The sequence below is a fragment of the Medicago sativa genome, chromosome 5, assembly GCF_051527215.1.
Source record: "Medicago sativa cultivar Bolivia chromosome 5, Bolivia_mono, whole genome shotgun sequence".
Taxonomy (NCBI): Eukaryota; Viridiplantae; Streptophyta; class Magnoliopsida; order Fabales; family Fabaceae; genus Medicago; species Medicago sativa.
The window spans coordinates 58142140-58279366 of NC_140753.1; the positions used below are offsets into that span (position 1 = coordinate 58142140).

Sequence of the window (137227 nt, forward strand, 5' to 3'; positions counted from 1 at the left end):
GTCAAACTTTCTTTCCGTAACATTAATCCTCTGACACGATCGACTGGTAATATTCTGATACTAACAGACGGGATATTACATCCCATCACCACCAGCCAAGCCATTTCACCATCTACTTTTGCAGCTTTAGCACCATCTTTGTGGCATGCTCGTTTAGGTCATCCGAGGGCACCTGTTGTTGATTCCCTTCGGAAAAATAAATTTCTTGGTCCGCCAAACGGCAAGCTACTTTGTCACGTTCTAGTGCGGAAGCGGAATACAAAGGCGTTGCCAATGTGGTTCCGAGTCATGTTGGTTATGTAATCTTCTTCTTGAGCTTCACTGTCCTATTCGAAAGGCTACCTTGGTGTATTGTGATAATGTTAGTGCGATTTATCTCTCTGGAAATCCAGTTCAACATCAGCGCACTAAACATATCGAGATGGATATTCATTTTGTTCGCGAAAAAGTTGATCGTGGGAAAGTTTGAGTCCTGCACGCCCCCTCACGCTACCAGATTGCAGATATTTTTACAAAGGGCCTTCCCTTGGTTTTGTTTGAGGATTTTTGGAACAGTCTCAGCGCACGACAACCTCCCGTTTCGACTGCGGGGTGTGTTAGAATATATGTAAATATATTATATGTAAATAGCAATAAGTAGCATATCTCACAATATAATACTGAGTTAATTAGTTTCGGTTACCACCATAATTATAGACTAAGTCAACTATTGTAATTGGTGTATATAACCACAATGTTGTTAATGAAATAAACAAGCAATTATATTCTTTCAGTTTGGGAATTCAGAACTTAAGGGTTGAGTTCTGAAAACTTCGTTGTCATTGAGATGATCTTTTTTAATAACATTATGCACATAATTTTACTAGCTTATCAACCATCCAAGACAATTCGTTATAAGTAAAGCTTATCAGTTATCCGTTATATTTTATCAACATAGTTTGATGGAATTTAAAAAAGAAAAGAATATTACGACGTGACATTTTTAGATTTGAAAGTTCAAGTTGAAGAATAACAAATAAAGAACCGAACATGGAAATAGGTTAAATTCAAAGTACAACAAACTTAATTTTGTCTTTTAGTATATTAATAGTACTGTTCTAGAAGTGGAAACGAGTTTCCCATAAAATATACTACAAGAAGTGCAAACAAGTTGCACGTTTGGATTAAACTAAACAAGTTGTCATGTTTGAAGAATTTAACATGACAAGGACAAAATACATTGAGATTGTCTAATATTTCATCAAAGAGAAGTTGGACAAGGAATTGATAACTAAGGAATCGGTTAACATATACATCAACAAAGAACTTACCAACTTAAAGATTCTGTCAACTTGCTTGCAAGTTATGAAAGATAAACATTCATTCAATAGCTTGAGGGAGAGTGTTGTAAATATTAGACTGTAAATAAAAATATGTATTTATTTTTTGAAGGAAAAAATATGTATTTATATTTTCTCTTTATTTAAACAAAATTCATTAAATTTATATTTCTCTTTATTTAAGAATATTCATTTCAGCATTTTAAACACAACTTCACTATATCAAAATCCATTTTCCTACATCTATAGATCCTTAAAAACAAAATTTGAGTAGTTATGAGTTTGTATAGAAAGAAAAAGTTTAAGGGGATGAAGATGAGAACATAATTTTTTTATGATTTTATTTTTTTAAGAAAAAGTTATTTAACTTATTGAATTTGCCTTACCAAGAAAAAGTTAATATAAATTTATCTAACAATTTTATAAAGTTTAAGGGTGTATTAAGCAAGCACAATATACCACCTTAAAGCTTATAAGTTCATATAACTAAAAAAGACTTGTTTGTTAACTGTCATTTTCTCGAGAGTTTATAGCTTATTTTTAAAGCTTGTAGTGTTTTGTGATAAAAATATACATGTTTGGACAAAGCACTTATTTACTGCTTATAGCACAAGTGCTTGTCATGGTAAGTGCTTATGTATAAGCTTACATAAGCTATTTCTATAGTAAAAGATGATTTTAAATTAAATTATTTTCGTATATCCTATTTTATGTTGTCATAAGCTATCTTGGAGAACTTATCAAAATAAGCTGAAAAAAGGTCATGAAAAACGACATAAGCTGCTTTTGTAAGTTCACCCAAATAGTCTCATCAAACTTACATTAGTAGATAAACTCAAATAAGCCAATCCAAACATGCATTAATTCAATAAGTTTATAACTTAACATTTTTCTCTCTCTCAATTTTACCCATGTTATCTTAATTGATAATAAAAATTAAATATCAATTAAACATATATTTTCTTTGTCATTTCATATCTATTGGCCAGTTCAACTCTTAATTTTATCAAAAAATACAAATTAAATTAGTTAACTTATCCGTTATCAACTAACTTATCAACTATTCATTATAAACGCATCCTCTAAACGCCATCCGTTGTATAACTTCTAAATTCTTTTATCAGCAACGATAATAGAGGTTAAAAAACAAGACTACAATGTAGTATACATTTCGATTTTAAGGATCAAATTGAAGAAAATAAAATAATGAACCAATAATGGAAATAGGTTAAATTTAAGGTACAACAAACGTAATTTTGTCTTTTATATATTAAAAATTCAGTTCAAGAAGTGCAAACCAGTTTCCCACAAAAAATAGAAGTGCAAACAAGTTGCATGCTTGGATTAAACTAAACAAGTCTTGGCAATAATAGACAGCTAGCCATGATGATATCGCCAGATAATAGTGTTATAAAATTACAACAAAGTGCTCATTTTTAGTCAAAAAAATAATAGGATTAATAATGTGGGTATATTATACAAAGTCTATAGTCACCGGTTATATGAATTAAAAATTTGGATTTATAATTAAAAAAATGTATTAAAAATTTGGTATACAGGGAGTAAGTTTTTGACTGAATTGAAAATCTGTCCTAAATTTGTCACTAAATTTGTCAGCAAATGAATTTGTGACTGATTTATAAAAAAATTGCTAAATCACATGTCTATATATATAGACCTAAAAATGTTAGGCTCCTCCAATCCATATATAGTTCAAAACTTGCTAATAGAATTCAAGTAGCAAGTAAGTATGGAATCCCAAAATATAGAGCAGGTTGCTTCCAATTTGCTCAAAGCTCAAAGCCATGTATGGAATCACATGTTTAACTTCATAAATTCTATGTCACTTAAATGTGTAGTTGACTTAGGCATACCGGATATCATACACAACTATGGCAAACCCATGCCAGTCTCAAAACTCATTTCTTCATTATCAATCCACCCTTCAAAAAACCATGGCATCCATCGCTTGATGCGAATCATGACTCACTCTGGCTTCTTCTCTCAAAAAAACGTTATAGAAAATGAGCTAGAAATTGAGTATATGTTAACCGATGCATCTAAACTATTACTTAAGGACAATCCAATGAGTGTGGCACCATACGTGCACGCAATGGTCAATCCAGTTATGATGAATCCATGGCATCAATTCTCTACTTGGTTAAAAAATGATGATACTAACACATTTGAGACGACACATGGGATGTCGACATGGGAGTACGCTGCACGTGACTCCGAAATTAACAACTTATTTAACGAGTCAATGGCAAATGATACTAGATTAGTTTCCGATTTGCTGGTTGAGAAGTGCAAGGGAGTGTTCAATGAAGTTGAGTCGTTGGTTGATGTTGGAGGAGGTACGGGGACCATGGCAAAGACTCTTTCCAAATCATTCCCACAAATGGAGTGCATTGTGTTTGATCTCCCACATGTTGTTGATGGCTTGCAAGGAAGTGAAAAGCTAAGATATGTTGGTGGAGACATGTTTAAAGAAATTCCGCCCGCGGATGCAATTTTGTTGAAGGTAAAAATGTTGAAATATTCATAGAAACTCCATAGATAATTTGCTTATTTGGTACACTGTCCGTAATTTTAGAAAAAATGTGTTTTATTATATGTCAATTTGCAATATCATTGCATCATTAAAGTTTCTTTTTCTATCGTACCCTTTACTATATATTATTCTCTCTTCCTTCAATTTTTTAATCTTTTTTCCGATGTCATCAATGAGGGATATTTTTTTAAAATCATTCATAATTTCTCTTTTTAAAATAAAACTAACTATATTCTTTTATATGTGTGAAAATGAAAAAATGACTTATAGTTAAATAGGGAGGGAATAAGTAGGAATTAAGAATGTGTTTGAGTTTAAGGATGTGTTATCACGAGATCCCAAAAAAAGTTGATCAGAAATTCCATAGAGGAAAACAATCAAATAATTATTTTTTAGGGTTAGATCAATCCATTTTTGAATGATTTTTTTGTCGAAATGAGGATGTACATTAAGTTCGCTGTCAACTTTTATAAATAAATGTTAGTGGTTAATTTATTATAGAAGGGGAAATGTAACTCCTCCTTTCCATGATGAGTGATTCATTTATAAAAATAATTTGTTCAAAAATGGATGACCACTTTCAGTTTTCAATACAGTAATAGTTATCATTTGGCTAAATTTCACTTTTGACCTTCCAACTTTCAATAACCGTTGATTTTAGTCTCAAATTTTCAAAATAGCACTTTTGTCCCCCAACTTAGCCATTTTTGCAAAAGTGATGTCCCCTTGATTTTGACCAATCCAACGCATACGTGGACATCAAATTTGAGGACTCTGATGCTACATGTGTATTTTATTATTTGACTAAATTGCATTTTTGACCCCCCAACTTACATAAACTGACGATTTTGACCCCCAACACCGACGTTGACGTAGTCAAAATCAAGGGGGCCATCACATTTTCAAATATGGTTAAACTTGAGGAGGCTAAAAGTGTTATTTTGAAAGTTTAGGAGCTAAAATCGCCATTTTATGAAATTTAAGAGGTCAAAAGTGCAATTTAATTAGCCAGATCTTTTTTCAATTATACAATCTAATTTTCAACAACATTGCTATACATCGCGAGAATTTTCTCGCGAATGTATCCCGACAGCAAAAAGTCTTTGATAACAAAAACAAAAACAAAAAAACAGGACCCACATAGCTTTCAGGCTGTTACCAGAATACAGCTGGTCGGGATGCTCTCGTGATTTTCTTTGTCGCTGGATTGAGCATTTTCCAATTTTCAATGCATCACTTTCAATTCATTATCTTTCAATGTGAATAGACCAATACTTGATAAGAATACTTTAGCAAAAACATTTTTCTCTTTCTTTCAGTTATACAATTTTTCTAGTTGTGTAAAATTATTAAAAATGTCATTCATTATGAGACAAAAGGAATAGTAACAAAGAACAAATCATAGATAGATCTCCTACATTTTTTTATGTCTTAACCCATACCACTTTATACCACTCATTGGACAAGTCCATTCTGCTCCTACCTTAGCCTTAGTCCACTTCTCCTACATTTTAATTTGCCCTATTAGGTACTAATAATCGTCCCATTATATTCTCCTTATACTTTCTCTTCTTTTTCACATTAATTTATTCTCTTTTGTTTATCTTTCTTTCATAACTCAAACAAACTCTTAATGAAATTGCAGTGGATATTGCATGACTGGAACGACGAGCAATGTTTGAAGATTTTAAAGAATTGTAAGGATGCAATATCAAAGAAAGGTAAAGTAGGGAAGGTGGTTATCATAGACATGGTGTTGGATTGTGAGAAGGAAGGGAACAATGAATCAGTTGAAACACAACTCTTCTTTGATATGTTGATGATGGCCCTACTAACAGGAAAAGAGAGAAACGAGAAGGAATGGGTGAAATTGATATCTTTGGCTGGTTTTAGTGACTACAAGATAACACCAATTTTAGGGTTAAGGTCTATGATTGAGATATATCCATAAAATATAATATCTATCCATTTATCAACAACGTTTCTTTAGGCCTCTCTTCCTTCTTTGGCCATCTACATTAGCTTTCTTCCATTTTATTTGAATAAGTGGTTTTAACATTTTTGTTATTACATTTTTCCGTGATTCGTGAGTATTTTGTCATTTTATGATATTAACTTAGCTATTGTGAGTTTGTTTACATAAATTTATTTTTTTTATTATTGTTTGATTAGTAATTTTGTTGTCAAAGTGATAGTGCAATATATTAATAATTTCATGTGTTAATACTTTTTGTGTTGTAAAAGATGACGAATAAGTTGTACATGCTTACAGAAAGTAAATATTTTTTTTTAGAACGCATTTAAGAAAAAAAATGACATTCATAAATATATGCAATATCCCAGATATCTCAAAACCTACTAAGTACCAAGTACCATGTATATTAGGAGTCAGGATCCTCTCTATTTATTAATCTCTCCATTTTTTTCATTTGGAGAGATAAAGACATAAAGAAGTTTAAAAATAATTAATAGTAGTAGAACGCACTTCATACTTTTTTGTATCTACCTCTCACTAAATGACATTATCCATTTATTTTTAACAAATGAAGACGATCTTAACTCGTATATCAGATATTTGCATGGATATGGGTGCGCTCATATATCATTTTCATGTTATATGCACTCGTAGACTTCTATTGACTCCTACCTCTTATAAATTGGATAATTGAGTTCTAGTGAAATTATGCAATTAGTAGATAGTACGTACTACTTCGATTTCAAATCTATGAAGGAAAAAATAGTCAAAAAAATGATGTATTTGATTTAATTTTTCAATCAAATACATTAGCTTTCTTTGATAAACTTTTGCTTATAAATTGTAAGTAAATTTTATTATAAAATTGAACTTACGCTAGCAATTGTGCATTTGTATTATGATTTTTTTTCTTAAAAACAGTGGTAAATATTTTCTGAAACTAACACACAATTATAAAATTTTGAGTTTAAATTTGAATAAAAGTGTTCAATATATTATTAATTAATTAATTAGGACTTGCTTGTGTTTTTTGAGGGAGAAGTTGGTAAAAAGTTGACATGGACTAGTATTGTGCTATTGTCCAATGTTTTTGGTGTGCTGACTGCTGACCACATTTTTCACATTGATAAATCATAAAATAATGATCTACTTTTTAATTTAACAATCTTTATTTCTTAAAAAAAAAAATTAACAATCTTTATTAAGCCCTTTTAGAAAACGTGATTAGTCCATTTACACTAAGACATAACTCATTTTATAATAGAACTCATTTTTATTTATTATAAAAAATGGTAAATTGTCATGTCATTGTTTTTAGGTTTGTCAAAAAAAAATGTCATTGTTTTTAGGTTATTATAAAAATCATACATAGAACAAATGTGTGTACCTAAAGAATCACTTATAATAAGTTTTTTTTTAATATATTAGACATAAAAAAGAGAATAATCATAATACACCGATTACAATTTTTGCACACTTTATTGTTTTCATGTTTTGTCCTCTAAATGATCCACTAAAAAGTGTCGTTGGATCAAACCATTATTACACAGATCAAATATTTGTCACTAATTAATTAGTGAAATTTTTATATCTTCTAATAAAAGAAATGAGAATAATATAATTTACTAACTATAATTTATTATAAAAACCATGTATGAGACAAATATTTGTGACTAAAGAATTAATTAAAATAAACCAAACAATTTGACTCAAGTGGTTAATAACCTCCATCAAAGGATAAATTGTTGAAGAGAATTTTGAGTTGAATTCTTAGATGGAACAATTTTGGATTAGACTTTACTTACCTCTCTATCGAACTCTCGATTATCAGAACCCCATTTTCTCTAAAAACTAAAGGGGTTAAAAAAAATTAGTGTTTTTTGACACTACAATTTTTTAGCGTTGTTTTTTTTCGAAAATGAGTCACTAAAGCAGTCGCTGACACATATAATTTTTACTCAGGACATATTTTTTAATCATTGATCAATTAATTAGATTTGTTATTATTTTTTATAATAATTATGATAATTAGATTTGTTATTATTTTTTATAATAATTATGATATACTAGTGTAAAGGTTTTTTTTTTTTTAAAGGCTAAGCGAATATATAATAAACCAAAAGAAACTCCTCTAGCACAAGATGTACTAGAGAAAACTTGAAAATTCAGTAATTACACAATAAAAACCATGCTACAACAGGTTGCTAAAACCCGAAAATCATCAAGAATTACGTAACAGGCTGTAAGCACAATAAAGGGCTCAACCTCCAAGTAGAATAATCAAAATTGAAGAAAATGTAGTACAATTTTAACCACCAGAACGTTTGGCGTTTAACCTTTTCAGATAAAGAAATAAGTTGTTCCGTCGAAAAAAATTTGGCTTAATTACTCTTTTGGTCCCTTAACTTATTTTTTGGTTTCGTTTTGGTCCCTTAACTATTAAAAGTTTCGTTTTGGAGGATAGGGACCAAAACGAAACCAAAAAATAAGTTAAGGGACCAAAATGAAACCAAAAAATAAGTTAAGGGACCAAAACGAAACTATTAATAGTTAAGGGACCAAAAGAAAACCCAAAAATAAGTTAAGGGACCGAAACGAAACTTTTAATATTTAAGAGACCAAAACGGAACCAAAAAATAAATTAAGAGACCAAAAGAGTAATTAAGCCAAAAAAAATTACATTGCATTACTTCCAAATAGTATACAGCACCGAAATCCAAATGATGTTAAAAGTCCAACGAGAATTCTTGGAAAATCCACCTAACCCGCCAAACTTAATAAAACGATCTAATAAAGTTTCATGAAAAGCCGTAAAAATCTAACCGGCAATTAAAAGCTAAAGACAACCATAAGAAGCACAATTAAAAAAATAAGTGGTCCCTATCCTCCACAAGGCCACAATCCACTCAACAAAAAGTATCATCAAACATTAAAATAAGATACTTAAACAAGTTATCCTTTGTTGCTGGACGATTCACAAACAAACGCCAGATAAAAATGTTAACCTTGAGCGGCACCGCCATGAACTACAACATATGATATAAAATACTAATTTAAGTTATTATATAAACAACACACGGGACATAATATTTGTGACTATATAAGTAATTCAAATGTTTTTTAATATCTTTGATACAAAAAGGAATAAACTACCAACTAATTTTTTTCACGCTTCAATTTTATTCAAGATGTTTATCTATAAACAAGTCACTTAAGAAGGCATTGCAATGTACTATTCATTCATCGAAAAAATATTTGTCATTAATCAATTAATAAACTTAATTTGTATTTTTTTATATCTTCTAAATAAAAATGAGAATAATCAAAATATACTTGATTTGAGTCTAATTAGACTTAAAAGATTAAACGTCACAGAATTCTCGACACAACCATTTTCCATTAATTTTAAATATTGATACCTAGATTTATACATTTTTATCTTAGAGTGATTTGGTTTGCTTCTGTGTGGGTGATGTGGAAGGAGAGGAACAACCGAGTATTCAATAATGCGGTGTCAGCTTCTTCTACACTCCTTGAAAAAATCAAGCTGAATTCATTCTTTTGGGTGAAATCAAAGCAGGTGGCTTTTAGATACAGTTACCATGACTGGTGGAAACATCCCCTTTTGTGTATGGGTCTCCACTAGTTTTTTGTTACTATTCTTTGTTAGTATCGTTATTAAGGTGGTTGTTTTGTTGTAAATACTGTTGGTTGTTTCACCTTTTGCACACCTTGTGCGGGGTGACTCACTTTTGATCTTATATATATATATATATATATCATTTTAGCTTGTTCAAAAAATAAAATATTGATACCTAACTCATTTTTTGGGCATTTTGTGCTAGATATGTTTACTAACAATGCATTAAAAAAATAGTGTTGCACTTTTTTATTTTATCAGCTCTAATTAATATTAGTTACTCGAATCAGCATGCGGAAATCTTGGTTTTGCTTCACGGGATTCAAATTTGTAAGGAGGAAGGCTTGTGAAACATCATTAATTTCATGTAATTAAATGTTGGGACCAGGAAGATTGCCCACTGTTGGATTTTTTCCCTAATTAAGTTATTTATTTATTTAAATAAATAAGTGGTAATTACCCACTAAGTGCACATAGTGGTAATTACCCATTAATCAAAAAATGGTCTTTATTCTTTCCCTTAAATTCAGTAACTGCCCATTATGAGTGAGTGGGGAGCAGTTTTATTTTGCACGCTCAGTAACTTCTTGATGGCAGAAGTTATATAAAGGAGTGCACTTCATTTGTTTTGGTTCTCTAAGCCTAACATCTCTTTTCAGAAGACTTACACCATCAAAGTGAGATTGTGGAAGGTTTAGAAGAGCCTCAACTTCTTCAAACAAGAGCAATGGCTGGAGGTATGCCTTGATCCTTTAATTTACGTTTCCGCTGTTTAAGTAGTTATTTCTTATGTTCTTTATGAAATAACTTACATGTGGTATCAGAGCCCACTTTAGCCTCTGCCTTGCCATTTCACGTTTTGAATTTTGAAAATCTTCAATTTCATTTTGAGCGATTGAGATGCATAAACACGTTGAATTCATAAAGAAAATGTTTTTACTTATTATTCTGCATTTAATTTTTAATTCTGGTGTTAAAAGACTATGAAATTGAAATTTGTTAAAACTGGGTCTGCTATGTTTTCAATCGGGTCAAAGACCATTCAAGAGGTTGAAGCTGCATTCTCATAAATTTTTTTTTTTAAAAATTACTATCGGTAATTCAGTTGTGGGTGTGCCCCATTTTCTCCAACCGACTCAAGCATCAGCATTACCAATTTTAGTGCCCTATATTATAATCATAATTTATTTGGTATTACGGTTTGCTTTTGTTCTACTGCTGTTGTCGTAGACTTTTAATTTGTTGCGACTAATTTGATTGAATTGATTAATTTTATTATTATAATAATAAAATGCTATGCTATTGTGTCATTGTTTATTTGTTTTAAGCTTTATGATGCAGTGCAACATATATTTTTGTATCACTATATGTTATATTCGGTATCTGCATTGTAGTGTTATAAAATTACATGCTTACTTCATGTGTGTTACCAATATGGCACCTAATGTGTGTATGATATTTATGCCTAATCATACAATTGTATACATTAAAATAAATTGCTTACGGTTTATGTAATTTATTTTAAGTTAAATGTCTAGATGATCTATATAATTTTAATTAATTAGGGAGTAGCCACAGCATCTTTAATTATGCAAAATTATATATTAAGTGTTTAAGAAGATCATAGTTGTGACATTGATGGTAATTAATTATATTGAACATGGTAAATCTTATCCCACAGGAATTTTTGTTATGTTTTGTATAATTAATTAGGATGAAATATCAATTTATATTTTCTAACTTACCCTCAGGAATTAGAAAAAGGAACATAAATTGATAGTTTTGTCATTCGGTTATATGAATCTAATTGAATAAAATTTTAGCCCACAGGTAAATTTTATGTCACTAGGTTCATAGTTTGAAACATGATTTACGTTGGTAAAACATGATATTTGTTTAGTAGTCTCAATTTTAATTATAAGCATGTATGTTTAATTTTTGCAGCTATGCAGCCTATGAATTTTTCTGATTTTAAGTGTGAAATTCCCGAACTAAGGGGTGAAAACTATAAGGTGTGGAAGGAGAGAATTCTTCTTCACTTAGGGTGGATGGATATCGATTATGCTATTCGGAAAGACGAACCACCTGCAGTTACTGAAACTAGCCTTCAGGAAGACGTTGATCTTTATGAAATGTAGGAGCGGTCTAACCGTCTCAGTGTGATGTTCATAAAGACCAACATCTCTGCTAGTATCCGTGGTTGTGTCGATCAGCATGATAATGTCCAAGCATTGCTTAAAGCTATTGATGAACAATTCAAAACATCAAATAAGGCACTTGCTAGCACCCTTATAATGAAGTTTTCATCCATGAAGCTTATCACTGTGAAAGGTGTGCGTGAGCACATCATGCAAATGAGGGACTTAGCAGCACAGCTAAAGACTCTTGAGGTTGATATGTCTGATTCTTTTATTGTGCACTACATTCTGAACACTCTTCCACCTGAATATCGACCTTTCAAGATTTCTTATAACACACATAAGGACAAATGGTCAATTAATGAACTCCTGACCATGTGTGTTCAAGAAGAAGGAAGGTTGACTATGGAAAAAAGTGAGAGTGTTTTTGTTGCAACTGAAAGAAAGAACATGAATCAAGCGAAACATAAGGGGAAAGGCAAAATACCACCTCAAGGTGGAATTAAGAAAGAATCCAAGTGTTTCTTTTGTAAAAAGAAGGGACACATGAAGAAGGATTGCCCCAAGTTTCAGAAATGGCTTGAAAACAAAGGTAAATCAATCTCACTTGTCTGTTATGAGTCTAATATCGTTAATGTTATTTATAACACATGGTGGATTGATTCTGGTTCTACAATCCATGTTTCGAATACCTTGCAGGGTATGACAAGCCTAAGGAAACCACTTCCAAGTGAGCAAGGCATCTATTCAGGAAGCAAGATGCGTTCTCATGTGGAGGCTGTTGGAACATGCAATTTAGTTTTAAGTATTGGCTTTGTTTTAAATTTGGAAAAGACTTTCTATGTTCCTAGTTTTTCTAGAAATTTAATTTCCATTTCAAGACTTGTACCTTTGGGATACTCTTTCAATTTTTATGAAACATCTTTCAATTTGTTTTATAAATCTAATTTTGTTGGAAATGGTGTATTATCCGATGGTCTTTTCTCAATTAATTTGCAAAATAATGCCACTAATAATGTTATGCATGTTCACGCTGGAACTAAACGTTGTGTTATAAATGAGGAATCCTCTATTTTGTGGCACCGGAGATTAGGACATATCTCCATTCAGAGAATCAAAAGACTAGTGAATGATGGAGTACTTGGTACTTTAGACTTCACTGATTTTGAAATTTGTGTAAACTGCATTAAGGGAAAGCAGACTAACAAGTATAAGAAAGGTGCAAAGAGGAGTTCTGAAATATTAGAAATCATACATTCAGATATATGTTGTCCAGATATGGACATACCAAGTCCGAAATACTTCATCTCTTTCATTGATGATTACTCACGATATATGCATGTCTACTTGCTTCATAATAAGTATGAAGCATTGGATGCCTTTAAAGTTTTTAAGGCTGAAGTAGAAAAGCAATGCGAAAAGCAAATTAAGATCGTGAGAACTGATAGAGGTGGAGAATATTATGGTAGATATACTGAGGATGGACAAGCCATGGGTCCATTTGCGAAGTTTCCTCAAGAAAATGGGATAGTTGCCCAATATACCATGCCTGGTTCTCCAGACCAGAATGGGGTGTCAGAAAGAAGAAACCGAACCTTAATGGACATGGTTAGGAGTATGCGTAGTAACTCCAGACTTCCAAAGTCCTTGTGGACTGAAGCTCTTAAAACGGCAGTGTATATATTGAACCGTGTTCCAACCAAGGCTGTCCCAAAGACACCGTTTGAGTTATTTAAAGGTTGGAAACCGAGTTTGCGTCATATACGCGTTTGGGGATGCCCGTCTGAAGTAAGAGTTTACAATCCACAAGAAAAGAAACTAGACTCTAGAACTATAAGTGGGTATTTCATTGGATATGCCGAAAATTCTAAAGGGTATAGGTTCTATTGTCCATCTCATAGCACTAGGATTGTGGAATCAAGAAATACAAAGTTTCTTGAAAATGACTTGATTAGTGGGAGCAATCAATTTCAGGACACTGGTTCTGATAAAAGTCAAATTGATGCTGAACCGTCCACTTCAAGTGACAGATTGATTGTCATTCAGAGTGCCCCTCAAGATCAAATGGGTATTAGACAATCAGTTGAAGTTCCACAAGCGGCCGATAACAATCTAGTAAATAAAGATGTTCAAGAATTTCCAGAAATTGTTGAACAAATGGTTGAGCAACATGATCCTCCGGAAAATGTTGAACCAACATTAAGGAAATCTACTAGAGAGAGAAGGTCAGCTATACCTAGTAACTATGTCGTATATTTACAAGAATCGTACTATAATATTGGTGCTGAAAATGATCCTGAAACGTTTTCACAAGCCATGAGTTCTAGAGAGTCAAATTTATGGTATGATGCTATGATAGATGAGATGAATTCAATGACATCTAATGGAGTCTGGGATCTTGTCAAGTTGCCTAATGGTTTAAAAGCCATTGGCTGTAAATGGGTCTTTAAGACAAAGAAAGACTCATTAGGCAACATTGAGAGATATAAAGCTAGACTCGTTGCCAAAGGATTCACTCAAAAGGAAGGAATAGATTACAAGGAGACTTTTCCCCTGTATCTAAGAAGGATTCTCTTCGCATCATCTTAGCATTAGTTGCTTATTTTGACTTAGAACTACATCAAATGGATGTGAAAACTGCATTTTTGAATGGAGATCTAGAAGAAGAGGTTTACATGAAACAACCAGAAGGATTTTCTTCTAGTGGTGATGAGCATTTGGTATGCAAGCTTAAGAAATCCATTTATGGACTCAAACAAGCTTCCCGTCAATGGTATTTAAAATTTCATGATGTCATCTCTTCCTTTGGATTTGTAGAGAACATTATGGATCAATGTATATACCAGAAGGTCAGTGGGAGTAAAATTTGTTTCCTTATTTTGTATGTGGATGATATTTTACTTGCTACCAATGATAAAGGTTTGCTTTTTGAGGTGAAACAATTTCTCTCTAAGAGTTTTAATATGAAGGATATGGGTGATGCTTCTTATGTCATTGGCATTAAGATTCAAAGAGACAGAGTTCATAGAATTCTGGGCTTGTCACAAGAGGCATATATCAATAAGGTCTTAGAGAGGTTTCGGATGAAAGATTGTTCACCAAGTGTAGCACCTATTGTGAAGGGTGATAGGTTCCATTTGGAACAATGCCCGAAGAACGACTTTGAAAGGGAACAAATGCTTAATATTCCATATGCTTCCGCTGTTGGAAGCCTAATGTATGCTCAGGTTTGCACACGGCCTGACATTGCATTTGCTATTGGAATGTTAGGCAGATATCAGAGTAATCCAGGTATGGAACACTGGAAAGCTGCAAAGAAAGTGATGAGGTACCTTAAAGGAACCAAAGACTACATGCTTATGTATAGGCGAACTGAAGATTTAGAGGTCAAAGGTTACTCTGATTCAGACTTTGCTGGTTGCGTTGATTCAAGAAAATCAACATCCGGTTACATTTTCATGTTAGCCGGCGGGGCTGTTTCTTGGAAAAGTGCAAAGCAAACCTTGATCGACACTTCCACAATGGAAGCTGAGTTCGTATCTTGTTTTGAGGCTACATCACATGGTGTATGGATGAAGAGTTTCATTTCTGGCTTGAAAATTGTGGATTCAATTTCTAGACCACTAAAGATGTACTGTGACAATTCAGCTGCTGTTTTTATGGCTAAGAATAATAAAAGTGGAAGTCGAAGTAAGCATATCGACATTAAGTACTTAGCCATAAGAGAACGCGTTAAAGATCAAACAATTGTTATTGAGCATATTAGCACTGAATTGATGATTGCTGATCCGTTGACTAAAGGCATGCCACCGTCAAAATTTAAGGATCATGTAGAAAGTATGGGACTTGGTTCCCATATCTGATTTTCGTTGTAAGAACGATTTTAGTTTTTTGAAACTCTATGTATGATATTTTCTCATATTTGATCTCTAAAGTGTATACATTTGATTTTGAGAAATATCAATTAAGTTTGGAACCAGAATAAACATAAATGATATGAGTTTATTCATTAAGTTATATGATTTGGTTAGAGACATAATACATTGTGATACATAGAAGATAATACTCAATTAAAGAGGACCTGTCGCTATGATCCGTGTGTTTTTGTTTCTTATTATTGTAAGTGAAAGAATATGTCGACCAAGTGGGAGAATGTTGGATTTTTTCCCTAATTAAGTTATTTATTTATTTAAATAAATAAGTGGTAATTACCCACTAAGTGCACATAGTGGTAATTACCCATTAATCAGAAAATGGTCTTTATTCTTTCCCTTAAATTCAGTAACTGCCCATTATGAGTGAGTGGGGAGCAGTTTTATTTTGCACGTTCAGTAACTTCTTGATGGCAGAAGTTATATAAAGGAGTGCACTTCATTTGTTTTGGTTCCCTAAGCCTAACATCTCTTTTCAGAAGACTTACACCATCAAAGTGAGATTGTGGAAGGTTTAGAAGAGCCTCAACTTCTTCAAACAAGAGCAATGGCTGGAGGTATGCCTTGATCCTTTAATTTACGTTTCCGCTGTTTAAGTAGTTATTTCTTATGTTCTTTATGAAATAACGTACACCCACCGCTCCTCTTGCTCCCACATGTCTTCTCCCCACAATAGTGAAAGATGTTTCACTTCAGCATAGCCGCTAACCTCCTTGGAAAGTTAGTTACTCTACCCACCCTCCAGCTTACCCACCGTACTACCCGAAAACCACTGCTCGCCGACTCATTCTTCAACAGGCACGCAGTTAGAGCTCTCCGGGGATATTATTCATCTGGTACATCATACAAATGTATTCACACATCACTATGGGGATGAGAAAGTACATGGGTAAAGATTGAGTTTTTCGACTTTGTCACATTCTCATATAGGCAATATGTGTGCTGACTTTTTAACCAAACTTGGAACAAAGTCTACTAGTAATTTCATAACTATTCTTGATCCACCATCTGAGCTTTTCCTTGCTTCTTATGCAGATAGTATGGGTGTTAGTTATCCTCGTGGTCATTAGTTTTTTTCTTGGTTTTTGTTTTGTTTTTGCTTTCCTTTTTCTCATGCAACAAAAAAAAAAAAGCTCTAATTAATTTTAAAAAAATATGGGATAAATATTTGTCACTGATACATAAAAAAAAGAGGAGACAGATATATTTCATTGATCAATTTAAAGGAACATTGGACAAATATCTATCACTGATACATAAAAAAAAATGCAAGAAAAATATTTTCACTAATTAATATTAAAAACACTAGACAAACATTTGTTACTCATACAAAAAAAAACATAGGATCGCTAATTGTAACATATAAATATGAAAAAATGACATTTTTTTAAGGGAAACTTACAATATAAAAATATGTTTCTTCTACTTATGTTTTTTTTTTAACAAGAAAAAATGATATATATTAACACTGACACGCAATCTCTTCAGCACAAGGTGTACCAAAGAGACCACGAAGAATTTACAGAGTCAGCACCTGAATACAGATACAAATCAGCCGATGCCCAAACAAACAAGCGGGCTCGACCACCACATATAATTCCAAAAACAAAACGAACTTTCTTAGCTTGAAGCCACCATAAAGAATACAACTTAACTTTTTCTAATAATTGATACATAGTATTTTCTTTCTGCTTAGATAACCTTATGTTACGCTTATTCCACACAATCCAAGTACTCAGTAACCAAATCAACTGAAGAAAGGACCACCGCAATTTCAGACCATTTTTGTAATAAATGAACTGCTGAAAATGATCTGTAATCACCTGAGAATCCACACCATCAAAACAGATCCACAGACGCACTAGCTACCACAAAGTACCAAATGTGCTACATGAGAGGAACAAATGATGAACGCCCTCCTCGTGACCGCACCCAGCCACACAAAACCAATCTGTTGTAGAAATGATACAGCGCTTTGCCAAATTCGCCTTAGTTGGCAAACGATCAAGAAGCAACCGCCACATAAAAATGGAGACCTTCAACGGAACTTATTTGTGCCAAATAGAATCCAAGTCTGAACACACAGGAGGGTGCTCCTGAGTAGTGAGCATATCATAGACACCACGAACTGAGTACTCCCTGAAGGATCCGGGAGCCACTGCCAACCATCTGAGAATGTAGACCGGAAAGAAACATCGGATAACAATAACCTACACTCCACTAACATCTCTTTTTTTTTTTTTATTGTTTCAATTAAACTTTATGTCAGGTTCTTTTTAATTTATCAAATATGTTTTTTTTTTTGGAAGGTTATCAAATATGTTATCCATTCTATATTTTACAAAAACAATTAACATAGCAAACCCGTGCGAGCATGGATATTTACCTAGTTCCTATATATAAAACATCATTGATATATAAAAGCACAAGAATTAAGAAAAGTAATTTTTACATCAAATTTATCAAAATATATATTATCTTTTCAAAATTATTCGTTTCTTTTTTTTCTTTCTAATCAAAAGTATTCTTTAATTAACAGATAAATTATAAATTATCTGGGTTTAATTAAGAATAATTTTACTGTAAACTGAAAACACCAACTCAGCCAAAAAAATATAATAATATATTTTTTTATGGCAACACCAACTTTGTCTTAAAAATTATATAAATTATTTTAAATGCACAAAGATATCATCATAGATCTTTTATGGTAGATGATCAAAGTTGCAACCTAATAGCGTTTATATTAGAGGGCATGAGTCTATTCTAACTTAATCAAATTCATGGGTTCGAATCAAACAGTATATATGCAAATTTCAAAAATTTAGGGGTCCATTATGTAATTTTTGGGAGAAAAAAATTATGGGTCATTTAGCAATTTTTTAAAATTTGTTGGTGTCATTTTAAAAATTTGCAAGAAGGGAGAAATTTAAAATTCCTACCTTTTAGGTGACATTTAAAATTCTCTAAATTAATCTAGACAAAATATTTCATAAATTTGCGTCATTTTTAAAATTCTCCCAAATTATCATACAAACAATGAAATTTACGGCTCCTTGTGCCCTAAGAAATAGATGGAAGAATTGCCTCCATATTCTTAAGCAGATGAACTATGTGATTACTCACATCTATAGGGAAGGAAACAAATGTGCAGATAAATTTGCTTCTTTAGGTTTTGACATTCAGGGTTTTACTATTTGGTTAGAGGTTCCTATCTTCCTAAATAGTTTGTTTGTTCAAGGTAGAATTGGTTTGCCCAATTTTAGGTTTGTGGATTGCTAAGAGGTTTTCGTTTATGTCCCCCTCCTTTGTTTGTTTTCTCTCTTTTATCTACAGTATTTTGAGGTAGCAGTCCTTTGTTGCTTCTCTTTTTTGGTTAAAAAAAACACTTTAAAGAATTTTGAATTCCCTAAAAAAAATTACATTACCCCAACATTCCTCCATCCAAACACACATAGAGAGTTTGCCGCTCATTCGAATCCCTCAAGGTTAGACGGATTAATCTCCGCAGTCCGGATTACAACAACAAACATCAAAGTTGCATATAGTGCACAATCTCAATTTGGCTTTTTGTTGTGATATTGTGCTGTCTTAATTTACTTTCAACAATTATAAAAAATGAGACCAGCATGATTTTGAAATTTCCATTCATATTGAGTAGGCTGCAGAAGAATTTTCTTCTTCAAGACATTTTTTTAGAATAAAGTACAACAAAATACACCCTCCGGTCACTATTATAAGCAAAAAACCACATTTTAGATTCATTCATTAAATGATGTATGTGGTCTTTATTATAAACCACATACATCATTTAATGAATGAATCTAAAATGTGTTTTTTTGCTTATAATAGTGACCGGAGGGTGTACTGTTCTGCAGAAAATTCAGTCACCCTAACAACAAAATGGCTGCTATACCATAATGTACAGTTGCTAGCAGCTGCTTAAGTGTAATCCACTAACAAATTTAAGTGTTTGTTTTTAAGGGAACAAATTTAAGTTTTGTTAGCAGTTATAACATGTCACATTGATTAAACTTTTTCAATTAAATTAAAGTTTAAAATAATTTTATTAATAGTATTGACGTACACCAAGAATGGTAGGTAATTAAGTTTTGCCCGTAACATAGTTGCGTTCTAGAAGTGTTGATTATTACTAAATACTAACCAACCAGCCTTATAAATAGAGGCCAAAATGAAGAGAGGTTCCATAATTTAAATCTTTGCTAAAGTATATAGAATGGAATCTCACAATTCTTCCAATTTGCTTAAAGCTCAAAGCCACATATGGAATCATATTTGCAACTTCATAAATTCCATGTCACTTAAGTGTGTAGTTGACTTAGGAATACCTGATATTATACACAACTATGGCAAACCCATGCCACTTTCAAAACTCATTTCTTCACTACCAATCCACCCTTCAAAAAAGTCCTGCATCTATCGCTTAATGCGAATCATGACTCAATCTGGCTTCTTCTATGACCACAATGTTACTGAGAATGAGCTAGAAATCGAGTATATGCTAACCGATGAATCTATACTCTTGCTTAAGGACCACCCCATGAGTGTAACACCGTTTTTGCAAGCCGTACTACATCCAATTTTGGCAAACCCGTGGCATGAATTGTCTAGTTGGTTAAAGACAGATGATCCTACAACATTTGAAACTGCACATGGGATGTTGATATGGGATTATGCAGCGCGTGAGCCTAAATTTAACAACTTATTCAATGATGCAATGGCGAGTGATGCTCGATTGGTCACAAGTGTGGTGATTGAGAAGTGCGGTGGAGTGTTCAATGGATTGGAATCATTGGTTGATGTTGGAGGAGGCACAGGGACCATGGCAAAGGCTCTTGCCAAATCATTCCCACAATTAGAGTGCACTGTGTTTGATCTTCCACATGTTGTTGATGGCTTGCAAGGAGATGATAACTTAAACTATATTGGTGGAGACATGTTTAAGAGAATTCCTCCAGCTGATGCCATTTTGTTGAAGGTAAAGTGTACTATGTTGTTGGGTTAATTCATGTTGAATTATTCCATTGTTTGATTTATGTGCATTTATTAGCAAAACAAAAAATTCAACACCTTAGTATTATCTTATAATCTAACTTAATTTCAACATAGATTAGCATGGTCCTAATGTATAGACAACCGGCTGAGTTAGGTGTTAGAAACTAGTATCAAACATGTGCATCTTTACCAATTAAATATATGAGTATTACTTCAAGTGATTGAGTTAAACACCTAAAACAGTTTGAAAAACTGTTTGGAATTCAAATTGTGGCTACTAATAAAACATATTTACAACTAACGTTTACATACAGAAAAACTATTTGAGTATTAGATCGATGGCCAGTTATAATTTGCTGTGGTGCATAAGAAACGTCACAAAATTAAGACCATTGATAGACCATAGTCAATAGACATTAAGAGCAAGCATTATGTGTCCAATTGTTCTCTCCTGGAGACCAAGAAAACAACTGGACACATATTTATGTATTTAGTACAAAAATATGTTTCTACTAATAAGCATATTTATTGATCGATATATGTGCAAAAACGTATTCGTACTATATAAGACAACAGACTGTTAATTTCCTTTTAATAATTCTGATCCTTTTTACATTGAATGATGCAGTGGATATTGCATGATTGGAATGATGAGGAATGTGTAAAGATATTAAAGAATTGTAAGGATGCAATAGCGAAGAAAGGTAAAGAAGGTAAGGTGATTATCATAGACATGGTGGTGGAGAAGGGAAACAATGACTCAGCTGAAACACAACTCTTCTTTGACATGCTCATGATGGTCTTGGCCACCGGAAAAGAGAGAACCAAGAAAGAATGGGTTAAGTTGATTTCCTCTGCAGGGTTCAATGACTACAAGATAACTCCAGTATTGGGTTTAAGGTCTGTCATTGAGATTTATCCATGATAAAATCTGGCCAATTGTCATCATCCTCAGTTGAGAAGTGAATAAGAATGGATCAACACTGTGATCATTCATATATGTGGTTGTAATTTAATTTGTCTCATTAGGGACTTATATTTGTAACAATAATAATCAAGGCTTTAAATAGCGGTCACACAAGCAACTATTATAGTTGTGCCGCGATCTTTGATATTGAGAACGATGCACTCAAATGGGGCTCATATGCCCTGAGTTGCAGTTGCAAAAGTTTCTAAAAAATATTTCGATATCCCCATTCCAAAGACTTTTTCGATTTGTTATAGCTGCAGACATCTTTCTAAAAATAATAATAATAAACTCGTGTGAACCCTTCATTATGTGTGATTGTTCGAAAAATCATGTACAAGAAAGTAATTCAAAAATAATTTGAAAAATCAGTCAAAAACTATTAGTACCTTCACAACAGAATACATGTACTATGCATCTGATGCTGGTTTTGCCTGGAAATTTTCCTTCCATGTCCTCCAAGCCTCTCTAACTTCCTCTAATTGATCATCTGGAATGCTTGAATACTTATCCAATTTCTCAACCCAGTCCGCCCAAGGAGACTTTGACGAGTCTAGGAACTTTGACAACTCAGGCAACATAACAGATGTGTAGAACTCATCGACAGATTTAAGAATTTGTTCTGATTCAACCATGGACACCATTTCAGGCCTTGTGTAGCTTCCACCACTTGACCACATTCTGAAAGCATTTCCTCTCAAAATCAAGACTTCTGGAGGGGCAATTGGGAGGACGATTCGGGAAAACTTGATGAGTGACAATAAAAAGATGTCCTTTGGAATTAAGTTGCGCTTTACAGCCACGGCAGTGCCAACCATCTTGCGTATCTGATGAGTCATTCAGTAAATGTTCATTCAACTGATAAAACTAAGGAATTAATAATGTTCAATTATCTCATTTGTACATAGAAGCACAACTCAAAACATGCATTTACAGTTTATATAATGAGCAAATGAATGCTTTAGGGGACTGATAAACAGAGTTATCGCATCAATACTAATATAATGATAGTTACAACATTTTAATTAGTTTAGTGTAACCACATATCTATATAGTATATCGTTGACATTTCTTTTGGCATTAAAGAAAGGGTCTTGTTAACGAGTTCCCCCGGGGCACTCTTTAAGCATTCTAAAATAAGTAATTTTTGTTTAAAAAAAGTCAAATATTTCGATTTCCAATGCATTGATTACATGTATTTTCATAAATGCTTACTACTTATGGTCCTTAAAAAGTGCCCCGGGGGCACTAGTTAACATTTCCCTTAAAGAAATAATGCAAGGTAGAGGGAATAATTGATACCTTTCAAGTCAAAGAATCTTGTGTCTGTGTGTGTGTTTCTAAATCAAATAGCAATGAGAGTAAAAGATGCCTATATTGAAATTTTCCATAAATATTCTGTTCATAAAATCAATATAGAATATCATAAAACAAATTTAAAAAAATAATAATCAAGAAAGAAGTTAAAAGTCGGGATTAGTTTCATCCCTCCCTATTGATTTAGAATTTTTTATCATTCAATCATGTTCCTCATCATTATAAGAGTTTGGCATCCTAGTCAGTCGTATGTATGGTTACTTGAACATTTTAATTATGTGACAAAACATTAGTTTATGGTTATGCACAGAAGTGTTATATTAACAGGATATTAAAATCAAACTCTGAGAATTAAAAAAAGTTCTATTAAAATTAAACTCATAGGAATCAAATTCAAGTATGACTTACTTGATGTAACATGAAGGAATCCCCCCATACATTGATCTCAACATAATTATGTCCAAGTAGTGTCTCCAACTTTCCACAAGAACAGCGTAAAATCTTTCTGAAATGAGAAGCATTTAATCTATCTGCCTCATCTGGTTCGTACAACCATCTTGCTTTCAAACTATTGGTTTCACTACACTCTTGAGACTTGTGGCTCTGTTCCCCATCATCACTCATAGAATCATCAATATCATTTTCCTCATTCTCTGAATCACAAGCTGATACCAAACTAGATGATGCTGTCCTGTTTGATATGCCGCCATTTCCTGGTGGTTTCCTTGCATGGTGTTTTTTCCTGTATACAGACCGAACAGTATAATTATGGAAAGGATGATCTCCCTACAACAACAAAAAGGCCACAAAATGTTCCAGTGTAAACATTAAGAAGAGATCAATATCTTAATTTAGGTTTATCATAACTGTAACTAAATTAAATTTATCCAGTATATTAGAAAACAAATAAATCTATAACAATATCGAAAGAAAATACAAATGAAAAAGTATACCTCGAAAACACCAAGTATACTGTTGAACTCAGAAATGTGAAAGTCTGTTTCAGCCTCGCTAAAATGACTCTGGATTCCTATTATATCAGCAGGGAGGAGGTAAGAGTATTTCCGCATACTGCACTCTTTCCTAGGATCGAATCTTCTAAAATAAGCCAAAACTATGAAGTTAGATATACAAGTGAGAAATCATCGTTACTTAAGAAAATAAAGGAACACGGTTAATTTTTGTAATTACTTGAAAAATGACATGATCGATACTCCAAATAAAAAAGGGTGTTTTTTATGCATGCCTTTGTGTGTGTAGTTCCACAGATCTGTCTGTCCTCACATAGGGAAAAGGCTTTAGTTTCTGTCAAAATATTCTTAGTTGATTGATTTGGCTAACTCAGTGATAAGAGCTTAGCCTTGTAACCTCGAGGTACCGAGTTTGAATTCCCTAGGAGCCGGTTGTAAAATGGCCATTAGTGCCACTTGAATTAATAAAAATTTCTCCCTTCCCCAATTCAAAAAAAAAATGATTTGCCTACATTTTCATCTTCCAACTAGTTACAAATGTTGCAGTAACGCTCAGTATAAAAAAGTATGTAATAACAAGTATATAGCAAATACAAATAATGATATGAAGAAAAAAAATCACTTATTTAATTTATAAAAGCAAATGGATGTACTGTCACTAGATAACAACGATATGAGAAATGTTTGAAACACTTCCCAAAAACTCTTTTTTAGTTTTTAAAAAACTTGAAAATTAAAAACTTGTTTGCTAAACTATTTTTAAAATTACAGTTTTGGAAACTGTTTTGAATTTTTTAGTTTTGGGGACTAAAAAACTAAAACATGTAAAAGGATAACTATTGTGAGAAGAGGACTTGAATATTTCAAAAACTGAAAACAAAAACTATTTCAAACAGGCCCTTATTGTTATCAAACAAAATCAAAAACCAAACTTCAAACATTTTAAACAGTCAACAAATGACAAATAGTCTTACTTTGTTGAAGGCAATACACTAAAAACTCTGATACTATTAGGAAGATAAGTATTAATGTGGTTTGCCATTTCAATGCCATAATCATCTCCTTTCCATGCATTCTCAGGGATTTCCATCTTAAAAGATATCATTGTTGACAAAGAATGGACCTAGCGCAAGAACATCATAAAAGCAGAAAGAAATTATGACTCTAAGAAACAGAATAACAACAAACTTATGAAATACATAACTGAGGGGATAACAAGAAGGCCGGCCACTTACTCCTTTATCGGTTCTGCTACTTCGGCCCCAATTAATCTTATCCAGATCACCATAGTTACTGTCACGGATGCCACCGACCTTGAATATAGCAGTTTCAAGTTCTTTCTCAATAGCTACATCATGTCAAAATTCAAATGCTTTAGCAACATTCCATTCAAACCAGGTAGGCTAATTTAATTTCCGGTGACTAGTAAATGTTTACATTAAACTTTGTACATATGAAGGAAAAAAAAACTGAATAAACTCAAATAACAAACTCATTAAAATTTCAATTCAATTTCCGGTGAATCCAAATTCCAAACATTAGTCAATTCAATTTGCCCAAAAAGTACACATAGCCTCATACAAATATTCAAGGGTAAAGTACAATAAAGATACCCATTTTAATCCTTTGAAAAATTTAAACTCAATTTACCATTATCAAATAGATAAGAATTTAATTCATATGCACTTACAATGTAAAGATATTTTCACATTATCAGTCAATTACAACCCTTATTAGCTAAAAAAAGTTTGGATAAACGGTGGTTTATGATTGGTTGACAGTGTAAAAAGTTTTACACAAACAATCCATTCTCATGGATAATCTATACAAATTCATCCTTAACAATTCAATTCTTTTTAACAAATTTAAATTTAAAAACATAGTACATGAAAATTGAAACTGGAATTTGGTGTAAATCTTTTTTACACATGCATCCAATCAAATCACTTTATAATTCCACATTTTTAAGTTAATAGTCCATAAAATATCTATTTGGTATGATTTGATTGAACGCACGTGTAAAAAAAGTTTTACACTGTCCAAGGATAAATAAGAAGAGGTGCTAGTAAATAAGAAGCGTCGTCTTACTGGATAATTTGTGGTCATTCCGTTGAATTTGCAGACCTGCAAATAAATTCACAAACACGAATTAGCGTGAAATTTCAACAATAAAAAAAACAAAGAAAGAAAGGGAAGAAAAAAAAGACCTCTAAAATCGGTTCCAATGTATCCAACTCTCATAACAACCTTTTTCTTGAGAAAGGGTACCCATTTCTCAGGGGGAATAGAAGGAAGGGTGTCAGTGGAGGAAGAAGAACAGAAGCATTTGAAGAGTGTTTTTGGAGGAAGAAGATGAAATGGGAGGTTAGGGTGTCGCGTTTGGAAGAGTGTGGATTGCAGAGAAGTGAACAACATTGTTGGGAAAATGGGTACTCTGTTTTGTTTATCTCTTGTAGAAGATGATGATGATGGAAATGAGTAAGCAAGCACAATAGTGTGAAAGTAATTTAAATCATAAATTAGGTTTAATTTTCCTTAAAAAAAATGTTTAATTTATATATTCACAATGTAATTTATTTTTGTTTGCATGCCTTTAATCAAATCACGTCACAAACACCCAAAAAAAAAAAATCACGTCACATAGTATTCGTGAAGATATTTAAAAACTAACTTATATAAGTGATGTTATTTTTTAGGGATATATAAGTGATGTTATAGTGTTATTTGATTGTATGGATACGTAAAAAAATCTTACATATTTAGACGGAGAGGGTAAACAAAATTCTAGAGACAAATTTACATTTTAGGGATAACCTCAAATATACCAAGTCTTTTTAAACACATTTGGTTTGTCCTCGTGAGCTAACCTCAGTTAATATCAACAACGCATAATATATGCAAGGTTCAGGGTTCGAACCCCGGACACTATCGAAAAAAAAAACGCATTTGGTTTTCTCAAAACTAGATTTTATGAACTTTTAGATGATGAAAAACATATTTAACACAAATTTTTGTTTCATCTTGCAAATAAAGGTCATGAAATTGAACATGGTTAACAAGTTGTTGTCTTATTGAATGGGTTTTAATCGAGGTTGGCCTTGGTTATTTGTGAAATGGTGGTTCTTATAGTAATAACAGGAATGATATAGGAACAACCTTCAGGTTGTCCACACCGTCTTTTGATACGGTAAAGTAGTATAAATTGATTTTTTTTATTCATTTTATGCCATCTCGAAATCCGTGCCAGCTTGAATTGCCTTGAGAATGATACGGTGTGGTTAAAAGTTGTTGGTTTTTGGTTGTTAATATAACACAACTCTAGTAATAATGAGATGGGGAGAAAAGATAAAAGGAAAATGTCTGGTAGACATCCAAACATCTTAATGACAATGAGAAAGAAAAAGTGATATGATACATGTGATATGTTAATGATCTGATAGTTAGAGAGAGATACAAATAAAATAGGGAAATGTTAACCTGTGTCCTTGGGGCATAGGTTAAGAAGGCAAATATAGAAATTATTTCTTGAAACTTGTGCATTCAATGTCTTAAAAGTTGCAAAAGTTATACTTTCAATATAAAACTAGTATGGAGCCCGTGCCATGCACGGGTAAATATTTTTCCATTTGTATGGATGTAATTTCTCATTAATTTTAATGTAATGAATTATATTTGAAACATTAAAAATAATTGGGCTATATTGTCCATATTAAGGGTCTGATATTATTAGTTAGAGTAAAGGGCAAGTCAAAAGATGTTGATAAGCCATCTCAATCAACGACGTAGATTCTCTTTTCTCCTTCATCCATAATGAGAGGGATATGGTCATTCTTTGGTTCCAAATCAACCTTCTTAATCATTTTATGTTCTCCTTTATTTTTGGTGGTGTTCGGGGTTTAAACCTCGGACTTTGCATATATTATGCATTGTCCATACCAATTAAGCTAAGCTCACGAGGACTCTCATTCTATTCAAATAAGTAATTTTTTTACATAAATATTCTTTTTCTTTTTGTTTTTTTTTATGTGATGTCATCATCTGAGTATGACAATATTGGGTTGCTTGTTGTCTTGGTGTGGCATTTTGATTTCCCGTATTTTTGCAGTGTTCATTGGATTCACATTGACAAACTTTCATTGAGTTCATCGATTTCCCATAATTTTTACATAATAAAATAATAATATATCAAACTAAAAAACTATTAATATAAAGTAATTTTAATATTAGTTTTTTTTTTACAAATGATTTTAATATTAGTTAGTGTTGTCTAAAGAGGTTGAATAAATTATATATAATTATAGATTTTTTGACAGTTAATTTTTTATGTAAAAATGTACTTGTGAATATCCGTAAATATCCATTGATATCGCAAAATTCAACAAATACTCGACTGACAGATAATCGTGCACACATAGAGAGAGAACATATATCATTACTATCCAATCAAGGTCCTGATGACGGATAGGGTGTGCGGTCACACATGACCCCATTTGTTTAGAGGAAATAATTTATTTGTTTGAAATTAATTTTTTTATGTATAAGAAGTTTTTAGGAACCATCTCTCTAACCCTTGAGCTTTAAATCAAACTTGTTCTGGACCGAGCAAATGATCATAGTCCCATTTATGTAGGCTCAACGCAAAACTGGCCCGAATTTAACATTTGGACCATTTACTCAAAACACTCATCCTCCCCGTGAGTGGGGCGCTTAGAGCAAACTGAACAGTAACGTCTCCCTCCACTACTCCCATGAATCTCGCTCGCCTGTTACAATTCCTACGAATCTGTAACCGTCGAGCCTTAATTACATGTGCCTTACAATGACACCTGCACCTCCACGCAGTCCCTAAGGATAGATTCCCTTTACTCTCCTAACCCCCATCCTAAAACTCAATACTGACTTGAGCATTGGAGTGTCTGCAAGTACGCAATCCCTGCAGTTCCAACCGAAGCAACCACCGTCAAACACCGCACCGGTAGTCACATAATGATCAAGTACATCAATACTTTCATGAGACAATAAATAGGAGTGCTTTTTTTTTGAGAAAAATTTACACTCGATTTTCTTGAGAAAAACTTGTATATTTATTTTTTTTGAGGGAAAAAAAACTTGTATATTTATCTATATCGCTTTATGGTCAAAGAGACAATAAATAGAAGTGCTTTTTTTTCTTTAATTGAGAAGTCATGATAAATTTTTTTTAATTTTGATTTAAATAGTGCATAAAAAATAGGGTTACTCTAATACGTGTTCTAAGAGCACATGGCCTAATGACACGTTATAAGGTTTCCACAAATAATATGTTAGCATTTCCCTACAAAATACGACTACTACTACAAATTTTTGTCAAAAAATACTACTACTACTACAAATATGGACAATGCATAATATATGTAAGGTTCGGGGTTCGAACCCGGCCACCACCAAAAAAAGTTGGTATGGATAATGCATAAAATATGCAAGGTCTGGGGTTCGAACCCCGGGCACCACCAAAAAAAAATTCAAATTATAAACAATGCAATGTTATATAAACAATGCAATGTTAGTATTAATGGTAGAGTGGACTAAGGAGAGGTAATTAATTTTTATTTAAGAAAGGAGATGTAAATTTTAACAGGCATTAATTTATACGTTAATGCGGATATGAATATTCTTAATGAAAATATTGTATTGTATTAGTTATCACTTAATTGTGAGATCATGGGGTTGGATTGTAGGTAGAATTGGAGGATCTCTTATTTATTTATAAATATTTTTATTATTATCATATATTTTATGAAAAATATTGTACGAAACAAATGTTAAATTTAAGATTAATTTTAAGTTAAAAAAAAATCTCTAATGGTAGAGTGGACTAAGGAGATGTGATTAATTTTTATTTAAGAAAGGAGATGTAAATTTTAACAGACATTAATTTATACATTAATGTCTGCTGGTCCTAGGTTTGACAGCCGCTGCCTCCTTCACGGCGGTGGTTGCGGGTTGCGCCGCTGCTGGTCTTCACAGTAGCGATGTAATCTGTTTGTTGTGGTCGTTAAGACGTGGTTGTGTTGTGCGATCTGATGCGAACTCGGTGCATGTCGTGGCAAGTTTGGTCTGGATTCTCGTTGATCTGGGTCAACCTGTTTTAATTATGTCCAGTATGTCGTTCGACGACTTATGTCGGAGAATTCAGATGGATTTGAGCTCGAAAGGGCTGGTAAAGCTGCTGTATTTTTATTGACAGGGGCTATTGGTTCGTGAATCTTTCTGTGTTGACAAATGATTCATACACCGTTTCTCAAAAAGTTTTCTCAAAAAGTTGGGTGTGATTATAATTAGGCCTGTTTTGGTTACTTTGGTTCCTCGAAAGGGGCGATTCTAGCTTGTTGTTGTTTAGCAGGGAGTTGATGGATCTTGAATTGTTTCTGTGTTGGCAGATGATTCATACGCCAGTTTAAGATTCACCATTCATTTTGTTTGGATTGGACTGTAGGGCTCGAAAGGGTCGTGTAGCTTGCTGCCATTATTGCAGGGAGTTGATGCTACATGAATTGCCTCCGTGTTGACTGAGAGTTCAATCACCGCATAGAAGACCTTTAATTAGTTTTAGGATTAATTAGAGGTTGATACACTTGTGTGTTGTTTTAATTTCTGTATTACCCGTTTGGGGTCGACTAACACACTTGTGTGGTTTTATTGGGTTAGGTTTATGTCCCCTCAATTTTATTTTATTTGTAATTTTTCCCTTTTTTTAATAATATATATGAGTAATTGACACAAGATTAGAGTAGCGTACCAACTTAGTTGGCGTTACCCTTTTCTTTTTTATGTCAATTAGCTCTTGGCTTATCAAAAAAAAAATTATACATTAATGCAGATATGAATATTTTTAATGAAAATATTGTATTGTATTAGTTATCACTTAATTGTGAGATCATGGGGTTGGATTGTAGGTAGAATTGGAGGATCTCTTATTTATTTATAAATATTTTTATTATTATCATATATTTTATGAAAAATATTGTACGAAACAAATGTTAAATTTAACATTAATTTTAAGTTAAAAAAAATCGCTAATGGTAGAGTGGACTAAGGAGATGTGATTAATTTTTATTTAAGAAAGGAGATGTAAATTTTATCAGACATTAATTTATACATTAATGCGGATATGAATATTTTTAAGGCTAAAGTGCAACTTTGACCCCTTATCTTTCAAAAAGTTGCGATTTTGGCCCCCTAACTTTGAAAACTACAATTTTGGCCCCGTAACTTTGAAAATTACTGAGAAGGCGACACGTGTCCAAAAAAAGGGGCCATTTTGAAAAGATAAGGGGTCATAATCGCAACATTTTGAAAAGATAAGGGGTCAAAAGACATATTTCCCTTCTGTTAGGGGGTTAAAAGAGCATATTTCCCTAAACATGGGGGGCCAAAATTGTAGTTTTCAAAGTTATGGGGCCTAAATCGCAACTTTTTGAAAAATAGGAGGCCAAAGTTGCACTTTAGCCTATTTTTAATGAAAATATTGTATTGTCATTAAAAATATTGTATTGTATTGTTCTTTCAAAAATGAAAATATTGTATTGTATTAATTATCACTTAATTGTGAGATCATGGGATTGGGTAGAGTTGGAGGATCTCTCGTTTATTTATATTTTTATTATTATAATATCTTTTATGAAAATATTGTACGAAACAAATGTTAAATTTAAGATTAATTTTAAGTTAAAAAAAAAAATTGCCATCCATCTTTTAACCGAAATGTACCTTTTAAACTTAAAATTAATTTATCCCAAACAATTTTAACTTTTTTTTCAAGAGCTCTGATAATTAGCTATAGTTTTTTTAGCTATAGTTGTAGAGCTTTTATTTAGACAAAAGTAAGCTGAGAGAAGTATGACCTTATCACTAACAAAAAAAAAAAAAGATATATTTACTACTCTTTGTTTGCCTTCCAAAACAACGTTACTATTCTTTATTTCAAAATTTTACCGTTAAACTTTTTACAGTATCTGAATGGATAGTTAATGTATCTTCCAAAAAAGATCACCGGAACAAAACCATGATTTTTTTTAACAGTGGAACAAAACCATGATATCACTGCAACCTAATCACATATGATATAAGTGATGCAAAAAGAAAGAACAACCCTTTTGTGATATGAGATTAAAAAGGGTACGTATAATCGGTAGGATGAGCTCCACGAATGGTGGTCAAGTATTTATAAATGGACTGTTAGAGTCAATTCGGGAAAAAAAATGACATTTTCGTCATTGCAACAAACAATTATCATCGTCTCAAAAAAAAAAAAAAACAATTATCATGGCGCCGTTTTGTGATGAGGGAGAGAAGATAGACACCATAACAACCATAACAAAATAAGCAACATCTCTGGCTCAAATTTCCATGTACAAATCCGATTAACGATTGGTAAAATTGGATAAATCAAATATCTACAACGAAAATCAAAAGCAAAGTGCACATAAGAATTCAAAGAAAGAAAATCAAAACATAAGAACACTAAACATTATAAAATTATTGAAATTACTGATATTGAATCATAAGAAAAGTGGGAATGATGTCTAAGGTTTATTTTATGTGCCTTATATATGCCAATTATTTTCAAAGCCTTTGAATGCAGAGATATGGAGAGATGTTATGCGCTTGAATGCCGAAATGAAGAGATTTGAATTTGATTTTCAAAGCAATGAATGCATTGAAAGCTCATTCCACCAGTACTTGAATGCCGAAATGAAGAGATTTGAATTTGATTTTCAAAGCAATGAAATGCATTGAAAGCTCATTCCACCAGTACTTGATAAACACTTGAATTAGTATATCATTAATTGTAATAGAGTCTAGAACCATGCCATGTGTACTTGAGAATAGAAGAGGTTTGAATTGTTTATATTGTAGATTTATTTTTAATTTCCTTTTTAAACTTCTTAATTTGTGTCCTAAGGATACAAGTTAACATGACCCAATAAAATATGGTGTTGAATAAATGTAGGGGGTGTTTGTTTCAAGGTTAAGAATGACATTCCCGGGAATACATGGCTAGGGAATGATTATACCCATGTTTGTTATGAGGTTGAGAAAAAATATTCCTGGGCATAAAGGTTCCTCGGAATGAAGTAACTTCCCATAACTTCCCTTATTCCCATGATTTTATTCCCATGAAAAGAGATGGGAATGTGCATTCCCATGATATTATGCATAAATTTTTTTAAAAAAAATTGTAACTTCCAATTTTCCCATGAATGTCAAGTTATTTGCCAAACACTTTTTTTAACAAATACCCAGGAATTAAATTTTCATATTTTCATTCCCAGGTATGTTATTCCTGGGAATAATTTGTGTTTCCCCAAAACAAAACGCCCAAAATTTAGAGATGTCCAAACATAAGAGTTGAAGATAGAAAGGGGTATCAATTTGGTCATGAAATTGCATTATTTGACGTCAAGGCCACATGGGCACTTACATCAGTGTCATCCATGATTTGGCTCCTCTAAAGTCAAGTTACTAAAATGAAAAAATCAATCGCGCTCATGATTTGTTATGCATATGCATATAATATGAATCGTTCATTTGTTTATCAACGGCTCAGATTACTCACTTTACTCTTTAAAGTGGATTTCTCACTTTAGAGAAGTTTTATCTCCATACTAGCATCACCAACGGAGACTAATGTATGGACTAACTTGATTAAATCTTTACAGATTTTGAAACTAATTTGGAGATAATGATTTGGGATTTTACTAAATATATTTTGTGTGCCTTAAAACGAGTTCTTTGTTACTTGATATTGAGCTAAGAATATAGTTATGTGTTTGCTCACTGGTTTTTATTACAGGAACTACAATAAAAGAAGTTACACTTTATAGGGATTAGAATGAAAAAATTAAATATTTAATAAGGAACTAAAACAATAAGCCAGTTACAGCAGAATAATGGCTCTTACATTACATGTCTCCATAAATACACATCATCATCACAGTATCAATATAAGGTAACAAAATCAAAATAAAATAAAAAAAGGCCTGTTTAATTTCTAACAGTTCTTGTTACTACAATCAGATCATAGGAGTAGGAACTATTACTATACGTGAAAGTATACATCAATTTCTGAGGGTAGATGATTGGCTGTATCAAGTAAGAAGCTTCCCGTCTCTAACTATGGAAAGATTATCCTTAGCCAATGGAAGCTTTAACTTAAGTATCTTAAGAGACCAAATTCAAAAGAAACAAATGAAAGGGTAAGAAGAGCAATCTTGGCATCTTTTTCCCTTCACACACTTATCAAAGATGTGCACTCATTACACTATCAGAATTTTCTTTCCATAAGTTCCTAGCCTTCCTGACCTCATCCAACTGATCATTTGGTATGCCCGTGTGAGCATCCAATTTCTCAATCCATTCCACCCAAGGAACTCTTGATGGATCCAAAAACTTTGAAACTTGAGGTAACATTACTGATCTGTAAAAATCATCAACAACCTTATTAATTTCTTCTGATTCAACTATGGTCTGCATTTCAGGTCTTGTTACATTTCCTGGCTTAGTTCTCATTGAGAAGCTGTTTCCTCTTAATAAGAGAACTTCCGACGGTGCAAGAGGTAGAATAATTCGCGAGAACTTTGATAATGAGAGTGTTATGATATCTCGTGGAAGTAATTTGCGCTTTACTGCCACGGCTGTTGCAACCATTTTTCTTATCTGGTGAGAGTATAAAATGACATATCATGATGCTTGTGGAACAAGGAAAAAAACCACATTTAACTAATTTAATTCATCTCCAGAAGAAAGATTTATGGAAGATACCTGATGCAACATGAAGGACTCTCCCTCAATGTAGATCTCTATGTAACTATGCCCCATTGATTTTTCAAGCTTTCCACAAGAACACCTAAAAACTCTTCTGAAATGGGAAGCATTTAATCTGTCTGCTTCATCAGGTTCATATAACCATTTTGCACGAACAACCGAACTAGAACTTTGATCATGCAAATTTCCTTTATTAGCGGTCTCAATTACAGGTTCACAAGAATCAAAAGTTCCTGAAGACTTTTGGTTTTGGCACACTATGTTTTCTGTAAGAGCCTCATCAATTTTAAAATTTGCCTCCTCGTCACTATCCTCATGTTCTGAATTGTAGGCTGATAAAATCTCGCCGCGCTTTGAATGTGAGGGTCGACGAGGAATATGTCTTCTGTACCTCGACCTAGATCAGGGGCGGATACAGTGTGAAACATGGTGTGGCAGATGCCACTCCAGATTATTTCCCATGTATGTATATATATAGTATAAGTCATCAATGTGACAAAGTTTCTTCGTTAGCCTAGCGGTATATGTTTGATGGTGGCTTGCAGGACCTCTGTTCAACTCTCAGTGAGTTGCAGTTTTTGATTTTTTTTTGATTATTAATATTAAAAATGGTGTTGCAGGGTTAAAAATGGTGTTGCAGGGAATCGAACCTGTAACACCATGTTATAATGCTCTCACCCAAACCACTTTGCTGTAGTTTTTAAGCTGTCAAAGCTTTTCTCTGTTAATATATATAGTTTCTTTGCAAATTTTGCCACACCAATATCAACTGTCTAGATCCGCCCATGACCTAGATGTATAATTATGGAAAGGATGTCCCCCCTATGAAAGGAAATTACATATAACATCATGATTCAAGAATACTTATATGCTCCAGCTAACCATGTTCATAAACAGCAGAGAAAGAACGTGATATATCAGAATACCTATAGGCCTAATTTAGTCTTAAATCCAAATTTCTAGCATGTTTCCAGCCCAAGAAATATGTCATTCTTCCTGCATCTAGGCCCCAACTAAAACATTTACTAAACTTATTTTGGATGAACAGCTTAATTAAGCACTTATAGCGTAAGCTCTTATCATATAAGTCATTATGTATGAGTAATTTCTATAACAAACTATAAATAAAGATAAATTGTTTTCATATAAGATATAAGCTATTTTCATAAGCTATCTTGGAGAGCTTACAGAAATAAGCTGAAAATAGCTTATGGACATGACACAATCTGTTTCCGTAAGCTCTACGAAATAGTCTCATAAGTGTTTATGCTAGTAGATAAGCTAAAATAAGTCAATCCAAACAGGACGCTAGTTTATGTGGTATTTTTATATATTGACCTGTAGGTCCATCAAAATTTAAAAACGGTGTGATACATACATGAATACATTTATGAACTATCAGAAATTAATTTATATCAGGAAAGAGTTTCTGTAATGAAGTTTAGCAATAATACAAATTTAAGTAATTATGAACCAAAATCTATAGAGATTTCACAAAGAAATAAGACAATGTGAAAAATATGAGATTTGAATATCAGTTACTACACCTCAAATTCTTTGAGAATATCATTGAACTCCAACAAGTGGTGATCAATTTCATCATTGCTAGAGTGGCTTTGAATACCAATGATTTCAGCAGGAAGTAGGTATGAATATTTCCGCAAAACGCATTCCTTTCTGGGATCAAAGCTTCTGCTCGAGAGACGAAATCAAACAAGTACAGAACACAATGAAAGAGTAGCAGAAATTTCAAAAGTCTATCAATGAGAACATGCAAACCAGATCTAAAAATTAAAAAAAAATAAAAATTCGCTCTAAACATGACATTTCAGAGATTATATTTACGAATACTGCACAAATGAACTTGGTTTCAAGCCATACCTTTGTGCAGGCAAAATGCTTATAACTTTGATATCACAAGGAAGATAAGAATTAACATAGTTTGCAAGGGCAAAGCCATAAGGGTCTTCATTCCAAGAGTTTTCTGGGATTTCCATTTTAAATGCTATCATTGTTGCAAGAGAGTGAACCTGATAATACACATGCAGCATTAAAATAAAATAGAATAAGTATCATATCCTGGCTGCATATGTACCAAAAACAGAATGCAGGGCAAGCTATATTAAAACAATAGAATCGTGAATTACTCCTTTGTCGGTTCGGCTACTTCTAGCCCATCCAATTTTCTCCAGATCCCCTAAATTACTATCACGGATGCCACCAGCCTTGAATATCGCACTTTCTAGTTCTTGCTCAACAGCTAAAATTTTGAGATCATAACAATTTAGATACAGTCCATCTAAAATAACAAGCCAAACTGAACCGCATGTATACTCTACATTACAGTTACACCAGCAAAACAAACACTATTTATTGAATTATATGATTCATACTCTACTTAATAAGAACATACATTGCTTAAATTCACATTTACAAAAAGCTCTTGAACATGTGAATATGTCAAATTTGATATTTAATGTTAACAGATCATAGCTCATATATATAGGTTCTGCTTTTGTACATGTCCGACCATGCGATCAAGCAACACCCCAAGGTGAAGTTTTGACTCAAAGCACTTGTTACAGTTACATTTTGATTTTCCAAACACAGGAGCACGCGTGCACACACATGTCACTTATACTTAGTTCTACAATTTCAACTCGACTTTAAAGCCTTGGACCTATTATGCTTAATCCATCCACTCTTAGTGTGATATCTTTCCACTTTTCATGTTAATTTGATTTACCAATCACTCGTAGTGAAATATTTTGAAGTTAAAACAGACTACTACTAAATTTTCAAAGAAAATTCTAATTTTTTTTTTTTTCAAATAATTTTCTAGTGCATTTTAACAAACACCTTATACTCCAAAAACAGTCTCCTAACAATTTTTGCTTTTTCTTCTTGATCCCATATATACAATGCAGCAAACACCGCCAATGAGACGCTTACACAAACACACGTACACCGGACACAACACTAATATCTAGTAATCTAGAAAAATAAAAGTCATTGAATGTAGTTCTGACACTGACACGTGTTGGACACCAGACACAACGACATAGTTGTAAGAACAAAAGAAAGAATAAAGGAGAGAGAAGCATAGCATACTGGAGAGTGAATTTTGATGTCGTTGAATTTGGAGACCTCGGTAATTGGTGCCGGTGTAAGCAATACGCATAACAACCTTTTTCTTACGAAATGGTTGCCATGAATATGATTGTGGCGTAGATGAAAATGAACTGCAACCAAAACATGCCCATGTTCTTCTGTTCCCAATAATGGGTGTAAATGTAATATTTGTGTATGGATATTTTCTTAGCAATGGAAACAGTGTAAGTCGCAGAGATGAAGCTGCACCAGCCATCTTCACCTTCTTTGGACTAACTCTCTTTTCCGACGAAGTTTTTTTTTCCTAACTAAAGGAGTGTAAAAAATAAGTGGGCTATCCGGAAATTAAAGCAATAAGAGAAAATAAAAACATGTGTAAAGGTTTTAAATATTACTCCATCCATCCGGTCCTATTTATAAGAGAAAGTTATGTCAACAAAAGTTAATGAATTTGGATTGAATTTTTAACTAGACACATCAACTTTTGTTGACCCAAGTTTCTTTTATAAATAGGACCGGAAAGAGTAGTTTTGTTTCCAAGGATTATGGGACTCAAAAGGATTATAAACTCTCCTAAAACTTAACATGTTGCATCTGCAAAACTGAATTCAAACTCAGAACTTTTGTTAAGCTAAAAAAAAATGTGTAAAGATTTTGTTTTAAAAAGAAAGTAGAAACTATATATTAATTGCACTTGTTTATTGAAAAGGAACTCACATTTAAAAAAAAATCAATTACCAAAAAATGCTTTTTGGTGCATTTGATAGTTTTTTTAAGGTTGTTGATTTGATAGCTCATAAACTATGAAATTACATCAATATAATCCCAACACTGTCATTTTTTTCCGAGACCCAAAACTATCACTAAAAAACCAATAATTCAGTCTTTTAATATTAAAAACTTTATTTTTCATCCCCATGCTAATATTTATCATGTAGCTTTCATATTCATCCTCACAGTAAAAGATGTCAAGATTCATTATCATTTGACATGCTTAGAACTTCTTTATTGGACTGACATTTGTTTGTTATTCTTTAAACATCATTTTTTAAAGTTGAGACACTAAATAGTTGTTTTTTTATGATAGTTTATGGATTACATTAATGTACTTTCATAGTTTATGGACTATTACATCTAAACAATTCTTTAAAAAAAAAAAAAAAAAAAAAAGACGTCTAAAAATTTTAATTAAACTAAAGTATGTAAAAGAACTTTGCAAATATTACGAATTTCGTTTTAGTCTTGTAAAAAAATTGAAATATGTTGTTGCAAAAAAAGTTGTTTTAATAAAGCCCTAGAGTTTCTTGATGATGTGGCACATAATGATTGTGCAGGATTGTTCCACGTGGCATTTAATTGAAATAAAAAAATAATTAATAAACCAGAAATTGGGTTTGTTTATTTTAGTCACAATTTTTTATTACTAAAGAGGGACACAATAATTAGATGAGGAATAGTTTAAAGACCTAGTAGTTTATCATAGTTTATAAACCAAAATGGAGATAAAATTGTTAGCAACTCAGTTCAAAAAGAGGAAAAAAAAAGTTGACTAAATCAATAAACATGTGATCTTTAGTAACGAAGCTCATTCAATACTGCTTATGTCTCCAACTATTGTGAAAGTGACTCAAAATTGAAGTTTGGAGGCCAAAATTGATGTTTGCTGGAAGTGGAAATCAGTGGCCGATTTGAGAAATCGGGGCCCGATTTTGGCTGCAGGTTGGAACAGTTTGGTGCTGGAAAAATCGGCGCCCGATTTGGTAAAATCGGGGCCCGATTTCACTTGCAAGATTTTTTCAGAAACGTATTTTTGGGCCAGATTTGTTACAATTTTATGGGAGTTACTTTTACTATAAATATAGGCATTGTATCACTGTAAACCGAGAGATAGAGGGGGCTGAAACAAGGGTTTAGAAATCAAACTAGGGTTTGTATATAGTTTGTCTCTTGGCAACAAACTAGGGTTTGAAGGTTGATTCACCTTGGAAAACACTATTAGGATTGAGTCTCTTGGTTACGGCAAGAGGCTGGGATTTGGGTAGAATTAGGTGGGAGACTTATTCTTGTAACCCATTGATATCCCGTTTGTAACGTTACTCATCATATAGTGGAACGGAGGGCTGCTCTCTCCCCCAGACTAGGTCAATTTGGACCGAACTGGGTCAACAAATTTTTTTGTGTTCTCTCTTCTTTTCTCTCGCTGTTTTTTCTACTTTTGGCTTGTGTTTATAATTGTTCCATACACTTTGATATTGGTTGCTTAATTATCCCTTTGCTTCACACATCAAGTTTGTTATTGGTGTGTTTTCTCATCGAATTCGTAACAATTGGCGCCCACCGTGGGGCAAAGGTCAAAGGATAATCAAGTACCATGGGTTCGAAGTAGGATATTGAGAAGTTTACCGGAGATAACGATTTTGGGTTATGGAAGGTAAAGATGGAAGCGGTGTTAATACAACAAAAGTGTGAGAAAGCTTTGAAGGGTGAAGGTTCGTTACCAGTCACCATGTCACGAGCGGAGAAGACCGAGATGGTGGACAAGGCCAGGAGTGCCATTGTCTTGTGCCTTGGAGATAAAGTTTTGAGAGAAGTAACAAAGGAACCAACCGCGGCATCGATTTGGGCAAAGTTGGAATCTTTGTATATGACAAAGTCTTTGGCTCATCGGCAATTCCTAAAGCAACAACTCTACTCATTCAAGATGGTGGAGTCAAAGGCCATCATGGACCAACTTACGGAGTTCAACAAAATCATTGTTGATTTGGAGAACATTGAGGTGCGTCTTGGGGATGCGGGTGCTCTGATGGTGTGGTGTTGTTTGGAGGATGAAGAAGGTGATGTTGGTCACCTTGAGGGTGATGCCTGGTAGAGCGGTGGTCGTCTGGAGAGACATTAAACACTCAACATCAGCCTGGAGAGACGGTGGGAAGAATACTCATGATCTACCTGTTGAGGTGGAGTTTAAAGGTTAAAGACATAGTGGGATGTACTCATTTGCTAGTTGAGAGGTTGGAAGCTCAGCTTTAGGTGGAGTTGAACACACCGGGAGTGGTACGACTATGGAGGACCTTGGGTGCTATGCTCTAGTGGTGAGCAAGGGATTTCTTCATGAAGACGGAAGGCATTCCGGAGGTTGAAGAATGTATAGCACAGCTTGTGGAATTACCCTAAAAGTCCAAGGGTGATTGGATGCAAGGTGATCTTCAAGGAAGCGGGAGATGTCTCGTATTGAAGAGGTATGGTGAATGCTTGTGGAACTACCTAAAACTCCTAGCGTAGTTGGACTGCAAGGACCCTTCGAGAAGGCGGAAGACATTCCGAGGGCTGAAGGGGTTGAGGTGTATACTTGTGGATTACTCTAAAAGCCAAGGGTGATTGGGAACAAGTAGACCTTCAAGGAAGCGGGAGATGTCTCGTATTGAAGAGGTTATGGTATAGTCTTGTAGAACTACCTAAAATTCCTAGCGTAGTTGGACTACAAGGATCTTCGAGAAGGCGGAAGACATTCCGATGGCTGAAGAGGTTAAGGTGTAAACTTGTGGAGCTACTTGGTGTAGTGGTAAGCAAGGGAAAGAGCAGCAAGGTGTTGATGTTATATTGGCATCATCACTAATTTGGAGTCAAGGTGGAGATTGTTGTGAAAGTGACTCAAAATTGGAGTTTGGAGGCCAAAATTGATGTTTGCTGGAAGTGGAAATCGGTGGCCGATTTGAGAAATCGGGGCCCGATTTTGGCTGCAGGTTGGAGCAGTTTGGTGCTGGAAAAATCGGCGCCCGATTTGGTAAAATCGGGGCCCGATTTCGCGTGCAGGATTTTTTCAAAAATGTATTTTTGGGCCAGATTTGTTACAATTTTATGGGAGTTACTTTTACTATAAATATAGGCATTGTATCAGTGTAAACCGAGAGATAGAGGGGGGGTTTGTATAGAGTTTGTCTCTTGGCAACAAACTAGGGTTTGAAGGTTGATTCACCTTGGGAAACACTATTAGGATTGAGTCTCTTGGTTACGGGAAGAGGCTGGGATTTGGGTAGAATTAGGCGGGAGACTTATTCTTGTAAACCATTGATATCCCCTTTTGTAACGTTACTCATCATATAGTGGAACGGAGGGTTGCTCTCTCCCCCAGACTAGGTCAATTTGGACCGAACTGGGTCAACAAATTCTTTTGTGTTCTCTCTTCTTTTCTCTCGCTGTTTTTCTACTTTTGGCTTGTGTTTATAATTGTTCCATACACTTTGATATTGGTTGCTTAATTATCCCTTGCTTCACACATCAAGTTTGTTATTGGTGTGTTTTCTCATTGAATTCGCAACACCAACCATAAAGAAGTTGCAGTTTCTTTGTATTACTAGTGAAATTTAAGGATTAGAGTGTACAATTTGTCTAGGCACAAATATTAAAGCATCCCACTGATTCATCGGAATCTCACATCGGAACCATCGTGTATTTAAGTATAGGTCATAACTAATATGGAAACATTTGTTTATCCAACAAAGAAGATAAAGGGGATTCCAAGAAACCTAATCACAGTTAAACATTTGAATTATCCAAAACTTAATCTCATATTGTGCAATCAATCAAACTTGTAAAACCATAACTTAGAATTTTTAAGATATGAACTTAGTGAAAAAAAGAATCCTATTTGCGTTTTGAATTTGACAGAGCAAGGGCACAATTAAAATAGCAGTCTTGTTATAATTGCTCAAGTCTTCGGCTTTTTATATAGGCAAGGATTTGAGAGACGTTGGAGAGGTGCAAGTTCATTAAGAGTTGTTGAGAAGCGTAAATCATAGACGTTGGAATGTTGCACGATATAGTTAATGTCGTTGGTAGAGACATTCAAAATCCATTGCTGCAAGTAGAATTATACGTTTCATTCCCTTTGTATTTGAATTTGACTAAGCACTGTTGTAAAATTAGGCATAAAATTATCTCTATAAATAATAATCGATATATAAATATAACAATCAATTAAATATAAACAAAAGAGAGATCAATAAACTTATCTGTCTTGAAATTGTTGTAGAATTGACCACCGACATAGCTCAATCAACACCTCTAAACATCAATTCAATAAGAGAACTACAAAATGAACAAACAATGAAAATAGTCTGAGATGTGCTGATCGCACTGTCCTTAAGGATTTTCCGCGTGATTATACGCTAATCCCCCAGGATTTAACGGACTCTTCTCAATGTAGAATCGAGGAAACATAACTGACAAGAAAAATTATTTCTGGAAGATGTAACCCAAGAAACCATTGAAAATGAGGGACTTGTTTCTTGTTTTGATACTACTCAAAGCAAGTGAAAAAACCCCTATTTATTCACTACGTGAGTATTCATTTTATAGGCAGCATTTTTCTATTGATTCAAGCAGAATAATCCCTTATAAAGAGCCAATAAAAATGAACGGTATACATTGACTTGGCAAATAAATGGTCAAACAAAATAGTTAAGAAAAACAATATTATTTCCCCATTCAAGAGATATAAAAGCAAAGGCGATTACAAAACTTTGGAATTAAAAATGTCTATAAAACCAAGTCAAACATTATTATACTATGATAATAATTTTCTATAAAAATATTTTTTCTATATTTCTCAATTAAAAATATGGGATAAAATATTTGAAACTTTTGAAATATACTTAAAATTTACAACAAGCACTTGATCTAGAAGAAGAGAAATTGTACTACTGAAAGTGATCATTCTCATAAGAAGACAAAGTTGACTAACCTTTTGTGTCCCTTAGAGTCTGGATAACTCAGAGTTTGGTCTTCACTTGCTTTTGAGTGACTTCTTCTCTTCTGATCCAAAAGTTGACCTATGGTTGACCTTTCTTCAGATCTTCTACCAAGTCTTCTAGCTTTTCTAATGCTTCTGATGCTCTTATACATGTTCAAACCTTGTTAAATTTTAATTTATGGTTCTGCACACTTGAACATATATTAGAATATCTAATTATTCTTCAATACGTTGTTATCATCAAAACTTCAGAGGCATTGCACAAAATCAATTTTGTTTCAACAATTCTCTATAGGAGGTTAGATGTCATGGCTTTCTAGTATTGGTTTTGGCTCTTATTTTGTCGTGGAAGTTTACGTTTGTTTTGTTTTTGGATTGACTTCTTGTACTCACTATTTGTATTTGTACATACTCTCTTTGGATCTCCTATTTTACATTTATGTGAGTGTATAATTGTCATAAAAAAAAAGACGTTAATTTAAAATAAACCTTTAAGTAAGTTAACATGTTGCATCAGATTTTTTTTTGTGGTGGCCGAGGTTCGAACCCCGAACCTTGTATATTTTATTCATTGTCCATACCAACTGAGTTAAGCTCACGATGACTGTTGCATCAGACGTTTAATGAAGTCATAGTTTGACATAATATATATATATTGATCGTACCTGATCAGAAGGAGACTACCGGTGCTTTGAATGCGGTGGTGGTGACGGTGGTGGAATACGTCAGAATGCTGCTTGGAGTGGATGGGGGGTGTGTACCTGCAGGCACTCCGACGCTCAAGTCAATAGAGATCAGAGAGTGAGGGTTTAGAGGAAGAAAAGAATTCTACCTTGGGGACTGTAGTGAGTCCCCTATTTATAGAGGTGGAGAGCTGCAGAGCCGTTGGAGAGGCACACCTGGCTCCGGCGGTTACGAAATCGTGGGAAGTGTAACCGCCGGAGAGTTTATTGCGGGAAACGTGCAGAACGTGCAAAGAGACGTTGGGGTTCGTTTGAACCAGTCTCGTTTGCTTCGTGCACCCCCTTCTGGCGAGGGGGTAAGTTGTGAGCAATAATGCCAAACGTGGAATTTGGGCTTTGTAAGGTATTGGGCCTAAGTAAATGGGCCAAGAATCCTTTTGGCCGGTCCAGAACAGTAGCCCCCCAAGTCGTTGCTCTTGATAAAGAGTGATGACTTAAGTGCGGGCGTTTTGCTCGTCAGGAGTCGACCTCAAGGGGAATTCAGTTGGTATGTATCCCCATGCAAGAGGAAGAGATGGATCTCGTTAGCGGACTTATGCACGCATTGACTCGGAGAATCATTTGCGAGGTGGACCGAGAATGCTGAGAATTTGGGCCGAATGGGCTCGCCTATATCGAAGTGTTTGTCCTCCCTCTAACGATGTAAGTTCGCCTGACAATGTGGCGGAGTCCGGCATATGTATGTCCGGCGGTGAGATCGGACGGAAAGATTCCCTCGTCAGGAAGTTTGGTCGGATGTCATTTCGTAATTTATGCCAACGTCTCGAGGAGGAAGTTGAGGGGACATGACCTTTGGTTTCTGAGCGACACGTGTGAAAGCTGTTGGTAGCACTTGAGTGCCTATAGTTTCCAGCGTGTTCTCGGGTTGTATTTCCGAGGTGTCATCATCACCGTTGATTGAATCCTGGCGTTCGGAGAACTGTAATGAGGGATCATAGCCCTTGGATGAAGAGGTATGATTGAATCTGGATCGTTGAAGCAGCGCTTTAAAGAGGAGTAGCGAGTGAAGGGATGCACCGGATAGACTTTGTGACTTTTGGGTGGTTTGTGAAACTAGTATAAATAGTTCCACTGTTGTTTTGGAGAGTCACTGCATTTTTGAATTTCTCCGAGACTTAGAGATTTCCCACAGTTTCCAAAAGCAAAGTTCTTCCGAGTTTTCGCCTTCTAATCGCAACTTCACTCCCTTCCTTTTCACACGTAACGTTCTGATGACTTGTTTCTTTACGTCTGTATGTTTAATTTCTGTTCTTTTTAGAAACTGTAGGAATGCATGCTTCTAGGGTAGACGTAGGTTTGACTCGGTGGTTTCCGCCGTTGGTTTAGGCGGTTTCCGCCGTGCATCAAAGGATTCTGCAGATATGCTGTCTGTTTTCTGTTTAGTGTTCTAGAAAACATTGGCGACAGGCTTATGCTTCTAGGGTTAGGGTTAGCCGTAACGTAGGCTCTTTCACTGTTTTGGAGTGCCCCTGGACCTTCTATAATTTTTCTTTGCGATTGAACCCCTTAGTTTTAGAGAAGACGATAGTGAACTTTTCCATGTTTTCCTCCTTCCAGGTTTGATCAAGGTGAGAAACTTAAGAGGGGACAAAGGAGCAATGTCCGTTGATTCTTGGATAAGCGGGGAGATCTTAGGGGCGGCATCCCAATTTGCGGTAGACGGCGCTGGGGTGGTTCCGCGCTGTCCAATAGGGAGGAAAGAAGATTGGGAGATCCTCCTCCCCAAAGTTGCGGACCGAGTATGCTCGCGTTTCCCAAGAGATCGTTTCCCCATGTACGAAGCGACCTTTAAGGAAGTGGGTTTTAGGCTTCCTTTTTCCTCTTTCCAGACCAGCGTTCTAGAGTGGCTGGAGGTGTGTCCCTCCCAATTGAGACCTGACTGCTTTGCCTATATGTCGGCTTTTGAGTTGGTATGTCGTTTTCTCCGACTTTCTGCCTCAAGAGACCTCTTCTTTGCTATCTTCGCTGTCCGTCGAAACCTGGACACAGATGGCGGCTGCAGCTGGGTGTCGTTTCATCAGCGCACCTCTCTCTTTGAGGTTTTCGGTGCCGGTGTTGCCGAGTTTCATGAGAGGTTCTTCCTGGTGAGGCCTCGAACAAAAACAGCACTTCAGAGCGTCTTGAAGATTGTCGATAGGCCCCGCGGGGAGGGTGGTGTCACGCCTGCATGCGTTCCTCGAATCCGTTTTAACTGGAGTCGTGACCACCTGAAGCATGAGCCCACCATGTATAGGATTAGCTATGACAAGTTGACCGAGCAGAACAAAGATAGTTTCGCCGAACTAGTGGGGTTTGTGAACTCTTTTTCTCGATCGGTGGTGGTCGAGTATGGCGGCGATCCGGTGATGGATTTGCGAGGGAATCCTGTTACCAAGCCCCGATTGATTGATACCCGTTCTTTGGTGTTTTCCAAGGATCATTTAGCTCTTCTAGGTATGCTAGTGCTGATGTGTTTTTGTTTACCACTCGTTCCCTTGAGTTTTCTGACTAATGATTTGTCCTTGTTTTTCACGTGCAGGAAAGATGTCCCATATCTGTTCCCTAGTGAACAAGGCTAAGCAGAAAGTGACTGGTCAAGGTAGTGGCAGCAAAAAAAGAGATGAGCAGCGGGAGAGGACGGCGGATGCATGGCTGATGAGCAAGTGGATGAGGAAGAGGTTCCTTTGAAGAGGAGGAGGGTCGCCGCTTTGGACAAAGGCAAGCAAGTCCAAACTCAGGAAGTAGCTACTTCCAGAGGTGTTCCTTCCACTAATGAGGGCCTGTTTCAGCTTCCGAAGGTGTGGTCCCAGTCAGACCGTTTTGGTCCTCAGGCTTCCTTGTACCTTGGTGACTCTGAGTTGAAGGCCATCCGCGACTTGGGGACCGCTGGTCGGACTCGTGCTTTGACCGAAGGGGTTGTTGGTGCTATGAGGGCCTTGGAGGTCGCCTTCTTCCCCAACAACTCATCCATGGAGGAAGCTGTTCAAGCAGATGCTCTTGCTCGCGAGCGGGAGGCGACGACCAAGAGAATAGTTGAACTTGAGGCGGAGGTGGCCGCACTGAAAGCGAGTGCCTCCGAGAATGGCAAGTTAATAGCCTTCCTTGAGGAGAAAGCTGAAGTGGGGTCCCGCTGCCGTCGTGAGCTGATCGAGGTCCGTGCCAAGTTCGCTGCAGAGAAAAGGACTCTTGAAGATGCTCTTCGTGATGCAACCCAGCCTGGTGAAGACGAGACAGAGGATACAGCGGTGTTGGCCCGTCCTGCCTTGGTGTACAGGCTTGAGGAACTGGAGAGAAACCTTGTAGGTGCTGCTCGTCATGGCTTTGAGAACGCCATAGAGCAACTCAAGGTAGTGAACCCTGGCGTACAGCTCCGTGAGGACGGGCTTAACTTTCTGAAGTACGTGCGAAATGGCGAGATTGTTGACCAAGATGACGAGGGGCATGTCTGAAAAGCCCGGGCTTTGTGTTGCCCTGTAATATATTTTTTGCTTTTGCTTGACCGGCCTTTGTGCCTCTGACATTATACGGCCCTTTGTGGCTCGTGTGTTTTTTGCTTCTTTAAATATTTGTTTCTGAAATGCGTGATTTACTTTCCAGTATGATGTTCTGAATTTGAATGCTCGTTGTGTGAGGCTTTAATATTGTTTGAAGTATTTGTTGAGAGCGAATTATCTATCTATCTTGTATGTTTTGACAGGTTTCAATAATTCGTGTGCTCTTAGTTGTTCAACTTGCGAACTTGTCTGCTTTTGAATTGCGTAGTTCTTAAGTCGAAGTGTGGGTGGGATGGACTACCCCCCGCAGTCATTATTTCGACGAAGTGACTTAATGACTGGAGAGTCCTACACGCCCGCCCAATGTTTTGTTTCTTTGACTTGATGAAATCAAAGTTTTGTTTTTGCTTTCCAGGTAATAAGTTACTTTGCGTGGAAAGTTTTTACCTTTGCGTAGTTTTGCAAGGAAGAGCTTCAGGTAGGAAGTTTCTAACTGTTTACCCGGAGTATTAGTCAGAAGTGTTGCACATCCAAGAGATTGCTTATCTGAATGTGTGTCCAAAGTTATGGACGTGTAACAGCGGGTGAACGAGAGAATTTTATCTAAGTTCACTCCACTGAGGCGTGAAACACCCATCGCGAGCTGGGGTTCTATTTAACATGCCGAGCAGTGATGTCGCAGCGGTAAGCGTACATACTGAGGAGTAAGAGAATGTGTGAATTCTTCCCATCCTTTTTCTTTTTGGATTCGGAGTGGCACGACTTTCCTCTTCCGTTTATTTGCTCGACGGGGAGTTATGAGTTCGTTTTGTAGAACTAAGTATGTACATTAGAGTAAGTTGGCGTTGTTTGCCATCTAAGTGTAATACTTTTTGAGTTTTTCTGCATTCCAAGTTCTTGGAATTGCGTTTTGATGGAGGTCTTCGAGTCCGTAAGCTCCCGTTCCGGTCTTCATCCGGATCCTGAAGGGGCCGTCCCAGTTGGCAGCGAGTTTCCCTTCTTCGGAGTCATTCTGGTTTCGCCGGAGGACGAGATCGCCCACTTCGATTTCCCTTCTTATGACCTTTTTGCTATGTCGAGCGGCTACTTTTTGTTTTAGCGCTGCTTCTCGCAAGGTCACCCCGATCCTGACTTCGTCGACAAATTCGAGCTCTTCACGTAGGTTCGCCGTGTTAGCGAGGAAGTCAGTGCTGTAGTCAGTGCGCCATGTGAGCTCGGTTAACTCAATGGGCAAGACCGCTTCTATCCCATACGTGAGTCGAAAGGGTGACTCGCCAGTTGTAGAATGGGGAGTAGTTCTGTAGGCCTAGAGGACTGCGTGTAATTCCTCCGCCCATTGTGTTTTGGCCGCGTCTAGCCTCCTTCGTATCCCTCGTAGAACTACCCTGTTTGCAGCCTCGGCGAGGCCGTTAGCTTGAGGGTGTTCGACGGAGGTGAAGCTTTGTTTGATGCCGATATTCCTTAGGTAGTGCTGGAACCTTTGGTCCGTGAACTTTGTACCATTGTCGGATATCACTAATGCTGGCACTCCAAATCTTGCTAAGTTGTTTCTTTTGAAGAAACGGAGTACGTTTTTAGCCGTGATTTTGGTTAATGGTTCTGCTTCGATCCATTTGGTTGAGTAGTTGATCGCAACGACCAGGTATTTGAGTTGCCCGGAGGCTTTGGGGAATGGTCCCAAAAGGTCGATGCCCCGCCATGCGAAAGGCCAAGGGGAAACCAAGGATGTCAGCTCAGCAGGGGGTGCTAGGTGCATGTCCCCATGTCGCTGGCATTTATCGCAGAGGTTCACGTATTCTTGGGCGTCTTTCAACATAGTGGGCCAGTAGTAACCTGCTCGTAGGACCTTTTTTGCGAGAGCTTTTGCACCAAGGTGTTGTCCGCAAATGCCGTCGTGGATGTCGGCAAGGACTTCTTGGGTCTCGTTAGGTTTCATGCACTTGATTAGTAGAATGGTGAAGCCTCTTTTGTACAGGGTTCCTTCCACTAATGTGAATGAGCAAGCCCTACGTTTCAACCTTGTTCTTTCTTGCGGATTGGTAGGGAGTTCTCCATTCTCTATGTACCGAGATATGGGTCCTCTCCAATCTTCCACTCCGATGATTGAGTTGACCTCTTGATGCAGAGTTCCTGTTTTCTGGATGCTTGTCTCACTGAGGACCTCTTGTATTACCGTTCTGTTTCCGTTCGCAGTTTTGAAAGAATGTCTGCCCGAGTATTCTGTTCGCGGGGAACGTGAGTTACTTCTACGGCGTCGAATTCCTTCATTTTCTCTAGTACTAACTGGACGTACTTTTGGAGGTAGTCTTCTTTTACTTGGAACTCTCCTGTGACTTGGGAAGCCACTAGTTGCGAGCCGGTAAAGATTTTCACCTTTTTGGCCCCCACGTCTTTGGCGGTCCGCAAGCCAGCCAGGAAGGCTTCATACTCTACAGTGTTATTGGTAACAGGAAAAGACAAAGCGAGGGAAATTTCGACAACGATACCTTTGTTGTCTTTTATGATTATTCCGGCTCCGCTTCCCTTAGAGTTGGATGATTCATCTACGAAGACGGTCCATTCTTCAGGGCTTTCCTCGGTTGGGAAAGTCATCTCGGCGAGGAAATCGGCGAACACTTGCGCCTTCAGTGCCATTCTGGATTCGTAATGTATGTCGAACTCAGACAGTTCGAGCGACCATTTCATCATTCGACCGGCTACGTCTGGGCGACCCAAGAGTTGTCTGATGGGTTGGTCTGTCCAGACTATCACCGTGTGCGCTAGGAAGTACTGTCTTAATCTTCTGGCTGCGGTGAGGAGTGCGAGTGCCACCTTTTCGATCCTCTGGTACCTTGTTTCAGGTCCCAACAATGCTTTGCTGGTGAAGTATACTGGTTCCTGCCCCTCCGCCGTTTCTCTGATAAAGACGGCGCTTACCGCGTCAGAGGAAACAGAGAGATATAGGTACAGTACTTCACCTTGATCTGGTCGCGATAGCACTGGTGGTGCAAAGAGCGTTACTTTGAGGTGCTGCAAGGCAGTTTCGCACTCGTCTGTCCATTCGAACTTCGTTTCTTTCCTCAAGAGTTTGAAGAAAGGAAGTGCGTGTTGAGCGGACTTGGCCACGAACCTAGAGAGAGCGGTCAGCATTCCGTTGAGCGTTTGGATGCACTTCTTGGAGTGGGGCGATGGGAGCTTAGTAAATGCTCGGCATTTATCTAGATTCGCTTCGATTCCTCTTTCTGTTAGATAGAAACCGAGGAACTTACCCGCTTGGACGCCAAAGGTGCATTTTTCTGGATTGAGTCTCATGTTGTATTTCCGAGTTTGCTCAAACACTCTTTTGAGATGGGCGGCATGATCCACCTCTTGTTGGGATTTTACGATCATGTCGTCCATGTAAACCTCAAGAATGTCGCCCAGAAGTGTCTTGTCATAAACTCTGTTCATCATACGTTGATAATTAGCCCCCGCGTTTCGTAGAACGAAGGGCATTACGTTGTAGTAATAGTTCCCTGATTCGGTCATGAAGGTTGTTTTCATTTTATCTTCTTCAGTCATGGGTATCTGATTGTACCCAGAATAGGCGTCCATGAAGGATAAAAGTTTGTAGCCAGAGGAATTATCAACGAGTTTGTCGATGTTAGGAAGAGGATATGCGTCTTTAGGGCAGGCCCTATTAAGATCGGTATAGTCAACACACATACGCCATTTTCCATTAGATTTTTTGACAAGTGCAACATTGGAAAGCCAGGTAGTGTATTTGGCCTCAGAAATAAACTTTGCCTACAGCTTTTTCTGCAGCCTCTGACTTTTCAGAAGACTGCTTCCTACGATGCTGGGCTACAGCGCTAACTCCAGGATCCACTGTCAGTTGGTGACAGGCGACGCTAGGGTCGATTTCGGGCATGTCAGCTGCGCTCCAGGCGAACAGGTCAGCGTTTTCTCTGAGGCAGGCGATCAGCTGGTTCTTGACAAGTTCGGGGAGGTCCTTGCCAATCTTGAAGTTCTTCGAGGGGTCGTTTCCGAAGGGGACCAGCACGAATTCACCATCGGGAACAGGTCGAAGAAGTTTCGCGTTGAGCGGATCCTTCTTCTCCCGTTTTTGCTCCTTCAGGTCTTCTTTGGTGAACCTGGGATCAAGTTCGACCAAGTTGGCGTCCAGGATACTCGCAGCAGCTTTCCCTTTATCCTCAGCAGGTTTGCTGGGTTGGGAAATCGAGTTCTGGGTTTTATTCGCTTGGAGGAAACATCTTCTTGCAATTATGATGTCCCTGCTGAGTGAGGCGATGATGCCATCCTTAGCATGGTATTTCAACTTCAGATGAGCGGTTGAACATGCGGCCCCTAGTTGGGCGAGCCCGTTTCTCCCTATTATGCAATTGTAGAGAGACTGGCAGTCGATCACCAGGAATGGGTTCTTTATTGTCTTTTTGGCCTCCTCTTCGCCGAAGGTGACCAGTAGCTCGACGTATCCCCATGGTTGGGTGGATGAGTCGTTGAAGCCATAGAGTTCATCCCCAACGTAGGGAAAAAGGTTTTTCTCCGTCAGTTGGAGAATTCTGAACAGGCTGGTGTACATGATGTCGCATGAGGCCCATGTGTCTATCAGGACTCGTCTGACATCTGCGTTGGCCATCGATGCTCGCACGAGCAAAGGGATGGCAGAATTTGAAGCTCCACCAGGCAGTTCGGGGTCGTAAAATGCCAAAGGTGGCCTTCCTCCTCGAGTGGAGGGGGCCATGGCATTGACGTCCATGAGCTCCTGAAATTTCCTCTTCATGCTGCCCATGGAAATGTTAAGCGTTCCTCCGGTGATGATGTTGGCGGTAGGGAATTGCTCCCAGGTGCATGAATAGGGGGTGATTTCCACGTTGTCAGGGAAATCCCCTAGATGTTCCACGGACATGGCGATGGTTCTGCCAGGTTCAGGACCGTCACCGACAAGATCGACAGCTTTCCTTTCCGATTATGGATTTTTCACGTATTTTTTGAGTCGACCCCTTTGGATGAGGAGTTCGATGGCGTCCTTCAGATGGATGCAGTCGTCGGTGGTGTGTCCGTGGCACTTGTGGAACCGACATTATTTTGTTTTGTCGACTCCCTTCCTATCCTGAGATGGAGCCTTTGGCGGCTTAATGCGGACTTCTGCTAGATCGGCTACAGCGATCTCAGCGAGGATTTTCTCCCTTGACATAGCCAATGGAGTGTACTCGGTGAAGTGGCCGTTGGGCCTCTTGCCTTCACGAGCAGCTTTGCCTTCCTTCTTTTTCTCCCAGAAGGGCTTTCTGGAGGGTTCAGCAGCAGGCTCCTCCTTCCTGACTTTGTTGAGGCTGTCGGCGTACAAAGCCTCTTCGTAGGCGATGTAGATCTTGGCGATCGCTAGGAACTCGTTGAGAGTCCTCGGGCGATCCAGGAGAACAACCTTTTTAACGTCCGTCTCTTCGCGTAGACCTTTGGCAATGAGGTACAGCTTCGTTGTCTCGTTTGCGCCTCGGACCTGGACGACTTCTTTGTTGAACCTCTCGATGTAGTCTCGGAGAGGCTCGCTTCTTCCTTGGACGATGGCTTTGAGAGAAGCCACTGTTTTTGGTTGCGTCCTAGACGCGGTGAAATGGGTTGTGAACTCGTTGCAGAGGTCGCTCCAAGAGTCGATGGAGTTTCTCCTCAAGTTCTTGAACCATGTGACTGCTCCTCGTCTTAGCGTGGTGACAAAGAGCTTGCATTTGACGGCGCCCTGCACCGACCGGTAAGTGAGAACTGCTTCGATGTTCTCGATGTGCTCATCCGGATCGGAAGTCCCGTCGTATGAGTCCATTTGTGGCGGTTTTTCCAGTCCGCGAGGGATAGGAGCTTCCCGAATACACCGTGTGAACGGACCGTAAGCGTTACGATCTGTTCGGGTATCGCGGGTGTCCAATGAACTGGAAGGCGGCCTGTTGCGTCTGGGCGGGGATCTTCTCGATGGGGCCCGTCTCGGAGAGGATCTCCTTGGTGGAGACCATCGGGGGGACCTCCTTGTTGACCTCCAGGTGTAGGATGGAGATCTGATGCTCGCCGAATGCCGAGGGGATCTGGAACGTGACCGACTGGGGCTCTCTCCTCTTCTGTTACGTATTGGGGAGAGAGATCGCCGGGTTGGGACGGTTGGACGCGCTTGTTCCAGATCCATCAGCCGGCGGTTCTGTTCCTCGATTAACGACGTTTGTCGTTGAACCGTGAGGATCAGGTTACTGATGAGTACGCCGGTTGATGCTGCATCTTCTGGCGTCTCTGTTGGACGGCTGGGACCTAGCAGAGGCCTTTGTTGGATAGGAAGTACTTGAGATGGTTCCTCCCTGGGTGTATCCGCAGGTGAAGGTGAAGATGTCAAGCCATCCTGTTGAGGAATGCGCACCTCACTTCGTAGCTGGGATTTGGCACCGTTGGCAGCCATTGTAGTTTTTTGTGAAAAGCTTTGGTTTTTAGGGATAAAAACGGGGAAGCTTATAGATTTCCCACAGACGGCGCCACTGATCGTACCTGATCAGAAGGAGACTGTCGGTGCTTTGAATGCGGTGGTGGTGACGGTGGTGGAATACGTCAGAATGCTGCTTGGAGCGGATGGGGGGTGTGTACCTGCAGGCACTCCGACGCTCAAGTCAGTAGAGATCAGAGAGTGAGGGTTTAGAGGAAGAAAAGAATTCTACCTTGGGGACTGCAGTGAGTCCCCTATTTATAAAGGTGGAGAGCTGCAGAGCCGTTGGAGAGGCACACCTGGCTCCAGCGGTTACGAAATCGTGGGAAGTGTAACCGCGGAGAGTTTATTGCGGGAAACGTGCAGAACGTGCAAAGAGACGTTGGGGTTCGTTTGAACCAGTCTCGTTTGCTTCGTGCACCCCCTTCTGGCGAGGGGGTAAGTTGTGAGCAATAATGCCAAACGTGGAATTTGGGCTTTGTAAGGTATTGGGCCTAAGTAAATGGGCCAAGAATCCTTTTGGCCGGTCCCGAACATATATATATATATATGTATATATATATATATGTGATAAGTGTCAAAAAAGTGTTAAATTCATGTTATATTTTAAGCACTTTTTGTTACTTGTTCTGCAAGTAATTGACGGAAAAGCCGAGAAATAAGTGTTAAATGCCTTATTACGCTTTATATATCTTACTCTATCCTTTTGTGCAGGAATTATCCTCAAGACACTGATCAAAGACCAAAAATCATGAAAAAGTGCAAATTAGCAAAAGCTGGTTTTGAAGAATTCGCTATTAGCGTATTCCACGCTATTAGCGAAATTGGGCCAGAGAGGTACGCCATTAGCGTACCTGGAGCGAAGCAGAATCTGGGTTTGAAGAAATACGCTATTAGCGTAAATTACGCTATTAGCGTAAAAGCTCCAGAAGACTACGCTATTAGCGTACCAAGGGTGAAGAACAGGGTCAAGGACCAACGTGGCACACTGCAATTGGCCAGAACTTAGGCCGACCAACCACGCTAATAGCGTATATTTCGCTATTAGCGTAAGTGTAAAAAACTCATCCCTTTAAAATAGAAGTTTAGCCTCACTCAAGTGGCCCACTTGCTATTTATGTAAGATATTTATGTAAGATATTTATGTAAGATATTATTAGATATTATGTTAGATATTATTTTTAGATATTTTGGGGCTTGCTTTATTATATATATTAGTAGTTCATTAGGGGAAATTATTAGATAGTCTTAGAACTTAGTTAGTTTTCCATAGCTTTTCTCTTAGTTTTTCATTGTAATATCTTAGAGAGAAAATAGGGTAGTTCATATGAAGTGAGAGTGATTTTGGAAGTTGGATCCTTATTCCTTTGTTGAGACATCACAAGTGTAATGGTTCCTTCCTTTTCAATCCATCCTTGCAAGGCTTCCATGATGATGTGTAGCTAAACACTCTTTGTTGGGATGAGAGGTACTTGATTCTTGCTAACATGTAATCTTTTGATCTTGCAAAATATGATTCTAGCAATTTATATTCAATATTGTTGTTATTCTTGTGTTAATGCTTTCAATGAGATTCAAGATGCTTTGGACACAAACTCTTGAATCTAGAGCTAGAGTAGCAATATATCTTAGGTTAACTTACTTGACATCTTTGTTAATCTTGTGATAATCACCATAATCAAGAGTTAAATGCTTTCGGATACTTAATCAGGCTGGACACGGTCGATTAGGTTATTCGATCGACTTTGTTATCGTTTAAGGGATTTGGACACGAATGTTTAAACGATACCTTAGAATTAATTATATCGCTTTGGACACGAAGGATAGTTTAGAATTGATTGTGATAATGTTGTTTATAAAGCTAGAATTCGTATGGATCATTAGTTTACGTGTGACGCTTGGTTAAGGAACGCTACTCCTAACAAGTTTCAATCCTTATTAATCTCATATTTTACTTTTTGCATTTAGTTAACATAGTTGTAAATTCAAACAAACAATCACCCTTTTTACTTAGAATGATATTTGATGTTGAAATATCCGTGATGTCGCACTAATCCCTGTGGAGACGATACAAATACTTATCTTGTTTTTGATGCAAAACTACTTCATCAATATGTATATATATATATATATGTATATATATATAGATACATATATACATATATATATAGATACATATATATATAGATATATATATATATATACATATACATATATATATCATATATATATATAGACACATATGTATATATATATATATATATAGACACATATGTATATATATATATATATAGATACATATGTATATATATATATATATATATATACATATGTATATATAGATATACATATATACATATGTATATATAGATATACATATGTGTATATATATATATATATACATATGTGTATATATATATATATATATATATATATATATATATATATATATATATATATATATATATAGGGTTATGATAGAAGACACCTTTTGTGAAGGTGTCTTTTATCAAGTTACTTTATGAGCTTTTGCGAAAAGACACCAACTTACTTTTATGAAGGTGTCTTTTAGCAAAGTTATAACTAAAAAGTGAAAATCACACCTTAAGGTGTTGCTTGATAAAAGACACCACCAAAGGGTGTCTTGTAACAAAACCCATATATATATATATATATATATATTTCAGTAAAAAAGAAGAAACTTGCAGATTAGATCAAACTAGAATCATGGTGTTTAACTCACCATAACTTATTTTAATTTAGCTAGACATATATTATGTCAGAAGATATAAATAAAAAGATAAACTAACCTTTAAAGGAATTATAGAACTGAAGTAAGCAAAAGAATTCAGGAGCAGTGTTATGAAGACAAAGGATTTTATTTATGATAATATTTTACAACGAGCGTAAACTTACAAGAGTGCAGAAGAGAAGCGTGTTTCATGAAGCACAAAAAACCTCTATATATAGAGGGAAATGATTCACTATTTGAATCAGTAAAACTAAACTGTTACAACCGGTATCCGGTAAGCAACAATAATTACAAACGACAAAATAAAATGATAAAAGAGTCAATTATTGATGCCGGGTGCACATGGTGGGCCCCATAGTTCACATCAACAAAGACAAAGATACAACAAAACAAAACTTAAAAGAAAAGCAATTGTTGGTGGCCACTTTATTGTCGGCCTTTGAATTATTTCCTTGTAGAAGGAATCTTTGAAAATTCTTGTACCAATTATTTCATTGGTCCTTTGTCCTTTTGTCCAATGGGATAAATCATAGCATCAAAGATATCTTCGGTAGTGGGTTCATATTCCGACTGAGATTCTCCGGCTAAATTAGAATCGAATGATCCTTGCGAGGATGTTGACATTGTATCATCCCTTTGAGTTGTTGAGAAAGTAGAACAAAATTGTTGTTTCATATACTCCATTGTTCTGAGCATTATTTGATTTTCGGTTTCATTGGGATATTTCCTTTGAAAGTAATTCTTCATCTGAATTAAAGGATTTGGTTGAGAACTTTGTTCTTTATCCTTATTGATTTTATCTTCTTTAATAACCTTTTCAACGTTATTAATTAAAGATTTAACATCTTCAGTGCTCATCTTAGACCACCATTTATAAAAGAATACTCTTTGAAGAATTGGAATATTTAAATTATCTTTAGCCACTATTAGTGACCATCTCCATATCCAAGGTATCTGGAATTTGATAAAGAATATCATTGGACTTTGTCCTGTGATTAATTCATCTGGCTTAATTTTTGTGATAAGGGGACTATTATCACACCAATCTTTATATAGTTCTGGCAAATTTTCTGGTAATATTTCATTTGTTATAGGACCAAATTTTGCCCACCATTTACAAAACCAATTTGGTATGGATTTAGTGACAATTTGGGGGTTTATTGAGAAAAACCAAGAATGCTTATTCTTTGGATTCTGGTAATAAAAAGCTTGTGTGAAAGCTTGGATATAGTCCCAGTAATTAAAGGAGATAATTTTATCTTCAGCTATTTTGATAGCTTTTTCTTTATTGGGATCTAATCCCTATTCTTTTGGAGACAAAATTTTTCTAATATGACATTTGCTAAAATTTATAAATTTTTTTGGATCATTATTATGATAATAATGAGTGATTGTCACAGATTCTGTGAATATTAGAAGAAATTCTAAATGAGGTCTAGATTTTCCAGTTAGACCAGGATAACCCCTTGATTCGAGGTATCTAGTTCTAATATACCAGCCGTCAATATTGGCTAATTCAATATCTTCTTTTTCAATATGAAAAACATTTTCAGTAACAGGATTTTCGAAATATTCCGAAATCTGTTCTTCAGAATTGGCTGCTTCTTTATAAGATATTATCTTGTTAGAAGTCTGTGAAGAAGATGCCTGTTCTTTTTTCTGAGTGGTAAATGATGCTTTACCTTTGTTATAAGAAATTGTAGTCCAATCCCCTATTAGGGGAGTGTTTAATTCATGGTAAGGCAATATATTATTACCTCTACCCCTACCATAGCCTCCTGGGCCACGGCCTCTTCCTCTTCCTCTATTAGGGGTTGTCATTTCCCTATAAAAATTCACGGGTCAAATAATCAGCAAGAGAATTATTTTCTCCTTTAATAAATTGAATATTAAAATCAAAGACAGCTAATTGAGCTTGCCATCCTGCAAATATTTGCTTAGAAACAAGATTCTTAACATCTTTTTCTATTATTTGTTTAGCAGAGCTACAATCAATTCTTAATAAGAATTTTTGATTTAATAAATCACTCTGAAATTTAGAAATGCATTTAATTATAGCAAGCATTTCTTTTTTAATTGTGGAATACTTTGCTTGGTAGGATTCCATTTACCCGAATTAAATCTTATTAGAACCTCTTTATTACTTTCAGGTATAACCTGTTTAAGAATGCCACCATATCCAATATCGGATGCATCAGTTTCAACTATTTTGAAATAATTTGGATTGGCCAAAGAAAGACAAGGAAGACATTTTACCTTAGATTTAATTCTTTGGACAGCCTCAGTGTGCTTATCTGTCCAAGGTTTAGGATTATTTTTAAGTCTATTATATAAAATAGACGTGTCTTTAGCAAAATCTTTATAATAGTCTGCAATATAGTTCAGACTTCCAAGAAATCTTTGCAATTGTTTTTTATCATCGATAATATCAGGAAATTTAGAAGCAAATTCAATACTTCTTTGTATGGGAATAATAGTTCCATTATAAATTTCATGACCTAAAAACCTAACTTTGGTTTGAAAAAGTTTCATCTTAGGGGCCGATATAACTAACCCATTTCTTTTTATGATATCTTTGAATATTTTCAAATGTTTCATATGTTGATCCATACTTTTAGAAAATATCAAAACATCATCAATATAAACAATTATAAATTCAGAATATGCATTAAAAATGTCATTCATAATTTTTTGGAATTCAGAAGGGGCGTTTTTAAGCCCAAAAGGAAGGACAATCCACTCATATTGACCGAAAGGAGTTGTGAAGGCGGTTTTATATCTGTCTTCTTCGGCAATTAGAATTTGCCAATATCCTGATTTCATATCAAATTTTGAAAAGATTAAAGCATTGCTTAATCTGTCTAATAAATCCTTTTTATTAGGGATAGGATACCTAATCCATTTCAAAGCTTTATTCAAAGGTTTATAATTTATAACTAACCTAGGAACTCCACGTTCCTTCTCAGCTGCGTTATTGACATAAAAAGCTGTACAGCTCCAAGGAGATTTGGATTTTCTAATTAGTCCCTTATCTAAGAGGGTTTGAATTTCCTTTTGACAAAGATCAAGATAATTTTGATTCATTTGGGCAGGTCTAGCCTTAGTAGGAATTTGATTCTCATTAAAATTATCAATATAAGGTAAAGTTATAACATGCCTTTTCCTCTCCCAAAAGGCATTAGGAATATCACTACAAACTTCACTTTGAAATTGTTTTTCAATAGACTTAATTTGTCTTTTAATGTCATCTTTATTAAATTGATCATTAAGGTTTCTAAAATTAATTTCTTCTTTAAGAAAACATAATTGTTTTTCCTTTTTAAGTAAAATATCTTTTACTTCATTTAACATTTTAGTTTGAGGATCAGTAATAAACTCAAAAATTATTTTCTTACCTTGTAAAAAAAGTAGTAATTCCCTTTTGATCAATATTATTGATAGGCATAATAGCGTTGAGAAAGGGGGTCCCTAATATTATTCTATGGGTTAAGTTTTTTATTAAAATAAAATGAGTTGGTAAACACACATTTTTATTACAAACATAGGTGTTAGTTAATTTATACTTAACCTGGAGTTTATTACCTCCAGCATGAGATATAGACTGATTGGTTTTTTTCAAAATATTTAGTTGGAATTATTCCTTCTTGAATGCAATTCAAATCAGCACCACTGTCAATTAAGGCAATTTCATCTTCAAGAATAAATTCTTTATTAATAACAAGAGTAATTTTAACAAACCATTTTTGGGAAGTTACTCTCTCTAAAAGGTTTAAATAACCCTTCTCATGGTTATCATCAGAGGTAGAAGCAATTTCTTCTATAGAAATATTAGTGTTTTTACCCTTTTCTAAAACACTAATTCTTTGAGATAATATATTATTATCTCTTTTAATCTGAATAATTTCAGTTTTTAAGAGATTTATTTCTCTCTTTAAATCATTAGTAGAAATAGGACTTTCTTTAATATTGGTTTGATGAAATCTGGATAAGACTTCACTTAATTGATAAGGCGCTTCTATAATTAGAGGCGTTTCTTTTTTAGAATTTTCCTTTATAAGGTATTCCATCATTTTTCTTCTCAGATTATCATCTGGAATTGATTCTAAAACTTTTAAAGTTTCATCTTGTTCTTTAGTGAGAACGTTTAATCCATTCATTTCAACAATAGCCTTCCAATAATCACATTGGCAATCATCATTAGAATTATCAGAATCTGAAGATGATTCATTAATCACCTCTATTTCATTTTCTGAGGAATTGTTACCATTATCTTCTTCAACATCAGAATTGATAAGAAGAACTTTTTCTAATTGAAGGCGAAGATTATTATCTTCAATTTCGTTAAGAGCCTTTTTCGTCCAACATTGGTTGGCATAATGGCCTACTTTGCCACATTTATGGCAAGTTATACCCAAATTTTTGGCTTTTCTTTTTCTATTATCCTTATTAGGACTTTTATCTTTAAATTTATTTCTAGAAAAATTCTTTCTATGTTTATGTCTCTTTTTATTAGCAGATTTATAGACATCTTTATTATTTCTATAGGTTTTCTTACCAGAAATCTTATCTTTCCCCTTACCTTTATTAGGAGGGTTTCCAAGATCAAAAGCAAATTGTTCACAGAATTCACCTAATTGGTGTTTTTTTGTTAATTTTTGTTTTTTCAATTGATTTTTCAATTTTAAGTCATTACATAAAGTTAATCCTTCATTAATACATGTCCCAATAATTTGGCCATAAGTTAAGTTTGGGTAGTTAATATTTACCCCGTCATTTTTATTTCTTAAGGATTGTCTAATCCTTTCAGCAAATAAGTAAGGAAGACCATCAATAAATTTTGATTTCCAATGATCGGCATTGGGGTTTTTTATTTGAAAAACTCTTGATAAAAAAGTATCTTTATACCATCTAAAATGAGTTAAAGATGGACATCTCAAATTTTGAAGAAGATTACTTAATTTTTCAGCTATAGGAACATTAGCTCCTACAAAATGATGAAGAATAGCAAGACACAGAGTATAAACTGCATCTTCTTCTTCAGTATTAATAGTAGTAGGATTATTACTAGGTCCTTCTACCTTAACAATAGTTTTTTTATGTTTAAGAACCTCAAGTCTCTGTTCTTCATTAAGATAGTGATCCCACCAACCTCTTAATTGACCTATAAATCCAGTTACAATAAACTGGGCTATGGAACTATCACGATTTCCATTTTGTTTACAAACAGTAGAATACATTATCATACGATGTATAACATCCAGAATTTGTTTCTCATTCAAACCATCAATATTCCATTCATAAATGGATTTTCCAGAATAAGAAGTTTGATAAAAATCCTTTTCTTCAAAAAGAACATCTTGAGGGGTAGGCCTCTTATAATAATATTGCTCTACCGATTTAGAGTTGTAAATTGGGTTTATTTCAGCAACATCCATGTCTTGTTCTTTGAACATAGCAGTTAATTGATCAATATTACCAATTTCACTATCATTATCATTACTTTCAGTATTACTGGAAGTATCAGAAATTTCTTTTTCAGATATAGTGCTAAGTTTAAGCTGATTAAGCTTTTGTTCAAGTATTTTAACAAATTCATCAGAATCATTTTCCATTTTAAAACCTTCTATATTGATAGGTGGTTGAACCATAGGGGTTTCAATCAAAGATGTCGAAGAACTAGAAACATCAACAGATTTATTATCTGTTATGTGTTTTTCAAAAAGATTTTTTAAATTAATTAATTCTTTTTCCATAGAAATAAGTTGATCTCCTAAGCGAGTAAGAAAAGCATTCGCATAGTTTTGAGATCTAATTATAGGATTCAAATCTTGAAGAGTAATTTGATTATCACTAATTTTTTTACAAATATAGGCAGTGGACTCAACGTTTTGTCCTAAATTTGTACATTGCTCAGGAGGAAAAATAGATTCAACAATTTCTCCATTTGATAAATTCCAAGATCTTGATTTTAAGACTAAAATCTCATTATTCATTTTTTCTAAAAAGTAATTTAGAAACCATTTAACAAAAGGAATATAGTCCCTTTTCATACTAAGATCATTATAAAAATCTTGTTTTATCTGGGCTAATTCCCAGGGTTGAAAGGTTTTGAAAAACCATTTTCTAAATTCATTATATCTAGGCATTTCAAACTCATCATTGATAAGTTTTCTAAAATCACTTCCTGGTGTACAATCCATAAAAACATTATTGTTGTGGGAGATGATAACTTATCTCTGATTGAGTAGGTGATGTCCTACTTGTGGTATGTTGACTATAAATACCTTGAGGAATTTTATTTTCACTAATAATTATATTTTCAACAGATTCTAACTCTTCTCTTATTCGAGAGGAAGATGCCCTAGTCATATTACTAGGTGCAGTATGAAAATCATTATTATCATATCTAGAAGATAAACTTCTAGGAATAGAAGACAGGCTTCTAGGAATTGTTAAACTACGACGAGGATTAAATTTTACTTCTATATCCCCTTCAGTGGTCTGAATTATTTGATCTATATCCTTATTAAGGATAGGTTCAGGTTCAACTTCTTGTTGAAGATCCCAAGTCTCAGGGAAAGTTATTTCCTCCCATCTAATCATTCTATTAGTAGCAATATTTGAAGTCAGAAGATTAGTCTGAACTAAAGTTGTTTTTCCAGGAAAACTAATATTATCAGTTTTAACTTTAGGATTTAAAGTATTAAGAACTTTATAATAAACTCTATAACAGATAGCCATAATTTCACTACCTGACTTGAAATTATAACCACTAGTGTGAATTTTTAATTGCATAGCATCATAAATATTTTTGTCAGTCATAGACAAAGTTATATTAGGAAAAATATCAAAATAAACTGGTCCATGACAAAGACTAGTTTCAATTAAAGCTGCTAGAGAGGATTTAAAATCTTTACTTCTTCCATCTCTAACATAGGCCATTAAACTAGCGTTTAAACCTAACAAAGTTAAAGGTTTAAAAGCTACTTGAATTAGTCCAATATGGATGTAATTATAATTCTTGTAAGATTTTAAATCTTTTTCTCTAATTAAATTAATTACCTGACTTTCATCAGAAACTTGAATATTTTGTTCAATAGTTTTCACAGCCATACGTGATAAAATATCAAACCTTCCAAAGCTATATATTTGCTTAGGTGAAACAGAAGGAATAGTCCATTTATTTAATTGATCTAAATTGGTTGGATATTCAACCAAATCTTTATTTTAAATTAAATTATCTTGATCATAATTATGATCTTCAGACATCAAAATGATTAAGATAAGTTATAGTTTGTTAAATACCATGATTATAGTTCCAAGGAATCTACAAATTTCCAGAAACAACATCATAAAGCCTTGTTTTTGAAAGTTTAAGTTTCTTCTTTGTAAACACAAAGTGTTTAAACTATCAACCTGCAGAGACGAACTCAATCCGCTGGGATAGTAAGGATTACTCCTAAACCAAAGAAGTAAGAACAGTTTTAACAAAAAATTCTCAAGCTTATTTTCATCATAAACACTCCCTCCTCTGGGAAAAAAATTTGATGAATTTTTTGCGAGAATCATTAATACTGTTCGTTGGATCTAAAAAATCAACTCATACTTGGCCTTCTATATTTCATCAAGACATACTCAGGGCTTACAAACCATAGTTTCACCCCCTTATACGTAGCGTTCTACTTCTGCTGGTTGAACACAACCAATTAGCAACAAAAAAAAAAGGATAAACCCTAAACCCCATACTAAATAGATATGTAAGATCTAAAGTGACTTTATAAATAGTGATATTTCACACCTTACTAGTTGATTTTTTTAAAGATGTGGAAAATTGGATCCAACAAATTTTTAGATGGAAACCTAAAAAATACAATAGAAAATAGAAAGAAAGAAAAAATTAACAAAATCTCAATGTGAGAAAGAATAAAGTGGGATAATTATTTCCCAAACCATATTACTATTTTTCATTGAAGTTATTGATAAGAGAAGAGTAAATTTGAAATTATATTGATAAGAGAATGAATTAAGAAAAATGTAGAGAAATCTAAAATGAAAATTATATTGATAACAATAGAACAAATTTATAATATATGCAATTTATGCAATAAGAAGAACATCTAACCATTAGTAAAAAAAAAAAAAAAAACTAAAGTCAAATAAAATTGATATATCTCATTTACATTTTGAACTGGATAAATCAATTTTTTTGTGTGACAGGCATTCTTTTAATTTGGTGTGATGAATACATCAACTTCTAAAGTCCTTTATTTTTTAATGAATTTTTTTCTTCTAATGCTTGAAATCGGAGTAGTAACTAACATTTACATATGAACTTATTTTTTGTTTAAGTGATATTGGATTGGACAAGGAGGCAAGATTTACAGCCAATTGGTACACTCCGTTGCCATCAACTTCACAAACAACTAGTAAATAAATGAAATAACTATAGTATATTTTAATGTTGGGAATCTTGCAGTTCTTAAATATGTATCTTAATTTAGAGACCAAGATGATAATTTCATGTGATCACAGCTGCCAAATATATCGTCCAAGTTATATTCATGTGATCACAACTGCAAAAATTATCGATCAATGGAGCAATTTTGATTTTTTATATATACAGAACTAGAAGTGCAAAACGAGTTGCATGCTTGTTGCTCATGAAACTAATTAAAATAGAAATACTGATTCCAAGCATCAAAAACAGTCTATAAAAGCCAGCGCATTGATAGAAGCATGCATGCATGATGATAACACATTATAATATAGGTTTAATAAAAAAAAATATAATATATGTGAAATTACATGGATGAAAGACCATATAGTTGAAGATTGAGAGACCATATAAGAAAATAAAATCATGGACTTGAAGCTTGAAACTTCATATGCAAATAAACCAAAAGGACAAAAACGCAATGAAATAAGATGAATGACCAAACTATTACTTAAAATTAAGTTAAATGACTAAAAGAGTAACTTTGCCTATAACTTTGTCATATCTTTCAAAATGTGATTCACAATAATAAGCTTAATAATTTTGGCACACTAGTATAAATTATTGCTTAAATGTAATATTCTACCAGCAACACCAACAGCATCACCACCACCACCAACAACAACAATAATATACTTCCTCCGCTTAGAATAAGTGTTGATTGTTGCTCACGTGTCAATGCACATCTTTAATCTTTAATATTTTTAATTGTGTATTAGCAAAAAATATAAAATTTTAATATTTTGAAAATATTCGTCGAAACGAATCCAACAATATCTTACAATATGCTACAATTTGTTTTAATATATTAATAGAAAAATATGGTAAAGTATATTATATAAATAGTGCACATTATCTAACAATGTCATTTATTTTAGGACGGATGGAGTAATATGTATGGATATAGCATTATTGGGTACTAACACATACCACTATATATAGACCCCAAATAAGGTGAAGTTCATATACTTTAAATCTTGCTAATAGAGTTCAGGTAGCAAGTATGGAATCCCAAAATAATCAAGAGAATGTTGCTTCCAATTTGCTCAAGGCTCAAAGCCACGTATGGAATCACATTTTCAACTTCATAAATTCAATGTCACTTAAATGTGTAGTTGACTTAGGCATACCAGATATCATACACAACCATGGAAAATCCATGTCACTCTCAAAACTCATTTCTTCACTACCAATCCACCCTTCAAAAAAGCCTTGCATCTATCGCTTGATGCGAATCATGACTCACTCTGGCTTCTTCTCTCAACAAAATGTTGCGGCGAATGATCCAGAAATTGAGTATATGTTAACGGATGCATCTAGATTATTACTTAAGGATAATCCAATGACTGTGACACCATTCGTGTACGCGATGCTCGACCCAGTTATGATGAATCCGTGGCATCAATTCTCTATGTGGTTAAAAAATGATGATACTACATCATTTGAAACGACACACGGGATGTTGTTATGGGAATATGCTGCGTGTGATTCAAAATTTAACAATTTATTTAATGAGTCAATGGCAAATGATGCTCAATTAGTTTCCAATTTATTGGTTGAGAAGTGCAAGGGAGTGTTCAATGAATTTGAGTCATTGGTTGATGTTGGAGGAGGAACAGGGACTATGGCAAAGACTTTTGCAAAATCATTCCCACAAATGGAGTGCATTGTGTTTGATCTCCCACATGTTGTTGATGGCTTGCAAGGAAGTGAGAAGCTAAGATATGTTGGTGGGGACATGTTTAAAGAAATTCCGCCAACAGATGCAATTTTGTTGAAGGTAAAATATTAAGATAAGTACTCCGATCCATAGAAAATACTTTAGTGTTCAGAATATATGTTTGTGTTTAAAGCATGTTATCACGAGATGGTAAGGTTTAATGGAAATAAAAAAAAAAAGATTTGAAATCCATAGAAGAAAACAATCAACTAATTTATTTTTTAGGGGTTAGATCAAATCATATTAATTTATTTTATTTTTTTTGTAATGGGTAGGTGTATCAAATTCACACAGTTATTTTTATAGGTAATGTGTTTAATTTCTTATAGCAGGAGAAAATGTTAATAACAAAGATCGAATTCTAGATCTCCAACATTTTTTATGTAAGAAGTGTTATGAATACTCTCTTTTTAACACTCACTCTCTTATAGGATAAAACTCATATATACTTTGAAAATAGATCCACATAAAATGATAAGACACACATGGGTTATAAAAAGAGTAAGTGTTGAGAGAATATTAGAAAGAAAATGTTATTGGTATTTCTCTTTTTATGCTACCCATACCATTGTACCACTCGTTTAGGAGTATTAGGACAAGTGCACTATGCTCTCCTATCTTAGCGTTCTCCCTTTATTGGCCGGCTAGACCCTATAAACGGGTGGTTCAGGCTCACATCAATCATGAGAGTGAGAGAGACACTACTTTCCTCCACTCTTGTCCTATTAAAAAAGTTTATCTCTATCGTAAATAGACAATAAATAAAAGATAGATAAATTGAGTAAATTTAGACGCTAATAATTGCTTTTGTATACATAGTTTAGGGATAATATTTTTTTTGCCACATTTTGGTACTAATGATCGGCCCTTCATATTCTCCTTATTTTATCTTCATTTCAGTTTAGTTTATTCTCTTTTGCTTATCTTTCTTTCATAACTCAAACAAAGTCTTAATGAAATTGTAGTGGATATTGCATGACTGGAATGACGAAGAATGTGTGAAGATATTAAAGAATTGTAAGGATGCAATAGCAAAGAAAGGTAAAGAAGGAAAGGTAGTTATCATAGAAATGGTGTTAGATTGTGAGAAGGGAGACAGTAATGAATCGGTTGAAACAAAACTCTTCTTTGATATGTTGATGATGGTAACACTCACTGGAAAAGAGAGAACCAAGAAAGAATGGGTTAAATTGATATCCTCGGCCGGTTTTAGTGACTACAAGATAACTCCAATTTTAGGGTTAAGAGCTGTGATTGAGATCTATATCCCTAAAATATAAAACTTAGCAAAATGTAACATTTATCTCCTCTTTTCTCACTTCTTCATCCAATAAAAGAGAGGTGATTTTGGCAAATTATTTTGTCCTTAAATCACCTCCTCTTCATCGTTTTTCTCCCATTTTATCTAAATATTCATCGATTTGGTTTTTTTTTTTTTAAGTGATTTCGTCATCATAGTGTGACATTGTTCTGTTATTCACTTGAGTGCAACAATGTTTCGTTTTTCATTGTAGCTTGTTGCGGTGTTCGTTTGATTCATATTATTAGATCAACTTTGATCCATTATAGACTCATTCAATGACTATAGTACGTTAATGCTACACATTTGTAGGTGTTTTACCATTTTATGCTCTTAATGTTGTTGTTATTTTGTTTACAAATACATCCTTTTCGGTTTTAACTATGTTGAATTTGTATTGTTGTTTTTGTTTTATTTTACCAATTGGAATTAATATTTATCTTTTTTATGAAGTAAATAAATTCCTTGTTGGACTCTGTAATTTAATATTTGGGTGTTTTCGGGAATTAAAATTAGAAGAAAACACACTGAGTTGTTATTTGTAATTGAATTTTGCTCTTTACCCAAACAGTTCTGCTCATTCTCAAAGTACTTGTCCAAATTGCCTCTGCGTGACTTAACCCACGCAGCGTGAGTTAAGTCACGCTACGTTAACTCACGTTAGTTTTTCACTGCTATTTTCCTTCTCCTTTTCTTCTTCTTCTTCTTCTTCTCCTATCATTGTTATTTCCATCATAATTTATTTGCATTACGAAATGGTGTGGAAATTCATATCAGTGTTTAAGGATACCACAAATAATTTCTTTGATACGTGAGTTAGTTTCTTTTCCTGTCTTCTTCTTCTTTCCCGAAAATAATTCCTATCAATTTCCTTGCTACGTGAATTCATTCCTATCAATTTCTTTGCATTCCGAAAATAATTTCAACCTCAAAAAAGCATAGAATTTCAGCATGAATTACAACATCAGATTCCATAACGATCCATGAAAAAACTGATAAATCAAATATGCAATTTTTTATATGAATTTGAATGTGGAAATTCAATTAAGAAAATTCTGGTGTGTGTGAATTATGAAATTAAACAATCAGAAAATTGAAACAAATTGATGATGAGATGATAGGATTTGAAAAAGAAGGGGATCTGATGAATTTTGGAATGGAAAAAAGAAGAAAGAAGAGAAAGAAAATGAGTGAAAAACTAAGGTGATTTAGTTAACTGACGCAGGGGCATTTTAGTCATTTCACTTGGGAATGAGCAAAAACGTTTGTGTAAAGAGCATAATTCTTTGTAATTCACGTTAATTGTTGACACTATCTGTCTCTAAATGTACCGCTTTGGGCCTGAGAGGTCCAATCCAAGTATTCATTAAGAGAGCCCAATGGCAAGACTTAGTATGAATATTGTTTTTTTGACATCAATAACTTCCTAATAACATATGAAAAATACTAAATTGTCCCCAATGGTAGTTAACTAGCGTTGGCTAGCAGCTGCAGTTAACTAGCGCTGGCTAGCTCCTAGCTGCAGTTAACTACCGCTGGCTCATCTGCACTTTAGTTTGGTTCCTGACAGAGCATCAATTGCGATTTTGCGTGTTTCGATCGAAAAAAAAATCAAGACTTATTCGGAATGTTACGAAACTTTGCACATCCTCTATATGTATTTTTATAGAGGTGTCTATCAATTTTCGTAGCATTCCGACAAAGTCTCAATTTATTTTAATTTTTCGACCGAACCATGCAAAATCACAATTTTTTTCCAAGTGCGAGCCCGAAAAAGTGTCCTAGAGGTTGAATTTTTTCACAATTTTTTGTACTCATGTTTAGAACAAAAAAAATAACATCTCCCACAAAAAATTTGAATTTTTCAACAAGGGACGGATTAAATATGAATTTTTAACGTGCCTAAAACTTAAGACACCAAAACATCAACTTAAAAATTGAATTTTGAGCTGTTTTTTTGCAGACACCTCTATATAAATACATATAGAGGATCTGCAAAATTACGTAGTATTTCAACTAAGCCTCAATTTATTTTGACTTTTTTACCGAAACATGTAAAATCACAATATTTTTTCAACTGCATGTCTGGAAAAGTTATATAGAGGTTGGGTTTTTTCATCATTTTTTGCACACATGTTAAGGACATTAAAAAAAACATTTCCCACAAAAAATTAGAATGTTCCGACAACGGATGAATTAAATATGAATTTTTAATGCGTCAAACACTCAAGAAACCAAAACATCAAAACATCGACCTAGAAATTGAATTTTGAGCTGGTTTTTTTGTGTGGACTGCTCTATAAAAATACATATAGAGGGTCTGTAAAGTTTCGTAGAATTCTGAATAAGCTTTGATTTATTTTAATTTTTCAACCGAAAAGCGTAAAATCACAACTGGAACTGCACTTAAGTGCAGCAAAGCCAGCTGTAGTTAACTGCAGTTGGAGCCACCGGTAGTTAACTTCTGCCGGATATGTCAGCGGTAGTTAACTACTGCTGGGGGCAATTTGGTATTTTCCATGTGTTATTAGGAAGTTAATGATGTCAGAAAAGCAATTTTCACTTAGTATAAACAAGACAAGAAGACCCAATTAACGGAACAAGTTAAGGTCCATTGAGGTATCCACCTTGTTCCGCCTCGTATATTAATGTATTGTCACAACTTAAAGCATAACATACATTTCGATAACTACCAGATCAATCCTATATACAAGGACCTCATCAAACTGGATAGATATGCTCATCTACTTCGGGTTACATTACATTCAGATAAACATGATTCATTCCTACTTGCATGGAACTCACTTAAACCAGATAGGCATCCCCGCCTATGTCGGTTGGCTACTCAATTATTCAAATTAGCCTCGTAACAAACCAGTCTAAAGTTAAGGAGAGAAGATTGTAACTAACAAAGAACATATCATCAGATCAAACATTATAAATTGGGGGATAGCCCCAGGTATGATCACTTCACATCATTCCACTTTCACTAGTCATATACCAATTCAACCTGCTACCAGCGAGAACCTCGTCTGATTGAGTATTTGAGTGTCTTTTGCCCCCTTCTCTCGTGCTTTAGACATTAGTCAGGAGTACCTCCTGGTCAGGAGGTAAACCCCTTGTTCACACAGGAACGCTAAATATATCACCATGTTTACTAAATTATGATAATTAAAATAGTTGATGATAATATTAAATTTGTTTTTTTTCTATTGGAATCATATTAAATTTGTTAAAAATTGATATTATTTTTGAAGTTGATCTATCCCTTTATAGCATTTATCACTTACTTTTTTTTTTTTTTTTTTACAAAAGTAGGCTCATATCATTTCATTAATAATATGTTGGATGAATCATCCTTGTTATTCTGGAATTTGTCTGCAACTAATTAATTTAGAATCCATCTCAAAATCAAAATTCTCAAGTCGAAGATCTTGGAGCCACTTTTGACGCAATAAGCCATTAACCAATTGCAATATTTCCTAGGTGATTAATATGTCATTACCAGGCCAAATGTTGTAAATTTCAACATCGATAATTTGAGGGTGTCTGACTTGTTGCTACCTTCCTTAAAAAAAAATGGAATATTGAATTTTTTTTCAGTCTATTTCCCCCTACGGCTAATACATTTCTTAATTCTTCTCTCTTTGATTCTGTTAAACATGAAAAATATGGTGTTGAAGGCGGGGAGGAATGAGCTTTACTCAATTCGTAGTGCTTCGTTTTTGCATGAATGAGACTAGATACTACTCATCTTCAAGTGACTGATAATTGGCATTTAATTTGAAGGCTTGAAATACCTCCCAAATTTGAAGGCTTATTATTAGATACTTCAACATTGATATAATTATGAAATTAATTTGTTAACAGTACAATGCATTGGATGATCTTCAAAATAAAGCAACACCACCCCTTCTATCTTCTCTATAAACACCAAAACAAAAATTGAAACCCAACAAATAAAGTAATTCTTCAATTTTATTATAATAAAAAAATTTCCATACAAGAAAATAACATTCAGATTATAGTCCAAACAAGGTATTTTAATTTTGAAACTGTGCACAAATTACTCAGGCATCGATAATTTCAACCAACTATACTCATTTCTTCCAACAGGTCTGGTGTCTAGGACCGTTGTTATCTTAATGATAAAAGATCATACCACATATATAGCACCTTTCTCATAAATAATTCACCATTTCCACTTATTGAGAAGGACAAAGTTAAACTTGATCCTAAAAGAGTTATTTTTCTTTCTTTTTTTCTTTTTTTGACAAATGTTACTGCTAGAGTTAAACATTTACATGTTCATTCATCACGCCTCGCACTAGAGACAAATGACTCATGGTTTTAAATTTGTAAATTTTAATGATTCCTACTAAATAAAAATATTGTTGTGAACAATGAGATACTTTCATTTTAAAGTTTTTGGGTTTCAGAATTTAGATTTAAGTAAGAAAAAGCGAGAGGAGAATATATTGGAACATATCTGACATGTTTATGTAAGTTTTTTCGATATTAAATCGTCACATGTGCTTTATTTTAATGGAACTTGTTAAAAAGACAAGTAGCGAAAGTATAATGTATCATAAATGACCAATTCGAAAAAATAAAAACTTAAAGGACCAATCCAAAAAAAAAAAGGTCAAACCTAAATAATCGTGGATGTAATTTTGCCATATTCTATCGTAAACGGGGTTTAGTTTCAACTTTGAGATTTTTCACCTTTTCACGGTTAACATGTGTGAATCTATACTTCAAAAAATGTGTGAATCTAATCTACTACTATTATATACTATAATATTATAAGAAAATCAATCTCCAACAAAATTTCATAATTAACCTCGGTTAAATTCATAATTTTCTTAATTTTATGGGCTTAATTGTCATTTTAAAAATAAAAAAAATCAATTTGTTATGGTATAAATATAGGAAAATAGGTTATTCTCCTCTCTTATGCCACAATTATAGAAAAACAATTTTTTCTTCTCTATTTCTTTCAAAAAAAAAAATAGTCTTCTCTGTTATGTCATAGATATAGGAAAACAATTTATTGTCATTTCTTTTTCTTTTTTTTTGACAAAATTTTATTGTCATTTCTTTTAATCTCACTAATTTATATATAAAATAAAATGTATAACTAATTTGGCAGCAAGTCCATGAAACAAATGCCTAATTAGTTGAATGTGGTATGCATATGCTAGAAGATTTGATGCTCGTGCAGGAGATGAGAACAAATGCCATGACAACCGAAGCACAACCTCTACTACAAACAATCTGTACTCACACACATAGATGGCAGAGACCCGCACCAGGTAGATATAAATGCAATTTGAATGTGCATTTGTGATTCCGATGGTGGCTTTGTCCTTGCGAGAACAACATGGTTCTCGACACTATGTTTGATTGATTTAGGCGAAGCAATGAGTGTTTCTCAAACAATGCATTGGGCCGTTGAATTGGGTTTTGATGATATGAATTTCTCTCTTGATTCTAAAATAGTACTCCCTCTGTTTCAAAATGAGTGTCGCTTTAGCCAAAAAAATTTGTTTCAAAATGAGTGTCGCTTTCAGTTTCCAATGCAATAATAACTTTTTCATTTCAATTGTACCCTCCAATTAATACTCTGCACACTACTTCCAAAGTATTACTTTTAAAACTAACCAATAGTTAATAAGGATAATTTGGTAAAATAACCATTCTCTTTCTTTTAATCATTGCATTTCTTAATATGCGTGTAAACACCTAAAACGACACTCATTTTAAAACGGAGGAAGTAGTAGACGTCTTTAATAGTGGAAGCATTCACAATACCGAGGTTGGTAGCATTATTAAGCATTGTAGACAAATATTGGACAATTTTTTTTTTACAACTTTGAGTTTAGCTGAAGGCAGACAAATGAGGTCACTCATGAATTAACACAAACAACCTTATTTAACACTAGCTCCCAGTTGTTCATTGATGTAACACCATGTATCAATGACTTATGATGGAGTAATGAACTAATATGAACTTCCTTTCAAAAAAAAAAAATCTAGCCAAACAGTCAAATTACTAACGGATAAACCTAGATTGGCTAAACACATTGATTGTCCTATCTAAAAACACGAAAAACAAAGAAATTCATGGACGTAATTTTAATTAAACAATTATTCCAAACGATTTCTTAAAATTTTAAAGAATTAGAGAGTTATTATTTCAGATAGCATCAACAATAAGTGCAGAAACAAATTTCAGTAATAAACTATGTTATCAATATAATTATTTTTTTATATAATTATCGCAATTTTACACGATTTGTACGAATGTACGACTTTTACGAGTTAGAATTGAAATTAAATGATCGAAAATAATTTATCTATTTTTTACCGTAATTGCAAAGACTACGCTTTTGAAGCTATTTTTCTTGAGAAGTAGCATTTTCCTTTGAAGTATTCATTTACTAGTTACCATCACTTATTTGCAGTTGAAGTGAACTGCCTCAATTGCACACAATCCGCACCGTCCAAATAATTTAAACACACATAAACAATAAACAAAAAATCGCTTAAAAATTCTCAACCGTCAGATCGAAACTGCAGTTCAATCATGTTAAGTTAAGTATCAAACAATGTCATGTTATCTCCATCACCATCATCTCTTCCTTCTATCTTCTTCATTTTCGTTAAACCCTATAAACACCAACTTCAACACTTTACTCTACTCTCTTCAAACGTCGTCGTTTCACTATGAACCCTTCCACGCTTAACTCTTCTTACACACACCCCTCCATTTTACTACCCTCACCCCCTTTACGCACTCAACGACGACGTTTTCGTGTCTCACTCCCTCGATGTTCCTCCGACGCTAATCCCCCTCCTTCTCCATCACAACCGCAACGACCGCCGAAGGAACTTGTCGGTCTCGAAATCCTAGTTGATAAACTCCCTCTGCCGGCGAGACTTGCAACCTCCGCCGTCATCGTTGCCGGCGCGGTTGCAGCTGGATACGGTCTCGGTTCGAGATTCGGAGGAAGTAGAAATGCTGCGATTGGAGGTGCTGTGGCTGTTGGTGTTGCCGGTGGTGCTGCTGCTTATGCTTTGAATGCTACTGCACCGCAAGTTGCGGCGGTTAATTTGAGGAATTATGTTGCTGAGTTTGATGATGCTTCGAAATTGAAGAAGGAAGATATTGAAGTTATTGCTAATAAGTTAGTTTCAATTGCATAATCAAATTTTGTTTTAATTTTTAAGAAGATTTTAATGATTTTTTCTATGTTAGAAAAAGGTTAATTAATTGATTTTGAATTGGTTGATTTGTGAATTTTTTTCAGGTATGGTGTGAGCAAGCAAGATGAGGCATTTAAAGCTGAGATTTGTGATATATATTCTGAGTGAGTTACAAATTAGTTTAGCTATTTAGATTTAAATATGATTTTAGTCTCTGCAATTATGTTATTTTTTGGTTTTAGTCCATGAAAGTTCCTTTATTTAGATTAAGTTCTTGGAAATTCTAAAAACGATTGATTTTAGTCCCCGACGTCATAAGTGGTGCAATAACGCGACATGAGGATTTAATAGCAACCATTTTTGAATTTGTAGGGTCGGAATCCAAAGAAAAAACTTTACCTGGACTAAACTTAATTTAGCATAGGTGATAAGGAGTATGATGATTTGGTAGTTTAATTTCTAGATTGAGTGATTGATTTGTATCTGAACTTGTCTTAGGTTTGTATTTTCTGTGATTCCGCCTGGTGGGGAGGAGCTTAAAGGCGATGAGGTTGATAGGATTGTCAACTTCAAAAATTCTTTAGGTCTTGATGACCCAGATGCTGCTGGTGTACATATGGAGGTAATTTTTGTAGTTTTGCATATAATGCAAATTTGAGGGTATTTATTTTGAGGAGAGAAAGTAGTTTGTGTCTCAGTCTTACTGGTTTGTTCCTTGTTGACCATCACTCCCAGATTGGCAGGAAACTTTTCAGGCAACGGCTTGAAGTTGGGGACCGTGAGGCGGATGTTGAGCAGCGTCGGGTATGCTTATTGTATTTGTTGCCTACTTGCATTATCGAGCCAAATATGGCAATTACTTTTGGGCTTTATAAAAATGGTAAATACTTGGAACTTGACCATTGAGAGATTCTCCAGTGCAGGCATTCCAAAAGTTGATATATGTGTCAAATATTGTATTTGGGGATGCATCATCTTTCCTTCTACCTTGGAAGCGTGTTTTCAAGGTCACTGAATCCCAGGTAATTTTTGCTTGCTTCTCAATCGTTATGCTTGTCCTGTGGAATGTGAATTGTATTTGTGATATGCAAGTTTAGGAGCATAGTAGAATAATTGTGTTTAGGTGTATTTTCCTGAAATGGAAGAATTGATTTTCTGCACGAGTTGCACTTTGCCATGTTTATTACTATTAACAGTGGTATTCTGATATGAGATGGATGTGGTCTCATTTCTTAATAATTTGAACATTATCATTTCATTCATTATTAGTATTTTTTATTATTTTTCATTTGACTAGTTGACAATATTCCATTTACCAGGTTGAAGTAGCTATACGTGATAATGCTCAACGACTATATGCTTCCAAGCTGAAATCCGTTGGCAGAGGTGATTGTTTGATCAGTAATACTTGGACTTTATTTAGTTTTAATGCAGTAAATGCAGTCAACATATCTCATGCTTAGTCTTCATGTCAGGTTGTAGTAATTTTAAATTTTATTACCTGTTAATTCCTTAATTGGAAGAGTTTGGTGCATTTTTAACATTATAATAATTTAAGTGAAAAAAAGCTTGTAATTTATACTCATAATAAATTTTTAGTACAATTATCTCGTTACAAAAAATTTAAGAGTTTGGACCGTTTTCATCTGATGCTGAAGTTTGTTTTATAGTCATCTTGAACTACTGTTGTTTATATATAATCAAATTCATTTTTAAGCAAATTTTAGTTGTTAATAAGGCTTGCTTCCTTAAGTCTAATGAATAGTTTCTTTCCAGATTTTGATCTAGAAAAGCTTGTTACACTTAGAGAAACACAACGTTTATGTCGTCTTTCTGATGAGGTACATCTTCCTTTTTTTTTTTTCTTTTATAATTTTCTACTTCTTCTCTGGGGTAACCCCTTTCTCTTGTTGTCAAATAATTCTTGGGTGTAGAGTATAATAAATTTTATTAATTGAAAAGGAATTTTGGCTTTGTAGCTTGCGGTGAACTTGTTTAGAGAGCATGTAAGGAAATTGGTTGAGGAAAATATTTCGGTGGCACTTGGAATACTTAAATCTCGCACAAGAGCAGTGTAAGCCTCAGTTTTTCTTCAAATATTCTTTACTTTTAAGTGATCAGGTCATTGTGGATTTTCATTAGCGATTGAGCTTTGCCTAGCATGTTAATGCTGCAAAAGACGGATCCATGTTAAATAAATAAATATTGAATTCAGATATGATCTTTCTTGCCATCTGTTTTCCCATTGTTAGTGTTCATCTTTGAAGCATGCATGCAAGGCATATACTTATACATAGCACCCATGTGTGCATATACATACAAATATATTGAGTGTATTCTCAACCATCCATGTATGATCAAGATTATCTAATCGCACATACATGATATACATCCTAATCCAACCTTACACGTATGGGGGCATTGGATGTTAGGGGTAGCATACCCATTGTAAATGAATGGTTTTGGAGACCTTTCTTTGACATTTTTTGTATAGCTTTGCTATATTTTAAGTTAACTTTGTGGAAATTTGTTTAGAAACAACAATGCAAGTTTTATTAGGAGTTGTGTACTTCAAGTGTTAAGCTATTGTTGAATGTCACCCAAGTTTCGAAGAGATGACTCAACTGTGTCTACCTCGCGCCTAAGTTCATATTTTTTTATTTGGACACCCAGTGAGAAGTTTTTGGCATGTATTGCATGTTGTAGTCATAAACATGTCCATGTTTCATAGCTGTTCATTACTTAACTTTTGCAAATGTGGATTTTTCCTTTGCTAATCAACTATGTTTTTCAGTCCTGGAGTGAGCCAGGTTGTTGAGGAGCTTGACAAGGTATTGGCATTTAATGACTTACTCATCTCATTTAAGAATCATTCGGACATAGATCGCCTTGCCCGTGGTGTTGGTCCAGTTTCTTTAGTGGGTAAATTTCCTGACTGAGTATCTGTTTGTTTTTATTTACTTTATGGATCTTTTCTTGTTTTATATTTTGAATTCTTGAAGTTAAATTAAATTTATTTTTGGTGTAGGAGGTGAGTATGACGTTGACAGAAAGATGGAAGATTTGAAACTCCTTTATAGGGCATATGTTTCAGATGCTCTGTCTAGTGGGCGCATGGAAGATAACAAGGTAAGTGGAGATAACATTCAAATATAAAAATTGAATTGCTAACATGTTTATCTTTTTTTACCCAATATTTTTTTAAATGTTGAAAATGAGCACGTGTTTGACCTCCTCCGTCGGACGATCATTTTGCTCTTCAGCCAGGCAATATCTTCAGCTGTTTGTTCTGAGGGGGGTCTTTTTGTAGGCAGACTTTTTGAAAATCTGAATTTGGGAAACATATTTCTGTGCTTGGTATAAATGTTCTGTTTTTTTTCCTCAGTAAATTCCCTTGAAAGTCAAAAACTCCGTCTAAACAATATCCAACATTTTCTATGAATATTTAAGTAATATCAAACACATTTTACACATTCCTAGGAATTGTGATTCTTTATAGTGAAAAAGATAGGGGATACCAAACTCCCTGTTAATGTTGTGGTAAAAATTACATTTGAAGCAGATTTTATCTTCAGTACAGCGCAGTTCGTTTAATTGAATGTATTTATAGTAAGGCTGGTTGTACTGAAATTTTCAGAATGAAATTCTGTTTCATTTCCACTCTCAAATTACCTGATTTTGAAATTCTCTAAAATTCATTACTCTCTGTTTGGTAAAAATAGCGGATAGCTTATAAGCTAGCTGATAGCTTTTAGCTGATAAGCTAGCTGATAGCTTTTAGCTGATAGCTTATAGCTGATAAGCTAATTAAAGTGTTTGGTAAAAATAGCGGTTGAACTAGCTGATAAATGTAAAATTACATAAAAGGACATTATTAATTCATATAACATTTATTCCATTTCAGTTTTTATACTTTACAAAAAAATTCAAGTATAAAGTTTCTTTAAAAAAATAAAGTATAAAATTTGATGTTAAAATGAAAATTGTTACTACAAGAAAAACTGGAAACGCAATATAGATAATATACATAAGAACGTAATATTCCATTTCAGTTATTTTAATGAAAATTTGATGTTAAAATGAAGACGTAATATACATAAGAACTGGAAACGCAGGGAAAAAAATATAGAGGCAAAGCATTGAAACGTAATAAATGTGTTTTAATATATAAAGGGTAAAGTTGGGTTTTAATTAAAATAACAAGGGTAATAATGGAAGAAAAAACAAAAAGCTATAAGCTATAAGCTCAAACGCTACTTGGAGTAGCTTCTGAAAAATAGCTTATAAGCTCGTTGAAATTCGTGAAATAAGCTATAAGCTCATTGTAAAAAAAGTTACCAAACAGAGCTTTTTTTGTCAAATGAGCTTATAAGCTATAAGCTCTTTTGGTGGCCTTACCAAACAGACCCTAAGAATATGTATTACCAATAACATGAAAATTTGATAAAATTTGAAATTAACTGTTGTTGATATCAAATATGAAACTTCATCTGTGTGAATGCTTATTTTTATGATGTACATTTTTTAATAGCTTTATTATTCATTTCAGATTGCTGCACTAAATCAGTTAAAAAATGTATTTGGGCTGGGTAAGCGTGAAGCAGAAGCTATTTTACTTGATGTTACAACAAAGGTTTATCGGAAACGACTTGGACAGACTGTTTCAAGTGGCGAGTTAGAAATGGCAGATAGCAAAGCAGCATTCCTTCAAAATTTGTGTGACGAGCTGCATTTTGATCCACAGAAGGCCAGTGAACTTCATGCAGGTATGACATGAAATGTTAATCGTTAGTTTGAATTTTATCTTTTGTAAGGCCTGGATTATAGATTACTTTATGTTCTTTAAGTTTATACGAGTATTTTTTTAGTCAGACTAGCTTATAAGCTATAAGCTAGCTTCTTGGCCTTGCCAAACAGACCGGTAGACCAAAAAAACAACTCAATACAAATGTTGGAAGAATAACTATATGTTTCTTTTATTCGCACTGGAAAGAAGAATAGACTGTTATTAGCGGGAAAAGAAAAGATTTTAGTCCCAAGAAAATTATTTAGAATGAAAGGTGATGATGAGAGAGTTATTGTAGCAATTAATTATTTCTTTTATTGCTTTTAGTGTCCTACAAACTGCTCATCTATAAATGTTGCACAGTTAAAAGAATACAAAGACAAAAACCGACAATTGCTGCACATTTATTTAATAAATAAATTGTAATTTACACAATTAAGCCCATTAAATTAAGGAGATTATGAAACTAATCAAGGTTAATTATGGAATAATGGTGGTTATTAAGTTTCTTATGTTTATAGTAGATTTGTATGTATAATTCTTAATCATAAGGTTGCAAACTTGTAATAGTAATATTCAATTGTGTATCTGTATTCTTGGTTGTTCTGATAGTTAGCTTCTTATATAATGCGTTATTACTATCATTATTATGTTTACTATTTATAACACAATCTAACAACAGTTTCATGTTTTAAGAAATTTATCGTCAAAAGCTTCAGCAATGTGTTGCTGATGGGGAGCTCAATGATGAGGATGTCGCTGCTTTGTTGAAGCTGCGTGTAATGCTCTGTGTACCTCAACAGACTGTTGAAGCAGCTCATGCAGATATCTGTGGTAGTTTGTTTGAAAAGGTGATAGCTTTTGTTTTCTTCCGTAACGAATTTGTCATTCATTCATAGTGCCAAATTTCATATTTCCTTTTATGCAGAAATACAATTTATGCGTGTATCATAATGAACTGAGATTATGACTATTATTTGTGGTGTTGTCCATAGTGGTTGTCAACATGACATGTTGATAGGGACTTGAGTATTTTGGGGTGTCCAAGTCCCTCATCGAGTTGTATGCGATGCTTGGAGTATTTAAGTGGCTTGATTCTTCCTCCTTATAGTTAGCTTTTAAGGGTGGTTCCCCAAGTGCTTAGATAATTATCACATTTCACATGTATAGCGGTTGTTTGTAGGCTTGTAGGGGTTTTCTTCAGGGCGTTGTTGTTGTCACCTTTTATTATGTCTTGGTTTCGGGAGCTTCTTCCTTCTCTTTGCCATACACTTCTACTTTCTATTTTGATATTGGTAATTTGGTACAATGAGAAGTTATGGCAAAGAGAAGGAAGAAGCTCCGGAAAGTTATCTCCGCCATTTTTATTTTTAACCTAGGATGCCTACTTTTTAATTGTGTCTGCTCATGATATAATTTGTCATGAATTTATGGAATGTGAAACTCAAAACTGAAACTAGATATGGTTTTTGAAAATTTCAGAACATGTAACCAGAAACCACCCCGAACAGGGCCTTAAATTGTGTGTTTCGACTCTGTAGACCTGTATCTACTTCTACTTACTATCAAACCTGTTCATTAGTTAGATTATCATATGCTTAAATCCAAGCTGTAAAGGAAGTTTAGTAGACTTTGTTGATGACGTTGATATGTGGATAAACAGGGTTATTCTTTTTCATTTTATTTATCATAAAGTATGTTTCAATCTCTGCCAGACATTGGAAGTTTTTACTTATTACTAATTCATGTTTATTCTTTATAGATTGTCAAGGATGCAATTGGTGCAGGGGTTGATGGATATGATGAGGAAGTAAAGAAATCAGTAAGAAAAGCAGCACATGGCTTGCGACTTACCAGGGAGACTGCTATGTCTATTGCAAGCAAGGCGGTGAGTGATTTGTCAGGAAATTTGATGCTTATATATGATGATTCAAATAAGATTAAATTTCACTATGTTGCTTTCATGACATCATTACAGGTGAGGAAGATGTTTATTACTTACATAAAACGTGCACGATCAGCCAAAAGTAATGCAGAATCTGCAAAAGAATTGAAGAAGTTGATAGCTTTCAACACCCTGGTTGTAAATGAGTTGGTGGCAGACATCAAAGGAGAGTCTGCCGATGTTAAAACTGAAGAACCAGCGAAAGAGGAAATTATTGAAATTGAGGAAATTGATGAAGAATGGGAATCACTTCAGACGCTCAAGAAAATAAGACCTGACAAAGAACTTATAGAAAAGATGGGAAAGCTTGGTCAGACCGAAATTACTCTTAAAGATGATCTTCCAGAAAGGGACAGGACTGATGTTTACAAGACATTCTTGACTTACTGTCTAACTGGTGATGTGACTAGGATTCCGTTTGGTGCTCAGATTACAAAAAAGAAAGATGATTCAGAGTATGTATTTCTAAATCAGCTTGGTGGGATCCTGGGAATGACTGGCAAAGAAATAATGGATGTTCATAGGGGTCTTGCTGAGCAAGCTTTCAGGCAACAAGCTGAGGTACTTTTAGCCGATGGACAGTTGACGAAGGCCAGGGTGGAGCAGCTTGGTAAGCTGCAGACAGAAATAGGGTTATCGCAAGAATATGCTCAGAAAATAATAAAGAATATAACCACTACAAAAATGGCAGCTGCCATTGAAACAGCTGTAACTCAAGGGAGGCTCAATATGAAGCAAATTAGGGAACTTAAGGAATCCAATGTTGATTTAGACAGCATGGTATCTGTGAGCTTGAGAGAAACCATCTTCAAAAAAACTGTTGGTGATATTTTCTCATCAGGTACTGGTGAGTTTGATGAGGAAGAAGTTTATGAAAAAATCCCATCAGATCTCAACATCAATAAAGAGAAAGCAAGAGGTGTTGTTCGTGAGCTTGCACAAAGTAGACTATCCAACTCTCTCATTCAGGCCGTGGCACTACTAAGACAGAGAAATCACAAGGGAGTGGTAAGCAATTTTCTAAGCTTCATGTTCTCTTACTCAAATAGCTTTTTTAGATTTGTGAAAGGCAAAGTTTGATTGCTTATTGTCTTCTTTGCAGGTTTCTTCCCTCAACAACTTGCTGGCTTGTGATAAAGCAGTACCTTCACAGACTCTTTCGTGGGACGTGTCAGAGGAACTTGCTGATCTATACACCATATACTTGAAGAGTGATCCAAGTCCAGAAAAATCGTCTCGTCTGCAGTATCTGTTGGGCATAAATGACTCCACTGCAGCTGCACTTCGGGAATCCAGAGATAGATTAGATATTACTGCAGAGGAAGAGAAGTTTGTATTCTAGTCATGTAATGAAATGTTTGGCCGTAGAGGCATATTGGAGAGGCCAGAGCCCTCACAATTCTGTATTTTTTTGTTTCTTTCCATTTTGTTTTGACGGTGAATAGAAGAATATTGTGATAGATTGTTGTAGAGATGAATGTTGAAATCTTAGATAATCTGTACTGTAACAATTAAAATAACTAATCATGCTATTTTGTATGAATGACAGCAAGTTGTTACTTATACCGTTTTTTCATTGAACGAACAAATATTCTTCGATGTGACTGTGCTATCAAATGTTTGAAGGAGAACAACAACGTGGACCTGCCCTAAAGGTACCTTCCATTCCACCTTCTATAACTGTAATGCCTATATCATTTCCTGGTGCTAACGGTAATTAACAAACAGAAGGCAGGGGATCCGGCACGGAATAGGATTCCCTGTAGGCATGGCAATGGGGCGGGGTGGGGACGGGTTTTACCTTCTCCGTCCCCATACCCGATTCTCAAATACTTATCCGTTACCCTACCCATACCCAACGGGGACGAGAAATTGAATCCCATCCCCGTCCCCGACGAGTTCGGGTATCCCCACCCCGTCCCCGCATTGAATAATTTATTTTAATAAAAAATAGAAGTTTTTTTGCATCCCCAAGAGCAACGTTGTAATATATTATCCAACAATACAATCACTTTAACATTGTTAGATGGAATGATTTAGTTGATCCTTTAAATATCAATGATAGTTTTTATTAATATCACAATTATCAAACAAAATAACATGACATATCAACCAACATAAAGTAATTTTTTACATTTGGGACGGGTTTGGGTATGGGTTTGGGGTGGGTACCTATATACCCGTTACCCGTCCCATACCCGTGTTTTGAAATCGGGGAAAACCCATTCCCATACCCAAACCCAGTCAAAACGGGGAAAACCCGTCAAATTGGGTTTGGTTCGGGTGGGTAACCGCGGGTCTGGGTTTTGTTGCCATGCCTTTCCCTGTTGTTATAGCAGGGTGCTGTAATCAATGATAGTTGTCCGATCATAATTGGACAACCGAGATTGTTTTAACTAAAAACACAATTTTCAATCTCAAATGTTCGATTTGAGATGAACGACTGAGATCGAAAACAACGTGTTATTGTTACAACAACAAAACTTGGTCCAGGAGACAAGCATATCGAGCTTTTCATGCATCTTGTATAAGGAGGATCCAAGTTTCAGGTAAAAACAATTTACTTTTAGATACTATATACATTACATATTATTAATATATAAGGAGTATCCAACTTTTATTTATAAAAACATAAATAATACATTTTTAATTTTTTTTTTGAATATTATATAAATCATACACCATTAGTTCTTCTTATTTTTTATGTATTAAATATGACTATTTGTGTCATACATGTTAACACCAAGAACATCATCAACTATATGCACTACACAACAAGCATACCTCTTATTCTTCATGTATTGAATATGATTTTAAGAGTCATGCATGATATGTGAGAATGAATATTATATATGTTAGAAATACAAAGTGAAAGTAAATTCCATCAGCTATTATACTTATATATTATAAATCTATTATCTATCAAATAACTGATTTTTTATTTTTATTTTTATTCTTTTATTTTAAATAATCACATGCAATTTTATAACATTTCATTATCTTATGGTGAAATTATAAATTTCATTAGTTACCACTTTGAACTTGGACGATGAACATCATCGACATTAATTATTTGTTTGGTATCTCATTTGTATTTATCTATTAGTTTTTATTTTCTCTTTTGATTTCTTTCTTCTTTTTGCAAACATACCTAAAAATTAAAATACTCACATGAACCTTGCTACTATGGGTGTTCATATCTAAAACAATTCAAATTAAAATTGCAAACTAATATAAAAAGATTAAAAACTTCACAAAATCGAATATTATTAGATTATTTGGATGTCCTTTTTTTTTTTTTTTGTGGCTGGGGTTTGAACCCTGTATCTTTCATATATCATGCATTGTCACTACCAACTGAGTTAAACTCACGAAGATATTTGGATGTCCTTTTTATGAAAACTGCACGGATCAAATTTCAGATTCCCTTTTCAAAATCAAACCGCATACTTATATTTTAGTGTTTTTTTTATTAGTATGATATATTGCATAAATATATTATATGTTTACTTTTATTTTTTTTAAATAATACTTATTAGTTTCACCTAAAAAATAATAATACTTATTAGTTTAATTTAATCTCTTTTTACTATTATGTATTTTTCAAACATAAATAGAATATTGTAATTCCATAATATATTTTTTACAATTCTAATTTGGATATCCAAAAATAAATTCAAATTAAGCCACATTTAATTTGATCGAACTATTTTGAGTAAACCAAATCGAATTGAACTCAATGTTGTTGAATATTTGGATTAGACCATTTTTTGCATTAAAATCTATACAAGCCGCATCACAAACACCCGTACTTGCTAGTATGTACTACTACGAAATTCAATATCAATCTAACTATAAATACATACTATCGAAAAAATATTATTAAAAAAAAATAGCGCTCTCTTAAATATGGGGCCTTTGATAGTCGTGTTGGAACAAAATGTGTTTAACAATGAACCTCAAAGAGTTTTGATGATAACAAGGTATTAAAAATTGTAAATTGGACTAGCTAATATTTGTTCAAGTGTACAGGACCACAGTTAAAAAGTTACATCATTAATTGATTCTGAATGAGCAAATAAAGAGCAAATGAAAATGAAGCTTAGACGATTCTGAAGGCAATACGCTCCTGAAAGTGGAAAGCGCTCCTGAAGTCAAGCTGCTCCTGAAGATAGTAAACGAGCTCCTGAAGAAATAGTGCTCCTGAAGACAAGAGGTCCAGAAGCCACATTATCAGAAGCTGCATCATCAGAAGCTGCACCATCAGAAGCTGCTTCATCAGAAGCTGCATCATCAGAAGCTGCCTCATCAGAAGTCATTTCACCAGAAGCTGAAGATCAACTGGATTTGCAGAAGATTCAAGATTGAAGAATCTACATTGCAAAAGCTGTCTATTGGATTCGAAAACACAGCAGAAAATTAGTGGAACATTGCAACGGTCATTTCAAAGGTGTTTTTAAGGCATGTGCTTGCAATTTGGACGAAAGCGTTGACATTGTACTATTGTACGAACTGTACAACCACCTTCTCCACTACTCTGTTTTGTGTCCACGCTACAAGACAAGAAAACAGCACCAGAATACGGCTTCACCTGCATAGATGTTCCTTTGGATAAGGAATGGATTTCAAATTTGTTCTTCATAGGACAACAACCAAATCAGGCAAAATATCATTGGTGAAAGATCAAGCTTCAACAACGACTCTTTGGTGTGCTGGCAATTTCACAACGTCTCTTTCACACCTCTATATAAAGGAGTGAAGACTTAGAGTTCTGGTAATGCAAGAACGCTGAACGAAAGACTCACAACATTTTTACAAGTGCCAAACCTCTGCTGAAATTGTTCTGCATTCACTTAGAATTCCTGTGTCTCAAAGTCATATCTTAGAAATTCTTAAGTCCATTGAGTCTGTATCTGATTTATATTGTGAGCACCTCTGATTGTATATCAAGTGTTCAACCTTAAACAATTTTCTGTGTAATTTTGTTTAGTTAGGAAGTCTCTTGCAATTGTGCTTGAGCAGGAAGTCTCTTGATTGTGTTCTTGAGCAAAGGAAATCTCTAGCTTGTGTGCTTGAGCAAAGGAAGTCTCTTGCTTGTGTGCTTGAGCAATTGTAATCAGATATTACTCTTAGTGAAATCTCCTTGGAAGTGCAAGGGGGACTGGACTACTTCCGGATTGTGGAAGGAACCAGTATAATTGCTTTGTGTCGTTCTTCTTCTCTCTCTCTGTTTTATTCCGCTGCATTTAGATTCTGACCATCACTTCAGAAGCTGTTTCACTTAGCTTCTGATCAGTGTGTTCAGTTTTTAGGAGAAACGAAGAATTCTTCAAAACACAATTCAACCCCCCTTCTTGTGTTTTTCTCACCTTCAATTGGTATCAGAGCCTTGGTCTGTTGTGTAACACTTAACCGTGCAACAGTCAAAGATCTGAGAAAAACATGTCTATTCCTCCTCCTACTGGTTCTGGTGATACTAGCTATAAAAATGTCTCACATGATTATAGTGATAGTAAGAAATCCAGTGTTGGAAAGATTCCAAAATTCAATTGAGATGCTGAAGAATTCTCTTGGTGGAAGACCAACTTTTACAGCTACATCATGAGCCTAGATGAAGAATTATGGGATATTCTGGAAGATGGTGTTGGTGATTTAGTCCTTGATGAAGAAGGAGCTGCTGTGGATAGAAAGAAACATACTCCAGAACTGAGGAAACTTTACAAGAAACATCATATTATCAGAGGAGCCCTTGTCACTGCCATACCCAAAGCAGAATACATGAAGATGAGTGACAAATCCACTGCTAAAGCTATGTTTGCTTCTCTCTGTTCAAATTATGAAGGGAGCAAGAAGGTCAAAGAAGCAAAGGCTCTCCTGCTTGTACATCAGTATGAGTTATTCAAGATGAAGGATGATGAAACTATTGAGGAGATGTACTCAAGGTTTCAAACCTTAGTTTCTGGGCTACAGATTCTAAAGAAGAGCTATGTTGCTTCTGATCATGTAAGCAAGATACTCAGAAGCTTACCTGCCAGATGGAGACCAAAGGTGACTGCCATTGAGGAAGCTAAAGATTTAAACACTTTAAGTGTCGAAGATCTTGTTAGTTCTCTCAAAGTTCATGAGTTAAGTCTTAATGAACATGAGTCTACTAAGAAGAGTAAATCAATAGCTCTTCCATCCAAAGGCAAGTCATCAAAAGCTCTCAAAGTGGTTGAATCTGAAGAGGAAGAACAGTCAAGTTCAGATTCTGAACCAGATGCTGCTGAAATGGCCATGCTCTCAAACAGACTTCAATATCTGGCCAAGAAGAACAGAAAGTTTCTCTCCAGAAGGGGTAACTCCAGAAGCTCAAAGAAAGAAGATCAGAAGGGATGCTTCAACTGTAAGAAGCCGGGACACTTCATTGCTGAATGCCCTGATCTTCAAAGAGAAAAGTCAAAGGACAAGTCAAAGAGGTCTACATTCAAACCAAGCAAATTCAAGAAGCAGATTAAGCAGAGTTTAATGGCAACCTGGGATGATTTGGGTAGTGAATCTGGATCTGATACAGAGGAAGCTGATGAAGATGCAAAGGTAGCTGTTGGGTTGGTAGCAACAGCAACTTCAGAAGCTGGATCAGATTCAGACTCAGAAGATGAAAACGAGGTATATTCCAAAATTCCCAGAGATGGACTTGTTGAGTCACTTAAAGAACTTCTTACACATTTTGAAGTAAGAACCAATGAGTTGAAGGATTTAAAAGAAAAATATGCTGATTTGGTACAACAGCAAAAATCAACTCTATTGGATCTGAAACCTTCTGAACAAGGACTTAGGGGCTTTGACTTCATGTGTAAAACATATGAAGATCAGCTCAGGTTCTTATGTCAGAAGCTACAAGAAAAGTGTAATGAAAAACCTTTAAGTAACCATGAAATTGCTCTTGAAGATTTTATTATATCTGGCATTGACAGAAGCAGAGTAGCTTCTATGATTTATAGCATTTACAAGAACAATGGCAGAGGAATTGGTTTTCCAGAAGTGAAACTTGAGAAAACCAATCTAAAATCTTGTTGTGAATGCATCAAGGAAGGTCTGAAAACCTTCTTTGTACCAGAAGGGGCTGAGTTGGAAACTGTTGTTCAATCAGAACCTGAAGCTTATAGTCCTAAGGCTAAGATTACTTCAAAGCCAAAGAACTCTAAGTCAAAGGTTATGATCAAATCTGATTCCAAGACTTCAAAGGTTAGGATCCTGAAAAGATCAGAACCTATTCCTCAGAGTCTGGTGAAACCAAAATCTGGGGTTCTGAAGTCTAAGTTTCAGAAGAAGACAGTTACTGCTTCTGAAGTACCAAAACCTAAGGTGATGGTTAATCAGAAGCAACCCAACTCACAGCACAAGGTACAAGAAGTGAAGAGTAAAGCCTTAAGTACTAACCTTCCAGGACCCATAGAACAATGGGTACCTAAATCTAAAAATATCAATGATGCAGGTATGTCTAAGAGCAGTGCCAAAGCAAAGATCATGGTACCTAGACAGCGGTTGCTCAAGACACATGACAGGAGACAAGTCCATGTTCCTCAGCCTAACAATGAAAGAGGGAGGAAATGTGAAGTTTGGAGGAAACCAGACAGGCAAGATCATAGGTACAGGAACTATTGGTAATTCCTCTACCTCAATTAATAATGTATGGTTGGTAGATGGTCTTGAACATAACCTTTTGAGCATTAGTCAATTTTGTGATAATGGTTATGATATGCTTTTTGAAAAACCCAACTGTACAGTAATCAACAAGGAAGACAAATCCATTGTGTTCAAGGGAAAGAGAGTTAACAATGTCTATAAAATCAATTTTTCTGAACTGGCTGATCAGAAAGTGATTTGCCTACTATCAGTGAATGATAAGAAATGGATGTGGCACAGAAGGTTGGGACATGCTAACTGGAGGTTAATCTCTAAGCTTAGTAAGTTACAACTTGTGAAAGGGCTACCAGACATTGACTATCATTCAGATGCACTTTGTGGTGCATGTCAGAGAGGGAAAATTGTGAAATCATCTTTTAAAACCAAAGACATTGTTTCAACCTCAAGACCTTTAGAATTACTCCATATTGATTTATTTGGACCAGTGAGTACTGCATCCTTATATGGAAGTAAATATGGATTAGTCATTGTTGATGATTACAGCAGATGGACTTGGGTGAAATTCCTGAAAAGTAAGGATTATGCATATGAGGTATTCAGTAACTTCTGCACACAAATTCAAACTGAAAAAGAGTCAAAAATTTTGAAAATCAGAAGTGATCATGGTGGAGAATTTGAAAATGAGCCATTTGAAGCTTTTTGTGAAAAACATGGAATCATCCATGAATTCTCTTCTCCTAGAACTCCACAACAAAATGGGGTTGTAGAAAGAAAGAATAGAACTTTACAAGAAATGGCCAGAACCATGATCCATGAAAACAATTTGGCTAAACATTTCTGGGCAGAAGCAGTGAATACAGCATGTTATGTTCAAAACAGGATCTATATTAGACCTATTTTGGAAAAAACTGCATATGAACTCTTTAAAGGAAGAAAACCCAATATCTCTTACTTTCATCAATTTGGATGTACATGTTACATTCTGAACAACAAGCTCTACCTAAAGAAATTTGATGCCAAGGCCCAAAGAGGAATCTTTTTAGGTTACTCTGAAAGGTCAAAGGCATACAGAGTGTATAATTCAGAGACACTGTGTGTTGAAGAATCTATGCACGTCAGATTTGATGACAAAGAGCTTGAAGATAAAACCTCAAAGCTAGATGAAAGTTTTGCAGAGATACAGGTTCCTGAAGTTACTCTAGAACCTGATCAGATAGCTGAATCTGAAGATAGTCCAGAAGCTGAACCCACATCAGAAGCGCAAGATGAAACTGCTTCTGATGAAGCTCAAGATGGCTCACATCAAGCAGATCCTCCCAGAAACACATTCAAACACAAGTCTTCACATCCTGAGGAGCTAATCATTGGAAACAAAGATAGTCCAAGAAGAACAAGATCACATTTCAGACAAGTAGAATCAATGATTGGTCTAATCTCAATGATTGAACCTACAACAGTTGATGAAGCACTTTCAGATGATGGATGGATCCTAGCTATGCAAGAAGAGTTTAATCAATTTCAGAGAAATGATGTGTGGGATCTGGTACCCAAACCTCAGCACAAGAACATTATTGGAACAAAATGGGTATTCAGAAACAAGCTGAATGAGCAAGGTGAAGTAACAAGAAACAAAGCCAGGCTTGTTGCACAAGGGTATAGTCAACAAGAAGGCATTGATTACACTGAAACATTTGCTCCAGTTGCAAGATTGGAAGCAATCAGGTTACTTCTTTCCTATGCAGTTAATCATGACATAATATTATATCAAATGGATGTCAAGAGTGCATTTCTAAACGGTGTCATAGAAGAAGAAGTGTATGTCAAGCAACCTCCTGGATTTGAGGACATTAAATATCCTGACCATGTTTTTAAACTGAAGAAATCACTATATGGCTTGAAACAAGCTCCCAGAGCTTGGTATGATAGACTAAGTAATTTCTTAATCAAGAATGATTTCAAAAGAGGACAGGTTGATACAACACTCTTCAGAAGGACCCTTGGGAAAGATATTCTTGTTGTGCAAATATATGTTGATGATATAATATTTGGTTCTACTAATGCATCTCTTTGCAAGAAATTCTCTAAGTTGATGCAGGATGAATTTGAAATGAGCATGATGGGAGAGCTGAAGTTCTTCCTTGGCATTCAAATCAATCAATGCAAAGATGGAGTCTATGTTCATCAATCAAAGTACACAAAGGAGCTTCTGAAGAAGTTCAAACTTGAAGATTGTAAAGTGATGAACACTCCAATGCACCCTACGTGCACCTTAAGCAAAGAAGATGAAAGAGCTAAAGTAGATCAGAAGCTGTATAGAGGTATGATTGGTTCTTTGTTATACCTCACTGCATCTAGGCCAGATATTTTATTCAGTGTATGCTTGTGTGCAAGATTCCAATCAGATCCTAGAGAATCTCATATGACTGCTGTCAAGAGAATCTTCAGGTATTTGAAAGGAACAACTAATCTTGGACTCCTTTATAGGAAATCCTTAGATTATAAGCTAATTGGATTCTGTGATGCTGATTATGCTGGTGATAGGATTGAAAGAAAGTCAACCAGTGTCAATTGTCAATTTCTGGGTGATAATCTTATATCCTGGGCTAGCAAAAGACAAACAACTATTGCTATGTCTACAGCAGAAGCAAAATACATTTCAGCTGCAAGTTGTTGTACACAACTACTTTGGAAGAAACATCAGTTGGAAGACTATCAGATAATTGCTAACAGTATTCCCATTTATTGTGATAATACTGCTGCTATTTGTTTGTCTAAAAATCCAATTTTGCATTCAAGAGCCAAGCACATTGAAATCAAACACCATTTTATCAGAGATTATGTTTAAAAAGGAATTTTAGATATACAATTCATTGATACTGAAAATCAATGGGCTGATATATTTACTAAGCCTTTAACTGTTGAAAGATTTGATTTTATAAAGAAAAATTTGAACATGCACTTTGTATCTGATTAAATGCTTGCTTGCTCCTGAATAGGATTTTAGGTTCTGAAGTTAGTTCAGAAGCAGTAGTCCATCAGAAGCTCTTTATTGAGGTTCTGAGGAAAACTCGCTTCTGATAATGATGACGTCAGCATCTGAAGTCCAGAAGCTAGATTTATTGCTTTCGAATAGTTGAATTAGTGGAAACGTTGGGAGTTACTTTTTAAAAGTAACTTCTGGCCCACTAACTTGGTAGTTACTCTGTGAACTTCTTACGTGGCCTGTATGTATTGGTGTATAACTAAAAGGGCAATGATGATTTAATAGCTTTGAAAGTACTTTTCACGCGCCCCCAATTTGTCATTAATGTTATGTTTGTTTGTCTCTTTTGAATTGCAAACGTTTTTACTTTTAACACTTTGTCAATTCACACACTACTCACTCACAGCAAACACTTTTGCTCTCAAACCTCTTGCGAAGTAAGCGCAAAAACCTTAGAACCCTAAATTCTCTAAATCTTCTTCAATCATCATCAAATGACATCATCAAGCTCAAAAGTTTCTGAATCTACCTCAAACATGCAAAGCGCACCAGAATCTGGGTCAGTCTACAAAGAGAAGACTATGGATATTCCATGGAAATCCTTAACAGTGCAAGTAGAATCACCGGTGGACTTCGCTTCACTTAAGAAGTACAAAGTGAACATGGAAGGATTGATAGAAACTCAGAAGCTGTCTGAGTATTTCAAGATGCTAAATGGGCCAACATATGTGAACTTGGTCAAGGACTTTTGGCTAAAAGCTGAAGTGTACAATGAAAAGCCTGCAAAAGTTGTAAGCAAACAAGCTGGGTCAAAGAAAGGGAAAATGACCATGAATATGAATCCTACATCATTCGATAGCTTAGAAATAAGGTCTGAAGTGATGGGCATTCCTATAACCATCACTGAGGGCGTTATAGCTAAAGCTTGTAGAATGAATGCAGATGGAAGGTTTCAAGAAATAGTCAAGAAGGAAGATGTCCTGCTGCAAAGCTACTACAACACTCTTCTGGGTGGAAACAAAGATGCTAAGCCTTCTGAAATGGAGATTCACAACAGAATGTTGGTAAAATTCAGTAACGATTGCTTCTTTCAAAGGGCAGGTGGGTCTGATCAACCCAACAACCAACAGAAGCTAGCAATTTACTTCATGACCAATCTGGAAAAGATAAACTTTCCAAGATATGTAATGGATCATCTCTGCTGGGCTATAAATGAAGGCACTACTAAAGGAAGAAAACAAGTACCTTATGGAAGATTATTGTCTGAGATCTTTCATCAAGGAAGAGTGCTGAACTTCTTGAGAAATACAAGGAGTGCTTCTGATAAATGCTTTGAAGTAACTACTGCTGAAAGGACTATTAGTAGCAGGAGCTTATTCTATATGAAGTTTATCGAGAAAGCTCCTGAGAATGAAAAGTGGTTGGAGATGACCACAGAACAAACTGAGATCATCAGGAACTTTCCTTCAATCTTCGAGGGAAGTAATTCTAAAACCTTGGCAAAATCAGTAGCTGAGTATGTCTTGGAAGAAGATGCAAGCACTCAGGAGGAAGCTGTTCCTGCTAAAGTGAAGAAGGCTAAGAGTGTTACTGCATCAGAAGCAGCTACTGATAAGGGCAAGCAACAGAAGGTTTCTAAGAGAAAGGGAGGGAAAGCTGAAACCGTTCGTCATAAAGAAAGGTTGGAAGAAGCTTGTGAGGAGATAGAGAAAGAAGAGACAGAGCCTAAGCTGAAAAGAAAGAAGGCGCCATTTGATATGAAAAGCTCTATGGTTCAAGTGACTCCAGTCATGAAGAGAATGGCCAAGGAACATTCTGATGACCTTTTAGCTAATAGGCGAGAAGTGAAAGCCTTGAAAGAACTTGGAAGAGAAGAGGAAGGAGAAAGGATGCTAATCGTGGAGGAAGCTGATGTTGAAAATGTGGAGCAAATTCAGAATCTTGGAACTTCAGAAGCAGTAGATAACTCTGCAATGTTATCTAAGGTACCTCAAGCTTCTCACACATCTTGTACCACATCCTCTATTCCTTCTGAAGACACTTCTTTTTTAGATCACCTAGAAAGTCATTATCTAGGTGAACTACCCCAATCTGGCTTTAACTCAACCTCAGAGAAAGCCTCGGAGACAACTCCAGAAGCAGCTGCTTCTGATAAAGTTGTCTCAGAAGACCCCCCACAACAAAAACCTTCATCAGAAAAAGCCTTTTCACCCCCTACAACTTCATCACCCCCAACTGTTCCTGAACCAACTGTTCCTGAACAACCAATTCCTCAAAAGACCGTTCCTGAACATATTGTTCCTGAACAACCAGTTACTAAACCCATTCCTGAACCTGAACCTGAAACTACCGCTCCTAAACACATTGTTCCTGAGCCAACCCCTGCTTCCATAACTCCATCACCAGTACAAGTTATCAAGATCACCCATCATACTGGTGTATGTGATATGGACACAGACTCTGAGGATGATCAAAATGATCATGCCTCTGATATGGTAGTTGACCCCACTCCTGACCAACCATCAACTAGCCAATCCTCAACTAGCAATGACCAATCATCATCAAACCTACCCATTATACACTTAGCCCCTCCAAAACCCTCTAAACAACCTTCACCTCCCACCATTTACCTGGATTCTCAAGTACTAAAAGATGTGTGGGAAGATATTGCTTCTGAAGTTCTCAGACTGATAGCAGGAAGAAATGACTTGGGTCATACAATAAGCTATCAGAAGCAATGGAGAAGGATAAAAGAAAGGGTCGTCAACCTGATTTCAGCTTTGCATGATTCCTGCATTGAGGCTCAAGAGCAAGTCAAGCAGAAGCTGGAAGATTGGTTGAATGGTATAGAAGAGAATACTGGAGATGTTGAAGTTCTTGGTACTTGGGTGAAGAATCCACTCAGTATCAGAGGCAAAGAACCTGGTGAATTCCTGCCTAAGGGGCTGCATCTGATTATTCCTTCTGAGATCCTGGAGAAGATTGATGCACCTAACCTGGCTCTAGGTCAGGAGAACAAGGTGCTCAAGGAAGAAAATGAAAAGCTTGAAACAGAGCTACTAGAGCAGAAGCTGAAGATATCAAAGTTGGAAGCTGATATGCAAGAAGCCAAGATCAGAGAAGACAACTACAGAAAAGATATGGACAAGAAGTATGCTGATGTTCAAGAGCTTCTGAAGAAGATTTTAGAGAAATAAGCCAAACCCATAGTTGCACACTTTTAGCTTATTTTTTTTTATCTCTTTAGGCTTTTAATATTCTTTGTTCATCTCTGCTTCTGATTTAGTTCTTTTCGCTTATGATATTATAAGCTTCTGAATTCTTCTTGCTTCTGAAAATCTTTAACTGTTTATACCTTGTGTGTTATTATTTGCTTTGATAATAATGCTTGCTATGCTTGTTTAGTTAATCTTTGAAGATGGTTAATATGCTTTAAAATAACTTGAATTATGCTCTGAACCTTTAATCTTATGTTTTTCTCATCTCTTCTTTTTGTTTATGTCTTTTTGCTAATGACAAAAGGGGGAGTATATGTGATAGTATTTAAAGGCTCTGAGCCCCATTAATAATATTTGATAATTTTGAAAAATTTATCAAAAAGGAGGAGTATCAAATTTCAAATAAAAATTAATTGAACCATTCTTCTTATCTATAAGTCAATTCTCTCAATTTTTTTAAGCTCTGATATTATTGTGCGAAAAATGAATTTAATTAACCTGGATAGAACTTAGGGGGAGCTTACAAACCTCGCCTTAAAGACTATCAGACTCAGGGGGAGTTAGAGCTTACAAACCTCAGACTCTGAGCTTACAAACCTCATAAACCCCAAAGTCAACTCGTTAATTAGATTAACAACAATTGACCAATTTTAAATACTATTGTTTGTCATCATCAAAAAGGGGGAGATTGTTGGAACAAAATATGTTTAACAATGAACCTCAAAGAGTTTTGATGATAACAAGGTATTGAAAATTGTAAATTGGACTAGCTAATATTTGTTCAAGTGTACAGGACCACAGTTAAAAAGTTACATCATTAATTGGTTCTGAATGAGAAAATAAAGAGCAAATGAAAATGAAGCTTAGACGATTCTGAAGGCAATACGCTCCTGAAAGTGGAAAGCGCTCCTGAAGTCAAGCTGCTCCTGAAGATAGTAAACGAGCTCCTGAAGAAATAGTGCTCCTGAAGACAAGAGGTCCAGAAGCCACATTATCAGAAGCTGCATCATCAGAAGCTGCACCATCAGAAGCTGCTTCATCAGAAGCTGCATCATCAGAAGCTGCCTCATCAGAAGTCATTTCACCAGAAGCTGAAGATCAACTGGATTTGCAGAAGATTCAAGATTGAAGAATCTACATTGCAAAAGCTGTCTATTGGATTCGAAAACACAGCAGAAAATTAGTGGAACATTGCAACGGTCATTTCAAAGGTGTTTTTAAGGCATGTGCTTGCAATTTGGACGAAAGCGTTGACATTGTACTATTGTACGAACTGTACAACCACCTTCTCCACTACTCTGTTTTGTGTCCACGCTACAAGACAAGAAAACAGCACCAGAATACGGCTTCGCCTGCATAGATGTTCCTTTGGATAAGGAATGGATTTCAAATTTGTTTTTCATAGGACAACAACCAAATCAGGAAAAATATCATTGGTGAAAGATCAAGCTTCAACAACGACTCTTTGGTGTGCTGGCAATTTCACAACGTCTCTTTCACACCTCTATATAAAGGAGTGAAGACTTAGAGTTTTGGTAATGCAACAACGCTGAACGAAAGACTCACAACATTTTTACAAATGCCAAACCTCTGCTGAAATTGTTCTGCATTCACTTAGAATTTCTGTGTCTCAAAGTCATATCTTAGAAATTCTTAAGTCCATTGAGTCTGTATCTGATTTATATTGTGAGCACCTCTGATTGTATATCAAGTGTTCAACCTTAAACAATTTTCTGTGTAATTTTGTTTAGTTAGGAAGTCTCTTGCAATTGTGCTTGAGCAGGAAGTCTCTTGATTGTGTTCTTGAGCAAAGGAAGTCTCTAGCTTGTGTGTTTGAGCAAAGGAAGTCTCTTGCTTGTGTGCTTGAGCAATTGTAATCAGATATTACTCTTAGTGAAATCTCCTTGGAAGTGCAAGGGGGACTGGACTACTTCCGGATTGTGGAAGGAACCAGTATAATTGCTTTGTGTCGTTCTTCTTCTCTCTCTCTCTGTTTTATTCCGCTGCATTTAGATTCTGACCATCACTTCAGAAGCTGTTTCACTTAGCTTCTGATCAGTGTGTTCAGTTTTTAGGAGAAACGAAGAATTTTTCAAAACATAATTCAACCCCCCTTCTTGTGTTTTTCTCACCTTCAAGTCGTCCATCCCAACGATGCTATGGGCCACAACTGCTCCCTACCATATAAGTTAAGCTCACGAGAACTACATGTGTCCCCTTAAATATTACATACTAAATATTAATCTACGCACTTCTAATTTTTTTTATAATTTCTATGTATTTGGTTACAATATTCACCAACAATTTAAAAAATAGTTTAAAAGTGATTTCAACAACTACAAAAACAAATTAATACTTCTATATTTGTTAATTTATGTGTAATATATGCTGGAATTAACTTCAAAAAAAATATTTCTAATGGGGGAGAGGGTTAAATTATTTTCTTGAAAATGGTTTTAGTAAGAATTAGACACACACATATATAAACACAAAGACACAACAAGCACCTATGTAAACCACAGTTAATTGCAAGCACGACGATCTGTTTACGTAATTGGATGGTATCAAGTTCAAATTGAAAAGCAATAAAATAAAAAAGATAATTTAGTTCTACAAAGAAACTTACATGAATAGAGTCAAAGATGCAAGTTCAATATAGAGTCAAACCTATCGTAAACAAGAAATGGATTTTTTTTTTTACTAAGAATCAAAACAAGAACAGGAAATTAGTTACCAAAGACTGAAATGTATTTGTTGATTCCATGTATAGTCACCGACATGCCAATGTCAAGCGTGAAAAGCACCATCAAAATTATAAAGACCTTAGATTTCTTTTCCACCTGTTTGATTTTGCAAATGCAAATATATTATGTGTTTGAGATTTTAACGGTAATCATTGCCTTATAGTGAAGTTACTCCAACTGGACTTTAATTTTATTCAATAAAAACATGACTTTAATTTAGGAAAAATATTTGTCCTAAATTATATGTCGCATTACAATATGAATTATTAATGTTACTTTTTCTATTATATCCTTAATTATTTATTACTCTCTATCCTTAATAATATCTATTTCCCGTACAAAATTATTTATATTTCTTAATACGTGTAAAATTGTCAAAACGTCATACAATTTGGGACGGAGGAAGTATTAAAAATATAAATTATGGTCACCTGTAATATCAAGGACGGATTTAGAAATCTGGACGACGGAAGATTGAAAATATGTAAATATATTAATTTTTTGGGTTAAATAAATAAATGGTCCTCCTAAATATACCAACATTGGATTTTAGTCCTCTTAAAATATTTCTTAAGCTTTTGATCCCTCTAAAAGTTTTAATTTATGAAATTAGTCCATATGCTCTACATTGAGTATTACACTAGAGCAAAGACTAATTTCATAAATGAAAATTTTTAGAGGGACCAAAAGCTTAAATAATATTTTATGGGGAATAAAATCAAATGTACATATATTTAGAGGGACAATTTACTTATTTACCCCCTTTTTTTTTATGAAAAGGAATTGCATTCCCTTTATAAATTGGCATAGATAAAAAGAGAAAAATTATATGGTATCTTTATTATCGGTATTATATAAGTAAATTAATTCGTAATTTAAATTTACTTCAAAATAATTAAATATTTTAAAACAACATGTTATTAAATAATTTCCTTAAAAAAATGTTATTAAATAATTGGATTATAGTGCTTACCCAGCTGAAATCAAGGATATCATATTGTTCAAAAGAAAAACACTTAAAAGCACCTAAAACAATGTCTCTCTCTCTCTCTCTCTCTCTCTCTCTCTCTCTCTCTCTCTCTCTCTCTCTCTCTCTCTCTCTCTCTCTCTCTCTATTTCAATCTAAACAAGTGATTTTCACACAAATCTAGCTTTTTTTTCTTCGTGATTTTGTTATTTGAGTCGGTGTTGTGTTGTTCGCTGTCTTGTACGACGTTGTTTGATTTTCCGTTTTGTTGCTGTGTTCATTTGGTTTCCTTTAAAAGATCGGTTATTCAATCAACAATTTGAACGTCAATATTGCAAATCTGGATACATGTATATTCTAATCACTTTAATTTTATCATATTATATATAGGCATTTTGTCGTTTTATACTATTAGTTTTGACCTCCTTCCAGAGCTGGCCTAAGGGTAAGGCAACCCAAACCCTCGCTTTAGGCCCCTAAATTTTAGACTTAGAATAAAGGCATCAAATAGACAAATTTATGTGCATATATACAAACGAATAAATGCGACACAACAAATTAATTATACAACTTTGTCATGAAGCAAAGATGATAGGCGAGGCTTTATGATGTTTCTAACATGGTTTCAACTCTTCCCCATACAACTTTACAATGCGCACTATTTTTTGCCAGTGTTGCACTTACGACATTTCCACTTATATAATGCAATATTTATTTTTCTTTTTAAATATAATGTTTTTTTATAAAACCTATGAATTTATATTAATTACTCTCATTAAAAAAGCATATCATATTTTATAGTCCACTTTAGATTTCAAAATGGGGTGTGGTTATCATGCATAAGCCATAACTTATGCACCATGCATAAGCCTGCATTAGTCCAGCCCATTATGCACCTAGCCCAACAGAATTGCTTCCTACACCCAAAGGAATTGCTTCCCACACCTTGCAAGCAAACAAGACAAAACAAACTTCCACACATCACCGTCTTCCACCGCTATTTTCGACCAAGCTTCACAGGTGAAACCTCCGACTCCATTCACTGACTTCACCATGCCTCCACCTCCTCCACCATCCGTCGCTGTTAGATCCGATTCGGTGGCTCCGATTCATAGTCACAGCCATAGCAACGGTAGTCAGCGGGAACAGCCGGCGGTGGTTGTTGATTTGAAGATCAACGACCTCGTCGGAAATGGAATCTCCGGTATACTATATAAATGGGTGAATTACGGTAAAGGATGGAGACCTCGATTCATCTAATTCATCATTAATTTAATTCATCAATTTTGTTTGAATCGGTATTCATATGATTAATTTTAATTTTGATTTCAAAATATTAATAATCTGTGATTTCTGATGTGTGTATAGGTTTCAACGATTCGCGAGAGTAAATCAAATGATAAGAGATTTTCGGTGTTCACGGGAATTAAGAGACTTCATTTGAGAGCAGAGTCACGTGAAGATCGTGTGGCGTGGATGGAAGCTTTGCAAGCAGTGAAAGATATGTTCCCTATAATTTCCAACAGTGAATTGATGGCTCATGTGGATAACGTAACAATTTCAACTGAGAAACTGAGAAATCGGCTTCTGGATGAAGGAGTGAGTGAAGAAGCTATTCAGGACAGTGAACAAATTATGAAAACTGAGTTTGCAGTGTTACATAATCAATTAGTGTTGCTTAATTTCTGGAAATGGTTTCATAATGTTTAATTTCGAATTGGTTTAATTTCTGGAAAATCAACTCAAATAGTTTAATTTCAGGAAATGGTTTCATACTGTTGATTTGTTTCTTATTATAGTATGTTTTGTTTAAAAATCATATAGAAAACCATTTTACTCTGAAAACCAATATGCTGTGTAAATGGTTTTAGCAAGTTTTACTCTGAAACCATTTTGCTGTGAAAATGGTTTCAGAGCGTTGATTTGCTTTGGAACTGTTTTTAACAATTTCTTTGTTTGGTTTAGAATCTATGTTGTAAAATGTGTTATTTTGCTCTGAATTTGAAATGGTTTACATGTAATCCATTAGATGATAAAGACAGTTTAGCGCACTTAAGTGGGAAACGCCAAAGATGCCTAATCAATGTGATAAAGACAGTTGTAGAGTCTTTTGCATAAAGTTTCTTGATGAATGGGAGGGTGGCAATACCGAAATGGAATCTTTCAAAGATTGGTCCAAAACGAGAAAGCATGGGAAGAATGCAAGGCTGCAAAAATTATGGATTTGAGAATTGGAATCTGTTCAACAATATTAAGCAACTCAAGCAATTGCAAAAGAAACTACGTGGAGAAGGCAGCAACTTCATACTATGAAGAATTGATTCAAAAGCTAGCACGTCCAACATGATATATAACCTCCGATAACGGACTGGATTAGTGTTAATGTTTTTTTTTTATTGAATTTCTGGATTAGTGTTAAGTTTCTTGTTAATGTTTGTATCAATTTTATGAATTTCTGGATTTATATCAAGTTTATGGTGAATTTCTGTATAAAGATGTTTATGAATTTTTATGAATTGAAACAAACTTAGGGGTATGGGATACTGAAACCATAAGTATGGTTTAATGGTTTGATAGTTGGTTGTGTCTTTTTATATGTTTCATAGTATAATGTTCATTTTATTTTATTTTTGGCCAAAGAATGTTCAATTTAATTTAATTTTATTAAACTTAGGGGTATGGAATACTAAAACCATAAGTATGGTTTATTGGTTTTGATAGTGGACTATGTGGAACCAATATAATTGTGTAATTGTTTTAAATGAAATTATTATTGGTACATGGTTTTAAAACCATAGGTATGGAATTAAGATGTTATGCACTGAAATTATTACTGAAACCATAATTATGGTTTAATGGTTTTGATAGTCTTCTATGAGAAACCAAAATAATTGTCTAATGGTTTTGCTATGGGTATGGTTTCTGTGAGTTGTACTTCAAAACCATTTTGCTGTGGAAATGGTTTCCGTGAGTTGGACTCCAAAACTATTTTGCTGTCGAAATGGTTTCTGTGAGTTGTACTCCAAAACCATTAGATGTACTTAATGGTTTTGAATTTTCTTTTTCATCAATTCACAGCAAGAAACCTTCGCCGGAGAAGACAGAGGAGACGAATCCATCGCAAACACAAAGTCCATTTTCGAAAATCAATATCTCCATTGTTCATCATCAAAACCGTATAAACTCTTTGATTTGAACTGTATAAACTCTTTAACAACTAAACCTCATCATTTTGCGAATCAAATCATCCAGAAACCAACATCAATTTTCGCAACTGTTCATCATAAACAACACCTTCTGGTCTATTCTGGTGAAACTCGAGGTCACCATACAAGTCACAGACTGTATCGAGATTTAAAGAGGAAGAAGCTGCACCGAAGCTTGATCCGAGTTTGTTCAAGCTACTTCAAACAGAAGCAGTCAGCACTAGGGATTATGTGAAAGAAGAGGAATCATGTGAAAGAAGTTGAATCCGATTCAAGTCTTCACCGTCCAGAACCGAGACCGGAGAGGGAGTGAATCGAGTCCGAAACAAGGGCAAATCGGTGCAAAGAAGCGGAATCAACATCAACGCGAGGTTAAGGAGGAAGAGTCTGAGTCTCACGCATACTGCTCATCTCCAGATCGCAAAAGAGGTAGTATTTTGTTCTTGTTTTCTTCTTTAGATCTAGGGATTATGGTTGTTGTTCTTTAAACAATAAGTTCGGATCCGTTATAAGAATGAAAAGGGAATGTTGAAACTGTATTTTGTTTTGAAAACGGAGTGATTTTGGTGAACTCCGGCGGCGGTGCCGCCACCCTAGGGTGGCCGGCCACCGTGTCGGAGAAAGATTGAAGATGAAGGTTCATCTCTTTTGTTCATTTGTTTTTTTGTTCTGTACAATGTGAGAGAAGAGAGAGTTTCTTTACTGGAACGTGAGTGGTTGTGATGCAAAACAATGGGAAAGAGCTGAAGCACAAGATTATAACACCTGTCCCTGATCTGATGGTTGTGATTAACTTATGCATGGTGCATAAGTTATGGCTTATGCACCATAACTTTTGCCTTCAAAATGTGCTGGGCCGGCACTGCCTCCTTCTTCCGTTACAAGTGGTCTAAGCTAATATTAGCATAAACAACTTTGTCCTGAAAAATTCGTGCAATTTCTTGTCCTCCAAATAGTCCATAAACATGCAATCCATATTCCATGCTATTTAAATCCTCATCCAATGGAGTGTTGCATCTTGACAAAGCTTTGTAGGTCGAGCTAATAGAATATAACAATTCGATAAATCCTCTTTTCAACCGATACCCATTTCTAACATCATCCTAAAATTAACCGTCCTCAATTTGGTTGTAATATTGCAACAATTCTATTTTCCATTAGAAGAACTCTTATTTTCGCCTAAGATCCCATGCATATTACAAAATTTTATTTTCCACATTTCAAATCATAAGCTAATATTGATTCTTTTATCGAGTTTCTTCATGTCAAGCTTCAAAGCCCTTGAAAAACTAGACATTGTAGTTGTATATATATATTGTAAACTTGCACCATGTAGGTTTTCAAGTAAGAGAGATGATTCACTAAATGTGTATTAACTCTTGAAATTAGTTTTGATTTTGGGTGTGGAACGCTACAACGGCCCGAAGAAGTTTCTCGTCAATCAATTTTCAGAATAATCAAATGTCTAAGTGAGATGAATTATTGATTGTGTGTTTGATGATCACAATCACATACCAAAGAAAATTAAAAAAAAAATAAAGCAAAAAATATGCAAAGAGATAAATATACTTATACCGTTTTTTCATTGAACGAACAAATATTCTTCGATGTGACTATGCTATCAAATGTTTGAAGGAGAACAACAATGTGACCTGCCCTAAAGGTACCTTCCATTCCACCTTCTATATCTGTAATGCCTATATCATTTCCTGGTGCTAACGGTCATTAACAAACAGAAGGCAGGGGATCCGGCACGGAATAGGATTCCCTGCTGTTACAGCAGGGTGCTGTAATCAATGATAGTCGTCTGATCATATAATGGACAGTCGAGACTGTTTTAACTAAAAATACAATTTTCAATCTCAAAAGTTCAATTTGAGATGAACGACTAAGATCGAAAACAGTGTGCTATTGTCACAGCAGCAAAACCTGGTCCACATGAATGGTTGCGGAGACAAGCATATCGAGCTTTTCATGCATCTTGTATAAGGAGTATCCAAGTTTCAGGTAAAAACTATTTACTTTCAGATATTATACATTACATATGATTAATATATAAGGAGTATCCAACTTTTATTTATAAAAACATAACTAATGCATTTTTAAATTAAAAAAATAATTTTGAATATTATATAAATCATACACCATTACTTCTTCTTATTTATCATATATTAAATATGACTATTTGAGTCATACATGTTAACACCAAGAACATCATCAACTATATGCACCACACAACCAACATATCTCTCTCATTCTTCATGTATTAAATATGATTTGAAGTGTCATGCATGATATGTGAGAATGGATATTATATATGTTAGAAATACAAAGTGAAGTAAATTCCATCAGCTCTTATACTTATATATTATAAATATATTATTTATCAAATAACTGGTGTTTTTATTTTAAATAATCACATACAATTTTATAACTTTTCATTATCTTATGGGGAAATTATAAATTTCATTAGTTACCACTTTGAACTTGGACGATGAGTATCTTCGACAATAATTATTTGTTTGGTATCTCATTTGTATTTATCTATTCGTTTTTAGTTCTTCTTTCGATTTCTTTCTTCTTTTTGCAAACATACCTAAAAATTAAAATACTCAAGAGAACGTACATGAACCTTGCTATTAGGGGTGTTCATATCTAAAACAATTCAAATTAAAACTGCAAACTAATATAAAAACACTAAAAACTTCACAAAATCAAATATTATTAGATTATTTGGATGTCCTTTTTTTTGTGGTGGTTTGGGTTTGAACCCCGTACCTTTCATATATTATGCATTGTCCCTACCAACTGAGCTAAGCTCACGAGAACATTTGGATGTCCTTTTTATGAAAACTGCTCGGATCAGATTTCAGATTCCCTTTTCAAAATCAAACCGCATACTTATATTTTAGTGTTTATTTTACTTAGTATGGTATATTGCATAAATATATTATGTGTTTAGTTTAATTTTTTTTAACAATACTTATTAGTTTTCCCTAAAAAATAATAATACTTATTAGTTTAATTTAATCTCTTTTTACTATTATGTCTTTGACTTCCTTTAGCGCTTTCACAAATTCAGAAAGTGACTTCATCATCTTTATTTTTTTTTTGACAAAATAAAAGATATTCATTCATTCAAATTGAAAGAGTACATCGATATAATGCAAATTCGCTAAAATAAAAAAGGATGAATCTGTGAACAGGCTCACAACATCCATGTTAATAGCATAAAACGACAAAGTACAAATGCCTACACATATGACTATATATATTTAAATCTCTGGAATAACCATGTTTCCGGATCTGCAACGTGGATGACGCCAAAATCATTGATTGGATCTGCACTAGATCGAAGCTGATCTGACAATCTGAAGCGATCAAATACCTGAGAGAAACAAGAAAAACAAACAACGTCGCACAAAGACGATGAACAATCAACGTCGCACGAAGACGATGAAATCACAAAATAAAACGAAATAGATGTGAAAATCACTTATTTCAATAAAAGGGAAATAGAAAAACGAGTTAGAGGGGTGATTTTGGGTCAAAATTGACCCTAAATCACCCCTCTTTGGTGGATGAAGAAGAAGAAACTAGGGTTTTTCTTGAACGGTCTCATGTAGGTCATTTATTTTGGTAGACAGGAACTCAATATAAGGTTTAGCACTTAAAAGAAGATTTAATAGTGCATTTATTATAAAAATTATATAATGTTTTATAATAGATATAAGATGGAATATTTGATTCTTCAATTGGTCTTGTTTCTCCTCCTGCACATTATAATAAAATGGAGTAAATATGCATTCATTAAGACCATAGGGTTAAATAACACTTTATCAAAAAAATAACACCATTCTTCCAAGATGCAACTATAACCATTAATAAAACATTATTAAACCCTAGCTACAATATGCACTAATTTCAAAATTGAAAAGCGACAAAAAAAACAAGAGAATTTAATTCTAAAAATAACAAAGCAACACCAAAAAAGCAATAAAAGAAACGTACCTGGATGATGTCCAAAGATGCAAGGAGTTCCTCTATTTCTGAATTCAAGGAACATTCCGCAGTACTCAAGTCACACATGTTTCCCTTCTCCTTAATTAAGTCTGAACAAGAAAAAAAACGTTGATCAAAGTCAAACTTTCTCATAAACACGAAATGAAAGAAGAAAAAAAAACAAGAAATGATGGTTTTGCGATATTAAAAAAAAGAAAAGAAAAAGATGATGATTGCTAGACAAAGATGCACTGAATTACCAAATACTCTGATGAGTTTATTTATTTCATGCGTAACGGACATGCCCATTGCAATCGTGATGAACAAAAACATCAAAATCACAACGAACGAACTTGTATTTCTTTTCCATGGCTGGCAAGTTGAGGTAGATGAATGGTTTCTCTACTAACGACTAGGTTTTGCAATTTTTTTTTTTGGTGGTGAGATTTTGCAAATATATACTAATGTAATCATTGCCTTTTTACTCTCTATTTTTTCAATTCTTTAATTTATGTTACACATATCATTTATTAAGGACAATTTTGTAAAACAACTAATAATATCTATTTCCCGTACAAAATTATTTATATTTCTTAATACGTGTAAAATTTTCAAAACGTCATACAATTTGGGACGGAGGAAGTATTAAAAATATAAATTATGGGCACCTGTAATATCAAGGACGGATTTAGAAATCTGGACGACGGAAGATTGAAAATATGTAAATATATTAATTTTTTGGGTTAAATAAATAAATGGTCCTCCTAAATATACCAACATTGGATTTTAGTCCTCTTAAGATATTCCTTAAGCTTTTGATCCCTCTAAAAGTTTTAATTTATGAAATTAGTCCATGCTCTACATTGAGTATTACACTAGAGCAAAGACTAATTTCATAAATGAAAATTTTTAGAGGGACCAAAAGCTTAAAGAATATTTTATGGGGACTAAAATCAAATGTAGATATATTTAGGGGGACAATTTACTTATTTACCCCCTTTTTTATGAAAAGGAATTGCATTCCCTTTATAAATTGGCATAGATAAAAAGAGAAAAATTATATGGTATCTTTATTATCGGTATTATATAAGTAAATTAATTCGTAATTTAAATTTTACTTCAAAATAATTAAATATTTTAAAACAACATGTTATTAAATAATTTCCTTAAAAAAATGTTATTAAATAATTGGATTATAGTGCTTACCCAGCTGAAATCAAGGATATCATATTGTTCAAAAAACAAAAAGTGTTATGATTTACTCTATGGTCTCGATTTCAAAAGAAAAACACTTAAAAGCACCTAAAACAATGTTTCTCTCTCTCTCTCTCTCTCTCTCTCTCTCTCTCTCTCTCTCTCTCTCTCTCTCTATCTCTCAATCTAAACAAGTGATTTTCATACAAATCTAGCTTTTTTTTTCTTCGTGATTTTGTCATTTGAGTCGGTGTTGTGTTGTTCGCTGTCTTGTACGACGTTGTTTGATTTTCCGTTTTGTTGCTGTGTTCATTTGGTTTCCTTTAAAAGATCGGTTATTCAATCAACAATTTGAACGTCAATATTGCAAATCTGGATACATGTATATTCTAATCACTTTAATTTTATCATATTATATATAGGCATTTTATCGTTTTATACTATTAGTTTTGACCTCCTTCCAGAGCTGGCCTAAGGGTAAGGCAACCCAAACCCTCGGTTTAGGCCCCTAAATTTTAGACTTAGAATAAAGGCCTCAAATAGAAAAATTTATGTGGATATATACAAACGAATAAATGCGACACAACAAATTAATTATACAACTTTGTCATGAAGCAAAGATGATAGGCGAGGCTTTATGATGTTTCTAACATGGTTTCAACACTTCCCCATACAACTTTACAATGCGCACTATTTTTTGCCAGTGTTGCACTTATGACATTTCCATTTACATAATGCAATATTTATTTTTCTTTTTAATTATAATGTTTTTTTTTTATAAAACCTATGAATTTATATTAATTACTCTCATTAAAAAAACATCATATTATAGTCCACTTTAGACTTCAAAATGTGCTGGGCCGGCACTGCCTCCTTCTTCCATTACAAGTGTTCTAAGCTAATATTAGTATAAACAACTTTGTCCTGAAAAATTCGTGCAATTTCTTGTCCTCCAAATAGTCCATAAACATGCAATCCATATTCCTTCCTATTTAAATCTTCACCCAATGGAGTGTGGCATCTTGTCAAAGCTTTGTAGAATGAAAATTAATTAGGGGACCAATGAATCAAATAAGCCTAGAATATAACAATTCGATAAACCCTCTTTTCAACCGGTACCCATTTCTAACATCATCCTAAAATTAACCGTACTCAATTTGGTTGTAATATTGCAACAATTCTATTTTCCATTAGAACAACTCTTATTTTCACCTAAGATCCCATGCATATCACAAAATTTTATTTTCCACATTTCAAATCATAAGCTAAAATTGATTCTTTTATCGAGTTTCTTCACGTCAAGCTTCAAAGCCCTTGAAAAACTAGACATTGCAGTTGTATATATATTGTAAACTTGCACCATGTAGGTTTTCAAGAAAGAGAGATGATTCACTAAATGTGTATTAACTCTTGAAATTAGTTTTGATTTTGGGTATGGAACGCTACAACGGTCAGAAGAAGTTTCTCGTCAATCAATTTTCAGAATAATCAAATGTCTAAGCGAGATGAATTATTGATTGTGTGTTTGATGATCACAATCACATACCAAAGAAAGATAAAAAAAAAAAAACAAAGCAAAAAATATGCAATGAGATAAATATACTTATACCTTTTTTCATTGAACGAACAAATATTCTTCGATGTGACTATGCTATCAAATGTTTGAAGGAGAACAACAATGTCACCTGCCCTAAAGGTACCTTCCATTCCACCTTCTATAACTGTAATGCCTATATTATTTCCTGGTGCTAACGGAAAACACAATTTTCAATCTCAAAAGTTCAATTTGAGATGAACGGCTAAGATCGAAAACAGCGTGCTATTGTTACAGCAGCAAAACCTGGTCCACATGAATGGTTGCGGAGACAAGCATATCGAGCTTTTCATGCATCTTGTATAAGGAGTATCCAAGTTTCAGGTAAAAACTATTTACTTTCAGATACTATACATTACATATTATTAATATATAAGGAGTATCCAACTTTTATTTATAAAAACATACCTAATACATTTTTAAATTAAAAAAATAATTTTGAATATTATATTTTTTGCACAAGAATTTTGAATATTATATAAACCATACACCATTAGTTCTTCTTATTTTTCATATATTAAATATGACTATTTGAGTCATACACGTTAACACCAAGAACATCATCAACTATATGCACCACACACCAACTTATCTCTCTCATTCTTCATGTATTAAATATGATTTTAAGTGTTATGCATGATATGTGAGAATGAATATTATATATGTTAGAAATACAAAGTGAAGTAAATTCCATCAGCTCTTATACTTATATATTATAAATATATTATTTATCAAATAACTGTTTTATTTTATTTTAAATAATCACATGCAATTTTATAACATTTCATTATCTTATGGGGAAATTATAAATTTCATTAGTTATCACTTTGAACTTGGACGATGAGCATCATCGACATTAATTATTTGTTTGGTATCTCATTTGTATTTATCTATTCGTTTTTTGTTCTTCTTTCAATTTCTTTCTTCTTTTTGCAAACATACCTAAAAATTAAAATACTCAAGAGAACGTACATGAACCTTGCTATTAGGGGTGTTCATATCTAAAACAATTCAAATTAAAACTGCAAACTAAAATAAAAAGACTAAAAACTTCACAAAATCAAATATTATTAGATTATTTGGATGTCCTTTTTTTTTTTTTTTTTTATGGTGGCTGGGGTTTGAACCCCGTACCTTTCATATATTATGCATTGTCCCTACGAACTGAGCTAAGTTCACGAGAACATTTGGATGTCCTTTTTATGAAAACTGCTCGGATCAGATTTCAGATTCCCTTTTCAAAATCAAACCACATACTTATATTTTAGTGTTTATTTTAATTAGTATGATATATTGCATAAATATATTATGTGTTTACTTTAATTTTTTTTAATAATACTTATTAGTTTTCCCTAAAAAATAATAATACTTATTAGTTTAATTTAATCTCTTTTTACTATTATGTATTTTTCAAACATAAATGGAATATTGTAATTCCATAATATATTATTTACAATTCTAATTTGGATATCAAAAAATAAATTCAAATTAAACCACATTCAATTTGATCGAACTATTTTGAGTAAACCAAATCGAATCGAACACGGTGTTGTTGAATATTTGGATTAGACCATTTTTTGCATTAAAATTTATACAAGCCGTATTACAAACACCCGTACTTGTTTGTATGTACTACTACGAAATTCAATATCAATCTAACTATAAATATATACTATTGAATAAATAGTGCTGCAATCTATAGTTTTAAATACTATAAATATTATTAAAAAAATAGCGCCCTCTTAAATATAGGGCCTTTGACAGTCGTCCATCCCAACCATGCTCAGTGCCACTCCTACTCCCTACCAAATAAGTTAAGCTCACGAGAACTACAGGTGTCCTCTTAAATATTACGTAATAAATATTAATCTACGCACTTCTAATTTTTTATAATTTCTATGTATTTGGTTACAATATTCACCAACAATTTAAAAAATAGTTTAAAAGTGATTTCAACAACTACAAAAACAAATTAATACTTCTATATTTGTTAATTTATGTGTAATATATGCTAGAATTAACTTCAAAGAAAATATTCCTAATGGTGGAGAGGATTAAATTATTTTCTTGAAAATTGTTTTAGTAAGAATCAGACACACACAACAAGCACCTATGTAAACCATCATTAATTGTAAGCACGATCCTGTTTACTTAATTGGATGGTATCAAGCCGTGTACAATGTCTAAATTCACAACCACAACTCCGGTGTTGAAGTCACCAAAGATATTGATTCGTATATGCAGTAGGAGTTACAAGTCTCTGTGACCTTCGTTTTTTCTTGACACTTTTTTGTTTGCAAGCTGATGGTAATGTTGTGCAAGGTCAAGCTGATGGTATTGTTATGCAAGCCCAATGTGATTGTGATGTGATTACGAGTTTATTAAATTTTCTTTGAATTCTAGTTTTGAAAATTTAAATCATGCTTGATTATTTTCGAGAATTATTTGTTCAATTTTCTTCTAAGATTTGTAAATGAATATCACTGGTCTGTTAATTTTTCAAACATGGGTCACTTAATTATGGGTTAAACCCTACTCTTACTTACCCTTCTCTTCTTATCTATTCAATGTTGATCAGTAAATGAAAATAATTCAAAATAAATGATCATACATCAGACTCTAAATCTTTAAACTAAATCAAATATAATATAATTCAAAGTAATTGATGATTAGAGTGAAGGTGATTTTTTGAATTAGTGATTTTGTTTATAATGATTCAAATCTCACCCTCATTGTATTGTGTATAGTGATAGCAAATGTTTGAGCAAAATATGTGTAAATTAAAATCATATATGAACTATATTTTGACTATATTTTTGGCATTTGTATCGTGCATAGTGATTTATTTGGTTACATATTAATATTCATATGAACTAACTCAAAGTAACTATCATTTCTGTTGTAGTGCATTACCTTTCGATCAATTCAACGAAGATATTTAATATAGTTTGAGTCAGCCTTCTATTCCACTGAGTTTTGTATTTACATATGATAACGTCAATTCAATTTATAAGAGATTTACATAGGTCATTGCTTAGGTCATCACTTGGAATGGCTTCAGCCTTATTCCTACTATGAGTGGGAGGTGGAAAATGTCCTGTGCTGAGGCAAAAAAGAGGCTTGTGGTTAGGTGCCTTTGGGTCGTGTTGGCTATGGTTAAGTGTTGTCGTCAATGGTTTTCTCGTCGTTTCTCTTATGCAGAGGGGCCAAGGAGTTCTTGATGCATATGGAACATGTGGTGACTATAAACGGCCCCATCGTTTTATGCGGTTTTTTCTTCCTTGCTTTGCTTTGTTGTTGCTTTCTTGTTTATTGTGATCTAGACCATACTACTTCAGGTCCTCCTAATATTTGCTTCAAATTTCTCATTTTTATACATATTCAATTTGTCATTATAAAAAAATTGTGTAGTTATTTTAGTTATAGTCGCAAACCACAAACCATTTTATCTAGAGATGAGTCTCATGCATAATCCTTAAGGAATACATTTATATTTGTAACTATTATTTTGGTCCCTAAAGGTAAAAAAAGATGCCTTCTGTTATATAGTTTAGTTTTTACTTTTAACTTATGCAGTTTGAGATGTTGATATGTGCTAATTTTACACATTACCTGGCACACATACACCCAAATACACCTCCTACATAATGTTACAATCACAATTTATATCATAAATGTGTCGCATCTTACAATTTTCCACCCTCAAAACAAATAAGAACGCATAAAGGATCATACATTGGTGGATCATTTTAAGATTGCAAGCAAGATTGGAAAAACTCGTGAGACGTGTCGTTCTTTGATTGTAGAAACAATTGATACATATAAATCTTATTTGATAAGTATAAACACTTAATATATATCCAAACACCCCGTGAGTATGGGGAATTGAAGGTTCGAACCTGCACCCAACATATGACCCGTCCTTTCAGTTACCATTTGAGTTGTACTTACAAGATTAAAACAACTAAGCTTTAGGACACCTTGATGGAAATTATATAGCCTTTCTTTCCTATGCTCATAATAAACTTCCTATATTCTTTCATTTGTATAAGGATGAAAGTACTTTATGTATTATTTTTTACTCCCTCCATTCCTTTTTAAGTGTCACATTTGTATAAAGGTGAGAGTGTTTTTATGTATTCTTTCTTACTCGCTCTATTCCTTTTTAAGCGTCATATTTTAAGGAATATTATTTTGCTCTTATTTAGCCGTCGTTTTCAAAGTTCAATACAAACATTAATTATTAATTTGTGAATAATATCATTGGCTATTTTCCTTAAAAAAAATACTGCCATTGGTTATTTATTACAAGGAGAGAGAGAAGAGAGAGATTGATAGAATTTGATAATGAATGATTAAGAGTAATATAAATAAAATATAAATAGTAATATCAAAAGTAACAATACTTATATCCTAAAAAAAAAAAGTAACAATATTTATTAGTTGCATTGGTACATATAAAACTACAAAACATCATAAAACTCAAAAGAGGTAGTAAATTTTTTTACTTATTTATATGTATGTATGTATGTAAAAAGACTAACCTTTTAAAGAATATTTTGCTTATTACAAAATATCTATACATATTACATGTAAACAAAACTTGGAAGCAAGCAATACTAATTTTGATTTGAATGAGACAAAAGCATACAAATTTTAATCACAAGCCAAATAGTCACACAAATAAAATTTATTAAAACATATTAATATTGTTACTCAAAAATAAAACATAATAATATTAATAAAAAAAGAAAAACATAATAGTAAATCTCACTTTAACTCCTTGACTATTCAAGGTTGTGTTTTGAATCTAGTATTCTTATTCTCAACAATCAACTTTATATTAAACAATAAATCAATCTTTATTCTTCTTCATTCATATTTGGTTAACTTTCCTGCAATTGCACCTGATCTCACCATTTTTCCCAGTAAGTGGCTTTATGTTACCCATCTTAATCATAGAAACTCCAAAATCATAAGCAAAAGCATGAGAATGTTTACTATATAATTGCACCAATCTATCACTTTGAGAACCATCACCTTTGAAAAGCTCTTGATCAGAATGAAGGAGACCCTTTTTATGCAACAAAGCCTTATAGTATTTTGTGTCAACTCTTGAAGGAGTAGAATCAAATGGTGCTAAATTGTCATCGCCGCCAATTCGAGGGCATGCCTTTTGCAAATGGGCTGCATAATTGGTGTCTATGCTGGTGTCATTGAAGATCCTGTCTCTAAATTTAGTGCATCTCGAAAATCCAATTGTGTGACCACCTGATAGAACAACTAAGTCTTTAAGGTTTAGTCCTTGGGACTGAAAATTTGTGATGAGTTGTGAGAAGTTAAAAAATGCTGGTGGAAGATTTATATTTGCTGTATCTTTGCTTGCAAATGTTGAATCTCTTCTGCCTAGTAACACTTGGTACCAATATTTGTGCCCGCCCAACTGTTATTTGATGCAAAATTTGTTAGTTGTCAATGTTATAGAACAACTCGCGAGAAATAGCATTTTTCCTTTAATATTTCATCATAAAATATATCTCTAATTTTGTCGCTAAATGTTATAACGAGCAAAACAAAAGACTAATTTCAGTTGGTCATTAGATTTCTTCTATACAACTTTAGAAATTGTAGTTTTGCAACTATAATAACAGAAGTGTTCGAAAACTTTTGTAATTACATTGCGATTACAATTGGAGGGACATCAACTACACTCCTCTGAAAGTTTTTGTAATATCAAGAATCGTGTCATGAGAATGACGATAACGATAAAACCAAATTTTTAAGAACTAGAAGCATGATTTTAAATTGTGGGTTTAGTTGTTGCAATTACACTGTAAACTTTTATATTGTGGTATAGTGCGGTCAAAATTATCGTTGCAACATATTGGAAATACTTACTATGGCAACAGAATCTCGAGCAGCTATAGCTAAGATATCTGCACATGATATAATCGGACGTTTACAAGCTTTGTCGACAGCGGCTTTAATTTGATCAACAACCTCAAAACCTCTAAGTGAATTGATATTTGGAATTGCAGTCTTCTCACCGATGAAGGTAGGGGTGTCATCTAGTAGAACTGATCCATCACAACCCTGTAGTTTCACATAGTTCATGTATTAATTATTCTATAATGGAAATTATTCATATGTAAATGTGACATGAATATGATGCAACTATAACATGAACTCAAAATCAGTTTGAAATTAATATAGAAATACAAATTTTGAATAAAAAAGGAAAAATATTTTAGTATGAATACTACATGAAATCCACCTACTATTCTTATGTTGCTCTACTTACAACATGAAATCCACTTGTAAGGGCAAGAGGTGCAAAAATGGGAAACCTAATTTATTTTTCCGGCGACAATTCAACTTTTTTAGCAATAATATACGTTGTCAGAATTATGAGGTGCAAAAAAAGAACAATGAATCTTTCTCCATGTTATGTATGCAACTTGTTTGATGAGCTAAGGAACGTCGAAGGACAAAGTTCAAACACTGAAGATTAACATAAACATCAACTTACTAACATTTTTAGCTATAAGAAAAAAGTACATGGATTCTATTTAATGACACTAAAAAATATATCGCGAATTTATGCAATTAACTCACGTTAACAAAGCAGTCATGAAAATGCAAGCGAAGCAACGATGCTCCCATGCGTGGCTCACGAATAATTGCTTGCTTAACAACTGACTTTATGATTGGCAATGCCTTAGGACAAATTTTGTCATAATAATTAGGTGTGAGCTTTGCAATGGTAGGACTCAAAATTGTTGCGAAAGTGACCATAAAAATCACAAGATAATATTTGATACGAGAATCCATTTAACTATATGCTTGTAGGAGACCTTGATTTGAGCTAAGATGTTGTTTTTGTGAGTATCTAGCTATAGAGAGGTGGTTTATATATAGAATCAAAATTTAGCAACTTTTATTTTTTTATGAATGAAATATAGCAACTAGGCTATAATTATTTACTAATTGTAGAGTTATCAACCTATATTTTGAAAAAAAGAGTTATCAATATTTCAAGTCATGATACTGTTGACCCAAAATTTTCTATAAGAATTGCTCAAACAATATTGCAATCTTTCAGAAATGATATACATCAATGATACATGCTTTTTTTTTGAATAAATCAATGATACATGCTGTTTTTATAAAGGGTAATGATGGATGGTACGAGGCAAAATTTTAATTATCTTGCAACCTTTAATTTTGACGAGAGCAAAAACCTCGTGAGAGAGAATTTTTTTAATTATTTGATTATAAAAAGAATGTTAAGATGGTAAATATAATAATTTAAATGTATGAATGAATGATAAAATTGTAAGAAAAAACTACACAAAATATAATATTATTTTTATACTAGTATATATATTTGTGTAGATTACGACTTGAATATTCTGAAGATGTTATCAAATCTAGTAGCATGGAAAACACCGTTTTTTTTTACAAGAACATATGAAAAGAACCTTTTTTTGGTTACATATATATGAAAAGAACCTTGATACAATTAAATTCTTCAACGAAAAAAAAAAGAATTAAACTACTTCTAGACCATCTATCAGGGATTAACACGCTTGTTAAAAACAAAATTCAGGCATTAACACGCATAATTTTAATTTAGATATGAAAAAACTCCACAAAGTGCATTATTATTTAATATTTTTAATTATATATTGAGTTGAAAAAGATGAAAGGGACATCTCCTCAAAAAAGGAAGAATGAAAGGGATACTGTTTGAATCACTTTTGAGTTACAAAATAATCAGATTCAAAATAAAAATCAAACATGACTTGGTTTGTTTGGATGACACTGTTAAAAAAACTGATATGATCCGATCTAATTAAATGTAGTTTTATTTAGATATCTAAAATACAATCGTAATTTTTTTATTAATATTAATATTACACAAACACAGTAAATAATGGGTTTGATAAAAAAATAAAAAATAAAAAATATTATAAATTAATATTACGGAATGAAATTGATCAATTAATTATGTTTGAAACGTATGAAACTGTAAAAATATAGTTTAAATTAAATTAATAAGTTTTTAAAAAAAAATATAAACCAACAAACAATAGATTAATGCAAAACATTCTACTAACAAAACATGAATAAGTATTAAAATTTACTTTTACGAGTTGATTTAGTTTTAAGTTTTAAAAGAAGTGATCCAAAATCTGATAAGATTCTAACGGTTTTCAGAAAACAACGTCAAAATACATCCAATAATATTTAGTTTTGTTCGTATTTCATTTGTTTTTCATCGATTTTTAGTTTTATTTTTGATTAGTTTGAATTTGAACGCACCAATGCAACGATGTTGTTCAATTCCATCTAGTATTAGTGAACAATATATACAGCCGCAAACTTTATAACGCTGGAGAGGATCCAAACACCTTATATATTTTCTTCGGATAGACAAACACCTTATATGTATTCAGGGGCGGTTCCACCGCCCGGCGACCCCGGGCGGTCGCCCGGGCTCGATGGAAATTTTTTGCATACTAGGCCCAACAAAAAAGCCCATCAACACACTTCAAAAAAAAAATATTGGGCAAATGAAACACTGGAAGGAGAAGTGGAAGGAGTAGAATATTCCTCCTCTGTGAAAAGCAACAGGAAGAGTTTGATTGAAATTTAAAAAGGTTGAATTTGATTATTCCTCCCTTGTGTTCTCTAATTAGTCTACTTTCTTTATTTTTCGTTTATAGCTGCATGGTTGTAAAGATAGGGAAGAGGTGTTGGCTGGATTGTTGAAGGATGGTGGTTTAGACTTTAGATGGAGGTTTTGATGATTATGGAGGTGTTCGCATGAATAAGGGAAGTGGACGGTGAGTTGTGGTGGTGTTGCTATAGCTGGATGAAGGTTTTGATCGTTAATGTTTGATCTGCAAAAAAAGATTGAAACATGAATAATATTTTAAATTCCTTCAAGAAAAAAATGAATAAAATTAAAAAAAAAATAAGTGTTAAAAGTCAAACTACTCAACTTTGTTTAGCCCGGAAACCGGTAACTGGTATTTTATAAACAGTGACGTGGCCTTTCAAATGAGCGTGTGTTTGTAGGAGAGTGTCCAAGTGTTTGTCTATAGCAATCCTCAACTTATAAACATTTTTTTGAACTTTCTATTCTTTCTAAACGTATCCTTTGTTTAATTTTTTATTTATAATTTTTATTTTACTTAATCAAATAGTTTAATTTAATCCATATTTTTATAATTTCACATAAAATCAAAAATAATTAAAATAAAATTAGTTTTGACAAGACAAAACTGATTGAATTTGCAAATTTTTATCGACGGAATTTTTTTGAACCCCCTGAGTCAGGGTTCTGGATACACCACTGAGTAGAAGAACCACCGCCTAATGTGGCCAATGAGTTTAATCCAAATGAGATTGTGCGTGATCTAGGTCTTAGGAAACAAATTCATTTGTATGCTCCAGATATTCAAGACGATGTGAGGAGGTCATATTTATTTTGATATATGACTATTTATATATATTATGTCACATGTGAATTTGCGATAAATTTTTCGCCCAGGCTCGGTAAATTTCCTGGCTCCGCCACTGTATGTATTTCATACATTCTTCACTAAAATACACTACGAAATACCATAGCACATGAAGGATTCATGTGACTATTAACCATGTTTATTTGCTAAGGTTATTTTAGTTTCTAACTTCTAACTAGTTTCTAACTTGTAAGTAAAATCGAAGTATAAATCTTGAATCTTCAGCTTACATTTATACTCTAGGTGAGGCTGATGGTGTCTTTTCCTCTTCTTCAGCTCACAAAATTTCTTTTTTCGTTTGGTTTGGAGATGACCTAGTCCTGAGAGTCTTAAATGTCTCATTCTGAAGGTAGCTACTTGTTGTATTTTAACCAATGAAGACATTCTTGTGTAGGTCTTATCTCACATTTTGTAAGTCTTTTTTGGGAAGGTTCAAGTTGTGTGTTGCATTTAGAAACTAGAGTTTTTGAGTATGTTCCACCTTTTGCTTCCTTGGCCATGTTGGCTAATGTTAGTTTGCTAGTACTTCCAGCTACCTAGTTCTTCTTACTTTTTTTTGTGTGTCCTGGGCTAGGTCTTTTTTATTCATAAAAAAAATCATCTTCACGGCAATATTATTATTTTTTTGAATGAATTAGGGTTGCAGTCAAACAGTAATTGAATCAACAAGACAAATAGTTTTTGAACCCATGGTACATCCCACGACAATCGCTGCCACGTTAATATTTCAAGGGGTTCAAAAACTATTGTGTCAGCGGTTCACATTGCAGTTGTGAACCATAATGCCATTTGTTGTAGTGAACTTCATATGTTGATTAGACCCGTGCACAAACCACAATGTGTATGTGTTGAGTATGACTTATAGGCAGTGTCAAGGGGCAAGGAAGCGACTATCACCTCCGCAGTACAATTCAAGGGTGTTTTTGCAATCTGAACCATAGTATCGTATATATGACACAAAACACCATCAAACCTAATTCATTCAAGTAATATAATACGCATCAAAATAGTAATAAGCATGTTTTACATATACCAAAGTGCTGAAACAGAGCTAATTATCAAAATCATATGGAAGAAAAGATATTCTAGAATGTAAATCAACCATGAAGTCATTTACTTTCGCCCCTTAACAGTACACACATCACCATTTCCTCCCTCATTATAGGAGAATGTACAACTATAGAATTCTTATTCTTGCCGGTGTAAAAGTTTGATTTGCCATAAACACATGTGACTATCATAAATTGGAAGGAATGATGTTAAAACAGAAAGGGAAGTTCTAATGAGTGCCTCTGGCGGCTGGCGCACTCTATAAGAACTTTAAATAGTAATTTTGTTAAGAAAATTTATGTATTCAATACATTGAAAAATTGAAGTATTTGATTTTTTTAATAAATAAATTTTTAATATGAAATCTTTAAAGAGCGTCCCAATAACACTCGTTAATAAGACCCATAAAGAAATTGTTGGCCTCTAATTTGTACCCAACTTCAAAATAAATGAAGAAAGTGCTTCCTTAATAAGATGCTTGGAAGCTTTTCTTAAATGAGAACATTGCAAAAGAAGGAGCATTAAGGCTTTGAGATCCTTGTGTGAACGGAATGCTTGAGAATGTTATGGCGTAAAGAAGCGTATTGATAGGAAAGGGAGGTTCAGGTTAAAAGCTATAATTGCTAACTATTTTTAACTCGTGAATCGTGAATATTAGCGTAACATTTGTTTCTTGCAAATCAAGTAATCAAAATAATAGATGAATTTAGAGAGAGAAGAATAGAGAATGAGAAGGTGGTTATGGAGAGAAGAAAATAATGAGAGTTTGTTATTTCATTGATTAATGAAAATAGATGATTAACAACTATTTATATACACATAGCTTGTAGTGCAAGTTATTTAGTAAAGAGTTAAATATGTTTTTGATCCCTATAAAATTGCGACCTTCTAAGTTTAGTTCTTACTTAATTTTAATAGCTTTTTTAATCTCTTTGCTTTCTAGGAATTGAACTTGAAGAGTGTCATTTTTTCTTTAGGGGATGAAGAGTGTCATTTTCTTCATTATGAGATCATTGGAGTGTATCTTATTTTTTTTCCTCCTTACAAAATATTTATACATATTACGGTAAATCTAAAACTTGGAAGCAAGTAATACTAATTTTGATTTGAATGGGACAAAAGCATACAAATTTTAATATGTATAAACATTTACCAATAATCACAATCCAAATAATCACACAAATAAAACTTAATACTCTTGAAATGAAACATAATAATAAATCTCACATTTAACAGACTCCTTGACAATTCAAGATTCTGTTTTGAACCTAGAATTCTTATTCTCAATAATCAACATATTTTGATAATTTTTAGAAAATATAAAAATTGCCTCAACTTTATATTAAACAATTAATCAACCTTTATCCTTCTTCATTCATATCTGGTTAACTTTTCTGCAATTGCACCTGATCTCACCCTTTTTCCCGGTAAGAGGCTTCAAATTACCCATCTTAATCATAGAAACTCCAAAATCATAAGCAAAAGCATAAGAATTTTTACTATAAAGTTGCACCAATCTATCACTTTGAGAACCATCACCTTTAAAAAGCTCCTGATCAGAATGAAGGAGACCTTGTTTATACAACAAAGCCTTGTAATATGATGTGTCAACTTTGTTAGGAGTAGAATCAAATGGTGCTAACTTATCGTCGCCGCCGATTCTAGGGCATGTCTTCTGCAGATTGGCTGCAAAATTGGTGTCTATGTTGGTGTCATTGAAGATCCTGTCTCTAAAGTTAGTGCATTTGGAAAATCCAATTGTGTGTCCACCAGATAGAACAACTAAATCTTTAAGGTTAAGTCCATGTGACTTGAAATTTGTGATGAGTTGTGAGAAGTTGAAGAATGGAGGAGGAAGATTTGTATTTGCTGCATCTCTGCTTGCAAATCTTGAATCTCTTCTTCCTAGTAACACTTGGTACCAATATTGCTTACCACCTAACTATTAATTAATGAAAGCAAATTTTGTTAGTTGCTAGTTTTACATTTATACTGCTCCAAATTCATGAAAAAAAAATATACTACTCGAAATTTCAGTTTTGATCGCGGTTAAATGCAGTCGATGTATTCAAAACTGCGGTTATAGATCTCAAAATCTTTTATATTGCTTCAACAATTGTGGTTATGCAATTTAAAACCTTGTTTAATTAGAAGTGCAAAATATCGGAAACACTTACTATGGCTACAGAGTCTCGAGCTGCTATAGCTAAAATATCGGCACAAGATACAACATCACGTTTGCAAGCTTTGGTAACAGCTTCTTTAATTTGATCAACAACCTCAAAACCTCTAATTGAATTGATATTTGGAAATGCAGTCTTCTCACCAACGAAGGTAGGGGTGTCATCGAGTAGAACTGATCCATCACAACCCTATGTAGTTTCATATAGTTCAGGTATTAGTTATACTATAATGGAAATTATTCTTATGTAACTTTGACATGAATATGATGCAACTATAATTTAACTCATACGAAGTTTTAAATTAATATAGAAATATAAATTTTGGATAAAAAAAGTATCAATATTTTAGTATGTTACAAAATTATCACTTGTTTGATTATTGTTGTACTTTGTCTTCTAGTTATAAAAAAAAAGTTAAGTCTATTGCATGAGTACAACTTGAACCCAACTACTATTCTTGCAAACTTGCATCATTGATTGATACCTAATTGTTTGACATAATTATTAGACATAAAAATATCAATAGCAGAATAAAATATGTACTATTCATATTAGATATTGGCTTGCCCAACTACAAAAATAATGAATTAATTTATGTTCCTTAATGAACGTTGGGAAGAAAAAATTAAAACGAAGAAACATGAAATCCACCTCTAAGGTTTGAATTATAATGTGTAAAAAAAAGCAACAATGAATTTTGTTGTCGCATGCAAGTAGCTTGGCTGGGGAACTAAGAAATATCAAAAGATAAAGTTCAAACACTGAAAACTAACATAAACATTAATTTACAAACATTTTTACTTATAAGAGAATGTACATTATATTGACTTTACTTTTTTTTTTCTTTTTCTGATTGAATTATATTTACTTTACTTAATGACACTGGAAATAGTATCATAAATTTATGAAATTAACAAACTTACGTTAACAAAGCAATCATGGAAATGCAAACGTAGCAACGATGCTCCCATGCGTGGCTCACGAACTATTGCTTGCTTAACAATTGACTTTATGATTGGCAATGCCTTAGGACAAATTCTGTCATAATAATTAGGGGTCAGTTTTGCAATGGTAGGACTCAAAATTGTTGCAAAAGTGACCACAAAAAGCACAAATTGGATACGAGAATCCATTTTATTATATGCTTGTATATATGAGACTTTAATTTGAGTAAAGATGTTGTTTTTGTGAATATCTAAAATTAGAGGGATGATTTATATAGAATGAAAATGTAGCAACTTTTATTTTTTGATGAATGAAAATATAGCAACTAGGCCATAGTTATTTACTTGTTAGAGTTGTCAACTTATATAATATTTGAAGTCATAATGTACCTACTACTTATATGTGCTCGCCTGCTTGGTGTTGACCCAAAAAATTCTATAAGAATAGCTCAACAATGCAAGTATGCAACCTTTAGTTTATCCATCTCTACCATTGATTATAGAAATGATATACATGTTGCTTTTATTATACTTGTGTAAAATTGTAATGCCGTTCAAGCCTCTTTTATGAAAAAAAGAAAAGAAAAGTTGTAATGCCCGAAATGAATATTAATATACGATGATATTTGGTAAGTTAGTGCACCCTCATATAACTGGATAATGAGGGTAAAAATTGATATTTTATTAATTATTTTTGACATAAAAGAATTAAATTGAAATTTTCTTACTGTAAAATTGTATATAAGATTGATATACCTTAAAGTCTTGCTAGCTAAAGATATTAATCAGGGCCGGCTCAATGGTTAAGCAACATATGCCAAGGTTTTGAGCCTCAAAATTTTGTTTTAAAAGACCTCACTAAAAAATTTGCTTTAGGTCTCTTAAATTCTTCAATTGGCCTTGATATTAATCTTTTCAATTACACGATAATATAACTTATGCTAATTAATTTCATTCACCTTTTGTCAGTATATTTTTGACTCATTCACTTTATCAATACATTTTTTTTTTTTTTAATTTGACTCATTCACCTTTGTCACTATTAGTGATTAGGTTACGATATGTTTATTCTAAATTTGAATTAGGATTACTTTAGATTTGATTGTTAAGATTGATTTAATGATTGTGTTACATTATTTTTTTTACAAGAAGAAACTTATTGCATTTCATTCATAATAATAGTAGAGATACAAGATGAAATCCTAATATGAATATAGAAACTAGCATGACGCAAAGTCACTCTAGCAAAGCTATGAGCGACTTCGTTGGCTTGTCTTCGAATAAACCTAACATCAGATGTTACTAAATCAGAAGCTAACAGACGTCTACACTCATTGATTACTGCGCTAAAATTAGAGACACCACTTCTACTGTCATAAAGACTATCTACCACAGTTTTGGAATCAAGCTTAAAGTCCACAATACCTAGTTGCAGATCACGAACCCAATACATGGCTGATAATAAACCTAAAACCTCTCCCAACTCTACATCAAGGAGTGGAGACATCCATTCAGTCTTGGCCAAAACATAACGACGTTAATCATCTAGAATGCACACACCAATGTGTTACATTTTATTTAAATTTTAGATTATTATGCTAAGATCAAATTTGATTTTATTCAAATTTGAAATTATGATTAAATTCAATAATTTGATTTGGTAAAGAATGATCCAAATGCGAATAATAATGTTTAAATGAAGGGTAGCAACAACAACAAAAAAGCTACATCAAAACTTAATATTCTATTTATATATAGGTTTTTTTTAATTACTTTACATATAACTTTTTCTTTGACTAAATAAATATTCTAAAGAATTAGATGACCCAAAGGCTCCGTAGAGATATGCCTATGAGGGTGTAATTAATATTAATATCATCAATTAATATAAGAACTAGACTAATACGTGCAATCCAGTAACATGAAAAGAACCTTAATAAAAATAAATTACTTTAGACCATTTTTTTTGTTTTTTTTTTAAGGAACCATTTGTTTTGTTTGAAAGGTACTTAAGACCATCTACCAGGCATTAACACGCTTTGTCAACAACAAAATTCAGGCATTGATCAACATGCATAATTTTAAATCACTCTACAAAGCATCATATATATATTGAGTTGAAGAAAAAATCAAAGGGACTTCTAAACTTGCAAGTTGTTGTTTGTTGGACAAGTAGTGAAGTGAATGTGCACCCGACTTCTTAACAGATGTGATGATGTTTACTCAATTTGATATAATTTTATTAGTTAAAAACTATGTACAACTGTAAACTTATTGTCCGAAATGATTGCTCCCAACCAGCTTTAGGAATTTACTGTAAGAAATAAAGAATTTAGCTCAAAGAGTCTAGAGAGAATTCACTCTGATATGTGAAAGAGATGCACCCAATTTTACATCAACCCTGAATGATAATACATGAGAGGATTGGTCTTTTTTACACTAATCATTCATGTCACGTTACACTTGAAATAGTAGCTGTGGTACATCAAAGCAAATACGATCTTGTAAAAATGAAAATTGTCAAACATAGTGGCTTAGGCCTTAGAGTCAATAATTCGAGAATTCTGCTCTCTCCCCTGCACTTTTCGCTCGCGCCCTGCAGCCATCCCAAAAATGCCCTTACGTTATTTAACTAACACAGCGTGACTTAAATCACGCACCTGTAAAAACCGTTTTTGACACTTGCATGAGTTAACTCACGCACCGCACGTGAGTTAACTCACGCCGGTTTTCGTCTGTAAAATAAGCTTTCTACTTGAATCCTACATGTATCTGTGCAATCAAAAGCAGGAGCAGCAAGCAATATTTGCGTCATATATTATGTCATTGCAAGCAGCTAATTATGTCATTGTTTCAACACGTAGCAAGCAGCAAGGAGCATAATATCTTTATGTCTTCTACAATTTGGCACGTGGCAAGATTACAAGAGCATGATTATTAACTATCTATGCATGTGATTCTTGAATATAAGCAAAGTGTTGGAATGATAATAATAGTTTAATGTATCCAGGCTGTGTATGTATAACTATGTATGCATGTGATTCATCTTTCACGTTTGAAATTTGGAAACTAGAGCGTGAGTTAACTCACGCAAGTGTAAAAGAACGGTTTTTACACGTGCGTGACTTAAGTCACGCTGCGTTAGTTAAGTAACGCATAATTTTACACTTGCGTTAGTTAACTAACGTAAGGGCATTTTTGGGATGGCTGCAGGGCGCGAGCGAAAAGTGCAGGGGAAGAGCAAAATTCATAATTCGATGGTGCAAGGGTGAAATGAGGGCCGGTCCAACAAGTTTAAAGGCCTTAATCAATTTTTAGTGTGAGGCTTTTTACAATAAAAAAAAAAGTTTTATGAAAATAAATAAAAATGAATCTAGTTTTGCTGGAGTTAGTTTGAACCTTGGACACAGAGAATACCGAGACTTTCACTTTTACCAACTTAACTTGTGAAACATTGACTCATAAATTTATATATTATATTTTTTTATAAGTAAATTAAAATATTTTGAGGTTTATTTCCAACCCAAAAGTTTGAGATCTAAAACCCTTGATCCAGCCACATGGCCCTGGGTAAAAAAGTAGCATACTAAGGGATAGGAATAGGTCAGGCCGGCCTACAGGGGCCTACGACCTAGCCTACGACAGGCCAGACCAGGGCAGGTTTTTTTTCTTAAATAGAGAAGGCACATGCTTTTTTAGAAGCCTATTTAGCTTAAAAGGCCAGGCCGGAGGCCATTCAAAAAGCCTCTTAGGCCTATTAGGCCGGCCTATTTAAGTAAATATGGATAATTTTATTTATTATTGTATTATATTTTGTACTTTGAATTAAAATAAAAATACGTTAACTGTTTCAGTAATTTAAGCTTATCAGTCTACATTAATTTTTTGCATATTTATATGTATTATTATAAACTAGAATTGAAATCTGATACAATATATAGTCAAATTCCCTAAAAATTCATGTTGATTATCAAAAGTGAGTTTAATCTAATTGATATATTAATTCGCTAGTCTATTTAAACTTATATCACTAGGATTTAGTTGTTTCCATATTCTCACTAGGATTTATTGTGACAGCCGCTCGCGAAATTGTGTTGAGAAAGGAAAAGGACAAGCACCGTATAGAACATTTTTTGTCTTGCTTTTGAAAATTTATTTTGAATATAGTGTTGACATTGAAAGGTTGTCAAAATCGGGACTTTACTTCAAGTCAAAAGGGAATAACAAAATCGGGACTCGTAAAATCGCAATTAAAATCGAAGGATTTTACTCAAGAACTTTTGTAGAATTGATATAAGAAATTGTAAAACGCAATCAAAATCGATGGATTTGATAAAAAAAAATACTAAATATATGTTATAAATGGTATATAGTCATAAATGACTTAGTTTATAAAAAATTTTAAAATCGCAATCAAAATCGATGGATTTTGCCTATTTTTGGATTCTACTATGGATTTGAGTCATTAAAGGTGAAGAAAGTCACAAAATCCTGGATTTTAAGATTTAAGCCGGGATTTTGACAAGAATTTAAATTAGTTAGTTGCTCTCATGGCTGCAGACGAGCCAAGTAAACTAATAGGTTTCAATATCTGGATCGTATTGTAAATTTTCCTGAAAACTAGTTTTTTAAAACTTTTTTCGGGTGTTTTACAAAATTATAAAAGCTTTGTTAGACTAGATAATATGTTAAATATTCAGAAAGAAAATAATATTAGGCCTTTTTGCATATTATGAAATTTCCTAAGTGGTAGTCAAAGTTAGTATTGCTTCCTAGTTAGGAATTTGGATTTCTTCAGAGTAGCATAACACGAACTCGGAGATGTTAGTTAGATCCAGAATTTCGGGGTTGAAATTCATTTTAAGGGGGTATAATGTAATATCCCAAAACATAGAGTACTCAAGAAATTCTGATAGAAATAAAAAACTCTCATTATGACATCTTAAACGAAGGATTTTACCCAAAATCACGAGAACGCATGGTCCTCATTCAGTTTTGCAAAATTTATATGTAAATTTATGTTTGCTGCGTAAGATCTTTATTGAGTAAAATTTTGGTAATCAAAATTTCTGGTTGTTACATCAATTCTTGTAAGCAAATTCAACTTGTGCAAGGATACAATTTCAATTTTTTTCCGTGAATTTATCGACAGATCTTCAAGTGGGTTTCCCAAAGTCCTATTAACAACTTTGGTTTTGGTTTGTCCATTTGTTTGGAGATGACTATCACTACTACTTTGAAGCTTAGCACCCATCATCATCCACAATGTTCTCTAGTTTGGGCTTAAGAATTTAACATCTCGATCAAAAGGGATATTTTTTGGAATCCCATGAAGACGAACAAGTTTGAAATATAAGTCAGCAAAGTTGAACATCATCGTTAGTCATTTGACATGAGATGAAGACATTCATTTTTGAAAATCTGATGATAACTATATCATTTTGAAAATCTGAAGACAGTCATTTAACATATTGCCAAGGTGCTTATAGGATGAAGAATGGCATATATATAACTTTGTGTTTTGGATTTTGGCCTTGGATAAGTGGCAGATTTGACATCTTTGAATATGTCAGGTTGATCTATCTTTCAAGTCTCGACAAATAGAAATTCTCTTTCACTGAAGACATGATTTTATCTCGTCCAAAATAACCTGCTAATCCTCCACCACGGTCTTCCCATACAATGGCTTCCAGTAGTGAACATTAAGGAATAATACACAAGCCTTTCCTCTGAACAAAAATCTCCCATTTCTGTACTTGAAAGGATTGCAATTCAAAGACATTCCAAAACTTTTGAAAATATGGATCATCTTTGCATAATTCGTTAATTGTCTTAAATACAATTACTTTCACTTGCAGAAGTAAGGTATGAGCGTGACAAATGACTTCGAACACATGATAAGGGTTGGGAAGGTAACACTAGTGTTTTAGTCAAACGTTTTTTCTAAAACGTTTTTTTCTCTCTCTATATTCTTGTATTCTTGCTTTTTCTTAACAAATTAATGTTAATTATTATTTTTTTTTGGTAAGGTTTTCTCTGAAAATCAATACATGAAAAACACACTACAATCTTAATTGAAAATCATGCTTACTAAGATTCCATTATTTTTAGTAAGCATGACGCTCTCATTAATTACCCTTTATATCTTCAATTTTGTCTCTCAATTTTTAGAACTAGTTAAATTTTTCCTAATCTCAATTTTAATATGGTGGTCCTTATTCTTAAACAAAGTACCGATAAAGTTGATCAATTTTTAGGCCATTACCTTTCACCAACTACAAGTTTAAAATGATTCGAAAAATTCTAGCAGATAGATTTTCTTTGATTTCGCCTGAAATCTTCTCCAACCACTAAAGAGGTTTTTATTAGAGATAGACCTATTTCAGAAAGTGCAAGGATACACCATAAGAAGTAAGATGTATAAATAAAGATCGTCCCCACGAGGAGAATCATTGAGTTCTAAACTTCAACACTTTTATAAGTAAATAATTTTTTTGTGTACAAACAAAAAGGTAAACATTTTTTATTGACAATTAAAATTGAATTCAGGTTTTTCTTTTTGGTGTTAACCCTCATGTTTTTAGGGGAAAGAGATTCAGGTAATCCAGTTTGATCAGGAGGTAAGCAAATTCTAGTCAATAATTGTTTCATTCGGTGATCGAACTTAGGTTTTCATGAACAATTCGTCGTTGATGGAGCTCATTAATTACTCGAGTTCAATAACTTGGGATTTGAATTTGGGGTTTAGAATGCAAGATAATTCAAATTGAGAACAAGTTGATCTATGATTCAGTTGATGAAAAGTAGTTAAGGTAGACTACAAAATTTTCATCTCATTTTTTCGTCTTATAAAAACTTACAAAAATCAATACTTTTTATAAACTATAAATAACACCTTTCTGAATAAATCATATAGATAAAATTGAAGACTCTTGAGCAATGAATACAATAAATTAAATATCACGTTTAACAGACTCCTTAACAATTCATGGTTATGTTTTGAACCTAGAATTATTATTCTCAACAATCAAAATATTTGAATAATTTATATAGAGCATATAAAAATTGGCACAACTTTATATTAAACAATTAATCAATCTTTATCCTTCTTCATTCATATCTGGTTAACTTTTCTGCAATTGCACCTGATCTCACCCTTTTTCCCAGTAAGAGGCTTCAAATTACCCATCTTAATCATAGAAACTCCAAAATCTTTAGCAAAAGCATAAGAATTTTTACTATAAAGTTGCACCAATCTATCACTTTGAGAACCATCACCTTTGAAAAGCTCTTGATCAGAATGAAGGAGACCTTGTTTATACAACAAAGCCTTATAGTATTTTGTGTCAACTCTTGAAGGAGTAGAATCAAATGGTGCTAAATTGTCGTCGTCGCCAATTCTAGGGCATGTCTTTTGCAAATTCGCTGCAAAATTGGTGTCTATGTTGGTGTCATTGTAGATCCTGTTTCTAAAGTTAGTGCATTTGGAAAAACCAATTGTGTGACCACCAGATAGAACAACTAAGTCTTTAAGGTTAAGTCCATGTGACTTGAAATTTGTGATGAGTTGTGAGAAGTTGAAAAATGGAGGTGGAAGATTTGTATTTGCTGCATCCCTGCTTGCAAATCTTGAATCTCTTCTTCCTAGTAACACTTGGTACCAATATTGGTTACCTCCCAACTGTTGATTGAAGAAAAATTTGTTAGTTGTCAATGTTATACAGTACTAGCTAGAAAAAATTGAATTTATGACAAAATAATTAAAAATAAAAAATATTAAATATGAGTTTAATTTAAACATGGTTTTAAAATAGAGTTTCGATCACATTAATGCCATAAACTTGTATTGCAGAAAAATTTAGGGTTACAGCTTTTTATATAACATTTTGGAAGATTTTATTGCGGTCGCAATATAATTTAAACATAGAAGACTATTTTTTTATATTGCGGTCGCAATTAGGGTTAGCGCAATTTAAAACCATGATTAAAAAGAGCAAAATATCGAATAGATCACTTACTATGGCAACAGAGTCTCGAGCTGCTATAGCTAAAATATCGGCACATGATACGACATCAACTTGGCAAGCTTTGGTAACTTCAGCTTTGATTTGATCAACAACCTCAAAACCTCTAATTGAATTGTTATTTGGAAATGCAGTCTTCTCACCAATGAAGGTAGGGGTATCATCTAGTAGAACTGATCCATCACAACCCTGTGAGGATTCACAATGTTCATGTATTAGACTATATATTTAACATAAATGATTCATATGTAATTGTGACAATATGATGCATATATAATTGAACTTAATGAGTATCTTTAATTGATAACAGTATCACATTATACATACATCAATATGTATATAAACTGTTAAGTGACTATTTTATAAGGCTAAACCTAATTTTAAAAATGTAATCATGAGTTTATGCAATCAACTAACTTACGTTAACAAAGCAGTCATGGAAATGCAAACGTAGCAACGATGCTCCCATGCGTGGCTCGCGAATAATTGCTTGCTTAACAATTGATTTTATGATTGGCAATGCCTTTGGACAAATTCTGTCATAATAATTTGGAGTCAGCTTTGCAATGGTAGGACTAAAAATGGTTGCAAAAGTGATCATAAAAATCACAACATAACATTGGTTACGAGAATCCATTTGCTATATGCTTGTGACTTTGATTTGAGCTAAGATGTTGTTTTTGTGAGAATCTAGCCTAATAGAGGTATGATTTATATAGAATGAAAATTTAGCAACTTTAATTTTTTTTTTATGAATGAAAATATAGCAACTAGGTCATAGTTATTACTTGTTAATGTTGTCAACTTATATAATATTTGAAGTCATAATGTACCTACTACTTATATGAGCTCGCTTGCTTGATACCGTTGACCCAAAACCTTCTATAAGAATTATTTACATCCACCTTTATCACCTATATATACCATTGGATATAGAAATGATATGTATGATCGATGGTACATGTTGCTTTTATTATATTTGTAATTCCGAAATGAATAATTTTATTATATTTGTAATTCCGAAATGAATAATATATGATGATATTTGGGAAGTTGGTGTACCCTCGAATGATTGGATAATGGGGGCAAAATTTGATCTATGGTGAATTTTTTTTTAATTAAAAGAATAATTTCTACAATCGCGCTATTTGACACAAAATACTAATCTCTACAATTGCGCGCAGACATATATAGTTATATAGTGACCAAAAGTAGAGATACAAAAATAAAATCTATGCTAATTAATTTCTTTAACAATTTGTCACTAACAGTGATAAAGTTATTCAAATTTTGATACTTTTTCTTTTGTAAATTTCCATAAATTTTGAATTCTTCTTGGCTAGCTACACAAGTAAGCATTTTATAGGATGCATTTGTTCACGAGGATTGGTTTTGCCATCCAAAAAGGTCTAGCGGCGCAGCTTGTTGCCCGCTTGCCTTCTATTCAAGTGTAAATAATGGTTTATATATAATAAAAGAAAAAAGAAGATTATATTAAAAAAAAAAAAAGTAAACGAAAAACCAAAAAATAACCAAAATGCTTCTAATTAATGATAAGTTGTTTTGATTAGTTTCTCTCAAAATCATTTTCAACAACGGATTATATATCCTCTCAAAAAAACAATGGAATTATATAAAAACAATGATTTTCTTTTGACACAATATGTTATATATTTAGAAAATAAAAACTAATCTTTAAGTTATTGAAATCAAGATCATCTTATTATAATCCACAACAATCTGACCTTGTATACTTCCTGCACAATTAAGCCCCTTATTATTACGCGTAATCCAGTAGCATGAAAAGAACCTTGATAGAACCCGTCAAAAAAAACCTTGAGTTGAAAAAAAAAAAAGTAATGTATTAAACACATTATTTTAATTAACTCCACAAAGCGTATACATATATTTTAGAATTGAAAAAGAATGAAAGGGACATCTAAACTTGGAAGTAGTTGCTTGTGGGACAAGTAGTGAAGAGAATGTGCTCCCGACTTCTTAACATATGTAAGGATGTTACTCAATTCCACATAGTATTAGTTAACAATGTTTATACAACTGTAAACTGTTGTCTGAAATGACTGCATCCTACCAACTCCTAAAAAATTTCTTTAACAACTGAAGTTAAGAACTTAACTTTGAACTTTAGAGAAAATATACTCTAATATCTCAAAGATAGACTCGATTTTACTTCAAACATGGATGATAATACATGTTAGGATTGATCTTATTAATTCTAATCATAGATTTTTTTATTTTTATTTTGAAGCAAAGATCATTCATTCAAGTGCATGAGGTATTCAATCTCATTAAAAACAAAGGAGTCTTATTTAAACGTCCATAATATGATAACAAATTTTTTGACAACCTGTCAAAATACACATAAAAGCAAGTGTTAGTTTGATTATGAGAGAGAGAAATTGTTATTAAATTGACAACTGTATAAAAATACCACTTTTGAGTTATCAAAATAATTAACTATACTTTTATCTTTAAGTCTAGCCACATACTTCGAACAAGATATTGTTTTATTGTTTTTCAAATAGGGTTAATAGTGTTTTTCACCCCTGTAATATATGTCATTTTCGATTTTCGTCCCTGTAAAATTTTCGGTTTGATTTGCATCTTTGTAAAACTTTTTTTTGGGAAAACGCCCCTCACCCATCCAACTCAGCAATTTCGCTTACGTGGCGCTGATTTGACATTTTTTTTCATTTTTTATATTTTTATTGGCCACGTCAGATTTTATTTTTAAAATATTTGAAATTAAAAAAAGGGTTAATTATATTTCTAGTCCCTATAAAATAGCGACCTTATAAGTTTAGTCCCTACTTAATTTTAATAGCATTTTTAGTCCCTATAAAAAAAATTTACTTATAATTTTAGTCCCTGCTAAAACAAAGTTTGATTAATTATCCTTAAACTCTTAAATTTTTGAACGATTTTTTTGAGACAAGATTAGAACACTATGAAAGGTTCGTTTATTAAAATTTAGAATTTTCTGACATGAAATGAATTAAATATGAATTTTTTAAAACGACAAAATTTAAAGATAAAAAATAATAAAATCTGGATGTAGAAATCAAATTTTGCGATAATTTTTTGCGGACGAACTTTTAGTAATGTTCTAAACATGTTTGCAAAAAATTGTTCAAAAATTTAAGAGTTTAAGCATAAATTAAACAAATTTGAATTGAGTAGGGACTAATACTCAGTGCAGAAAAACAAAATTAGGGACTAAAAATGCTATTAAAATTAAGTAGGGACTAAACTCACAAGGTCGCTATTTTATAGGGACTAGAAACATAATTAACCCTTAAAAAAATCCAAAAAATCATAAAAATATTCAGTTTTTTTTCCAAAAAATTTAAAAAATCGAAAAATAATTTTTAAAAAATTCAGAAAAATAGTCATATTTTTTTAAAAATAAAAAAAATTAGATTTTCACCAAAAATTTAAAAATTAGAAAAAAAATCTGAAAATATAATCAGATTTTTTTAAAAATTCTGGAATTTAATTTTCAAAATACAAAAAAAGTAAATTTTCAAAATTTAAAAAAAAGGTCTGATTTTTTTAAAAAAAATTATGGAAAAAAAATTTAATTTTTAAAAATCTGGATACAAATTTAGAGGTTTTTATAAAAGTCATGGAAATTCCATTTTTCCTAGAATTAAGTTCTTCCTTAGAGGAGGTAGAAATCATAAATCTTATAAAATCTTTCCATGACGATGACAAAACCCTATGATATTATTTGAGAATAAAAATTCTTATTATAGCCCCAAAATGGATTTTTGTTAGAATCATTAGGCAAAAAAAAAATTTGTGGAATGAAATGATTTTTTTCCCAATATTTTATTAAAATTGTGGTATAAAATTTTCGAATAAAAAATCTGAATTTTTTCTATATTTGTATACAGATTTTTTAAAAAAATTCTGATTTCAAAAAATCTGACCTCTTTTGAAAATTAAATTCCAGAATTTTTAAAAATCTTTTTAATTTTAAAAAAATCTGATTATATTTTTGGATTTTTTTCTAATTTTTTAAATTTGAAAAAAAATCTTAATAGTTTTTTTCCTAATTTTTAAATTTTTGGAAAAAATCTATTTTTTTCGATTTTTAAAAAATGACTATTTTTCTGTTTTTTAATATTTCGGAAAAAATATTAATATTTTTTCTGAATTTTTAAGAAATTATTTTTCGATTTTTAAAATTTTTTGGAAAAAAACTGAATATTTTTATGTTTTTTTGGATTTTTTTATTTTTTAAAATTTATTTTCAAATATTTTAAAAATAAAATCTGACGTGGCCAATTAAAAAAACTAAAAAATGAAAAAAAAAATGGAAAATCAGTGCCACGTAAGCGAAATTGCTGAGTTCGATGGGGGAGGGGCGTTTTCTGGAAAAAAAAAGTTTTACAAGAATGCAAATCAAATCGAAAATTTAACAGGGACGAAAACCGGAAATGACCTATATTACAGGGGTGAAAAACACTATTAACCCTTTCAAATACCACACATATCCTACAACGCCTTTGAAGAGAACAACGGTTCGCATCGGCCATAAGCACCATGAGGTGGCAAGCCATACGATGCTAAATTATAGTTGAAATAGTAGTAGTTGACCCCAAAGAAAATATGATCATGTAAAAATAGAAATCGCCAAACATGGTGGCTTAGATTTAATAATACGGTGGTGCGATGGTGAAACTAGCATACTATCGATGGTGGCAATGGAAAGAAAGACTTATGTAATACCGCCCATAACATCAAATCTTAACTAAAAGTGTCCCAAAATCATGTTAATAGCTTCGGTTTGTCCACCTGTTCGAGAATTAGCACTAAGAAATTGAACCTTAGTACGCATCTTTTTCCACAAGGTTTTTGAAATGGAGTGGCTTAGGAATTTAACATCTTAGTTAGAAGTTACTATATTTTTTGGAATACCATAAAGACAAAGAACTTCCATTAAATTAAATACTCCAACAACTTGACATGGGATTAAATGAGTCATTTTTTAAAATTTGTCCACAACTTCCATTAAATGTAATCCTTCCAACGATGAGTCCATGGTAACCCAAAGGACAAAGTCCATGCTAACATCTTCTCAAGGTTCGTATGGAATTAGAAGTGGCATGTATAACCCAGTGTTTTGGATTTTGGTCATGGCCAAGTTGCAAATTCGACATATCTTTGAATATGTTTGTTGACATCTCTTTTAATTCTCAGCCAATAAAAATTATCTTTACCAAATTAGCCACCATTTTACCTAGTCCAAAATGATTTGCTAATTCTCCATCATGGGATTCTCATTATATGGCTTCCCGTAGCGAGCACTTAGGAATATATACAACAAGCTAAGGTCTTTCATTTGAACAAAAATCCCTCATGTTTGTATTAATTCAATGGCATAATCTTTTTATATCTCATTGACTGTGTTTTAAATCCAATTATTTTCACTTAATTACAAAGTATGGTATGCGGGCTACTGAAAGAATTCACAATAATATTTTGAACTCCCGCTTTATGTTCAAGTAAGAATGGATAAGGTTATAAAAGCTCACTCCCGGTGGCATATATGTGTTTGATCTTTTATTGAGAATTCAAAT

The 137227-nt window shown here is 33.9% G+C and overlaps 10 protein-coding genes and 3 pseudogenes across 11 annotated transcripts; 5 read left to right on the forward strand and 8 right to left on the reverse strand.

Annotated features, from left to right (window-relative positions):
* The first annotated feature begins 3020 nt into the window (after positions 1–3020).
* On the forward strand, positions 3021–6017 carry LOC146923452 (putative O-methyltransferase 3). The gene is made up of 2 exons (XM_085708636.1): positions 3021–3843; positions 5519–6017. Exons 1-2 carry the CDS (start codon positions 3070–3072, stop codon positions 5822–5824), a joined length of 1080 nt encoding a protein of 359 aa, XP_085564762.1. The 5' UTR covers positions 3021–3069; the 3' UTR covers positions 5825–6017.
* A 4107-nt stretch (positions 6018–10124) lies between these two features.
* LOC146923453 (uncharacterized) lies at positions 10125–12585 on the forward strand (annotated as a pseudogene). The gene is made up of 3 exons (XR_015010906.1): positions 10125–10225; positions 11433–12218; positions 12326–12585. The product of XR_015010906.1 is annotated as an uncharacterized LOC146923453 (transcript).
* A 7135-nt stretch (positions 12586–19720) lies between these two features.
* LOC146923454 (putative O-methyltransferase 3) lies at positions 19721–21793 on the forward strand. Its single transcript, XM_085708602.1, has 2 exons — positions 19721–20557; positions 21203–21793. Exons 1-2 carry the CDS (start codon positions 19796–19798, stop codon positions 21497–21499), a joined length of 1059 nt encoding a protein of 352 aa, XP_085564728.1. The 5' UTR covers positions 19721–19795; the 3' UTR covers positions 21500–21793.
* A 16-nt stretch (positions 21794–21809) lies between these two features.
* Positions 21810–26394, reverse strand: LOC146923455 (putative tRNA pseudouridine synthase). The gene is made up of 7 exons (XM_085708601.1): positions 26037–26394; positions 25918–25953; positions 25065–25177; positions 24804–24952; positions 23812–23956; positions 23267–23644; positions 21810–22368 (listed from the first exon to the last, which is right to left on the reverse strand). Exons 1-7 carry the CDS (start codon positions 26242–26244, stop codon positions 21952–21954), a joined length of 1446 nt encoding a protein of 481 aa, XP_085564727.1. The 5' UTR covers positions 26245–26394; the 3' UTR covers positions 21810–21951.
* A 7338-nt stretch (positions 26395–33732) lies between these two features.
* On the reverse strand, positions 33733–38106 carry LOC146923456 (putative tRNA pseudouridine synthase). The gene is made up of 7 exons (XM_085708603.1): positions 37747–38106; positions 36783–36895; positions 36517–36665; positions 36183–36327; positions 35426–35457; positions 34633–35032; positions 33733–34527 (listed from the first exon to the last, which is right to left on the reverse strand). Exons 1-7 carry the CDS (start codon positions 38000–38002, stop codon positions 34111–34113), a joined length of 1512 nt encoding a protein of 503 aa, XP_085564729.1. The 5' UTR covers positions 38003–38106; the 3' UTR covers positions 33733–34110.
* A 19279-nt stretch (positions 38107–57385) lies between these two features.
* On the reverse strand, positions 57386–58720 carry LOC146923457 (uncharacterized; annotated as a pseudogene).
* A 231-nt stretch (positions 58721–58951) lies between these two features.
* On the reverse strand, positions 58952–62511 carry LOC146923458 (uncharacterized; annotated as a pseudogene).
* A 3837-nt stretch (positions 62512–66348) lies between these two features.
* LOC146923459 (putative O-methyltransferase 3) lies at positions 66349–68736 on the forward strand. The gene is made up of 2 exons (XM_085708637.1): positions 66349–67173; positions 68079–68736. The coding sequence occupies exons 1-2, from the start codon at positions 66397–66399 to the stop codon at positions 68391–68393; spliced, it is 1092 nt and encodes a 363-aa protein (XP_085564763.1). The 5' UTR covers positions 66349–66396; the 3' UTR covers positions 68394–68736.
* A 6303-nt stretch (positions 68737–75039) lies between these two features.
* On the forward strand, positions 75040–83916 carry TIC110 (translocon at the inner envelope membrane of chloroplasts 110). Its single transcript, XM_085708638.1, has 15 exons — positions 75040–75603; positions 75727–75786; positions 76121–76244; positions 76358–76426; positions 76546–76644; positions 76942–77008; positions 77399–77463; positions 77602–77696; positions 78417–78544; positions 78651–78751; positions 80172–80388; positions 81105–81259; positions 82171–82296; positions 82387–83361; positions 83456–83916. Exons 1-15 carry the CDS (start codon positions 75143–75145, stop codon positions 83693–83695), a joined length of 2982 nt encoding a protein of 993 aa, XP_085564764.1. The 5' UTR covers positions 75040–75142; the 3' UTR covers positions 83696–83916.
* A 30646-nt stretch (positions 83917–114562) lies between these two features.
* Positions 114563–116777, reverse strand: LOC146923461 (peroxidase RIP1-like). Its single transcript, XM_085708604.1, has 3 exons — positions 116506–116777; positions 115789–115983; positions 114563–115333 (listed from the first exon to the last, which is right to left on the reverse strand). The coding sequence occupies exons 1-3, from the start codon at positions 116719–116721 to the stop codon at positions 114767–114769; spliced, it is 978 nt and encodes a 325-aa protein (XP_085564730.1). The 5' UTR covers positions 116722–116777; the 3' UTR covers positions 114563–114766.
* Positions 116778–121553: 4776 nt separating this feature from the next.
* On the reverse strand, positions 121554–123854 carry LOC146923462 (peroxidase RIP1-like). Its single transcript, XM_085708605.1, has 3 exons — positions 123577–123854; positions 122648–122842; positions 121554–122412 (listed from the first exon to the last, which is right to left on the reverse strand). The coding sequence occupies exons 1-3, from the start codon at positions 123784–123786 to the stop codon at positions 121846–121848; spliced, it is 972 nt and encodes a 323-aa protein (XP_085564731.1). The 5' UTR covers positions 123787–123854; the 3' UTR covers positions 121554–121845.
* Positions 123855–124753: 899 nt separating this feature from the next.
* On the reverse strand, positions 124754–125104 carry LOC146923463 (uncharacterized). Its single transcript, XM_085711725.1, has one exon. It carries the CDS (start codon positions 125102–125104, stop codon positions 124754–124756), a length of 351 nt encoding a protein of 116 aa, XP_085567851.1.
* A 5396-nt stretch (positions 125105–130500) lies between these two features.
* Positions 130501–132435, reverse strand: LOC146923464 (peroxidase RIP1-like). Its single transcript, XM_085708639.1, has 3 exons — positions 132043–132435; positions 131616–131810; positions 130501–131278 (listed from the first exon to the last, which is right to left on the reverse strand). Exons 1-3 carry the CDS (start codon positions 132256–132258, stop codon positions 130712–130714), a joined length of 978 nt encoding a protein of 325 aa, XP_085564765.1. The 5' UTR covers positions 132259–132435; the 3' UTR covers positions 130501–130711.
* Between the last annotated feature and the right edge of the window lie 4792 nt (positions 132436–137227).

Excerpts from the sequence above, each read along its gene's own strand:
- LOC146923452 (XM_085708636.1), top strand. The coding sequence starts at position 3,070 with ATGGAATCCCAAAATATAGAGCAGGTTGCTTCCAATTTGCTCAAAGCT. Across the intron at positions 3,844-5,518 it reads CGGATGCAATTTTGTTGAAG|TGGATATTGCATGACTGGAA; the intron begins GTAAAAATGTTG and ends ATGAAATTGCAG.
- LOC146923454 (XM_085708602.1), top strand. The coding sequence starts at position 19,796 with ATGGAATCTCACAATTCTTCCAATTTGCTTAAAGCTCAAAGCCACATA. Across the intron at positions 20,558-21,202 it reads CTGATGCCATTTTGTTGAAG|TGGATATTGCATGATTGGAA; the intron begins GTAAAGTGTACT and ends TGAATGATGCAG.
- LOC146923455 (XM_085708601.1), bottom strand. The coding sequence starts at position 26,244 with ATGTTGTTCACTTCTCTGCAATCCACACTCTTCCAAACGCGACACCCT. Across the intron at positions 25,954-26,036 it reads CATTGGAACCGATTTTAGAG|GTCTGCAAATTCAACGGAAT; the intron begins GTCTTTTTTTTC and ends ATTTATTTGCAG. Across the intron at positions 25,178-25,917 it reads GAATGACCACAAATTATCCA|CTATTGAGAAAGAACTTGAA; the intron begins GTAAGACGACGC and ends GACATGATGTAG.
- LOC146923456 (XM_085708603.1), bottom strand. The coding sequence starts at position 38,002 with ATGGCTGGTGCAGCTTCATCTCTGCGACTTACACTGTTTCCATTGCTA. Across the intron at positions 36,328-36,516 it reads AGCATTTTGCCTGCACAAAG|AAGCTTTGATCCCAGAAAGG; the intron begins GTATGGCTTGAA and ends TCTCTCGAGCAG. Across the intron at positions 35,033-35,425 it reads TTCCATAATTATACATCTAG|GTCGAGGTACAGAAGACATA; the intron begins GTCATGGGCGGA and ends CCCCTGATCTAG.
- LOC146923459 (XM_085708637.1), top strand. The coding sequence starts at position 66,397 with ATGGAATCCCAAAATAATCAAGAGAATGTTGCTTCCAATTTGCTCAAG. Across the intron at positions 67,174-68,078 it reads CAGATGCAATTTTGTTGAAG|TGGATATTGCATGACTGGAA; the intron begins GTAAAATATTAA and ends ATGAAATTGTAG.
- TIC110 (XM_085708638.1), top strand. The coding sequence starts at position 75,143 with ATGAACCCTTCCACGCTTAACTCTTCTTACACACACCCCTCCATTTTA. Across the intron at positions 77,697-78,416 it reads AAATCTCGCACAAGAGCAGT|TCCTGGAGTGAGCCAGGTTG; the intron begins GTAAGCCTCAGT and ends TATGTTTTTCAG. Across the intron at positions 83,362-83,455 it reads AGAGAAATCACAAGGGAGTG|GTTTCTTCCCTCAACAACTT; the intron begins GTAAGCAATTTT and ends TCTTCTTTGCAG.
- LOC146923461 (XM_085708604.1), bottom strand. The coding sequence starts at position 116,721 with ATGGATTCTCGTATCAAATATTATCTTGTGATTTTTATGGTCACTTTC. Across the intron at positions 115,984-116,505 it reads TTCATGACTGCTTTGTTAAC|GGTTGTGATGGATCAGTTCT; the intron begins GTGAGTTAATTG and ends GTGAAACTACAG. Across the intron at positions 115,334-115,788 it reads CTCGAGATTCTGTTGCCATA|TTGGGCGGGCACAAATATTG; the intron begins GTAAGTATTTCC and ends ATCAAATAACAG.
- LOC146923462 (XM_085708605.1), bottom strand. The coding sequence starts at position 123,786 with ATGGATTCTCGTATCCAATTTGTGCTTTTTGTGGTCACTTTTGCAACA. Across the intron at positions 122,843-123,576 it reads TCCATGATTGCTTTGTTAAC|GGTTGTGATGGATCAGTTCT; the intron begins GTAAGTTTGTTA and ends GAAACTACATAG. Across the intron at positions 122,413-122,647 it reads CTCGAGACTCTGTAGCCATA|TTAGGTGGTAAGCAATATTG; the intron begins GTAAGTGTTTCC and ends ATTAATTAATAG.
- LOC146923463 (XM_085711725.1), bottom strand. The coding sequence starts at position 125,104 with ATGTCTCCACTCCTTGATGTAGAGTTGGGAGAGGTTTTAGGTTTATTA.
- LOC146923464 (XM_085708639.1), bottom strand. The coding sequence starts at position 132,258 with ATGGATTCTCGTAACCAATGTTATGTTGTGATTTTTATGATCACTTTT. Across the intron at positions 131,811-132,042 it reads TCCATGACTGCTTTGTTAAC|GGTTGTGATGGATCAGTTCT; the intron begins GTAAGTTAGTTG and ends GAATCCTCACAG. Across the intron at positions 131,279-131,615 it reads CTCGAGACTCTGTTGCCATA|TTGGGAGGTAACCAATATTG; the intron begins GTAAGTGATCTA and ends TTCAATCAACAG.